Here is a 144,179-nt window from a genome sequence, read left to right as displayed (position 1 = left end):
CTACTCTAGAGAAGGGACCCCCTCATTGCAGCCCATAGCTTCTAAAATGTCCTTTTGGATGGCAGCAAGTGTTTTCTGTCCTCTTTTGCACTCAGTAGAGAGAGACTGGTGCAGTTTGCTGTCTAGGGATAGGAGAAGCATCTTTGCCATTTCTGCATCATCGCACCCATTAATATCCCCTGTCTGTTCCACTTCCACAAAGTGAACCGAGGGGTCTCCCTTTGGAGTTAGCTTTCCCAGGTGGCTTATCATAGCCCTAAGCTGGTGGGGAGTGTGGGGGACCACAAACTGACTTTCCAGGGGCCCTGGACCCCCGGCAAGGGTGGGTGGGCCAAACTTCTGTTGCCGGACCGGGCACATTGGCCCTGGTTCTGGCTCTCCCTGTTCTGGCTCGCCGCCCTATCCTCCCTGCGGCCAAGCCGAGCTGAAACTCTGTGCCACAGGTGGTGGTGGTTCACTATCCCTGTCCGCCCCACAACTGATTTGCCCCTCCTGCTGCTGAACCGGTGTAGTCACCGGTGCCACACATAGTGGCCGGGTAGTTTCTTCCTCCTCTTCCAGGTTTACCTGGGGCGTACCCGAGCTTATTAGGCATACCATGCCTTTTGCCTTGGACAGAGCAAGGTTTAAACTTTTAATTTGTTGCTGGCAGGGACCGTGGTCTCCTGATTCAAACCCATGAGTGCTAGCTACTTTATACGCTGCCTGCACATCTTTTAATCTTTCCTGGAGCTCTTTTACTTGTAGCGTGAGGCGAGTGCTTTCCTCCCTCACTGACTTTTCATTATTTTTGGCCTCGATAACCTGACATTGAAAATAGGCCTCACTGTTTTTAAACCTTTCCATTATTTGATCCTTTCCTGTTTTAGCTTACAGAGTTCTACTGATAATCTTTCTTCTGACATAACCCTTTCCTGATAGTTCTCTGCGCATTCCCATAACTCTGCCTGTAATGTTTTATTCATTCTATCTAGGAGTTGGACCTGTCGCTGTAGACAGACCAAACAGATTACCTTCTCTACTGCTTCTTTGTGATCTTTGCTTGCTGTCCACTGGGCTGCAGCATCAGCTGGATGCTCAGCGCGCAATAAACTAAGCACCCATTCCTTAGTTATATTGACCTTCTTATACACATAGGAGGAAATCCTCTCTTCCATTTTGGTTCTTTGCCCCAAACCAGCACTCTCCACATCACACCCCTTGTATCAGAGTCCTGCCGTGGTCGCCATTTTGTAAGGGGGATGTGGTGGTCTCTATGAGGGGGTCAGGTTCCCTACTGATCAACTTGAGCGGTTTGAATCGCTCCCACTCCCTTGGGTTCTGTACTCTGGATTTATTTGGGGGGTGTGACAAAAGGGGAAAAGCCACTGGTTTGATGCAAAGAACTTTGGTTTTATTACAGTCAAGTTAACACATATAATGATTCTAATAAAGAACAATACAAGGAAAGGTACAAGGTTAAACTTAAAATCACAAATCACTCTAATAAAGAACCATGCATTACACATTCAAAGGGGGGTCACAGTAAATTATACCTCCCACCTCCCAATACCTAATTCTAGCTAGGTTAGACTCCAGGGCAGGCAGGGACTATGTTTACCAATCCTTTTGATAGTTAATGGTAGATCGCGGTTGTTTTTCCCTTGATAACACGTTGACTGTGGTCGGTCGCTGCTGTAATGGTGATGTTCTTCCTTCCTTCAGGGCTTCAGGACTTCGAGGCTGGAGAAGTTAGTTTACAATTGTCACGTTGATTTCTCTCCTTGTCTTGATGACACAGCGTAGTGTGGTACTAGTCTGTCAGTCAAAGTGTCATCTGAGGAGGTAGCAGCCTTGTAGCTACCTAGCAACCACCCAACCTCTGTTGAAAACAGGGGTCAGTTATACGATTTCAGTGTTCTAATCTTGCCGCCAAATCTGTTCAAAAATGTTGTATAATTTTGGCGGGCTTGGTTCTTCTTTGTAATATTTTGTTGGGCTCGTTAAAAGTTGGTATGTTTTGGGTGGGTTGATGTTCGAAAACTGTTTCCTGATGGAAATATTAGTTTGGTAATTGTCCTTTTGTGCTTAGTCTTTCGCATACAGGCTGGATTGGATCTCTTTGTGGTATATATGCTAAAATGGTTGTCCAGACCCATGTTGATGGTTAGCTACCTCTGGGTGATTTTGTGATGTTAATGTCGCTTGTGGAGAAGGATTTTCAAATACTCATTCTTCCAGGCAGGTTAACTTAGTTCTCACACCCAGGTAGCTTCACTTAATTAGACTGTCTTTTGCTGGTTCCGTAGGTCCGCTCACAGCCTTGAGTTTGTCTTTTAAAATCCAAAATTCTATTAAAGTTCATAGTTTCTTCCATAAGCACTTTAGAGTTCAAAACTCTTTGGTAGATAGTCCCAAATTAAATTTCCTTTCGAATGAGCCCAAACAGAGGGGGGTGGTTTCTTGTGATTTTTGCATTCCTTCAGGTGGCAGTTGGCGGCAGCCGGCAGCGAGGTGATGAATTTCGGCCCCAAGAGATTTAATACCTCGTAAACAGTGTAAGGGGAGCTTGGGGTGTGGGCTCGAATCCACACTCCCCTGGGGTTTTGTACGTGCGATTTATGAGGATAGGTGAGTAATGAGGCACCAGACACAGTGGGTAAGAGTGCAAAATGGCTAATGTTGTTCATTTAGAATAGTAAACACAAAGATAGAGAGCATAGGAAGAGGTCGTAAATAGCATTAATGGCACAATCTCACTCAACAACACAAAAAATCTTACAACAGGGAAGGGGAAGATAAGAGGTTGAAACATTCCACCCATACACAACCCCACCTCCCACTTCCACCCTTCTTACCAATTCCTATCCTAAATTGAGTCTGTGAGGGGGTTTAGTCTACACTCACAATCCTATCAACCCGGGGTTCTGGGGGCACTTATTTCAGCTCGGGGTCCCTCTGGGGTGGGTTTTACATTGTTGGTTGGTTCGGTTTCTTCTATTTGCCTGTCGGTTGGCTCCTAAGCAAAAAGCTGCTGGAGTTAAGCACACCTTCCCCAGAGCGAGGGCCCTGACTCAACTCCCCTTTAACTCAACTCAACCACAACGAAAACTGACTCCCACCTTCTTAACTCAACTCTACAACTCAGTGCAAAAAAGCTGACCCCATCCTCCAACCTCCAAACTCCAACCTCCAAGACCTCCAACATCCAACCCCCTTGTGTGTTTTTGCAGTTTTTTCTTATAGTCCGTTCATCTTTGCGCCAAAACTGCATGCCATTGTCTTGGGTCTTCCTTGAATAAAATGGGGTGTGAATGGCAGTTCGATGTGTATCGATCTGTCTGGAATGGGAGATTAGCCACAGCTCCTGTATCCTGTCGCTCGCTGATGGGGTGAATGAAGATGATTGTTTACTATCTCGACAGAGTGCCACTCTGTCTGGACTGGCCAAAATGATTGCATCAGTCCTGTGGGCCTTTGTTTAAGTATTCAAACTGATACCCTTTTATTGTCTTGTGTATTACTGGGGAGATTTTGCCTGGACATGTTACCTCTTCTGTGAGGGTTTTACATGAAAAGCTGGAGAAATGTCCTTTTAAAATATAAAGTTACCTTGTATCTATTTTCCTGGAAGAACCGAATGTACACTCTTCCCCCTTACGGTAGCTGGCTCATCCCCCGTCCGATTCCGTGACCCTGCAACACTGTCTGTTACTGTACGGGGTGGCCAGAGTCCCATCATCCTCTGCGGTTGGTCATTTTAAACATGGCATCTTCCCATTCTCCCGGCCACATGTCTCCGTGGTTGGTTTTGCAGAACCTTACAGTCTCCCGTTAAAACACTCTGTCTCAGGGTGTTTTCAAGATGTGAAGCAAAACCTTTTCCCTCTCACAGAGCCAACCTTCCCCAAATCTTACCTAAACCCACGATAAAACATTAAAATACACCAATGGTATTCATACATTTGGAATCAATACAATACTGAAAATGTAAAAATTCTTCTCAACCAATACCCTTCACCAAAATCAGAATAGTACATAGTATCACACATCATAGTATTACAGATAGGGAGGTACGGACCTTTTACAAGGTACAGAATTTTCTTTACAGTGCAATACATTCGGCTCGTACAATCAGTCCCGTCAGACTGCATAGACTTTGCTAGCCCTCTCTTTTCGTTTGGCCTTTGACTTGGCCTCCCGCATAGCTTTCTCAATTTTTAAACGATGGCCCTTTCTCCTAAGCTGGCAGCGGATCGCCAGCTAATCGGCTACGATGATCAGCTGTGCCACTACCAGGGCATGAGAGAGGATACGGTCCCAGGCCGGGACCTCTATGTCCAACCCCCAATCCCACCAGGGCCTTGAATTTAAATCAGCTATCTGGGCTCCCAATTTTACTGTTTTTTTTGTTGTAGGGTGAAATAATGTTTCTGGGATTTTTGTGCTGCTTTGAACAGATCTGTCAGGTGCTCTGGTAAAAATGGAATGTTGTATCCGAAATGTGCTACATAATTGTCCATGTTATTAATCATTGATGCCCTGGTGTTGAAACCGGTAAAAACATAATTCCAGATCCCTCCTCTGTGTTTTTTCGGTTTAACGTTCGCTTTGGGTTGCAGACGGTACAGCAAAGTCTTATTCAAAGAGCCAAAATCGAGCTCGTAGAATGTCCTGAACATTTCTCGAAGGAGAGCCTGGTAGAGGCGTTCTGTCTCTTTTGGGCACCACTCAGGTAGGTGCACCTTGGTAAGGTTTAGGATGACAGAGGCCACGGCGTAGTGGACCCCCCGGTATAGCAGCTTGTCCATGGGAACCAAAACCAAACCGTTCTCTGGTCCCTGGGTGGTGGTAGGGCATCTGTCCATGTCAGTTGGTCCGGCTGGGGCTGTGGGCAGGGGCTGTCTGGGGTGTGCGCTTAACTCGGTGGCGTGGATGGAGCTGGGGTGGCTTTATGATTGCGACCATGTTCCGGTCCCATCCCACCCTCTCTCCTGCAGGCTCCGGGCTGTCTGCACCAGAAGCTAGGCTATCCCCGACAGGCTCCTCAGTGTCGGTGGCCCCTTCCTCCTGTACAACCCCTTCCCTGTCAGGAGACTCTCGTTCTTCCAGGGACCACTCACTGCTGGGACCCACTGCCACGATCTCACTTGCAGGCTCTGGGCTGTCGGCACCGAAGGCTAGGCTAGCCCCGACAGGCTCCTCACTGTCGGCGGCCCCTGTCTCCGGTACAACCCCTTCCCTGTCAGGAGACCTTGGCTGCGGGGTCACGTCCAGTGACTGGCTGCCTGCCCTGCGCAGCCCTTTTCCCTTAGTACTTCTCGGGAAAGTAAAACAAGCTGCTAGGGACGGTGGCACCCTTGGCTGCGGAGTCCGAGCGGATCTCCTAACGGGTGGAGGTGAGTCCTCGTCCCATGTGTAAGGTGGGAATCCCCCTTCCTGTGGGTCCCAAATCTGTGGGTAGTTTGTACCTGTGAAGCAACTCACTGCTCCTTGTGGTGGGATCGGTGGGGCTGCAGTGGTGGGCTGGGGGCCTGGGCTTCCCGTCGGGATTATCCCTCCGGGCTGCCCTTTCCCATGAGGTTTTGCCTTGTTGGAGTTAAACAGTTTACATTGGTTAATGTGAAACCATTTAACCCGGCGGGGCATCCTGACCCGTATACCATGGGGCTTGCCTGGTCGACAATGCTGTAAGGCCCCATGTATAGTGGCTCAAAGATTCCCACCCTGGCAAAGTTGCGGACCATGACCTGGTTCCCCACCTGCCACTCGTGGTGTTTGCTCGGTTCCAGCAGCAATCGGTTGGTCTGATGCTGCTTCCCCATGTTAGTGGCCGCCAGTGAATCTGCTTCAGGTGCTCCAACAGACTCTTGGTAAAGCGGTCCCTATTCACCTCAATTACCTGAGCTTCTGTCAGGACCGGGGCAAGTACATGGGTGGGGGTTTGCATGGCTCTTCCAGTCATGAGCTCGTATGGGGAATACCCCGTGCTTTTCGACTGGCTGGCCCCGATCCCCATCAAAACCAGGGGCAACCTCTCCACCCACCTCTGCGGGGAATCCCCAGTCTCCTTCCTGAGTTTTTCTTTCAAGGACCTATTCATATGCTCCACTAGTCCCGAGGACTGGGGGTTGTAGGCAACGTGCCACTTCCCCTCAAGCCCCAGCACCTTAAGGGTTGCCTGCATGACCTTTCCCGTGAAGTGGCTCCCCCGGTCGGACTCCACGTACTATGGAAGTCCCCACCTGGAGAACACCTCCCTAACCAATATCCTGGTGGTCCCCGCTACTGTGGATGTTCGGCAAGGATGTTTGTGAAAGTGTCCACCAAAACCAGGCAGTACCAGTACCCTCCCTTAGCAACAGGTAGCGGCCCTATGTAATCGATTTGTATCGATTGCCATGGTCCCTCTACCCTCCTTGCGTGTCCTCGAGATACCTTTCTTTTCTGGGGACCTGGATTATTGGTTGCACAGACAAGACAGTTCGCGCAAAATTCACGAATGTCCTCCCGGAGCTAGGGCCACCACCCAACCTGTTCCACCCGTTGCCAGGTGACCTCCGGTCTGGGGTGTCCAGCTTCAGGGCCTGCGTGGGCCAGCTGAAGGAACTCCCTCTGGTGCTGCTGGGGCACGATCCACTGCTCTCCTTTAAACAACATCTTCTCCCTAACATGGATGCCTGTGCCTCCGTACGGTCCTTCGACCTTTTCTCCCGCAGTCAGCTTGTCCATGACGGACTTGAGGACGGGATCTCGCGCCTGTACTTACTGGAGGACCGGGGCCAAAGCCACCCCTGCGCTCCCTTGTGTCCCTGTCCGCCCCGGATAGCTGCTATGGGGCCTGCCTCGAGCAGGTTCCACTTGGTTCCTGTTCGGGCTCCCTCTTTGGCCAGTTGATCTGCCTTTTGGTTCCCTGCAGCCCTGGGCTCATGTTTGTTATGGGCCTTTACTTTGTGAATGTAAATGTCTGCCCCGATCCCCACTGCCTGCATGATGTGTGGCAGTAGGGGTTTTATGGCCAGGGGCTTACCGTCTGCAGATGTATACCTGCGACAGGACCAGATGGCTAGGTACTCCATGCAGGCATTGCAGGTGAACATACTATCTGAACAGATGATATAGGGCCATGGGAATTTGTCGGGGTGGGTGACTACATACATGACTGCCGACAGTTCAGCATGCTGGCCGCTCATGGTGGTTGGGAGCTTTATGGCCCTGGCAATGCCTGCCTGGGGATCATAAATCCCGCACCATGTGAGCCTTTCCTCCGCCACCACCGTGCTGGACCCGTCAACATAGATCTCCCGGCTGTGGGGATGGATCCCCGCCCGGAGCCCTATGTCCACATCCCAGACCCCCTCAACGGAGCAACGGTGGGCTTTCCCGGAGTACAGCATATTGGCTGCCAGTCGGGGCTCACACATCCCTTTTACTCTCAAATCCATCTGTGAGAGCAGGAGGGTCCAGCGAGCAATGCGTGCGCTGCTCACTGTCCCATCCTTAATTCTCCCATCCAGCAGCATCTGAGTGGGGGTGTGATGAGTGAGGAAGGTGATTGGGGACACTGTAAACACCTGCGACCGCTTCACAGCCCAGTGGATGGCCAACAGATGCCTTTCACAGTTTGAGTAACCCCTCTCAACCTCAGTGAGGACCCTGGAGGAGTAGACCACCGGCCTCAGCTGGCCGTGCTGCTGTTGCATCAGCACAGCACTTAAGCTATCCCCGCTGGCTGCTACCTCCAGGAAAAATTCCTCACCGTCATCTACCGCTCCCAGGCTTTCTGCAGGTCTCCCTTGAGGCGGGTAAACGCTGCATCACAGTCCTCATCCCACTCCCGCTCCACGCCTTTGCGCTGGAGCCGGAGTAGGGGGGCTGCAATGGCTGCGTAATCCTCAATGAAGTCCCTGCAGTAACCGGTCAGACCGAGGAACGACCTCACCCCTGTAACTGTAGTCGGGGCCATTAACTCCTGAACTGCCCTCCTCTTAGCCTCATCAATGGCTCTCTCCCCTACCCGTACAGTCAGCCCCAGGAATTTTACCTCTGTCTGGCCGATCTGTGCTTTCTTAGGGTTTACTTAAAAACCCTCCTCGTGCAGCAGTCCCAACAGCTCTGCCAGCAGGGGACCGTGCTCTTCCTCCGAATCAGAGAATAGCAGGAAGTCGTCCACTTACTGGACTAGCTGTCTTGGTCTGCTGAACTCTTTCAGGCAGTTGGCCATACACTGATGAAAAATGCTCAGACTGTTGTGGAAGCCCTGGGGAAGACAGTTGCAGGTATACTGCATCCTTTGAATGTAAAGGCGAATTTGTACTGGTCCTCCCACCGCAGCGGGATGGACCAGAACCCATTCGAGATGTCCAATACCGTAAAGACGTCTGCGGACGTGGGGCTGGCTGCGACTAGGTCGGCTACGGTTGCCACTGTGGGCGCACAGGCAGGGATATTTTTATTGAGGACTCGGTAGTCCACCGTGGCCCTCCAAGAATTGTCCGTTTTCCTAACCGGCCAAAGTGGAGAGGTCACATGTGTGGCTATTGGTCTTAACACTCCCTGTCTGACTAGAGATCCCAATGCGACCTCTAGGTCTACCTCAGCCTTCCTGGGAAAATTATACTGCTTCAAGGGCTTAGACATGGGGTCCCCATCTACTCTGACCTCGACCCCATTTACCCGTCCACAGTCGTACTTATGCCTGGCAAATGCTGCCAGGTTGGCCTGCACAAAAGCCCGATAGATCATCGGGATGCTGTCTACCAGAGCGCCGAGGTCATATCCCTCCTACGGCTTTACAGTGCAGAGGGAACCCTTCCCCTGCTTTCCCTGGATGACTGCTGTACCTTCCCCTTCCCCGGTGTCAGTTGTGCCCCACAGACAGTGGTTCCTCAGGTCGACCAGAATTTTCTGGCCACTGAGGAAATCTGCCCCTAAGATGCCTTTACCCACTCCCTCCCACGGCAGAAGGATACACTTCCACATGATGTGGAGGGTGCCTATGTGTATCTGCAGTGGTTTGGAGAAGAAACCCTCGCGTTCTTCTCCAGTGAAGCTGGTTAGGTAGTAGGGGATCCCACTGGATAGGGGTGAGGTGGTCGGGTCGTCTATATGAATCAGGGTGCACACGGCCCCTGTGTCCAGCAGATACTCCCCCCGGACCCCCTCAACCCGCATCATGACACGTGGTCTGCTCCACCGCATCATAGGTGACCGGGCAGAGGTACACGGGTTCCTCGGGGTATAGTCATTGGGGGGTGTTGGTCTGGGCCTGAGGGACTTCTCCACCGGTCACGGCTGTGACCTTCCCAGTTTGGGTAAAGAGTGCCTGCAGAGCCACGAGGAAACCCTCGAGTGGGGCGGCAGAGCTGGGCACAGCTGGTTTGGGAGGGCTCGCGGCCGTGGGGATTGGGGCTGAGGTTGGGGCCTGTGGACCTCTCTTTTCCTACCTCGGAGCCCAGCATTCCCTCCTCATGTGCCCTGTCTTCCCGCACCTGTAGCAAACCACCTCTCTGTCTGTCTGCCAATTCCCTTCTTGCCTCCACTCTCTCTTATCAGAGCGGGGCGGATCTCACACACCTTCCCCTTGGTGGGTTTCTCCCCCCGATTCTGCCATTGCGAAAAGAGAGGGTCAGCTGCCTCAGCACCGTCTCCTCTGTGGCTTGGGGGTCTCTAAAATCGAACCACAGGTTGGCATGAGCGCACAACTCAGGTAGGCTGTTTGCCACTAGTGCACGCAGCAGCGACCACGTTGGTGTGCATCCAGCTGGGTTTGGTCCAAATTCCCCCCACTGTCTTCCCCATACACTGGCCACAGTCGATCAGCGAACGCCTGGGGGGTCTCCCCGGGTCTCTGGACAGTGGCCTGTACCCGGTCGAACGGACAGCCGTCGTTCAACCCCATGGCCTCCAGGATATCCTCCTGGAGAGCGGCCACTGTTCACTGACCCCTCTTGTTCTCAGCAGAGAGAGCCTGACACAGGGCTGGGTCCAGTGAGAACAGGAGCAGTTTGCTCTGTTCGGCCTCATCGCAGTTATTTATGTCTCCTACCTGCTCTACTTCCATAAAGTGGACAGAGGGGTCTCCTTTTCGGGTAAGTTTATTCACATGGGCCACCATCTGCCGCAGCTGGGTCACACCGTGGGGAACCACGTACTGGTTCTGTAGGGGACCCTCAGCCTGACCCACTGCGGGTGTGCCGAATCTACCCTGCCTGATGGGACACATTGGGGCTGGTCTCGGAGGTTTAGATTCCAGCATTTCACACTGCCTCTCCTCCGGGATCCCCAATGGGGCTGTGGGAGAGGGCCTGTAGGATTCTTCCTCCCTATCCTCCTCCCCACAGCCTGTTTCACTATGCTCCCCCTTCTGCACCTCGGCTGGGCTGATAAGGCACACCACTCCTTTACTGGGTGCCTTGCTTTCTGCTCAGCCAAGGGCTTTTGCTTCAGCTAGGGACAGAGCTTTGGTGTCGGGCCGAGTGGGGATTCGATTCTCGGGCACTTCCAGAGCTTTTGCTCCGGCTAGAACAAGGGCTGCTTTGGCTTCAGCCAGAGCCAGGGTGAGCCGATCAATATGTTCCTGAAAGGAACGTTGATCCACCTCTGCCCTGCTGTGGCACGCCTGAAGCACAGCCTGTAGCTGGAGACTCTTACCCTCTCCCAACCTTCCCTGGTTCTGAGCCTGGGCAAGTTCCTCCTGCAGTCCCCTGACGTAACCTTTTCCCTCAGTTACCTGGGACTGAAGGTACTCCTTGTGGTTGCGGTAGCTTTCTCCATCTCTCTCTCGTTCCTGCCTCTCCCACTTTAAATCCTCATCCAGCTTTTCCCTTTCTTTGCTGGTCTTTACTAGCTCCTCTCTCTGCTCAGCTAACTCTGTCTGCAGGACGTCTACCTGCCTGTCCAAAACCTGTATTTACTTCCGAAAGCAAATCAGCCGCACTGCCATTTCCACTGATCTTTTATAATCTTTACTCTGGGTCCACCTGGCTGCTGCGTCCTCAGGCCGTTCAGCCCTCAGCAGCGCCTGCACCCACTTCCTTGAGCAGTTTATCCTTGCTGTTACATACGTAGCAATCCTACCCTCTATTTTATACTCCTCTCTGCCAAGACTGACTGTCTCTTCACCCTCACTCAACGCACGTCCCTTCGTGGTCGCCATTGTAAGGGGAGCTTGGGGTGTGGGTTCGAATCCACACTCCCCTGAGGTTCTGTACGTGCGATTTGTGAGGATAGGTGAGTAATGAGGCACCAGACACAGTGGGTAAGAGTACAAAATGGCTAATGTTGTTTATTTAGAATAGTAAACGCAAAGATAGAGGGCATAGGAAGAGGTCATAAATAGCAGTAATGGCAAAATCTCACTCAACAACACAAAAAATTCTCACAACAGGGAAGAGGAAGATAAGAGGTTGAAACATTCCACTCACACACAACCACACCTCCCACTTCCACCCTTCTTACCAATTCCTATCCTAAATTGAGTCTGTGAGGGGGTTTAGGCTATACTCACAATCCTATCAACTCTGGGGTTCTGGGGGCACTTATTTCAGCTCGGGGTCCCTCTGGGGTGGGTTTTACGTTGTTGGTCGGTTCGGTTTTCCTCCTCGATGTTGCGTCGGTTTCTTCTATTTGCCTTTCGGTTGGCTCCTAAGCAAAATGCTGCTGGAGTTAAGCACACCTTCCCCAGAGCGAGGGCTCTGTGAAGAGCTGACTCAACTCCCCTTTAACTCAACTCAACCACAACGAAAACTGGCTCCCATCTTCTTAACTCAACTCTACAACTCAGTGCAAAAAATCTGATCCCTACCTCCAACCTCCAAACTCCAACCTCCAAGACCTCCAACCTCCAACCCCCTTGTGTGTTTTTGCAGCTTTTTCTTATAGTCCGTTCATCTTTGCGCCAAAACTGCATGTCATTGTCTTGGGTCCTCCTTGAATAAAATGGGGTGTGAATGGCAGTTCGATGTGTATCGATCTGTCTGGAATGGGAGATTAGACACACCTCCTGTATCCTGTCGCTCGCTGATGGGGTGAATGAAGATGATTGTTCACTATCTCGACAGAGTGCCACTCTGTCTGGGCTGGCCAAAATGATTGCATCAGTCCTGTGGGCCTTTGTTTAATTATTCAAACTGATACCCTTTGTGTTGCTTTGTGTATTACTGGGGAGATTTTGCCTGGACATGTTGCCTCTTCTGTGAGGGTTTTACACGAAAAGCTGGAGAAATGTCCTTTTAAAATATAAAGTTGCCTTGTGTCGATTTTCCTGGAAGAACCGAATGTACACTCTCCCCCCTTACGGTAGCTGGCTCATCCCCTGTGCGGTTCCGTGCCCCTGCAACACTGTCTGTTACTGTACGGGGTGGTCAGAGTCCCATCATCCTCCGCGGTTTACAGGATGTTGGCTGCAGTTGGTCATTTTAAACATGGCATCTTCCCATTCTCCCTGCCACATGTCTCCGTGGTTGGTTTTGCAGAACCTTCCAACAGTAAAAGCTTTTGTTAGAAGTTATTGGGCGTGTGGGTAGGTGGGTGGGGGGAATGTTTTTTGGTCATATATAAAAAAAATGTTTTTTTTGCCACAGCGACACGTAAGGCCGGACAAATCAACATAACCTATTCGTGTGGCAAAGTCATAGAATCATAGAATGGTTACAGCACTGAAGAAGGCCATTCGGCCCATTGAGCCCCGCCAACTCTCAGTTAGTCCTACTCCCCCGCCCTTTCCCTGTAGCCCTGCAATTTCTTTTCCTTCAGCTTGTTATCCAGCTCTCTTTTGAAAGATAAGATTGAGTCAGCCTCCATCGCCCTTTTCAGTCAGTGCATTCCAGATCCCAGCCACTCACTGTGTACAAAAGTTTTTTCCTCCATGGCCCTTGGAAGGGGTTCTTTTTTTTCAGGCCTCTGATGTACTCATTAGCTAACAGCCTATGGGGCCGATCGTTTTGGAGTTACGATAGGTTGTTTCCGATGCCAATCATTGCATCATGCCAGCTGAATAGGTAGTTGCGGATGTGCAGAATCAGGGTAGCTTCTGATCATTGGCACCAGCTTCCGGCTCGTTGGCAGCAGTCACTCTGAGATAATGGCCCTGAAATTCCAGTCGGAGGCTTCCTTCGGATGAATGCCTCCCGACCCGAAATTTGCCTCCGACCCGAAATTTTTCTACGAATGTAGCTAGTGGTCCCGGAGAGACCGTAGATTCCAGTCGGAGACCTTCATTCCACGAGCATCGTACCACGCTCCCGTCTTCGAGTTATGCCAGTACAAGGTGGAGTCGCGTGGGCCTGGACAACCAATCACAGTCCAGTATTCTCATTGATAGTAATGGGAACTCCGTTTCTCTGAGTTCCCATTACTATCAATGAGAAAACCCCCTAAAACACCCAAGCACAACATAATACATTTTTAAAAACGCACATATTTAAAATTAATTGAAATTAAAGTTAATTAAATGTTTTGGGAAAAAACATTTTTTGAATTTTTTTTTATGTGTTTTAATAGGGTTTAAAATAAACTTACCTTAATGGACATGGTTTTTAATGTAAAAAATGTATGGTTAAATTTAATTTTTATATGTTTTAAAACTCTTATGCTGGTACAAGTCGGCTATGTGCCTGCTTTTACCAGGCGTAAAAGTTTCAAGGACATTTGCTGGGCAAGAGATGGACAAATAGCCCAATTCCGCCCGCGTGGATGTCCTTCTCCCGGGGATGCGGAAGACATGTCAAGAGAAATCTTGACCGATCGGAAAAGCCGGTTTTCTGCGCATGCGCATTGCACTCCGCAAACCGGCTTTTGCGAGGCCTCGCTGGGTCCGCGCACGCTTTTACGGCTAATAATGTAGAGATTTTCCAGCACACTGACCGCATGATGAATTTACACATGGGAGGCATCAGAGGAGCAATCCCATTTGCTGATTATTAACAATTATATTTCAAAACATCAACAGAAACTATATCCCCGTATAAATCAGCCGTGTAAAACAATATCACTGCATAAATCAGCTCAGTGGAAAGAACCTCATTTCTCCTCTAGTTCACAATGACACATTCCGAATAAGTGTGAGACACTTTGTAGTGGAGTATATTGATACACAGTAAAGGTGATTTGTTTTAACCGTATACAAAGACTGGATATTCGGTGTTTCTATCTATCGAACACAATCTGAGATACCGTTGAAAACCATGATCCTTTAAACACCATTTTGGAAAGAAAAATGCCATAGGTGAGACTGTATGACTTATCTATTCCTAAACCCTTTGAAAACAGACTATTCATGTAAACAGCTGTAATTTGTTTACTTCAGAATAACTTCCCTTAAACAAGAGCTCCTGAAATGGATTTGCTACCTTCCATGTTATTGCCCTGAAACTAAAGCACATATGTCAACTTATACCTATTTCCTCGCACAAGCACTTTAGATAGCAGAAGTCAAGCAATGCATTTCTTTTACGATACTTCAAAGTCTTCTTGTTTATATCTTGGAAAGCTTGTTGCTTTAAGATACAAATAAATTCGACTGTTATCCCTCACCTCCCCAAGATGTCCAACATACATCTCTCCAGGATGTCCAACATATCCCATGATAAATCAGAGCAGTGGAATTATATACCAGCATATACCAGTCTTGTAGAACTATATTCCAGCATAAGTCAACCCTGCAGAATATATCCCAGCATTAATCATCTCTCTAGAATATATCCTGGCACCAAACAGCGCTGTAGAAGTAGATACTAGTGTAAATAAACCATGTACAACAAAGCTCCAATATAAGTTTGTCTGTTGGGAACTGTATTCCACCATAGCCTGACCTGTGGAATATAGAAACATAGAAAATAGGTGCAGGAGTAGGCTATTCGGCCCTTCGAGCCTGCACCACCATTCGATAAGATCACGGTTGGAACAATAGCCCACCATAGCCCAGCCTGTGGAACAGTAGCCCAACATAGATAGCCAGGCCTGTGGAACGATAACTCACCATAGCCTGGCCTGTTGAACTATACTCCAGTATAAGGCAGCTCTGTAAAATAGAAAGATTTAGCAACATAGAAACAGGAGAAGGCCATTCAGCCCCTCGAGCCTGCTCCAACATTCAATGAGATCATGGCTAATCTGTGACCTAAGATCCATATCTTATAGAAACATAGAAACATAGAAAATAGGTGCAGGAGTAGGCCATTCGGCCCTTCTAGCCTGCACCGCCATTCAATGAGTTTATAGCTGAACATGCAACTTCAGTACCCCTGCAACTTCAGTACCCCATGGGCCTTACCTTTGGTTAACAAAAAGCTTTCAATCTCCAATTTAAAATGAACAGTTGATCCAGCATCAATTGCTGGTTGTGGAAGAGAATTCCAAACTTCTACCCTTTGTGTGTAAAAGTGTTTCCTAATTTCACTCCTGAAAGGTCTGGCTCTAGTTTTTAGACTATGCTCCCTAGTCCTAGACACCCCAACCAGTGGAGATAGTTTCTCTCTATCTTCCCTATCTGTTCCCCTTAATATCTTGAAAAACTTCGATCAGATCACCCCTTCTAAATTCTAGGGAATACAACCTTAGTTTGTGCAATCTCTCCTCGTAATTTAACCCTTGGAGTTTGAGTATCATTCTGGTAAACCTATGATGCATTTCCTCCAAGGCCAATGTATCCCTTTGTAATTTATACATCAAAAAGGAGTTAGATGAGGTCCTTACTACTAGGGGGATCAAGGGGTATGGCGAGAAAGCAGGAATGGGGTACTGAAGTTGAATGTTCAGCCATGAACTCATTGAATGGCGGTGCAGGCTAGAAGGGCCGAATGGCCTACTCCTGCACCTATTTTCTATCTATGTTTCTATCTGCACTGGCTACAATGCCATCTATCTTTGTGTCATCGGCAAATTTGAATATATGATTTTCTATGCCGTCATCTAAGCCGTTAATAAATATAGTTGAGGCCCTAACACAGATCCCTGTGGGACATCACTAGTCACCTCCTGATTATTTGAGTACCTACCATTGGCAGGAGGATCGATAACAAGAAGACACAGATTTAAGATAATTGGCAAGACAACCAGAGGGGAGGTGAAAGGAATTGTGTTTTACATAGTACCTGGCTCCTGCCGCTTAGCCTCTTTCCAAAACAGATCAAATATTTGCCCTAATTTCTGTGGGCTTCCACCTCAGTTAACAGTCTCTTATGTGGGACTTTATCAAATGCGTTCTGGAAGTCCATATAACTTACATTTATGTAGTGCCTTTCACAACCTCAAGATGTCCCAAAGTGCATTACAGCCAATTCAATACTTTTGAACTGTTGTCACTCTTGTAATGTAGGAAACGCGACAGCCAATTTGCGCACAGCAAGCTCCCACAAACGTAGCTCACGCAAATAACCTTCCGGATGTACTAGGGGACAGAAGGTCTAGTGAGGAGGAGGAACTGAAGGATATCCTTATTAGGCGGGAAATTGTGTTAGGGAAATTGACGGGATTGAAGGCCGATAAATCCCCAGGGCCCGATAGTCTACATCCCAGAGTACTTAAGGAAGTGGCCCTAGAAATAGTGGATGCATTGGTGATAGTTTTCCAACAGTCTATCGACTCTGGATCAGTTCCTATGGACTGGAGGGTTGCTAATGTAACACCACTTTTTAAAAAAAGAGGGAGAGAGAAAACGGGTAATTATAGACCAGTTAGCCTGACCTCAGTAGTGGGGAAAATGTTGGAATCAATTATTAAGGATGAAATAGCAGCGCATTTGGAAAGCAGTGATAGGATTGGTCCAAGTCAGCATGGATTTATGACGGGGAAATCATGCTTGACAAATCTTCTGGAATTTTTTGAGGATGTAACTAGCAGAGTGGACAGAGGAGAACCAGTGGATGTGGTGTATTTGGACTTTCAAAAGGCTTTTGACAAGGTCCCGCACAAGAGATTGTTGTGCAAAATCAAAGCACATGGTATTGGGGGTAATGTACTGACGTGGATAGAGAACTGGTTGGCAGACAGGAAGCAGAGAGTCGGGATTAACAGGTCCCTTTCAGAATGGCAGACAGTGAATGGCAGGAGTGCCGCAGGGCTCAGTGCTAGAAACATAGAAACATAGAAACATAGAAAATAGGTGCAGGAGTAGGCCATTCAGCCCTTCTAGCCTGCACCGCCATTCAATGAGTTCATGGCTGAACATTCAACTTCAGTACCCCATTCCTGCTTTCTCGCCATACCCCTTGATCCCCCTAGCAGTAAGGACCTCATCTAACTCCTTTTTGAATATATTTAGTGAATTGGCCTCAACAACTTTCTGTGGTAGAGAATTCCACAGGTTCACCACTCTCTGGGTGAAGAAGTTCCTCCGCATCTCGGTCCTAAATGGCTTACCCCTTATCCTTAGACTGTGACCCCTGGTTCTGGACTTCCCCAACATTGGGAACATTCTTCCTGCATCTAACCTGTCTAACCCCGTCAGAATTTTATATGTTTCTATGAGGTCCCCTCTCATTCTTCTGAACTCCAGTGAATACAAGCCCAGTTGATCCAGTCTTTCTTGATAGGTCAGTCCCGCCATCCCGGGAATCAGTCTGGTGAACCTTCGCTGCACTCCCTCAATAGCAAGAATGTCCTTCCTCAGGTTAGGAGACCAAAACTGTACACAATACTCCAGGTGTGGCCTCACCAATGCCCTGTACAACTGTAGCAACACCTCCCTGCCCCTGTACTCAAATCCCCTTGCTATGAAGGCCAACATGCCATTTGCTTTCTTAACCGCCTGCTGCACCTGCATGCCAACCTTCAATGACTGATGTACCATGACACCCAGGTCTCTTTGCACCTCCCCTTTTCCTAATCTGTCACCATTCAGATAATAGTCTGTCTCTCTGTTTTTACCACCAAAGTGGATAACCTCACATTTATCCACATTATACTTCATCTGCCATGCATTTGCCCACTCACCTAACCTATCCAAGTCGCTCTGCAGCCTCACAGCATCCTCCTCGCAGCTCACACTGCCACCCAACTTAGTGTCATCCGCAAATTTGGAGATACTACATTTAATCCCCTCATCTAAATCATTAATGTACAGTGTAAACAGCTGGGGCCCCAGCACAGAACCTTGCGGTACCCCACTAGTCACTGCCTGCCATTCTGAAAAGTATCCATTTACTCCTACTCTTTGCTTCCTGTCTGACAACCAGTTCTCAATCCATGTCAGTACACTACCCCCAATCCCATGTGCTCTAACTTTGCACATCAATCTCTTGTGTGGGACCTTGTCGAACGCCTTCTGAAAGTCCAAATATACCACATCAACTGGTTCTCCCTTATCCACTCTACTGGAAACATCCTCAAAAAATTCCAGAAGATTTGTCAAGCATGATTTCCCTTTCACAAATCCATGCTGACTTGGACCTATCATGTCACCTCTTTCCAAATGCACTGCTATGACATCCTTAATAATTGATTCCATCATTTTACCCACTACCGATGTCAGGCTGACCGGTCTATAATTCCCTGTTTTCTCTCTCCCTCCTCTTTACAATATATATTAATGGTTTAGATGATGGAATTGAGTGTAATATCTCCAAGTTTGCAGATGACACTAAACTAGGTGGCGGTGTGAGCTGTGAGGAGGACGTTAAGAGGCTGCAGTGTGATTTGGACAGGTTAGGCGAATGGGCAAATACATGGCAGATGCAGTATAATGTGAATAAATGTGAGGTTATCCACTTTGGGGGCAAAAACACGAAGGCAGAATATTATCTGAATGGCGGCAGATTAGGAAAAGGAGAGGTGCAGTGAGACCTGGGTGTCATGGTTCATCAGTCATTGAAGGTTGGCATGCAGATACAGCAGGCGGTGAAGAAGGCAAATGGTATGTTGGCCTTCATAGCAAGGGGATTTGAGTATAGGAGCAGGGAAGTCTTACTGCACTTGTACAGGGCCTTGGTGAGGCCCCACCTGGAATATTGTGTTCAGTTTTGTTCTCCTAATCTGAGGGAGGATGTTCTTGCTATTGAGGGAGTGCAGCGAAGGTTCACCAGACTGATTTCAGGGATGGCTGGACTGACATATGAGGAGAGACTGGATCAACTGGGCCTTTATACACTGGAGTTTAGAAGGATGAGAGGGGATCTCATAGAAACATTTAAGATTATGACTGGACTGGACAGGTTAGATGCGGGAAGAATGTTTCCGATGTTGGGGAAGTCCAGAACCAGGGGACACAGTCTTAGGATAAGGGGCAGGTCATTTAGGACTGAGATGAGGAGAAACTTCTTCACTCAGAGAGTTGTTAACCTGTGGAATTCTCTGCCGCAGAGAGTTGTTGATGCCAGTTCATTGGATGTATTCAAGAGGGAGTTAGATATGGCCCTTGTGGCTAAAGGGATCAAGGGGTATGGAGAGAAAGCAGGAAAAGGGTACTGAAGGAATGATCAGCCATGATCTTATTGAATGGTGGTGCAGGCTCGAAGGGCCAGATGGCTTACTCCTGCACCTATTTTCTATGTTTCTATGTTTCTATGTCAGTTCTTTCAGGAGAGGAAGGGAGAAGACTAGGAAAAGCTAGCACAAAAGCAAGCAAGTTATGCAAGCATTGGTTAGGCCTACGCTGGAGTTATGTGTCCAAGTCTGGGCATCACACTTTAGAAAGGATGTCAAGGCCTTGGAGAAGGTGGACTGGAGATTTACTAGGATTGTTCCAGGGATGAGGGATTATAGTTAAGTAGATAGACTAGAGAAGCTGGGATTGTTCGCCTTGAAGCAGAGAAGGTTAAAGGAAGATTTATTTTTTCAAGTGGTGTTCAAAATTATGAAGGCTTTTGATCAAAGCAGATAGGGAGAAACTGTTTCCACTGGCAGAAGGGTAGGTAATGAAGAGTATAGAGGGTGGTCTCAGTGTCAGGTTCACTTCTGACCTTCTGAGCGGTTTGAATCGCTCCCACTCCCTGGGTTCTAGATTTTGGATTTATTTGGGGATGTGACAAAGTGCAAGAGACAACTGATTAGGTGCAAGAAACTCCGATTTTATTAAGGACAAGAAAGTACACTGTCAAAACCTGTAATCACTAGAATAAAGAACACTTTATCACACATTCAAAAGGGGTTACAGTAAATAATACACCTCCCACCTCCCAATGCCTATCTCTGACTAGGTTGAACTCTAGGGCAAACAGGGATAATGCTCACCAATCCACTTATAGTCAGTTAGCGGTGGTTCGCGGTTTCGGGGCTCGCTGGACTCTGTAGGTTCTGCTTGCTGTACCCCGAACGTCGTGGAAGACTGCTTGCTGTGTAATCTTCAGTTGGGTGGTGTCCGCTGATGCGGTAGGGTGCGTATTGGATTTATGGGGTGAGTACCCACTTTCTTCTGTCAACAGTAGGTTTTAAAGTTCTTTTAGGTAATGTTTCACCTGTTGGTAGCTAGGAACAGATTGTAGAGTGAAAACTTTCGGATCTTTGGTTTCTTCTTGAGGAGTTTTGTTCTTAGAATTGGTCGATCGCGGTGGTTTCGATGTTACCACGTTGGCTGTGGTCAGTTGCTGCCGCGATGGCGATGTCTGAAGTTACTGGGAACTGCTTTTCTCTGCCTTGATGATGTTCTTCTTTCTTCTTTTGGTAGCACAGCAGTGTAGCCCAGGAGGCTGAAGATGTTGATGTTCGGAAGAGCTGCGTAGAAGGCTGTATAGCAAGCTCTCTGGAAGGCTCAAAAAGCTGCTTCTCCCTAACCCATAAAACAGGGCCTCATTTATACTTTGGGAGTCATTCTAATCTGCGCGCCAAATCAACCCCAATTCTTTGTCTTAATTTTGGCGGGCTTGATATTTCTTTGTCATATTTTGGCGGGCTCGTTAATGGTAACCTGTCTCAGATATGTTGATCTGTCGAATTCGTTTTTCGATCTGGAAAATTAGTTTTGGTATTTGCATTGTCTGCCTAGGCTGGGTTTTTCATGTGGGCTGGATGGGCCATTAACATTATGCATGCGCTGGATGGGTTTCCTGCTTAGAGCTATGGCTGGCTATCTCTGGGTTGATTGTTGCTATGTTAATGTTTCCTGGGGAGAAGGGTTTTCGAGTTTATACAATTCTCCAGACAATTTGTTTAACTTCAATACCCCAGACGGTTTCAATATCCAAAGACTGGCTTCTTTAGAGGCTAGTTGTCCCTTAGTTTTGCAACCCTTTTCACACGGACCTAATGTGCCTTTAAATTCCAAAACTTGGTTAAAACTCGTAGTTTCTTCCATGTGCATTTTAGGATCCCAAACTTTCTGGCTGATAGTTCCAAATAGAATTTCCTTTTCAATGATTCCAAACACTGAGTGGGTTCTCCCACGAATTTTGCAACCTTACAAGAGGACACAGATTTAAGGTCATTGGCAGAACAATCAGAGGGGAGATGAGGAGAATTTTGTTTTACGCAGCAAGTTGTTATAGTCATTGGGGGAACAGGGTGTTAGGTGAGCAGGACTTGGTGTAGTATAGAATACAGGTAGCAGAGTTTTGAATAAGCTGAAGATGGAGCACAGGAAACTGGCAAGGATAGCATTGAAAATAGTTGAGTTTGAAGGTCACGAAGGCATGAATGAGAGTTTTAGTGGTGGATAGACTGAGGTAGGGGTGGAGATAGGTGATGTTACAGAGGTGAAAGCAGGCGCTCTTTCTGAGGAAGAGGATATAGGATCGAAAGTTCAGTTCAGGTTCGAATATGAAGTTGGTGGGAAAGAAAATTGTGCATAGTGTAGCAGGGACTATCGATCGCTATGAGCCATTTCGCGCTACAGGCATAGACTAAATTCAGCCTTAGAATCTAGGCTGATACAGTGTTGAAGTAGTGCCATCTTTCACTGAAGCCCCATCTAGCCTCTCAGGTGGCTGTTAAAGATCCCACAGCAGTATTCAAAGAAGAGCAGGGGAGTTTCCCATAATAGCGAGAGCTAAAAGTCTGAGAAAACAAATAGTGTTATGTGGGAACGGACCTTGGCCTGGTAAGTTAACTCGACCAATTGTAACCTCTTCCACCCATTGTTCCCACCTGGAGGTGACATTGGAGGTGGGGGGGAGGAGGTAGGCAGTTAAATTTCCCCCCCAGTGATTGAGGAGCCCAAATTGAGCTTTTAAAAAATGTGTTCATGGGATGTGGGCGTCGCTGGCAAGGCCAGCGTTTATTGACCGGCCCTTGAGAAGGTGGTGGTGAGCCACCTTCTTGAACCTCTGCAGTCTGTGTGGTGAAGGTGCTCCCACAGTGCTGTTAGGGAGGGAGTTCTGGGATTTTGACCCAGAAACGGTGAAGGAACGGCGATATATTTCCAAGTCAGAATGGCGTGTGATTTGGAGGGGAACATGGAGGTGGTGGTGTTCCTATGCGCTTGGTGCCCTTGTCCTTCTAGGTGGCAGAGGTCGCGGGTTTGGGAGGTGCTGCCAAAGAAGCCTTGGCTAGTTGTTGCAGTGCATGTTGTAGATGGTACACACTGCAACCACAGTGCGCCAGAGTTGACATATGTGTAAGAGTAAATGCAAGAGATTTAGGGCAGGAAGCAGGAGGCAAAGAGTTGTAAGGCTGCACTACCAGAGTTAATGATTTAAAGCAGAGACCCTGGCAACATTTATGAATAAATAAACTCAGAGGGAAAAAATCCACTTGGAAATATAAATATTTATAAAGCCACAACCATGTACTGTGATACAAATTTATTAAGTGTAGCTGAAATACCAGGAAATCTTCAGCCACTTTAGAGAAAGCACGATGGAAATTGTTTCTCAACCAAAATAATAAGTGATGACCTTTCGTCCAATCGTAGGGGGTCAACTGCCATGGCACCCCTCCCACTCGCTGGCCGTAACTTTGATGCAAAACACAGAAAACCGGGAAAACCATGTCAGCTGGCAAAGTTACAATGGATGAGCGTGAAAACTCTCCCCACGGAAATTCAGCCCCGCAGAACTTCCAGCGCAGAAGGAAATCATTCAGCCTGCTGGGCCTGCGCCAGCTCCCTGATAGAACTATCTACTTAGTACCTTATTGAAACCCTTTTAAAACCCTTCATTTTCAACCAACTAAAGTAGCGACTACACTTCACACAGTACTTCATTGGCTATAAAGCGCTTCGAGACGTTCTGAGGTCTGGAAAGGCACTTTACAAATGCAGATTCTTTCTTTTACCAGGTGTGGTATGAGGCCACATTGACCTGGTAGGTCCTAGGCTAAATCACAAGTCTGCTAACTAAAGAAAGAAAGAAAGACTTGCATTTATATAGCACCTTTCACGACCCCAGGATGTCCCAAAGCGCTTTACAGCCAACTAAGTACTTTTTTTTTAAGTGTTGTAATGTGGGAAACGTGGCAGCCAATTTGCGCACAAGCAAGCTCCCACAAACAGCAATGTGATAATGACCAGATAATCTGTTGATTATGGGATAAATATTGGCCAGGACACCGGGGAGAACTCGCCTGCTCTTCTTCAAAATAGTGCCATGGGATCTTTTACATTCACCTGAGAGTTCAGATGGGGGTCAAGTCAGCCTGGTGGGTGTCCCACACATGTGAGCTCTAAGCCTAATCATTGCTATTAATTTGTGTATTATCTTCAATACAACAGTGGTGTATTTTGTCAGAATCAGCAAAAGAAGGACTTTGATCTCGCTTAGTTCTTCAGAAGTATGCAAATTTACAAACAAATTACATTATGAATGGGGGAATGGAATCTTTGGCAGTGTGATGTTAGTTGATTATTTGAAAGGTCATAGGTTTAAATTGCAGCTCTGATTGACATTCCAAAATGCTGCAGCTCACTGTGCAGGTTTTAGAGTAACAGGATTGGTCAAGTTGTAGCAGCTGCGGCCAGCTTAGAAACAGACAACACCATCTAAAGCAGAGGCTAAGGAATTGCCAACCCACTATGGGCGCTGGGGGGGCGGTGCAGTGATTGAGTCAGGAGGCTATTGAAAAATAGTTCCATTTGTCTGAAGTAAAGGCTAACTTTTCCACAAATAATTACATTTAAAAAAAGACTTGAAAGACTTGCATTTACATAGCGCCTTTCACAACCACTGGACGTCTCAAAGTGCTTTACAGCCAATGAAGTACTTTTTTTGGAGTCACTGATGTAATGTGGGAAACACGGCAGCCTATTTGTGCACAGCAAGCTCCCAGAAGCAGCAATGTGATAATGACCAGATAATCTGTTCTTTGTAATGTTGATTGCGGGATAAATATTGACCAGGACACTGGGGATAATCCCCCGGCTTTACTTCAAAACAGTGCCATAGGATCTTTTACGTCCACTTGAGAGGGCAGACAGGGGTTCAGTGCGAAATATGTCCTCTTTTAAAAAAGGACACATTTCAGAAGCTTTACTGAGGTAAAATGTTGAGTTCTTTTTTAAAAAGTCTTAGCAAGAAGAAAAAATAACAATATTCTGATTCCATTCCTGTTGTAGCTTCTGTTTTACGTTCTCTGAATTGCACAGCATATATTAAGCAGAGAGAGACTGGGGTTGGAGAGTGAGGGTGAGAGTGGAAGTTACTTTCAATGTCACTGCCAGGGCAGTAATCTGGTGGGCAGAATCGTCTGCCCATTGTAGAGCCCATCTGACTTTCATCCCATTGAAAGCACCGGGATGAAAATTGGTCAATTCGACAATAGGCTAATGTTCAAATTTAAATGTTATTGTTCAAATTGTTATTGTTGTGATCTGGAATGCGCTGCTTAAAAGGGAGATTGCAACAGATTCGCCAGTAACTTTCAAAAAGGGTAATTGGATAAATACTTGAACCAGGAAACATTGTAGGGCTATGGGAAAAGTGAAGGGGAATGGGAGTAATTGGATAGCTCTTTCAAAGAGCTGGCAAAGGCACGATGGGTCGAAAGGCTTCTGTTATGTATGAATGAAGAGTCTGACCAGATACTGTAAGCTTAAAGTAAAGTGTGACCTTAGTCTTTTATTACAGGTCTCCAGAGTGCCTCTTCAGCCTGTGAGGCCTCCTTAAGTACAGGTGCTCCCAAGGGATTGTGGGATCCTTTGGGACGTTAGGGGATGAGCCCTCTGGTGGTTAAACAAGGTATTTACGGTTTACATATATAACAGCTTCCTTCTGTGCTGTTCGAATCTATGGAATTAAAAGAAAACAGTTGAATTTTGAAGCCAGCTAATTATCTCGTTTGTGTATTAACAATTTGAATAGTTAATTGTTAATGCTTATACCTGTGGGTTGGGGAGTATTTGCATTGTGATGCACAAGACATTAAATCTCTGTGAGGCAGGCTGAATGGACCAGTATTTGTTTGTATTTGTATGTTCATAAATATGTTTACTAATTTTGGTGATGCTACACTGTCATAGAACTGTATTTTCATGCATTATTTTTCCAACAATAAAACGAAAGACTTGTATTTATATAGCGCCTTTCACAACCTCAGGATGTCCCAAAGCACTTACAGCCAATGAAGTACTTTTCAAGTGTAGTCACACTTACAATGTAGAAGTAATAACAAATGAATATTAGTGCTCACATCAAAACAAATACTGTATAAGAACATAAGAAATAGAAGCAGAAGTAGGCCATTCTGTCCCCTTGAGCCTGCTCCGCCATTCAATAAGATCATGGCTGATCATCGACCTCAACTCCAGCTTCCCGCACTATCACCATATCCCTTGGTTCCTTTGGTATCTAAAAATCTATCGATCTCTGTCTTCAATATATTCACGACTGGGCATCTCTCTGGGTAGAGAATACCAAAGATTCACAATCCTCTGAGTGAGGAAATGTCTCCTCCTCTCAGTCCTAAATGGCCGACCCCCTTATTATGAGACTGTGATCTCTTGTTCCAGACTCCCCACCCTTCGAAACATCCTCCCAGCATCTACCCTGTCGAGCCCTTTATGAATTTTATACGTTTCTAATCTGAGGAAGGACATTCTTGCTATTGAGGGAGTGCAGCGAAGATTTACCAGACTGATTCCCGGGATGGCAGGACTGACATATGAGGAGAGACTGGATCGACTGGGCTTGTATTCACTGGAGTTTAGAAGGATGAGAGGGGATCTCATAGAAACATATAAAATTCTGACGGGACTTGACAGGTTAGATGCAGGAATAATGTTCCCGATGTTGGGGAAGTCCAGAACCAGGGGACATAGTCTAAGGATAAGGGGTAAGCCATTTAGAACTGAGATGAAGAGAAACTTCTTCACTCAGAGAGTTGTTAACCTGTGGAATTCTCTACCACAGAGAGTTGTTGGTGCCAGTTCATTGGATGTATTCAAGAGGGCATTAGATATGGCCCTTACAGCTAAAGGGATCAAGGGGTATGGAGAGAAAGCAGGAAAGGGGTACTGAGGTGAATGATCAGCCATGATCTTATTGAATGGTGGTGCAGGCTCGAAGGGCTGAATGGCCTACTTCTGCACCTATTTTCTCTGTTTCTATGTTTCAATAAGATCATCTCTCAATCTTCTAAACTCTAGAATGTAGGCCTAGTCTACTCAATCTGTCCTCATAGGGCAATCTCCCATCCTAGGAATCAGTCTGGTGAACCTTCGTTGCACCCCCTGCTAAGGCATGTATATCCCTCCTTAGGTAAAGAGACCAAAACTGTACACAATATGAACACAGAACAAGCGAACTAAATATACAGTGTTTAGGTCTGAATATTACTGTAACCTCTCAAGGAACTACTTGTAGGTTATGTCAATATTTAAGGGGTGATCTAATTGAGATGTTTGAGATGATTAAAGAATTTGATAGGGTAGATAGAGCGAAACTATCTCCTCTGGTGGGGGAGTCCAGAACAAGGGGGCATTAACCTTAAAATTAGGTCTAGGCTGTACAGAAGGGAGGACAGGAAGCACTTCTTCACACTTCTTCCAGGTAGTGGAAATCGCAAACTCTCTCCCCCAATGCTGTCTAGGCTGGGGGTCAATTCAAAATTTCAAAACGGAGATTGATAGATTTTTGTTACACAAGGTTATTAAGGGATTATGGATAAGGTGGTAGATGGAGTTAAGATACATACCATAATGATCTAATTGAATGGCAGGACAGGTTCGAGGGTCTGACTGGCCTATTCCTGTTCCTATGTTCCTATATATAATGTCGTAACTCAGTTATTGCAATGCAAGGCAAGGCCACAATGGGGAGTGCTAAGTACATCTAAATAGGAGAGATGGTGTAGAGCAGTGGGGGATTGGTTACCGGTAGAACACTCTGGATAGGGTTGCAGATGTTGACTTGTAAGATAAGCATCTCGGAATAAAATATTACTGTTAGTCTCTCAGGTCTCAATCTATTCTGGTAGAATTATAGAATGACTTTGCCTGGTATGAATGATGTTGTAAAACTAAAAAGAAAGAAAGACTTGGATTTATATAACGTCTTTCACGACCACTGGACCTCTCAAAGCGCTTTACAGCCAATGAAGTACTTTTGGAGTGTAGTCACTGCTGTAATGTAAGAAACACGGCAGCCAATTAGCACACAGCAAGCTCCCACACAGCAATGTGATAATGGCCAGATAATCTGTTTTTGTTATGTTGGTTGAGGGATAAATATTGGCCAGGACACCAGGGTTAACTCCCCTACTCATCTTCAAAACAGCACCATGGGATCTTTTACGTCTCCTTGAGAGGGGCAGACAGGACCTCGTTTTAATGTCTCATCCAAACAGCAGAATCTCCAACAGCGCAGTGCTCTCTCAGCACTGCAGTGGAATGTCAGCCTAAGTTTATGTGCTTAAATCCCTGGAGTGGGATTTGAGCCTATAACCTTCTGATTTAGAAGCAAGAATGCTACCCACTGAGCCACAGCTGATACTCTTGGAGGCAGATGGGAATTTTGATGACTGTCAGAATATACTCCTAGGATAAAGCAGATCTGTGCTTCAGCACTATAGTTACTCAATGTTTATTGGTGTGTGATATTTCGAGAAATATTCTTGACTTGCGCCCGCAACAAGTGCACAGTTACGGCCCTCCCAGAGCCGGCATCAGGAAGGTCCGACCTATTTTTTGAGTTTGGGCCTCCTTTGAAAGGTTGGCGGTGGCAACGGTATTCTGCTGCAGCTCACCGATTGTGGGAAGGCGAGATGTCGGCCTGGTCTCGCGCTGAGCTGGTCAGTAGCTCAAGCAGGAGCAGTCCTGCTCCTCCCAGCCCCACAGAAATTCTCCCAAAAGTGTTTTCGGGCCTACTCCCATTGGGTAGGCCGCTCACCACCTGGTACTAATGGCTGGAGCATGCGTGACGCCCATTTATACCTTCCAATTGGGGCCCTACAACCAGCATGGAACCTCGATTTGCATATTTAAGTAGCCTCCCATCCTGAAGATTTGCATTCGATGGGCTTTGGGTACCATTAGCTGTTCAATTGCCCCAGGGAACTACCCCAACATATCCTTCATTCACTCCATCAATATTCCCCTATAGTGGCAAACATAGCTCCAAAAGTTCTCATGAGCGTCCCTGACCTCTAGCCACACACTCCCCCAACACATTTTGACCTAAACCATGCCACACAGTTGCAGCCCAACTTCAGCAACCCGTCCAGCAAAATAATAGCCCCTGCCTCAGTTATACATTTTGTCGCACAAATAAGCGCAGAATAATAATTGAATAATTTAGGGTGGACCAAGGGACATGAGTTTAAACTATGTAAGAGTAGGAATAGACTCGATGTACTTCTTTTCCTGGAGAATTGCTAGCTTCTGGAATACATTGCCGGCTGGTGTGGTGGTGTTAGCTCTTTGCACGCCTTCCAGAGGGAGCTGAACTGGTTCCTGACTGGGGCAGAGATCACATCGTAGAGAAGGTAAATGTGATCACCTGGACTTGTTTGATCATGTGGGAGGGGGTCGCAGATGGGTTTTCCACGGTACTTTTTCTCTTATTGTACATGTACCCCCTATTTCGTTCATAAACGTACGCCATGGTAGGTTTCCCACATTACAACAGTGACTACAGTCCAAAAGTACTTCATTGGCTGTAAAGCACTTTGAGACATCCGGTGGTCATGAAAGGCACGATAGAAAACCAGGTCTTTCTTCCTTATTGGCCTTGGATTTTTTTTTTCCTGTTTTTCTTTACCTCTCTCCGGCTGTGGAGTTGGGTTGGAGATGGGACAGTGGGAAGAAGCGTTTAGCCGTGATGATCTGGCAGTCATGTTATGGGGCAGGCCTGATGGAACAGCAGGTCTTTCCCTGCCCGTCAATTTGGTGAGCCATGCTGGAAGAGAGAATGTGTGCATGTACGAAGAGAAAGAAAGAAGAAAGACTTGCATGAGGCCTTTCATGACTTCAGGACATCCCAAAGGACTTCAGGACACCCCAGAGGACTTTATAACTGTCATGTATCTTATATTATTATATATAACTGTATCCCAACATGCTATACATGACTGTAATAATATATGACCTGTAACCACCAGCATACCTTACCACCAGGGGTGTACTTGCAAGAGACAGGTATATAAGCACAGGTCTCAGGCAAGTGCAGCATTCCAGAGCTGTGAAATAAAGGTGCAGGTCCAGAGTGACCTTGACTTCACTACATGCCTCGTGTGAATCTGTACTGAGGGGACAGGACTTTACAGTGGCGACGGGTTACGGGATTACAGAATCCACAGAATGGCGAACAACGGATCAGATGAAAAGTACAATGCGGGAGACAATTGGGAGGACTTTATAGAAAGGCTCCTGCAAAGCTTTGTAACCAAAGACTGGTTAGGCGACGATAAGGCAGACAAGAGAAGAGCCCATCTCTTGACCAGCTGTGGCTCGAAAACATACGCTTTAATGAAGGATCTGTTGGCACCCGAGAAACCAGCAAGCAAGTCGTTTGAAGAATTGAGCACACTGGTAAGAGACCACCTGAAGCCAGCGAGCAGCCTACACATGGCCAGACACAGGTTCTACAACTACAGACGCTGTGTGGGCCAGAGCATACCCGACTTCGTGGCGGAACTTCGGAGGTTGGCTAGTTTATGTGAGTTCTCTGATGAACTGAGGAGAGAAATGCTGAGAGACTTTTTCATTGAAGGAATAGGCCACGCAGGCATATTCCAAAAGCTCATAGAGACCAAGAACCTGACCTTAGAGGCAGCAGCACTGGTTGCACAGACATTCTTGGTAGGGGAAAAAGAAACGAGGTTGATTTACAATGCAGGTACAACAACTAACGAAATATTGGAACAAGAAGTTCACAGCACTAAACAAGCTGCTACTCCCACACACAGACAAAACCGGGAGAACAGGTTCTCGACAGCAGGCAGAAGCCATCAAAGGCCACAGGAATGGCCGTTCACACCTCATCAACCCACAATGCGAGCAATCAACTACAAACTGAGAGAAGCTCAAGAGAGATCAGCCAGATGCAGCTCATTCTTTGGGAACACTTTAAACAATAGAACAGGTCTGTGCTGGAGGTGTGAGGGTGGGCACTCGTCAAGAGGTTGTCGATTTCAGCAGGCTGTTTGTAGAAATTGTGAATATACAGAGCATTTGGCCTGCATGTGCAAAAAAACGGCAGCTCGGCTGGTATACGAATCGGATGGGTCGGAAAGCGGACCAGAAGATGGTGGGGACAGTACCCGGGACACCGGTGTACAGCGGGTCAACACGATCAATGGCCGCTGCTCCTACAACAGGACACCTCCTATAATGATGAGGGTCCTACTCAACGGGATATCTGTCAATATGGAGCTGGATACGGGAGTGAGTCAATCTCTTATGGGCGCTCAACAATTTGAACAACTGTGGCCGCATAAAAGACACAGACCAAAACTCACAAGGGTCGACACCACACTAAGGACCTATACCAAAGAAATCGTACCAGTCCTCGGCAGCGCCATGCTCTCTGTCACACACAAAGGGACAGTGAACCGACTTCCCCTGTGGATTGTCCCTGGAGACCCCCCAGCACTGCTGGGGAGAAGCTGGCTGGCAAAACTAAACTGGAAATGGGATGATGTCCATGCCATGTCATTAGAGGAACGGACCTCCTGCTCAACAGTTATAAAGCGATTTGAACATCTCTTTCAGCCAGGTGTGGGCACTTTAAAGGGGCCAAAGTCAAAATCTATATCACACAGGATGCTAGACCAGTCCATCACAAGGCCAGAGCTTACCCTATGTGACGAGGGAAAAGATTGAACATGAACTAGACAGGCTTCTGCGGGAAGGCATTATATCACCTGTGGAATTTAGCGACTGGGCAAGTCCCATCGTCCCAGTCATGAAGCCTGATGGATCCGTACGAATCTGTGGGGACTACAAATCTACCATAAACAGAGTCTCCCTACAGGACCAGTACCCGCTGCCCAGAGCGGAGGACTTATTTGCCAAATTGGCTGGAGGTAAACTTTTCTCAAAATTAGACCTCACATCTGCGTATATGACGCAAGAATGGACCGAGGAATCCAAGCGACTCACCACCATCAACACACATCAAGGCCTTTTCATGTACAATCGATGCCCATTCGGCATCAGGTCGGCAGCTGCCATATTCCAGCGCAACATGGAGAGTCTGTTCAAGTCCATCCCAGGGACGGTTGTATTTCAAGATGACATACTTATCACGGGCAGGGACACCGACTCCCATCTCCGTAATTTGGAGGAAGTACTAAAGCGATTGGATCGGAGAGGAATATGATCAAGAAATCCAAGTGCCTGTTTCTCGCACCCGAGGTTGCATTTTTGGGCAGAAGGATTGCCGCTGATGGAATCCGCCCAACAGAGTCCAAAACAGAAACAATTTGCCTGGCACCCAGGCCCCGGAATGTCTCAGAACTGCGCGCCTTTCTCGGGCTACTCAATTACTTTGGGAACTTTATGCAGAACTTAAGCATGCTGCTGGAGCCTCTCCACGTGCTGCTCAGGAAGGGGTGCGATTGGTTTTGGGGGTACGCCCAGGAACGCGCCTTCAATAAGACATGCAACCTTCTGTGTTCCAACAGTGTTTTGACTTTCTTTGACCCAGGTAAAAAGCTAGTTCTCACATGCGATGAGTCAGCGTACGGGGTCGGGTGCGTTTTGCAACATGTCAATAGTGCGGGCAAATTATAACCCATAGCTTATGCCTCCAGGTCACTTTCGCAGGCGGAGCACGGGTACGGAATGGTAGAGAAGGAGGCGCTCCTGTGCATGTATGGTGTCAAAAAGATGCACCAATACCTTTTCGGAGCCAAGTTCGCGTTAGAAACCGACCACAAGCCCCTCACGTCCCTCCTATCCGAGAGCAAGCCAATAAACGCCAACGCCTCGGCGCAAATTTTACGGCGGCCACTCATGCTGGCGTCCTACGACTACACAATAAGGCACAGGCCAGGCACAGACAACTGTGCCGACGCGCTCAGCAGGCTACCCCTGGCGACCACGGAAGGGTCTGACGAACAGGACTGTGAGATCGTCATGGCAATCAATGCCTTTGAGTCCACAGTTTCACCCATGACAGCTCGCCAAATCAGAGCCTGGGCGGCCAGTGACCCCACGTTATCCTTAGTAAAAAGATGTGTCCTAACCGGTGACTGGGCAGAGGCTCTCGATGCCTGCCCCAAGGAATTAAAACCCTTTCACAGGGGCGCATGCATGAGCTATCACTACAAGCAGACTGCCTGATGTGGGGCAGCCGAGTAGTCATGTCTCTGCGAGGCAGTGAGGCATTTGTCCGGGACCTCCACCGTGAGCACTCGGGGATCGTTCTCATGAAGGCCATAGCCAGATCCCACATCTGGTGGCCTGGTATTGACGCGGACTTGGAGCTCTGCGTCCGAAGGTGCACCATTTGTGCCTAACTCAGCAATGCCCCCACGGAGGCTCCACTGAGCCCCTGGCCCTGGCCTACCAAACCGTGGTCGCGGGTGCACGTAGACTATGCGGGCCCATTCATGGGCAAAATGTTCCTCATAGTTGTAGATGCATTTTCAAAGTGGATCGAATGCACCATTTTAAACTCGAGCACAACTTCCACCATTGTGGAGAGCCTCGCAATCATGTTTGCAACACACAGAATCCCTGACACATTGGTCAGTGACAATGGTCCGTGCTTCACCAGTGCAGAATTCCAAGACTTTATAATTGACCACGGCATAAATCATGTCAAGACGGCACCGTTCAAGCCAGCCTACAACGGCCAGGCGGAGAGAGCAGTGCAAATCATTAAATAAGGCATGCTTAAAATCCAAGGTCCCACGCTGCAGGGTCGCCTACATAAGAACATAAGAACATAAGAATTAGGAACAGGAGTAGGCCATCTAGCCCCTCGAATCTGCTCCGCCATTCAATTAGATCATGGCTGATCTGGCCATGGACTCAGCTCCACTTCCCCGCCCTCTCCCCGTAACCCTTAATTCCTTTATTGGTTAAAAATCTATCTATCTGTGACTTGAATACATTCAATGAGCTAGCCTCAACTGCTTCCTTGGGCAGAGAATTCCACAGATTCACAACCCTCTGGGAGAAGAAATTCCTTCTCAACTCGGTTTTAAATTGGCTCCCCCATATTTTGAGGCTGTGCCCCCTAGTTCTAGTCTCCCCTACCAGTGGAAACAACCTCTCTGCCTCTATCTTGTCTATCCCTTTCATGATTTTAAATGTTTCTATAAGATCACCCCTCATCCTTCTGAACTCCAAGGAGTAAAGACCCAGTCTACTCAATCTATCATCATAAGGTAACCCCCTCATCTCCGGAATCAGCCTAGTGTATCGTCTCTGTACCCCCTCCAAAGCCAGTATATCCTTCCTCAAGTAAGATGACCAAAACTGCACGCAGTACTCCAGGTTCTGCCTTACCAATACCCTGTACAGTTGCAGCAGGACCTCCTGCTTTTGTACTCCATCTCTCTCGCAATGAAGGCCAACATTCCATTCGCCTTCCTGATTACCTGCTGCACCTGTAAACTAACTTTTTGGGATTAATGCACAAGGACCCCCAGGTCCCTCTGCACCTCAGCGTGTTGTAATTTCTCCCCATTCAAATAATATTCCCTTTTACTGTTTTTTTCCCAAGGTGGATGACCTCACACTTTCCGACATTGTATTCCATCTGCCAAACCTTAGCCCATTCGCTTAACCTATCTAAATCTCTTTGCAGCCTCTCTGTGTCCTCTACACAACCCGCTTTCCCACTAATCTTTGTGTCATCTGCAAATTTTGTTACACTACACTCTGTCCCCTCTTCCAGGTCATATATGTATATTGTAAACAGTTGTGATCCCAGCACCGATCCCTGTGGCATACCACTAACCACCGATTTCCAACCCGAAAAGGACCCATTTATCCTGACTCTCTGCTTTCTGTTCACCAGCCAATTCTCTATCCATGCTAATACATTTCCTCTGACTCCGCGTAGCTCTATTTTCTGCAGTAACCTTTTGTGTGGCACCTTATCGAATGCCTGTCGCGACTGCTGCTGGCCTACAGATCTCGTCCACACTCACTGACTGGGATCCCCCCTGCGCAACTGTTGATGAAAATGACTTTAAAAACAAGGCTTTCATTAATCTTCCCAGACATGCATGAAATCGTTGAGGCAAAGCGCCGTAAACTGACTGAGTACCATGACAGAAATTCGACGGGGAGATGGAATGAGATACGGGACAAAGTGTTTGTACTAAACAATGGGAGGTGTCTCAAATGGCTTGCAGGGACAGTAACGGGCAAGGAAGGAAACAGGCTACTGCTAGTGCAAAAGGACAATGGCAAAATCTGCCGGAGGCATGTAGACCAAGTCAAAAGCAGATTTCCCAACAACACTGCGGAACCAGAGGCAGACTACAATGTGGAACTCGCACCACACCTGGTGGACAGACAGAGGGAACAACCTGAGGAAAGAGCAATCCCAACAGACAGCCCAGGTGAGTCAACAACAATCACACCAATTGAAACAGACAGCCCAGGTGAGATACCAGCAACCATACCCAAAGAAAAACAGACACCAAGGCAAATAACTGAACCACAACTCAGACGCTCCATGCGAGAGCGTAGACCACCTGAGAGACTGAATCTATAAAGACAATAAGACCTTGTGGGAGAGTGATGTCATGTATCTTACATTATTATATATAACTGTATCCAACCATGCTATACATAACTGTAATAAGATATGACCTGTAACCACCAGCATACCTTACCACCGGGGTGCATTTGCAAGAGACAGGTCTCAGGCAAGTGCAGCATTCCAGAGCTGTGAAATAAAGGTGCAGGTCCAGAGTGACCTTGACTTCAGTACATGCCTCGTGTGAACCTGTACTGAGGGGACAGGACTTTAGAATAATTCTGCCCTTTTGAAGTGTAGTCAATTTGCATACAGCAAAGTTCCACAAACACCAGTGAGATAATGACCAGATAATCTATTTTTTAGTGATGCTGGTTGAGAGATAAATATTGGCCAGGGCACCGGGGAGAACTCACCTGCTCTTCGAAATAGTGCCATGAGGTCATTTGTAGCCACCTGAGAGAGCAGACATTTAACATCTCATCAAAAGACAGCAACTCCAACAGTGCTACATTCTCTCAGTGTGGCACTGAGATTTTGTGGTCAAGTCTCTGGAGTGGGACTTGAAGCAGAACCTTCTGCCTCAGGCGAGAGTGCTACTCACTGTACCACAGGTAACACCTGAGGTTGGGCAGGACAGGATTGTGTTTGGCTCAAATACCTATGGGGGTAAATGGGGTGAGTAGTCTACATGTGAACAGTGGCCATGCAAGGTGCTCAGTTTTCTTTGAACTGCAGTGCATCCAGAAGTCAATGGGGCTCAAAGAGTTAATTAGGAGGATGGGTGCATTCTCTTGAGTATAGAAGACTAAGGGAAGTTCTAATTAGGGCACTTAAGATGATTAAAGGATCTAATAGGGTAGATAGAGAGAAAAGTATTTCCTACAGTGCGGCAGTCCAGCTCAAGGAGGCATAACCTTAAAATTTAGTGCTAGGCCATCCAGGAGCGATCTCAGGAAACACTTCTTCACACAAAGGGTAGTGGAAATCTGAAATTCTCTCTCCAAAATGCTGTTGAGGCTGGGGGGGAGTGAGTCAATTGAACATTTCAAAACTGAGATTGATCGATTTTTGATCAGGCAAGGGTATTAAGGGTTATGGAACCAAGGCGGGTAACTGGAGCTAAGACACAGATCACCATGATCTAACTGAATGATGGAACAGGCCTGAGGGCTGAATAGTCTACTCCTGTTCGTATGTTCCTATGCTTCAGCGTTTCGAAGAGAAGGGGAGAAATTTGTCACAGCAAAAAAGTTTTCTGAACCAATTTGTACCTCACCAAACGGACTTTCCTCTGCAAATATATCACCGCTAACATCTGTTTCCTTGATAACAAAAACCTGTTACAACAGTACAGAGCTTTGTGTTGCTATTTAGTGTAGGAGGGGTTGATTATCAACACTATTACACAATTTTAAAAAATCATTCTTAGGATGTGGGCGACGCTGACATTCTGCATGTATTAACTATTGCTAGTTGCTCTGCACAGAGGCCTGTTAAGAGTCAACCCCATTTGCGTGGGATTGGAATCACAGATAGGCCAGGGCACGTGTGAACCAGATGGACTTTTTACGACAACCTGATAGCTTCCTAGCCACATTTACCGAAGCCAGCTTTAAATTTCCTGCTTTGAACAACAATTGACTTCAAATTCTGCCTTGGTGAAATTTGGCTGAGAGAAAAAGTTTTTTGCTCCAATTTGTACATACAGATTAAACCAATACAAAAGAGACCTTCCTCTTTCAGATCATCCTTTGAAGAGTGACGAGAGAGAAACCTGGATAGAGGTAACATAACGTGTGAGCGCTATAAGAACATAAGAAATAGGAGCAGGAGTAGATCATTCGGCTCTTTGAGCCTGCTCCGCCATGGCTGATCTTCTACCTCAACTCCATCTTCCTGCACTATCCCCATATCCCTTGATTCCCTTAATATACAAAAATCTATCGATCTCAGTCTTCAATATATTCTACGACAGAATAGCCACAGCTCTCTGGGGTAGAGAATTCCAAAGATTCACCATTCTGTGAGTGAAGAAATTTTTCCTCATCTCAGTCATAAATGGCCGACCCCTTATACTGAGACTGTGACCCCTGGTTCTAGACTTCCCAGCCAGAGGAAACATCCTCCCTGCATCTACCCTGTCAATCCCCTTAAGAATTTTACATGTTTCAATGAAATCCAGGGAGAAAATGCGGAAGCCAGTTCCAATGAAGTTCAACGCAAACTCGAGTAACAGTACCTCATGTTTTTACCAGAAACTTTACAATCTACTAGCCTCAACATTGAGTTTATCAACTATAGATCTTCATCATCCATCTGTAGCCTTTTACAGCTCCTCCTTTTACATGCCAAAAATTGCTGGTCACGGGAATGTGGGAAGGGAAGAGCTTGAGACAATCACTATCACTAGGGAGGTAGTGCTGGACAGGCTAATGGGACTCAAGGTAGACAAGTCCCTGGTCCTGATGAAATGCATCCCAGGGTATTAAAAGAGATGGCGGAAGTTATAGCAGATGCATTCGTTATAATCTACCAAAATTCTCTGGACTCTGGGGAGTTACCAGCGGATTGGAAAGCAGCTAATGTAACGCCTCTGTTTAAAAAAGGGGGCAGACAAAAGGCAGATAACTATAGGCCGGTTAGTTTAACATCTGTAGTGGGGAAAATGCTTGAAGCTATCATTAAGGAAGAAATAGCGGGACATCCAGATAGGAATAGTGCAATCAAGCAGACGCAACATGGATTCATGAAGGGGAAATCATGTTTAACTAATTTACTGGAATTCTTTGAGGATATAACGAGCATGGTGGATAGAGGTGTACCGATGGATGTGGTGTATTTAGATTTCCAAAAGGCATTCGATAAGGTGCCACGCAAAAGGTTAAAGTACACGGAGTCAGAGGAAATGTATTAGCATGGATCGAGAATTGGCTGGCTAACAGAAAGCAGAGAGTCGGGATAAATGGGTCCTTTTCGGGTTGGAAATCGGTGGTTAGTGGTGTGTCACAGGGATCGGTGCTGGGACCACAACTGTTTGCAATATACATAGATGACCTGGAAGAGGGGACAGAGTGTAGTGTAACAAAATTTGCAGATGACACAAAGATTAGTGGGAAAGCGGGTTGTGTAGAGGACACAGAGAGGCTGCAAAGAGATTTAGATAGGTTAAGCGAATGGGCTAAGGTTTGGCAGATGGAATACAATGTTGGAAAATGTGAGGTCATCCATCTTGGAAAAAAAAACAGTAAAAGGGAATATTATTGAATGGGGAGAAATTACAACATGCTGCGGTGCAGAGGAACCTGGGGGTCCTTGTGCATGAATCCCAAAAAGTTAGTTTACAGGTGCAGCAGGTAATCAGGAAGGCGAATGGAATGTTGGCCTTCATTGCGAGAGAGATGGAGTACAAAAGCAGGGAGGTCCTGCTGCAACTGTATAGGGTATTGGTGAGGCCGCACCTGGAGTACTGCGTACAGTTTTGGTCACCTTACTTAAGGAAGGATATACTAGCCTTGGAGTGGGTACAGAGACGATTCACTAGGCGGATTCCAGAGATGGGGGGGTTACCTTATGATGATAGATTGAGTAGACTGGGTCTTTATTCGTTGGAGTTCAGAAGGATGAGGGGTGATCTTATAGAAACATTTAAAATCATGAAAGGGATAGACAAGATAGAGGCAGAGAGGATGTTTCCACTGGTCGGGGAGACTAGAACTAGGGGGCACAGCCTCAAAATAAGGGGGAGCCAATTGAAAACCGAGTTGAGAAGGAATTTCTTCTCCCAGAGGGTTGTGAATCTGTGAAATTCTCTGCCCAAGGAAGCAGTTGAGGCTAGCTCATTCAATGTATTCAAATCACAGATAGATAGATTTTTAACCAATAAAGGAATTAAGGGTTACGGGAGCAGGCGGGTAAGTGGAGCTGAGTCCACAGCCAGATCAGCCATGAACTTTTTGAATGGCGGAGCAGGCTCGAGGGGCTAGATGGCCTACTCCTGTTCCTAATTCTTATGTTCTTATGTTGTTCTCCTGACCCATCATTTGTGTCTATTATTTGTGGCATGCCTTGTACCGTGATTCCTTTTGTCATTTCATCACTCCTGTCCTCCACCCTATCACAGACCTTCCCTTTTGTTCTTCATGACCTCAGGATATCCCAAAGCGCTTTACGGCCAATTAAGTACTTTTGAAGGTTCGTCACGTTTGCAATATAGGAAACACGGCAGACAATTTGTGCACAACAATGGACCCATTAACAGCAATGTGATGATGATCAGTAAATCTGTTTTAGTGATGTTGATTGAGGGATAAATATTGGCCAGGACACTGCGGAGAACTCTCCTGCTCTTCATCGAATAAGGTTTTACGTCCACCTCAGAAGTGCAGATGGGACCATGGTTTAACATCTCATCCAAAAGACAATACCTATGACAGGGCAGCATGCCCACCATCCAGCACTGCACTATCAGCCTACATCAGGATTTCCAGAAGGTTTATTTGGATTTCCAGAAGGTATTCGATAAGATGCCACATAAAAGGTTACCGCATAAGATAAAAGTTCAGGGGTTGGGGGTAATATATTAGCATGGATAACCAACAGAAAACAGAGAGCCGGGATAAAAGAGTCATTTTCCGGTTGGCAAATAGTAACTAGTGGGGTGCCGCAGGGATTGGTGCTGGGGCCTCAACTATTTACAATCTATATTAATGATTTTTAAAAGCCAGCAAAGAATGACTAAAAAAAATGATTAACAAAAGGGAAGATAGACTGTGAAAGTAAACTAGCACAAAATATAAAAACAGATAGCAAGAGTTTCTATAGGTATATAAAAAGGAAAAGAGTGGCTAAAGTAAATGTTGGTCCTTTAGAGGATGAGACCGGGGAATTAGTAATGGGGAACATGGAAATGGCAGAAACTCTGAACAAATATTTTGTATCAGCCTTTACGGTAGAGGACACTAACAATATTCCAACAGTGGATCATCAAGGGACTATAGGGGGGGAGGAACTTAACACAATCACAATCACTAAGGAGGTGGTACTCAGTAAGATAAGGCAACGAAAGACAGATAAATCCCCTGGACCTAATAGCTTGCATCCTAGGGTCTTAAGAGAAGTATCGGCAGGAATTGTGGATGCATTGGTTGTAATTTACCAAAACTCCCTGGATTCTGGGGAGGTCTCAACAGATTGGAAAATTGCAAATGTAACACCCCTATTTAAAAAAGGAGGCAAACAAAAAATAGGAAACTATAGACCAGTTAGCCGAACATCTGTGGTTGGGAAAATGTTGGAGTCCATTATTGAAGAAGCAGTAGCAGGACATTTGGAAAAGCATAATTCAGTCAGGCAGAGTCAGCATGGATTTATGAAGAGGAAGTCATGTTTGTCAAATTTGCTGAATTCTTTGAGGATGGATAAAGGGGAACCAGTGGATATGGTGTATTTGGACTTCCAGAAGGCATTTGACAAGGTGCCACATAAAAAGTTACTGCACAAGATAAAAGTTTACAGGGTTGGGGTAATATATTAGCATGGATAGAGGATTGGCTAACTAACAGAAAACAGAGATTCGGGATAAATGGTTCATTCTCTGGTTGGCAATCAGTAATTAGTGGTGAGCCGCAGGGATCAGTGCTGGGACCCCAACTATTTACAATCTATATTAACGACTTGGAAGAAGGGACTGAGTGTAATGTAGCCAAGTTTGCTGACCATACAAAGATGGGAGGAAAAGCAATGTGTAAGGAGGACAAAAAAATCTGCAAAAGGACATAGACAGGCTAAGTGAGTGGGCAAAAATTTGGCAGATGGAGTATAATGTTCGAAAGTGTGAGGTCATGCACTTTGGCAGAAAAAAAATCAAAGAGCAATTTATTATTTAAATGGAGAAAGATTGCAAAGTGCTGCAGTACAGCAGGACCTGGGGGTACTTGTGCATGAACCACAAAAGGATAGTATGCAGGTACAGCAAGTGATCAGGAAGGCCAATGGAATCTTGTCCTTTATTGCAAAGGGGATGGAGTATAAAAGCAGCGAAGTTTTGCTACACATTAACAGGGTATTGCTGAGGCTACATCTGGAATACTGCGTGCAGTTTTGGTTTCCATAATTATGAAAGGATACACTTGCTTTAGAGGCAGTTCAGGGAAGGTTGACTAGGTTGATTCTGGAGATGAGGGTTTGGCTTATGAGGAAAGGTTGAGTAGATTGGGCTTCTACTCATTGGAATTCAGAAGAATGAGAGGTGATCTTATCAAAATGTATAAGATTACGAGGGGGCTTGACAAGGTGGATGCAGAGAGGATGTTTCCACTGATGGGGGAGACTAGAACTAGAGGCATAATCTTAGAATAACGCCCACCCATTTAAAACTGAGATGAGGAGACATTTCTTCTCTCAGAGGGTTGTAAATCTGTGGAATTCACTGCTTCAGAGCTGTGGAAGCTGGGACATTGAATATATTTAAGACAGAAATAAACAGTTTCTTAAACGATAAGGGGATGAGTGGTTATGGGGAGTGGGCAGGAAAGTGGAGCTGAGTCCATGATCAGATCAGCCATGATCTTATTGAATGGCGGAGCAGGCTCGAGGGGCCGTATGGCCTACTCCTGCTCCTATTTCTTATGTTCTTATGCTCTTATGGATGAAGGGACCGAGTGTAATGTAGCCAAGTTTGCTGATGATACAAAGCTGGGTAGGAGATCAAATTGTGAGGAGGACACAAGAAATCTGCAAAGGGGTAAAGATAGGCTAAGTGAGTGGGCAAATATTTGGCAGATAGAGTATAATGTGAGAAAATGTGAGGTTATCCACTTTGGCAGAAAAAATAGAAAAACAAATTATAATTTAAATGGAGGAAAATTACAAAGTGCTGCAGTACAGAGGGACCTGGGGTTCCTTGTGCATGAAACACAAAAAGTTATTATACAGGTGAAGCAATTGATCAGGAAGGCAAATGGAATGTTAGCCTTTATTGCAAGGGGGATGGAGTATAAAAGCAGAGAAGTCCTGCTACAACTGTACAGGTTATTGGTGAGGTCACACGTAAAGTACTGCATGTAGTTTTGGTCTCCGTATTTAAGGAGGAATGTATTTGCTTTGGAGGCTGTTTCGAGAAGTGTGACATCACAGGAAAGAAGAGAAGTGATTGGTTGGTGAGTTTTTCTCTTTTCTGGGGCATTGGTTTGAATTAAGAGCTGGGATTAAAAACAAAACTTGAAAACTTAATTAACTAAATACATTAGAGATTGCAGGACAGGCGCTGTGTTTCTGCTGTTGCATGTGGGAGCTGGTTGACCCCATTGAGGTCCACAGTGACCACATCTGCAGCAAGTGTCTGCAGCTCAAGGAACTTCGGCTCCGTGTTGATGAGCTGGAGTCCGAGCTGCAGACACTATGATACATCAGGGAGAGGGAGTGTTACCTGGACGCCACGTTTTTAAAGGCAGTCACACCCCTTAGATTAATCAATTCAAATTTGTTCCATGGTCAGGGACAGGAGGGTGTGACTACAATTGTGGAAGGTATGGGGACTCAGGATGTAGTGATGGAGGAGCCTCAGCCCTTGCTCTTGTCCAACAGGTACGAGATTCTTGCTCCCTGTGTGGACGAGAGCAGGGACTGCAGGGAGGATGAGCAAACTGACCACAGCACCATGGAACAGGGGGAGCCATTCAAGTGGTGGGAGTAAAAAGAAACATTGTAGTGGTAGGGGACAGTATCATTAGGGGGATAGATATGGTTCTCTGTAGCTGAGAGAGTGAGTCCCGAAGGCTGTGTTGCCTGCCCGGTGCCAGGGTTAGGGACATCTCCTCTGGGCTGGAGAGAACATGGAGTGCGAGGGGGAAGATCCAGTTGTCGTGGTCCACGAGGGTAGCAACAACATAGGTAGGACAAAGAAAGAGGTTCTGCTGAGGGAGTATGAGCAGCTAGGGGCCAAATTAAAAGCAGAACCACAGAGGTAATAATCTCTGGATTACTACCTGAGTCATGAGTGAATTTGCATAGGGTAAATATGATCAGAGAGTTAAACATGTGGCTCAAAGACTGGTGTGGGAGAAATGGGTTTTGGTTCGTGGGACACTGGCAGCTGTATTGGGGTAAGAGGGAGCTGTTCCGATTGGACAGACTCCACTTACACCATGTTGGGAATAGGGCTCTGGTGAATCAAATAACTAGGGCTGTAGAGAGGGCTTGCTCCTCAAATTTTGATTGCACTTCACGCCCACGCTCCTGATCTTTGGGCATCCTGTGCGGAGGGGAGCGGGCAGGTCGGAAGGCCTCCTTGTAGGACTGCTCCTGGGCGTGGCCAAGGGGGCCATCAGCCGGTCCAGGCAGCGGGCCATCGAGGGGGTCGTTCAGCCCGACTGCCTGCCTCTCTTCCGCGCCTACATCTGAGCCAGAGTGTCCCTGGAGATGGAGCACGCAGTGTCCACCGATACGCTCACGGCCTTCCGCGAGAGGTGGGCGCCGAAGGGACTGGAGTGCATTATCACCCCCGGCAACCACATTTTAATTTGCTCCTTAATGTTTAAAGTTTAATTTGTCTATGTTTGTCGGTTTTAGTGCCCCCCCCCCCCGCTTTTAGCCAGGGGGCACTTGTATAATTTGTGTTTGTGCTGCCCGCAAAAACAACAAAAAAAGAACAAGGGGGCACTTGAAAAGCTTTTGGAGTGTGACTCCCCCTTTAATCAGGGGGCACTTGTTTAATGTTCACAATTAAAATAGTTGTAGAGAGAGCTTTAAACTAATTAGGGGAGGAGAGGGTTCAGGTGACCAAAAATTTGAAAAGTCAAAGAATAAGAAGAAGGTAACAGAGCAGGGTAGCACTGGGGGAAATGATAACCAGAGCGTAACAGGAAGGGACAGAATGTATAAACATAAAAGTGAATCAGGAAGTGGTGTCAAAGCAGGAAAAAAAAGTAAAAAACAAATTTAAAAGCTCTTTATCTGATTGTACGCAGCATTCGTAACAAAATAGATGAGTTGACGGCACAAATAGATACAAATGGCTATGATCTGATAGCCTTTACAGAGATGTGGTTGCAAGGCGACCACGGCTGGGAACTAAATATTCAGGGGTATTTGACAATTCAGAAGGATAGACAGACAGAAAGGAAAAGGAGGTGAGGTAGCTCTGTTAATAAAGGATGAGATCAGTGCATTAGTGAGAAACGTTATTGGCAAGATCAAGACGTTGAATCAGTTTGGATAGAGATAAGGAATAATAAGGGGAAAAAGTTGCTGGTGAGCATAGTCATAGGCCCCTAATAGTAGCTACACTGTTGGACGGAGTATAAATCAATAAATAACGGAGGATTGTAAAAAAGGAATGGCAATAGCCATGTGCGATTTTAACCTTCACATTGATTGGACAAAACAAATTGGCCAGGGTAGCCTTGAGGAAGAGTTTATAGAGTTTCATTGAACAGTATGTTGCGGAACCAATCAAAGAGCAGGCTATCTTAGATCTAGTACTGTGTAATGAGACAGGATTAATAAACGATCTCCTAGAAAAGGATCCTCTCGGAATGAGTGACCATAACATGGTTGGATTTTAAATTCAGTTGGAGGGTGAGAAAGTTGGACCTCTAACCAGTGTCCTAAGCTTAAATGAAGCAGACTACAAAGGTATGAAGGCAGAGATGGCTAAAGTGGATTGGGAAAATAGATTAAAGGGTTGGACGGTTGATGAGCAGTGACAGACATTTAAGGAGATATATCATAACTCTCAATAAAAATATATCCCAATGAGAAGGAAAGGCTGTAAGAAAAGGGATAACCATCTGTGGCTATCTAAAGAAATAAGGGATGGTATCAAATTGAAAACAAGGGCATACAATATGGCCAAGACTAGTGGGAGGCCAGAGGATTGTGAAACATTTAAAAGCCAGCAAAAAATGACTAAAAAAATAATATAGATTATGAAAGTAAACTAGCACGAAATATAAAAACAGTTTCTACAGGTAAATAAAAAGGAAAAGAGTGGCTAAAGTAAATATTGGTCCCCTAGAGGATGAGGCTGGGGAATTAATAATGGGGAACGGGGAAATGGCAGAGACCTCGTGCGAATATTTTGTATCGGTCTTCATGGTAGAAGACACTAAAAACATCTCAATAGTGGATAATCAAGGGACTATAGGGAGGGAGGAACTTAATACAATCACTATCACTAAAGGAGTGTACTCGGTAAAATAATGGGACTAAAGGCGAACAAGTCCCTTGGAGCTGATGGCTTACATCCTAGGATCCTAAAAGAAGTGGTTGCAGAGATAGTGAATGCATTGGTTTTAATCTACCAAAATTCCCTGGATTCTGTGGTGGTCCCAGCAGATTGGAAAACTGCAATTGTAACACCCCTATTTAAAAAAAGAGGCAGACAGAAAGCAGGAAACTATAGACCAGTTAGCCTAACATCTGTCATTGGGAAAATGCTGGAGTCTATTAATAAGGAAGCAGTAGTGGGACATTTGCAAAAGCATAATTCAATCAAGCAGAGTCAACATGGTTTTATGAAAGGGAAATCATTTTTGACAAATTTGAGGATGTAACAAGCAGTATGAATAAGGGGGAACCAGTGGATGTGATGTATTTGGATTTCCAGAAGGCTTTCGATAAGGTGCCACATAAAAGGTTACTGCACACAATAAAAGGATCCGAGTGTAATGTAGCCAAGTTTGCTGATGATACAAAGATGGGTGGGAAAGCAAATTGTCAGGAGGACACACAAAATCTGCAAAGGGATATTGACAGGCTAAGTGAGTGAGCAAAAAAATGGCACGTGCAGTATAATGTGGGGAAATGTGAGGTTATCCATTTTGGCAGAAAAAATAGAAAAGCAAATTATAATTTAAATGGAGAAAAATTGCAAAAGTGCTTTAGTACAGAGAGACCTGGGGGTCCTCGTGCATGAAACACAAAAAGTTAGTATACAGGTGCAGCAAGTAATCAGGAAGGCAAATGGAATGTTAGAAACATTGGCCCCAAGTTTTCACATGATTTGCTTCTGATTTTTAGGAGCAACTGGTGTAGAACGGAGTATCTTAGAAATCGGAATTCTCCACATTTAGTTTGCTCCAGTTCTAGTCAGTTAGAACAGTTTCACTTTGGAACAGAATTTTTTTTTCAAAAGGGGGCATGTCCGGCCACTTACGCCTGATTTCAAAGTTTCGTCAGTGAAAACTTACTCCAAACTAACTTAGAATGGAGTAAGTGAAGATTTTTGTACGCTCGAAAAAACCTTGTCTACACTTTAGAAAATCAGGCGCAGGTTACAAATTAGGCGTAGGGAACGAGGTGGGGGGGGGAGGGGGGGAAGGAAAGTCATTAAATTCTACAATCAATCCTTAGTTATACTTATACAAATAAATCCAACCTGAATAAAAATTTATAAGCAAAGAAAAGATTAAATAAACCATGTTCCTACCTGTGTGAAAGTGCTTCAGGCAGGCCTTTCATGTTGGAGACAGGCAGCGGTGTGGCGTCAGTGTCTCGACGGCAGCGGCAGCAAGCTTCGAGCTGAGCTGCAGTGTTTGAGGCAGGCCTTCATTCTCTTCGTGGCTGGCCGCGAAGAAGCAGCACCGGACAGACCCGAGGCCATTCGGCCATGAGATATCAGCGGCGTGAGTGGCTGGCCGGCAGCCGAAGAATCAACGCAGGACACACGCAGCTCTTTATGGTGCTTGAGGCCATTCGGCCACGCTTTAGGGGCGGCGTCAATGGCTGGCCGGCAGCCAAAGAATCAGCAGCAACGGACGTGAGGCCATTCGGCCATAGGATATCAGCGGCGTCAGTGGCTGGCCGGCAGCCGAAGATACAGCAGCAGCCTTCGAGCTGTGAGGGGGACTGAGGCCATTTGGACAGGGAGAGGCAGCAACATCGACAGTTTTATATTTAAATTTGCAGAATGGGTGCTGCATTGTCACACCACGTATTATTGCAAAGTTGAATTGGCACTCTTATTTCTCCAAACACACAGTCCTTACTTTGCATGCACCAATGCAGCATCGGTTCTGCAAGTTTAGCAGTGAAAAGCTGAACTCACTGATTTCAGCAGGTGATTTATTCAGCAGTGCTGCTAAAAGCACTCCCTCACACACAGAAATATAAAAAAAAATTAAATTACAAGCCTTTGCAGGGGTCCAAGAAACAAATCTTCACTTTTTCTGCAGTATTTTTTAAAATGGCCGAGTGCCAATGTTTGTGTGAGACTGCGCGTGCGCGCACGCTCCAACACGCACATGCAGGGTTGCCGGCACCACGAAGGCTAATTTAAATTGTATCCGCCCCCTGCTACTTAGAAAATCGGCGCGAGTGTTAGGCTCCGCCCCCTGCTGCGATGAGCGTGCCGCGCCAAGCAGACATCGAGCTCCGAGGAGCTCGAGAATATCGGACTTTATTTTAGGCGCAGTTTTCGGCGCCAAGAACAGGCGCCCAGCTCAGAGGTGCGCCGTTTTCGCCGCAGGACAAAACTTGGGGCCATAGAAACATAGAAAATAGGTGCAGGAGTAGGCCATTCGGCCCTTCAAACCTGCACCACCATTCAATCAGATCATGGCTGATCATTCACCTCATTACCCCTTTCCTGCTTTCTCTCCATACCCCTTGATCCCTTTAACCGTAAGGGCCATATCTAACTCCCTCTTGAATATATCCAATGAACTGGCATCAACAACTCTCTGCAGTAGAGAATTCCACAGGTTCACAATTCTCTGAGTGAAGAAGTTTCTCCTCATCTCGCTCCTAAATGGCTTACCCCTTATCCTTAGACTGTGACCCATGGTTCTGGACTTTCGCAACATCAGGAACATTCTTCCTGCATCTAACCTGTAAAGTCCCATCAGAATTTTATATGTTTCTATGACATCCTCTCTCATTTTTCTAAACTCCAGTGAATACAGGCCCAGTTGATCTAGTCTCTCCTCATATGTCAGTCCTGCCATCCCGGGAATCAGTCTGGTGAACCTTCGCTGCACTCCCTCAATAGCAAGAACGCCCTTCCTCAGATTAGGAGACCAAAACTGAACACAATATTCCAGGTGAGGCCTCACCAAGGCCCTGTACAACTGCAGCAAGACCTCCCTGCTCCTATACTCAAATCCCCTAGCTATGAAGGCCAACATACCATTTGCCTTCTTCACCACCTGCTGCATCTGCATGCCAATCTTCAATGACTGATGTGCCATGACACCCAGATCTCGTTGCACCTCTCCTTTTCCTAATCTGCCGCCATTCAGATAATATTCTGCCTTCGTGTTTTTTCCACCAAAGTGGATAACCTCACATTTATCCACATTATACAACTCTGCCATGCATTTGCCCACTCACCTAACCTGTCCAAGTCACCCTGCAGCCTCTTAGCATCATTATTGCAAGGGGGATAGAGTATAAAAGCAGATGGCGGCCTCGCCCAGCAGTCTGTGCGATCCCCGTCCGGCGAGCACCATCGGAGCAGGCCGGGGAGCAGAAGGAGCAGCATGGCAGCATACCACTCCAGGGAGCAGCACGTGCTGGAGCAGGAGAGCAACGGCAGTGAAAAGAGACATCACCAAGGTCCAGGTCGGTGATTGGAGCGTGGGCAGGTACTGCAGGAGCGGCGAGGTCGGGGCAAAGGAGCGGCGAGAGACTGTAGAGGAACGTGATTGGGGCCCAGAAGAGGCACGAGTTCGGGGTCCAGAAGAGGCGAGGGCCCAGGGGCAGCATGAGCCAGCCCACACTGCGATATGTTTGCACACTAGGTCTGTGCAGCAGAGCAGGTCTCCAGTCATTTTGGTTAATCCTTGCTACTGGACCAAGACCTAGCTCTGTCAAACCCGTGTGGTGGCTGGTGTGCAACGGTCATCACACATTAAAAAAATCCAAGCAGAGGCATCTTCCACACTTCAAGATTTAGTTCGGACCTGGAATTTTAGGTCCATCATTGAAACACCTGTGAACTTTTTGACGTGGAAGCAAGTCATCCTCGATTCGAGGGACTGCCTATGATGATGGAGAGAAATTCTGCTACAACTGTACAGGGTATTGGTGAGGCCACACCTAGAGTACTGCATGCAGTTTTGGTCTCCCTATTTATGGAAGGATAGACTTGCATTGGAGGCTGTTCAGAGAAGGTTCACTCGGTTGTTTCTGGTGAGAGCGGGTTGACATACGAAGATAGGTTGAGTAGGTTGGGACTATTCTCATTGGAGTTCAGAAGAATGAGAGGTGATCTTATCGAAACCTACAAGATAATGAGAGAGCTCGACAAGTTGGATGCAGAGAGGATATTTCCAATCATAGGGGAAACTAAAACTAGGGGACATAGTTTCAGAATAAGGGGCCGTCCATTTAAAACTGAGATGAGGAGGAATTTCTTCTCTCAGAGGGTTGTAAATCTGTGGAATTCTCTGCCACAGAGAGCTGTAGAGGCTGAGTTATTTGAATATCTTTAAGACGGAGATAGACAGATTTTTGAGCGATAATGGAATAAAGGGTTATGGGGAGCGGGCAGTGAAATGAAACTGAGTCCATGATCGGATCAGCCATGATATTAAATAGTAGAGCAGACTCAAGGAGCCGTATGGCCTACTCCTGCTCCTATTTCTTATGTTCTTTTGTTCTTATCAGTATGGAGTGGGAACTTGAAACCACAAACTTCTGATTCAGAGGCGAGAGCACTACCACTGAGCCACGGCTGACACGTGGAGGTACTGGTAAGGGGAGTGCGGTGCTGCTGAAGTAACCTGTGCAATTTGCTGGCATATCGTGGAGATCATACGTACTGCAGCTTCTGGTGACCCTTAAGAGATTGGTGTTGGGGGACTCGGTGACAGTTGTGGCATTGAAGTTCGGTGGAGGGGGCTGGGCTTTCTCTTGTTTGAGATGGTTATTGCTATGCTGTGCAATATACGAAGATACGAACAAAGACAGACAGGAAAAGACCCTCTGGTCCATCCACCTTGTCCCGCCCAACTGTGATCTCCTGGGAGAGCCGAATAAACAGATAAAAACCCAGGCCAATTATCGCAAAACTAAATCTGGGAAATTCCTCTCTGACCCAACTAGGCAATCAAAACTAGTCCAGGACATCGCGCTGGCCCTGATAATTCCTTGCAGTACCTACCTTTTGTGCGAGGCGATCTCCGCCCCAGACAGAAACAGGTCCTGCTCTCGCTTGAATGTTGAATGAATCGGCATTCAGTGCACGAGCAGGCAGCCTGGTCCACAATGCTCTGAGACACATAGCAAATTCATCTTCCTTTTGTTATAAGGAAACCATTAACCAGCATTCAAATAGTGGATGGAGGAACTTGATGCCAATGCATTAAGCATTCATAGATCACACCATATGATTTCAAGGTCATTAAGCTTTAGCTCTTAGATAATGAAGTCTTGTAATTTGCGGTCAGCAGCAATACGACGGTGATCGCCACTGACCTTGAAGGTAACTGATCCCCTTCAGCTTTCTCGATGTGTAATTGGTTGTAGCATGGTCAATAGGGGATTCTTAGCACGATGCAACAATGCTGTCATCAAGCTGCCTAAGCAGCCAATCACATTGATGAATTCTCACAGACAGCAAACCAGGAAATGAAAAGCACTGATTATCTGCACTTTTAAAAATTGTTACCGAGCGCGCAGTAAAGATTGGGACATACACATGGGGTTAAAATAGAAGCTGAAATATCATGAACAAACTTTAAAAAATATGTACATATTTTTTTTAATTTGTAATTTTTATTATAATGGAGAAATTTGACAATTCACAAATATATAAAAAAGAGTTTTTCAGGGCCAGGATGGTTGTTGAACAGTCAATATGCTGTTAAAACCCCAGTTACAGCTATTCCAACAGGGTTTAACCTTTCATGGGGTGCTTAACAGCGATATTAGAACAGTTTCGATCAATTCAACTGATTTTACTGTGGAGTTCCACTGCGCAGCCAATGTCGGAGCAGGGAATGGCTGACCTCAAATTCAGAATTTCCCATTTAGCTGTGCATGCGCAATATCCTGAAGTTACAGTCAGTTTCAGAAGGTGAATGACGGCGAACGATGACAGTTCACGGAGATGAGGAGACATTTCTTCTCTCAGAGGGTCGTAAATCTGTGGAACTCTCTGTCCCCGAGAGCTGTAGAGGCTGGGTCATTGAGTATATTTAAGGTGGATATAGACATATTTCTGAACGATAAGGGGGTCAAGGGATTATGGGGAGTAGGCAGGGAACTGGAGCTGAGCCGAAGATCAGATCAGCCATGATCTTATTAAATGGCGGAGCAGGCTCGAGGGGCCAAATGGCCGACTCCTGCTCCTATTTCTTATGTTCTTATGGCATTACTCACCGCAAAATCCGGGCCAATATTTTTGATTTGCGCTGTTTTTCGTCTGCTAGTCAAAGGCCACGCAGAATAATGAGGCTGCAAAACCTATTTTATTATTTTTTTTCTCATATCTTGTTATATAGCAGTACTACATGGTTACACCTCAGTTTAGAACAAGAAGGCAATGAGAATTAGGGATAATTGCTTTTGCACTAACCCATTCCATTCAAGTAATACTCGAATATTCCATCACTTTTATTGCTAGTTATAGTGTACATTAATATACATTTCAGAGGTAACACAGGTTTTGCACCTGAGCTGTTAAAAGATGCCCATTCTCAAAGGCACAATAGATTTATTTTCCTGTTTAACAATGCAGAAACTTCCCCACACCATCACATGGTGTCTCTCGAGGCAGGTAATGTGATTGGCACCTCATAATTCAGAGAACGATTCTAACCTATTTCAGGAAGATGTAAATTCAAGCTGGTCTACAGGCTAGCAAAGCCTGCTCCCGGAAACATGAATTTGCAAAATGCAGAAGTGCTCTTTTTTAAGTACTTGCATTTATATAGCACCTCTTACATCCTCAGGATGTCTCAAAGTGTTGTACGGCCAACAAAGTACTTTTTGAAGTGTAGTCACTGTTGTAATGTATGAAATTTGGCAGTCAATTTGCACACAACAAGCTCCCAGAAACAACAATTACATCATGACCAGACCATCCGCTTTCGTTGAGGGATAACTCCCCTGTTCTTCTTCAATGTGGTGCCATGGGATCTTTTATATAAGAACATAAAAAATAGGAGCAGGAGTAGGCCATCTGGTCCCTCGAGCCTGCTCTGCCATTCAGTAAGACTATAGCTGATCTGATCTTGGCCTCAACTCCACTTCCCTGCCTGCTTCCCATAACCCTTGACGCCCTTATCATTCATATATCTGTCTATCTCCACCTTAAATACATTCAATGACCCAGCCTCCACAGTTCTCTGTTGGAGAGAATTCCAAAGATTCACGACCCTCTGAGAGAAGAAATTCCTCATTTCCGTTTTAAATGGGCAACCCCTTATTCTGAAACTATGCCCCTAGTTCTAGATTCCCCCTCGAGGGGAAACATCCTCTCTGCATCTACCCTGTCAAGCCCCCTCAGAATCTTATATGTTTCAATAAGATCACTTCTCATTCTTCTGAACTCAATGAGTATAGGCCCAACCTGCTCAACATTTCTTCATAAGACAACCCCTTCACTGTTTTACATCTGTCTTAGAGGGTCTTAGTTTAATGTCCCATCGAAAAGATGGCACCCACTGACAATGCAGCACTCCCTCAGTGCTGCATTGGAGTGTCTTCTTAGATTATATGCTCAAGTCCCTGGAGCAGGACTTGAACCCACAACCTTCTGACTCAGAAGCGAGCGTGCTACCCACTGAGACAAGGCTGACACCTAGAAGGAGCTGAGCAGGTGCAGTCCTCTGGATACACTGCGGATTTCCAAAAGGACGAGACGCACGTGCACTGAAGGTGGCTCAGCAGCATTATTACAGGTGTAATACATTAAACAGAGAAGTTGCATTTATATAACACCTGTCATATGCTCAGGACATCACAACGTGCTTCACAGCCAATGAATCATCTTTCAAGAGCAATCACTGTTTTGCAGGTGAGAATTGCAGCCAATTTGCACCAATGACATCATCGAATTTGTTTGGAGTCATTAGCCGAGGCCTGAAAAAATGAATGTTGGCCAAGAGACTGGGAGAACTTACTGCTTTGGGATTTTTTTTTACACAAAATGACACAGAATCTACAGCACAGACACAGGCCATTTGGCCAAAGTGGTCTATGTCAGGATTTATACGCCACACGAGTACTACTCCCCTTTAATTACCTCTTCACACCCTGCCACCGTATCCCTCTGTTCCCTTATATACGCATCAAGCCTTCCCGTAAATGTGTCAATGCCAACTCCTTCAACCATTCCACATGGCAGCGAGTTCCACATTGCCGTTGGGATCTTTAACGCCCACCTGAGCAGATAGACAGGGCCTTGGTTTTAACTTTTTTAAAAGATTTGCAATTATATAGCGCCTTTCATGACCACCAGACGTCTCAAAGCACTTTAAAGCCAATGAAGCACTTTTGCAAGGTAGCCACTGTTGGAATGTGGGAACCACGGCAGTCAATGTGCGCACAGCAAGCTCCCACAAGCAGCAATGTGATAATGACAAGATAATCGTTTTTTGTTATGTTGATTGAGGGATAAATATTGGCCAGGACACCGGGGTTAACTCGCCTGCTCTTCTTCGAAATAGTGCCATGGGATCTTTTACGTCCACCTGAGAGGGAAGACGGGGCCCTCGGTTTAATGTTGCATCTGAAACACGGCACCTCTGACAGTGCGGCACTCCCTCAGCACTGCAATGGAGTGTCAGCCTAGTTCCTGTGCTCAAGTTCCTGCAACCTTCTGACTCAGAGGCGAGTGTGTTATCCACTGAGCCACAGCTCTTCAGACAATGATAGTGCTCCCTCAGCACTGCACTGAAGTGTAGCATGCCTAGATTATATGCATTAGTCTGTGGAGGGGTTTGAACACACAACCTTCTGACTCCGCGAGGAGAGTGCTATCAATTGAGCCTCACTTTGCATCTGTTGCAGTAAATAATGGCAATTAAAAGTACTTATGTTTATATAACATCCGATCATGTTGAAATATCTTAAATTGCTTCAGTTAATGGTATATATTTTTTTGATGAATATGGACCACAAAAGCACGGCAGTCATTCTAAGCCACAAACAGCCATAAAATAAATGATCGAGTAATCTGCTTTTTACCCCAAGTTTGATTGGTTGAAGTAGGAATGTTGAGCAGAATGCAAGAATAACTCCTTGCTTATCCTTGCATAGTATGATGTGAACTTTTGCGCCCACTTGAACAGGGGGACAATTTAACACCTCACCTAAAAGGGCATCACCCTCTTAGTAGGACAGGAGTTTAAAAATAAAGACTTGCATACATACAGCACTGTTCATGACTTCAGTACGTCCCAAAGAAATTTACAGCCTTTTGAAGTGTAGTCACTGCTGTAATGTAGGAAACGCGGCTCAGAGCTAGATCCCACAAACAACAATATAACAACGATTATTCGTTTGAGTGATAACTATTGTCCAGGACACTAGGGAGAACTTCCCTGCTCTTCTTCAAATAGAGGACATGGGATCTTTTACATCCGGCCGAAGGAGCAGACGGGGCCTCAGTTTAAAGTCTCATCCGAAAGATGGCACCTTCGACAGTGCAGTAGTCCCTCAGTGCTGCATTGGAGTGTCAACCTGGGTTTTGTGCTACTAGTCTCTGGAGTGGGACTTGAACCCACAACTCGCTGACTCAGTGTGCTAGCAATGTGCCATGGCTAACAGCAAAGCTTTCTGGTGTGGATGTTGCAACCCACAACCTTCTGCTCCAGATGTAAGAGTACTAAGCCAAGCTGACACACATTATAGTACAGTCAAGCTAACATGAATCCAAAAGAGCAAAATAATGCATTTCAGCATCTGAGATACTACTCACAGGAGGCAAAAATATCTCACTATTTGCCCATATGTAACGGAGAGGAAATCCCAGTCAGGGAAATCAAATTTAAAAAGCGTTCAATAATGCATACTTGATTCACATTTACGTATAATGCAATAAACGCATAATTAATAACAAATTATCGTGCTGAACTAAATAATTCCATTGGATATTTTGTGATAGCAAAATCTTTCTGCCGCTGCAATCAGTCTGGGATTAACCCTGAAATTGTTTTCCGACTGCTGGATGTAAACGTTTAGTCTTCGACAGTGATTGTGACGCATTCCTCAGGATCTTTAGTCACTGGATGATCGACATTAATCCATTTCTGTTCAAAGAAAATAAGTATCATTACATATGTTTGCTGATGCACTTTATCACAAATACTTCAAGTTGTCCCATTAAAGAGGACAAACTTACATTGCAGCAAACTTCAGCTTCTCTGATTGCAACTGTTAATTTTGCTACATCTGCAATCAGAGGCCCACACCGCCCCACCCCCCACAACCCAATTTCCTCACTGCGAAGACATGGTGCATTATAGATGGCCGAGGGTGGAAATGGAGTTGGTCCGATGTACGCCTGATCCCTGTATTTCCCTCTGGTTAAAGTTGCTCTAGAATTTACCATCTAGGGCAGCAGGCACATGTGAACACCAGCACCTCCAAGTTCCCCTTTAAATAACACACCATTCTGACTTGGAAATATATCGGTCATTACTTCATCATTGCTGGGTAAAAATCCTGGAACTCCCTCCCTGACAGCACTGTGGAAGTACCTTCACCACACGGACTGCAGCGGTTCAAGAAGGCGGCTCACCACCACCTTCTCAAGGACAATTAGGGATGCCAATAAATGCTGGCCTTGCCAGCGACGCCCACATCCCGTGAACAATTTTATTCGGGGGCAGGGGTATAACATGCCCACCCATATGCGAGCGGGAATATAATGATGCCTTGCAAATTAGGCTAGTATGTCATTCAACATATTTTACGTCACTTATACCCGAGGACAGTTGGGTGCAAGAGATGCCTGAGCATCCCTAGTGTCCAGTATTGCTAGGGACCACAGATGCGGGGGATGGTGGGGTGGGGGCGGGGCAGGGAGGATGGTGGAGGAAGTTAAATTTTAATGGCTGCTTTCCCTATGGTCATCAATTGCAATATCGAATGGTTCAGTCAAAAAAGATGCAAAATTCAAAAGCAGGCCATTTTTTTATTTTACAGTTGTTCACTGGAGTTTAGAAGAATGAGAGGGGATCTCATAGAAACATATACAATTCTGACGGGATTGGACAGGTTAGATGCAGGAAGAATGTTCCCGATGTTGGGGAAGTCCAGAACCAGGGGGTCACAGTCTAAGGATAAGGGGTAAGCCATTTAGGACTGAGATGAGGAGAAACTTCTTCACCCAGAGAATTGTGAACCTGTGGAATTCTCTACGCAGAGAGTTGTTGATACCAGTTCGTTGGATATATTCAAGAGGGAGTTAGATATGGCCCTTACGGCTAAAGGTATCAAGGCGTATGGAGAGAAAACAGGAAAGGGGTACAGAGGTGAATGATCAGCCATGATCTTATTGAATGGTGGTGCAGGCTTGAAGGGCTGAATGGCCTACTCCTGCACCTATTTTCTATGTTTCTATGTTAAGAGTCTTTGGGTGGTATAAATTCTGCTGCGGTGATTTTCTACCCTTCCCTGCCTGCCTGAGGTGAACACCCCAGTTGCGTTGTAAATGGCATGGTGACATTCTCAAAATAGGTGAATGGCTGCAACGCAGGAATGTTGGTCAGGGCTCAAAGGTGCCAATAACAGACACAAGTTCCACCCAACCAAGGATGTAGCGTCATTACGACAGAGAGAAAATGTGGGGCCTGAACATCCAGGTCTGGAAACACGTTTGATTTACTGTTAGATGTGACAATGATCATGGATAGAATTCAATTGGGCACCATCATCCACCGACAATAACAAGCCCCACTTTTTAATAAGCCACTTACAACATTCTGGTCTTTGAATGCTGAGAAAGACCAACAGAAATCTTGAGGACATCCAAAACTTGGCAGCCCGTGTCCTAACTTGCACCATGTCTCATTCTCCCGTCGCCCCTGTGCTCGCTGATCTACATTGGCTCCCGATTAAGCAACGCCTTGATTTTTAAAATCCTCATCCTTGTTTTCCAAATCCCTCAATGGCCTCACCCCCTCCCTATCTCTGTAATCTCCTCCAGCTCCACAACGCCCCCGAGATCTCTGCGCTCCAGCTATTCTGGTCTCTTGAGCATTCTCGATTTTAATCGCTCCATCACTGGCGGCCGTGAGCTCTGGAACACCCTCCCTAAACCTCTCCGCCTCTCTACCTCTCTTTCTTCCTTTAAGACGCACCTTAAAACCTACCCCATCTGCCCTAATATCTCCTTATGTGGCTCAGTGTCAAATTTTGTTCGATAACACCGCTATGAAGTACCTTGGGACGTTAACGCATATGAATGCAAGTTGTCGAAATGCAGCTGAGCAGAATAGTCCAGCAGCAAAAGTAAATGGCCTTGAACTTCTGGGAGTCCTGTTCTACTGGTGGAAATGCGGCAGAGCAGAACCCTTGGCCACCCATGAACATAATCTGCTGATACAGAGGTCAGCTTCCACAGGTACATTAGCTTTCTGCAGCCTGTATTGACTCCTTTGCTCCTCTGTGCTATCAGAATGCTCATCCAGCATCCAGTCTTGCAATTCAAAGCAATCATCTTCACTACCATCGATTCTATCCTCCGCATCAGCCACTGTCTGAACCAGACCATTCGTAACCCCAGTATCTGACTCAACCCCAAGCTGACCTGTTGACCCCATCACAAAGGCCGCCTACTTCCATCTCCGTAACGTCGCCCGCTGGAGAGGTTTCTTTATACATTAAAGGTGCTATATAAATGTTGTGCATTCACTATGTATTTTGTTACCATTCATTGGTGCAATTGGTTACCTGAAAATCGCCACTGGTAGAGTCAAACAGTCCATTAAACTTCTTTTTAGGATCGGGGATTGGTTGACACAGGCTTTTGAATAACTTGAACCTGGGAAGAATAAAAATAGCCAAACAGCATAATTTAGCCAATTGGTTCTTTTCATCAATTCATCCATTCGCGTGGTCTGTACGGTCGAGACACACACACACTATTGTGGCTCATTAAGACTATCATTCTACTTTCGTAATGATGCAAAAATTGGCACACATGTGGCACGGGCACACTCATGCCTCTAATGTGGCGCTCGGCTTATGGCGAATCTTGCCATCTGAGAGCAACTTCTGAATGTGCCTGGGCTTCCCGCTCACGGAGACCATGCACGGCTAGTCAAGCATCCTGCAAATCCCCTGGGAGGACAGACGCACCAACGTTAGCATCCTCGACCAGGCCAACATCCCCAGCATCAAAGCACTGACCACACTCGACCAGCTCCGCTGGGCAGGCCACGTTGTCCACATGCCTGACACAAGACTCCCAAAGCAAGGGCTCTACTCGGAACTCCTACACGGCAAGCGAGCCCAAGGTGGGCAGAGGAAATGTTTCAAGGACACCCTCAAAGCCTCCTTGATAAAAAGCAACATCCCCACTGACACCTGGGCATCCCTGACCAAAGACCCCCCCTAAGTGGAGGAAGAGCATCTGGGAGGGCATTGAGCACCTTGAGTCTCATCGCCGAGAGCATGCAGAAAACAAGCGCAGGCAGCGGAAGGAGCGTGCGGCAAACCTGTTCCACCTTCCCTTACCCTCAACGACTGTGTGTCCCACCTGTAACAAAGATTGTAGTTCCCGTATTGGACTGTTCAGTCACCTAAGAACTCATTTTTAGAGTTGTCATGTATGTATGTATGCTTGAGGTTATTAGCCATCAGGTGGCGCCACTCTCGGAGGTCACTGGACTGTAAGCACATGTGCGCGGCCCAGGTATAAAAGGCAAGGCATCATGTAATGTAATCACTTTGGGCTCTAATAAAGCAGAGCCACGTTTGTACCTGTGTTAGTTTACAGTATTCAGTCTATCGAGTTATTACATACGTAACCAAAGTGGAAGCAAGTCTTCCTTGATTTCGAGGGACTGCCTATGATGATGATGATGTCAAGTATACAGACTGCCAGCCTGGGTGTCAGTCGCAGAATCTGGCCAAGCCCTAAAACTTGGAAGGATGTTTGCTCTTAAAGCGGGGGCCACTTTTTTTTTCTTTTCTTCTCTGGAAGGAGCGCTGTGGGAAAAGCTTCTGCTTTCAGTGTGAATGTCCTGAGGAGCGGCAAAGGAGGATCCCTTTGAGGAAGAGGGCGGTTTCCTCATTGAACGATGTACCCAACTGCTTGGAAGAAGCTGGCAACCAGTGGCCGTGTTTCAGGCACGATCCTTGTACATGCACCTAATAAGGATGGCGGTGGAGGTGTTGAATTCAGCCCAGATGGGTCGCCATCCAAGGGACTCAGGGGAGTTCAGCAAGGGGATGGGGTGGGGTCGGAGGGGGGTATGGGTGGAGGCAATCAGAATCAGCAGAGTGAATGGTTGTTGATAGCAGCCCATGGTTTTAATGTGGAGCTGAGAGGAGCACTCCTGCTCCCCAATCACCTCAGGGATACAGGAGTTGGAAAAATGGCTCTCTTTCCATAACACTCTTGAACACTTCATTTATTTGTTCACAAGATGTAAGCCTCTATCCCTAGTGGCAGGATTTCTTCTATTGCAATTTCTATCTACAACAGCATGATACTGAGGGATACCATACAGTGGGAAAAGACATAACTTACATTTATAAAGCGCCTTTCACAACCTCAGCACGTCCCAAAATGCTTCACAGCAAATTAAGTACTTTTGAAGTGTTTTAATGTTTGAAACGTTTTAATGTAGAAACCACAGCAAAGCAAGGTCCCACAAACAGCAATGAGACAATGATCTGGTCATCTGTTCTTTTAGGTGTTAGTTGAGGGATAAATATTGTCCAGGATACCAGGGAGAACTCCCCTGCTCTGCTTCAAAAAAAATAGTAACATAGGAACTTTTACGTTTACCTGAAAAGTGTAAACAGGGCCTCGGTTTAACGTCTCATCCGAAAGACGGCACCTCCAACAGTGCAGCACTTCCTCAGTCTGTACTGAAGTGTCAGCCTAGATTTTATGCTCAGGTCCCTGGGTGGGACTATGAAGCCCACAACCTTCTGATTCAGAGGCGGGAGTGCTACCCATCGAGCCATTAACTGACAACAGACTCATATGGATGGTGCTCACGGCCCCTGGCCTGCGAGCACCATCGGAGCAGGCTGGGGAGCAGAAGGAGCAGCATGGTGGCATACCACTCCAGGGAGCAGGAGAGTAACGGCAGTGAAGAGTGACAGTACCAAAATCCAGGTCGGTGATTGGAGTGTGGGCAGGTGCAGCAGGAGCAGCGAGGTCGGGGCGAAGGAGCAGCGAGAGATTGTAGAGGGACGTGCTCGGGACCCAGGAGAGGCGAGGGCCCAGGGGCAGCATGGGCCGGCCCACACTGCGATATGTGTGCGCACTAAGTCCGTGCAGCAGAGCTAGTCTCCAGCCGTCCTGGTTAATTCCTTGCTACTGGACCAAGACCTAACTCTGTCAAGCCTGTGTGGTGGCTGGTGTGCAACGGCCACCACACGTTAAAAAAAATCCAAGCACAGGCATCTTCCATACTTCAAGATTTAGCTCAGACCTGGAATTTTACGTCCATCATTGAAAAGCCTGTGAACTTTTTGACATGGAAGCAAGTCATCCTCGATTCGAGGGACTGCCTATGATGATGATGATGTAGGCAGACTCCTGAGGAGCGTTATGACGATCGGCTTTCAATATGGACAACTATAGCAACTTCTGGGTTGCTAGTCCTGAGCCAGGACCATTACAATACCATCCCCTCGTGATTGCCATGAGCAGAACTAAACCAGAGACTTACCTTCTGCAAAGGAACATCAGCAGCAGCAGCACCACAACAAAAGTAACTGCGATCGCTATCGAGATTTTCAAATACGTGTTTTCTTTCGGTTTCTGTTTCTGCTCTGCAAATAAGAAAACAACACCTATTACTCTCTGGCACTATTCACTGGCATTCATTGGGTTGACTAGGCCCGTATTCACTAGAGTTTAGAAGAATGAGAGGGGATCCCATTGAAACGTGTAAAATTCTGACGGGGTTGGACAGACTGGATGCGGGAAGGATGTTTCCCCTGGCTGGGAAGTCTAGAACAAGGGGTCACAGTCTCAGGATACGGGATAGGTAATTTAGGACCGAGATGAGGAGAAATTGTTTCACTCAGAGGGTGGTGAACCTGTGGAATTCTCTACCACAGAAGGCTGTGGAGGCCAAGTCACTGAATATATTTAAGAGGGAGATCGATAGATTTCTAGAAACATAGAAACATAGAAAATAGGTGCAGGAGCAGGCCAATCGGCCCTTCGAGCCTGCACCACCATTCAATATGATCATGGTTGATCATGCAACTTTAGTACCCCACTCCTGCCTTCTCTCCATACCCACTGATCCCTTTAGCCGTAAGGGCCACATCTAACTCCCTTTTGAATATATCCAACAAACTGAACTCAACAACTTTCTATGGTAGAGAATTCCATAGGTTCACAATTCTCTGGGTGAAAAAGTTTCTCCTCATCTCGGTCCTCTATGGCTTACCGCTTATCCTTAGACTGTGACCCCTGCTTCTGAACTTCCCCAACATCGGGAACGTTCATCCTGCCAATCCCATCAGAATATTATATGCTTCTATGAGATCCCCTCATTCTTCTAAATTCCAGTGAATATAAGCCTAGTCGATCCAGTCTTTCTTCATATGTCAGTCCTGCCATCCCGGGAATCAATCTGGTGAACCTTCGCTGCACTCCCTTAATAGCAAGAATGTCCTTCCTCAGATTAGGAGGACCAAAGCTGCACACAATACTCAAACAAAAGGCATCAAGGGGTATGGGGAAAAAGTGGGAATATGGTGTTGAGATAGAGGATCAGCCATGATCATATTGAATGGCAGTGCAGACTCGAAGGGCCGAATGGCCTACTACTGCTCCGATTTTCTATGTTTCTATGTCTCCGTTAAAAAAGCAGACAACAGTGTGTAAGGTATAACATTATACATCTGATATATTTACTATACGTACACCTAGTCATGAGTGGTACCCCTTACTAACTCACAGCTGCAACCTTTGCAACAGAGCAGGCAATGGAAATCGTTCGTTGGTTATGCTTCTAGGACCTGCTTTTTGCTTGTGATGCTTTCGGAATATAGAAGATTAAGGGGCAATTGGATGGAGGGTTTTTTTGGATACTGAAAGGAATTGATAGGGTAGATAGAGAGAAACCTTTTCTGCTGGTGGGGCCATCTAGGACAAGGGGGCTTAACCTTAAAATCAGAGCCAGGCCATTCAGGAGAGGTGATAGGAAACAGCTCTCCATGCGGAGGATGGTAGAAGTGTGGAACTCGCTCCCACAAAAAGCAGTAGGTGCTAGCTCAATTACTAATTTTCGATCTGAGATCGATAAGGTTTTTGCTAGCCAAGTGTATAAATAGAGCCAAGGTGAGTGGATGGAGTTAAGATACAGATCAGCCACAATCTCACTGACTGGTGGAACAGGCTCGAGGGGCTGAATGGCCGACTCCTCTTTCTATTCTCCGATGTTCGTTATCTATTAATGGGAGAGGGATACTTTCTATCACCATGGGACCACCAAAGTGCACCTTTTGCTCTCTGATGTCTTTCCCTTCCCAAAGGAAAAGGTAATTATTCCCTATGAAAACCCATAAATGTGAAACACAAACTCCCTACAACCACAGAATGTTAGTCAGCTCTCACAAGTTAAATATGTCATGCAGTCGACCCCGTTATATGGAGACCACTCTCGAGAGTTACATCATCACTCATCAAGAAGAAATCACTGTGGTCCATTCCAACGCTATTTCTGGAGCTAGCGGTACAGCACACGGATATTAATAAAGTGCGTTGTGCATTAAAATATGGTATAATAAAGGGTCAGAAAGGACCATTTGGGTCTACATTGATCTTATATCTATTTTCTAATTTCGTCAAAAGTGTTGAAAAGTAAATGTGTGATGTATTCAATGTCCAACCAGCCTCCTGGGCAACTTTGAAGTCTGGCATTGCAACCAATGCAAGCAGAGGTAAATGCCACACTACCTCCTGGAGGTGGGGGCTGCAGGCGATACCTCCTGGCCTCATGTATTTGGGAGTCGGTTATACTACACTTTTGTCAGCCGTGGCTCAGTGGGTAGCACGCTCGCCTCTGAGACAAAAGATTGTCAGTTTAAGTCCCACTTCAAAGACTTGATCACAAAAATCTAGGCTGACACTCCTTCTTAGGCAGTCCCTCAGAGTCGAGGATGACTTGCTTCCACACTAATATGAGTTCTCAAGTGACCGATGAGTCCAGTATGGAACTTACAGTCTCTGTCACAGGTGGGGCAGATGATGGTTGAAGGGAAGGGAAGTGCGTTCCTTCCGCTGTTTGTGCTATAGACCAGTTAGCCTAACATCTGTCATTGGGAAAATACTGAAGTCCATTATTAATGAAGCAGTAGCAGGACATTTGGAAAAGCAGCGTTAGCATGGTTTTATGAAAGGGAAATCATGTTTGACAAATTTGCCGGAGTTCTTTGAGCTTGTAACGAGCAGGGTGGATAAGGGGGAACTAGTGGATGTGGTGGCTTTGGATTTCCAGAAGGCATTTGACAAGGTGCCACATAAAAGGTTACTGCACAAGATAAAAGTTCACAGGGTTGGGGGTAATATATTAGCATGGATAGAGAATTGGCTAACTAACAGAAAACAGAGAGTCAGGATAAATGGCAAACAGTAACCAGTGGGGTGCCGCAGGGATCGGTGCTGGGGCCTCAACTATTTACAATCTATATTAATCACATGGATGAAGGGACCGAGTGTAATGTAGCTAAGTTTTCTGATGTTACAAAGACAGGTGAGAAATCAAATTGCGAGAAGGACACAAAAAATGTGCAAAGGGATATAGACAGGCTAAGTTAGTGAGCAAAAATTTGGCAGATGGAGTATAATGTGGGAAAATATGCGGTTATCCCACTTTGGCAGAAAAAATAGAAAAGCACATTATAATTTAAATGGAAAAAAATTGCAAAGTGCTGCAGTACAGAGGGACCTGGGGTTCCTTGTGCATGAAACACAAAAAATTAGTATGCAGGTACAGCAAGTAATCAGGAATGCAAATGGAATGTTCACCTTTATTGCAAGGGAGGTGGACTATAAATGCAGAGAAGTCATAAGAACATAAGAAATAGGAACAGGAGTAGGCCATACGGCCCTCGAGCCTGTTCCGCCATTCAGTAAGATCATGGCTGATCTGATCATGGACTCAGCTCCACTTCCCTGTCCGCTCCCCATAACCCCTTATCCCTTTATCGTTTAAGAAACTGTCTATTTCTGTCTTAAATTTATTCAATGTCCCAGCTTCCACAGCTCTCTGAGGCAGCAAATTTACAACCCTCTGAGAGAAGAAATTTCTCCTCATCTCAGTTTTAAATGGACGGCCCATTATTCTAAGATCATGCCCTCTAGTTCTAGTCTCCCCCATCAGTGGAAACATCCTCTCTGCATCCACCTTGTCAAGCCCCCTCATAATATTATACATTTCGATAAGAGCACCTCTCATTCATCTGAATTCCAATGAGTAGAGGCCCAAACTACTCAACCAGTCCTCATGAAAAGCAAGATGTTCAATTAAATTGAGTGCCTGAATTGAGATATTTTTCCACTGGAGATATTTTTTAACTATTAGGCCTGTATTAGGCCATAAGTCAACCCCCTCGTCTCCGAAATCAACCTAGTAAACCTTCTCTGAACTGCCTCCAAAGCAAGGATATTCTTTCGTAGAAATGGAAACCAAAACTGCACACAGTATTCCAATACCCTGTATAGCTGTAGCAAGACTTCCCTGCTTTAATACTCCATCCTCTTTGTAATAAAAGCCAAGATTCCATTGACCTTCCTGATCACTTATTGTACCTGCATACTATCCTTTTGTGTTTCATGCACAAGTACCCCCAGGTCACCATTTAAATAATAACTTGATCTTTTCTGCCAAAGTGCATGATCTCACTCTTTCCAACATTATACTCCATCTGCCAAATTTTTGTCCACTCAATTAGCCTGTCTATGACCTATTGCAGATTTTTTGTGTCCTCCTCACACATTGCTTTTCCTCCCATTCTTTGTATCAGCAGCAAACTTGGCTACGTTACACTCAGTCCCTTCTTCCAAATCGTTAATATAGATTGTAAATAGTTGGGGTCCCAGCACTGATCCCTGCGGCACCCCATTAGTTACTGGATGCCAAGCAGAGAATGAACCATTTATCCCGACTCTCTGTTCTCTGTTATTTAGCCAATCCTCTATCCATGCTAATATATTACCCCCAACCCCGTGAACTTTTATCTTGTGCAGTAACCTTTTATGTGGCACCTTGTCAAATGCCTTCTGGAAGTCCAAATACACTACATCCACTGGTTCCCCTTTATCCGCCTTGTTCGTTACATCCTCAAAGAACTCCAGCAATATTGTCAAACATGACTTCCCCTTTATAAATCCATGCTGACTCTGCCTGACCGAATTTTGCTTTTGCAAATGTCCTGCTCCTGCTTCTTTAATAATGGACTCCAACATTTTCCCAAGCACAGATGTTAGGCTAACTGGTCTATAGTTTCCTGCTTTTTGTCTGCTACAAGTCCTGCTACAACTGTACAGGGTATTGGTGAGGCCACACCTAGAGTACTGTGTACAGTTTTGGTATCTGTATTTAAGGAAGGATATACTTGCATTGGAGACTCTTCAGAGAAGGTTCACTAGGTTGATTCCAGAAATGAGGGGGTTGACTTATGAAGATAGGTTGAGTAGGTTGAGCCGATACTCATTGGAGTTCAGAAGAATGAGAGGTGATCTTATCGAAACATATAAGGTGATGAGGGGGCTCGACAAGGTGGATGTAGAGAGGATATTTCCACTCATAGGGGAAACTAAATCTAGGGACAGTCTTAGAATAAGGGGCCGCCCATTTAAAACTGAGATGAGGGGTAATTTCTTCTCTCAGAGGTTTGTAAATCTATGGAATTCTCTGCCCCAGAGAGCTGTGGAGGCTGGGTCATTGAATATATTTAAGGTGGAGGTAGACAGATTTTTGAGCGATCAAGGAATAAAGGATTATGGGGAGCGGGCAGGGAAGTGGAGCTGAGTCCAGGATCAGATCAGCCATGATTTTATTAAATGATGGAGAAGGGTCGGGGGGCCAAGTGGCCTACTCCTGCTCCTATTTCTTATGATATTATGTTCTTATGTTCTGCTCAATCGTTTTCTCCCAGTAGCTGACATTCCAGTGCAGTGCTGAGGGAGTGCTGCACTGTCGGAAGTGCCATCTTTGGAATGAGACATTAAACCGAGGCCCCGTCAGCTCTCTCAGGTGGACGTAAAAGATTCCATGGCAGTATTTCGAAGAAGAGCAGGGAAGTTACCCTCGGTGTTCTGGCCAATATTTATCGCTTAATCAACATAACCAAAAAAACAGATCATCTGGTCATTATCATATTGCTGTTTGTGGGAGCTTGCTGTGTACAAATTGGCTGCCGCGTTTCCCACATTACCACAGTGACTACACTCCAAAAGTGCTTCATTGGCTGTAAAGCACTTTGAGACGTCTTTCTTTCTTTTTATCTTTCCCCCAAGCTACTTTGCCCTGTTGCGAAAGTGGCAGTATAAGCTGCACACTTTGAATTTTAAATTTTCTCTGGATTCTCTATAAAGCAACAATGTCTCATGTTTTAATGCCTCTATATTTGACAATCGCAGCGAGCCTATTTAAATACTAATCATATTTCATGAACAGCCTTGGGATTTTCCCTACTGTTGATGTTGGACTTCCTGGTCTCAGGAAAAGAAGTTCAAGAATGGTGGCAAATAACAAGTTGATTTTGAGCAGTCAGCTAAGCCAAATTGAGGTAGAGTGAAGAAAAAACAGAGTATCCCTCAGCATTTGCAAAATTCATAGTGGAATGTTAACACTGACCTCCATCTCCTCTGCCCCATGTCCCTGCAAAGATTATGGGGCCGAAATTCACCCCCGCCTGAAACACCTTCTGCTCCTGAAGTGTTTTTTCCGACGCGTCGGATGAGGTCGCCTCTTTCGGTAAATTCAGCTCTCCGTCATTTTTTTTGAAGCGGACCGGAAGTCGGTCATAATAGGGGCGGAAGTGGGGCGGTGAGCACTCTGTGGGGGGGCGGAACTGGGGGCAGGACGGAGTATCCACCGCTGTCAGTCATCAGCGGAGCGGTGATGACGTCATTACGCGTACGCGTCACCACGTCTCTCCCCTTCACTTAAAGGGGAGAGCCTTCGGCATTTAGAAACTTCGGTCCACTGGGCCACCAGGGAGGGTTTCGGCCGGGCCAATGGTCTGGCACCCAAGAGTGGGATGGCAGGCTGCCTGTCGGCGGCCCGGCCGAACCCAGGGGCATAATTGTCGGCCCGAACTGGGAGTCGGCCGACAAAAAAAATACATGCCGGCTGCAGCAGTGTGCCCTCCCCTTGAATGGTCGCCGTGCTGCCGTGGCTCACATACTGAAAGCAAGCTGCACCGACAGAGATCGGCGGTGCGCCCTTTGAGGTCGCCCTTAGGACGGTTGGCAGCAGCGGGGCAGAAGTGGGGTCCGCCAGATAAACCCCCCAGCTAAATTTCGCTGGTGGCGGCCATTGAACCGGATGCTGGCGGCCGCTCGACTCCGCCGCCTGGCCACCACGTTCTGCCGGTAGGAGGCCTTTTTGGGGAGCTGAATTTCGGCCCCTAAGAGTTTATGCTCTTACTAAGTTTATGCTCTAGGCCCAGCCTAGACCTGGTGCTAGATTTTATGGGTAGTGAGAAGTTTTACCTGCAAATGGGACATAGAGCCAGCTGACTTGGGAACCTGGGGTACAGGTGGGTCCTCACACACGTAAGGATTAGCGAGGGTGTATCACAAAATCATAGAGCTTTACGGCACAGAAGGAGGCCATTCGGCCCATCGTGTCTGTGCCAGCCAACAGAGAGCTGTCCAGCCTAATCCCACTTACGAGCTCCTGGTCCGTAGCCTTGTAGGTTTCGGCACTTCAAGTGCATATCCAAGTACTTTTTAAATGCGATGAGGGTTTCTGCCTCCACCACCCTTTCAGGCAGTGAGTTCCACCCTCTGGATGAAAAAAGTTCATCTCAGCTATCCTCTAATCCTTCTACCAATTACTTTAAACCTATGCCCCCTGGTTATTGAACCCTCTGCTAAAAAGCAAGATTTACATTTATATAGCGCCTTTCACGACCACCGGATGTCTCAAAGCACTTTGCAGCCAATGAAGGACTTTTGGAATGTAGTCACTGTTGTAATGGAAGGGAATTAGATCCTTCCTATTCTTTATCTAGGCCCCTGATAATTTTATACACCTCTATTAAATCTCCCATCAGCCTCCTCTGTTCCAAAGAAAATAACCCCAGCCTATCAAATCTTTCCTCATAGCTAAAATTCTCCAGTCCAGGCAACATCCTCATAAATCTCCTCTGGACCCTCTCTGGTGTGATCAGATCATTCCTGTAATATGGTGACCAGAACTACATGCAGTGTAATATTATTTAGGCATTTCCTCAGAATCGCTCCCGCTGCCTAACTTTACTGCACGTGCAGCAGAAACCTTATTTAGCTTAAGTTTAAACAGGTTTATATGCTTACCAATATTGACAGACTCACTCCAGGCACTCCAGGGAGAGCGTGAAATGTAATTTTTAATTCTTGTTCTCACTCGCAGGGAGTAGCTTTTCAGTTGATTTCTGATGTTCCACTTTTCAACATCGACCGTTTCAATCTAAAACAGTACAACAATCAATAGAGCTCTAGAAGGGCATGTGAGATACTAGATCCATCTGCACAATTCATATTATTTCAATTTAAAGTGGAGAAATTAGCTGTGAGATACATAACGATGATCCCACAGTAGGATCTAGACAACATCCAGGTCGGGGCTGACAAGTGGCAACAAGATAATTCCCAACCCGCAGCCCCTGATTTTAAACGGAATCATCACGATGGGCTATAAATGATGGGTTCAAGCATCTTAAGCTTCGGTATCTCTACCTGAAGACAACGCGTATAAAGCCATCCGATAACCAGCCCCCATTGCACATCTATTTCCTGAGTGTACAGGAAGTGCCACACAGACCATCGTAAAAATGGCAACAACAACAACTTGCACTTATATAGCACCTTTAATGTAGTCATTTTTTTTTTAAATTGAGCCATAGGATGTGGGCAAGACCAACATTTATTACCCATCCCAGTTGCCCTTCAGGAGGGGTTGGTGAATTGCAATTTCAGAAAGCAGATATGTGTCAACCACTTTGCTGTGGGTCCGGAGTTCACTTATAGGCCAAACCGGGTAAGGACAGCAGATTTCCTTCCCTGAAGAACATTAGTGAACCAAATGGGTTTTTACAACAATCCGGTAGTTTCATGGTCACCATTATTGATACTAGCTTTTTTTTAAAATCTCAATTTATTTAATTAACTACATTTATCATGGGATTTGAACTCATGTCTTCAGATCATTAGTCCAGGTCGCTGGGTTACTAGTCCAGTAACATAACCACTATGCTACTGCACCCCATAAAATATCCCAAGGCACGATCAAGGCACAGCAAGAGGCCACAGACTAAAATGGGCGGGAGAAAAGAGCACCAGCCTGGGGCAGGTGGCGACTCATAACTGATTAATGCAATTTCTGCGGTCAGGAGCGAGACCCGATTAAACATCGGGACAAAGGGTTTGATACAATCAAGCAGAGGAGCCCATGGATTAATTGGCCAGAAGGGGAAAACCAGTTCCCCATGGAGACTACAAGTCTGCGAAAACCCAGGGCCACAAAGGAACCCACAAGACGTACATTTTTGGATAACGAGGCACAAAAGATAAAAAGTTATCTTTTGCCCTGTCGATTCCGTGTGTGAATTGTGGCCATTCTAACAGATCCAGATCCATCATCACAGCCATCAAGACTCAAACAGGCACATTAACTGAAAAGCAGCCCAGTAGGAGATGTATTCATCAAGTGGATATATCATCATCATCATAGGCAGTCTCTTGGAATCGAGGAAGACTTGCTTCCACTCTAAAAATGAGTGCTTAGGTGGCTGAACAGTCCAATACGGGAACCACAGTCCCTGTCACAGGTGGGACAGATAGTCATTGAGGGAAAGGATGGGTGGGACTGGCTTGCCGCACGCTCTTTGCGCTGCCTGTGTTTGATATCTGCATGCTCTCGGCGACGAGACTCGAGGTGCTCAGCGCCCTCCACTTAGGGCGGTCTTTGACCAGGGACTCCCAGGTGTCGGTGGGGATGTTGTATTTTATCAGGGAGGCTTTGAGGGTGTCCCTTGTATCATTTCCTCTACCCAACTTTGGTTCGTTTGCCGTGAAGGACGGATATGAAGAATAGATATATATGTAAGAGCTAAGAACAACAGCTCGGAACAAGAAGGAGAAAACATCGGAGAGGAACATCAGAGAAGAATAACAGGTCGAATAAACACCTCTGAACAGCAGGTCAAAAGGTACAATGGCCATGAAGCAGCAGCGGGGACCCAACACCTTCCCTAGCTCCATGAGTCTACAACCGACAACAGCAGCAACTGGTTGGATGGGTGATTGTATGTCTTCGATTAATTCCTAAGAAGTCTTGTTTTTTAATTTTTTATTGTTTTTTGTGCAATAAACTAACAGTTGGGTTTAAGCCTAAACTTTGCGTTTACGTGGAGTCCTTCCTGTAATTCCCGAGGTCTATGAATCAAAGTAGAGTGGAAAACAAACACCATACAGCACTTCACAGGAGCATTATCAAACAAAATCTGACACAAAGTCACATAAGGAGATATTATATCAGGTAACCAAAAACTTGATCAAAGAGGTAGGTCTTAAGGAGCATCTTAACAGAGGAGGGGGAGAGGTTTAGGGTATGAATTCCATAACTTAGGGTCGAGGCAACTAAAGGCATGGCTGCTAATGGTGGAGCGGTGAAAATTGGGGATGCACAAAAGGCCAGAATGAGTGGAATGCAGAGCTCTTAGAGTGTTGCAGAGTTGGAGGAGATTACAGTGACAAGGAGGGTTGAGGTCATGGAGGGATTTGAAAGCAAGGATGAAAATTTTACAATTGTGGTGTTGCTGAACTGGAAGCCAATGTAGGTCAGTGAGCACAGGAGTAATGGGCTAATGGGACTTTGTGCGAGTTGGGATAATGGTTGGACTTCTGAATATTACAAACCTCAGCTTTGACATAGTTGCTCCCATCTGCGATTTGTATTTGATAAATAAAATCGTTCAAAGGATGTTTCCCTCTTGGAGGTTCCCATTCTATGTGACTTTCTGTTTCTTTAATGTTCATTGGAGGACCGACTTCATCTGAAACAAGGAAGATAACTCATTAAAACAAACACACCAACAGGTTGGTTCTTAGCATCATCCATCACTAATACTTATACTTAACATTTAAAGTATTATCATTGATGGCAATAGGATATATTCATTTTAACTAGGACATTTCAATTAACAGGTTGACTACATTTCAAATGCATAGTCGAGAACCAAAGATAATATAAAATTAAAGAGAGTAGAGCTTACAAAAGGTAAGTGGAGTGATATCTTTGCAATAAGGTTTCATCAGATTTGGCCTTGAATCAGCAACACAAATTGTAGCATCATCAATAGGTTGCAAGTTATACTTCTCAACATGGCAGGCACCCTTTCTCCGTCCATGCGTAAGATAGCTCTTGCAGTATTTTCTTTCATTGGTGTACTGAAGCCTTGAAAAGATAATATTTAAGAAATAAATGTGCGCATAGAATATAATGGCCTGGAGTTTTGCAGTCATAATAATGGCGAGGCTATCAGCACTCACTGTTATTATGGAACAGATCTGACAGCAACCTCTGGCGTCCGCACATGTGCAGTTAAACACGGAAATCCATTGTTGCTGTCGGAGATACTCCGCTCCATCACAGGGTGTGCTGTTACTGTCCTCGCCGACAGACTCGACACTGAAATGACTGCAATGGCGTGAACTTGCTGTGCTTGCACACCAGTTTCCCACTGAAACAGTTATGACTGGTGCTTTCAGGAGTAAGTGAGTTTTTACTGGCGTGATAAGTGATAATTACTGCTGATTAACCTTTCTGACCCTGAAAAAAATTTACAAGTGTGGAGTCTCATTTCCTCAGAAGAAAATTAGTGTGGGAGATCAACATTTTTTTTTACTGTTTTCGTATGTCTCTTTTATCTCTCTCTCTTAATCCCATCTGGCTTTCCCAATCTTTATTTTGCTTTCTGTACATCATTTAAATCGAATTTATATTTCCTGATTTTTACTTCCGTGTTTGGAATCTGCGTGTCTCGGTGAGGATTCTTAATCTGATTAGTTGCAGAGCCTCGCTATTTCTTGACCTGCTCAACAATGCCACAGATGCCCTGTAGAGGGCACCGTGCTGGATCAGACGCCGGATTGGAGCAAGTCTACATTCACAATCCCTCAAAAAAATTGTTGGAAGCTGGCAACATAGTTAACGGTGATCGCCGTTCCTTCGCCGCTGACCATAAAATCTGTGCCCTTATTTCAGCTCAGTTACAAAAGCCAAATAAGGCTGAAAATTGCTGTTGGCGTTAAGCCTAAAGGAACGTTACACACCTGTCATTTCATGCATGGTGCTTGGTGCCAAATGAGCATCTAGAAGTGGCTCGCTGGGGTTAAGTCGAGGGCAATATCGGGCAGAGGTGAAGAGCTGTACCCAGGTCCTCTCATGATTCCCTCTATTTGCTTGGAAGAGACCTCCCCAGGAGACCAAAGCAGCCTGGTTGCACATTGCATGGAGGGCACAAGCAGGGATGTCGTCAGGAGGACCTGGGTGCAGTGGTGCAAACCGTTCAATGATCTCAGTAGATCACGAAACATTAGCACAAAGCCACACTTACCTTCATCCTGCTCTGCCTCTCACCACATCCCCATCACTCTGCTTTCCCTACCCTACTCTTGCACATCCTTACTCACACCAACTTATCTTGCTTGTCCACCCTTCTCCCTCCCATTCTATCTACATTATCATACTCCCACCTCACTAACCACCCCTCACACTCACCCTCATCCTTGTGCAATCATACCAACTAACAGCACACAAGGTTAGCCACTTGGGTGTTTAATCCAATGTTCGTGCAAAATTTCTGTTAATGTGCTGTCAAACATTTTCAACACTTTCCTTTCTTGGACAGATTTGTGTGCACCTTTGAAAGTGGCTTACTGAGTTGAGTGAATGATGAGATGTAACGGTACCCCCTGCAATGGTCATGAGTGTGAAAGGAATGGCTTGGAAATCGTAGGGATGCGTTATCGTGTTGGCGTCGGGTGGTGCCAACCTGGCGCATCATGTGGCAGTGAGGGTGCACAGCACCAAGTGAAGTAAATCTGGCCATGGTTAGGCCAACCTTAGCCACTTGGACAGCAATATGGTTGGGTGCTGATGTCCTGTGTCCTGTGCAGATCAGTTGTTTGTGGAGAAGGTTGATGTTGTTGCTGGTGATGCTGGTGTGCGTGCTGCTGTTGGTGTTTGGGCTGATCGTGGTGGAATTCTGAGGACCAAGGCGAGAGAGTATAAAGGACACTTATGTTGACGGAATAGATGGCAGCTGAAGTAGAGCTGACTGAAGCATGCTCTCAATGGTGAGCGAGTTCTTCCAATGAGGTGAGAGTGGTTGGAGAGTTCAAACTGGAAAGCCTGTAGAATGTGTGCTGGAAACGGAGTGAGGAAAGAGCTTCTGCCTGAGGAAAGAGAACATCAGTCAGGTGGGAGATTTAATTGTATATTTGAAGATGTACATTTGAAGTGATCAGCTGGAGTAATGACCACTGAAATCACGCATTAGCTTGACAGCCGTGGTCTGCACACAGCTGCGCACGGGGATCCCATGGTCATGAAATTAAAGACAAAATGTAAGTGAAAAAACGCTGTTAATCATCTGGCAATTAGGTGCTAATCATTTTAATTAGGCCCCCCGCCACTGCTGGTCGGATCTGCTCGGACCCGACATTGGGAAAGGCGCATGTTGGCGGGTTGATAGCGGGGTCCCCATCTGCTGTGAAAAAAACCCACTATCTCACCAGATCACCACCGATCATGCCTGCTGACACCCCCGTGAAAATTCTGCCCCCCCCCCCCTTACTATTTCAACTGTTTCAATGCCTCTCAATTGCAAGTTACAGCTGATAATGATTATTACGTCTTCCTTTTCAACTTATGACCTGCTACATAAGAACATAAGAAATAGGAGCAGGAGTAGGCCATACGGCCCCTCGAGCCTGTTCCATCACTCAATAAGATCATGGCTGATCTGATCATGGACTCCCCGCCCGCTCCCCATAAACACTTATCATTTAAGAAACTGTCTATTTCTGTCTTAAATTTATTCACTGTCCCAGCTTCCACAGCTCTCTGAGGCAGCAAATTCCACAGATTTACAGACCTTCAGAGAAAAGATTTTTTTCCTCATCTCAGTTTTAAATGGGCGGCCCCTTATTCTAAGATCATGCCCTCTAGTTCTAGTCTCCCCCATCAGTGGGAACATCCTCTCTACATCCACCTTGCCAAGCCCCCTCATAATCTTATACGTTTCAATAAGATCAATGAGTACAGGCCCAACCTACTCAACCTTTCCTCATAAGTCAAACCCCTCATCCCCAGAATCAACCTAGTGAACCTTCTCTGAACTGCCTCCAAAATAAGTATATTCTTTCGTAAATATGGAATCCAAAACTGCACGCAGTATTCCAGGTGTGGTCTCACTAAAACCTTGTATAGTTGTAGCAAGACTTCCCTGCTTTTAAACTCCATTCCCTTTACAATAAAGGCCAAGATACCATTGGCCTTCCTGATCACTTGCTGTACCTGCATACTATCCTTTTGTATTTCATGCACAAGTACCCCCAGGTCCCGCTGTACTGCAGCACTTTGCAATCTTTGTCCATTTAAATAATAACTTGCTCTTTGATTTTTTTCTGCCAAAGTGCATGACCTCACACTTTCCAACATTATACTCCATCTGCCAAATTTTTGCCCACTCACTTAGCCTGTCTATGCCCTTTTGTAGATTTTTTGGGTCCTCCTTACACATTGCTTTTCCTCTCATCTTTGTATTGTCAGCAAACTTGGCTACGTTACACTCAGTCCCTTCTTCCAAGTCATTTATATAGATTGTAAATAGTTGGGGTCCCAGCACTGATCCCTGTGGCACCCCACTAGTTACTGGTTACCAAGCAGAGAATGAACCACTTATCCTGACTCTCTGTTCTCTGTTGGTTAGCCAATCCTCTATCCCTGCTAATATATTATCCCCAACCCTGTGAACTTTTATCTTGTGCAGTAACCTTTTATGTGGCACCTTGTCAAATGCCTTCTGGAAGTCCAAATACACCACATCCATGGGTTCCCCTTTATCCACCCTGTTCGTTACATCCTCAAAGAACTCCAGCAAATTTGTCAAATATGACTTCCCCTTCATAAATCCATGCTGACTATGCCTGACCGAATTTTGCTTATCCAAATGTCCTGCTACTGCTTCTTTAATAATAGACTCCAACATTTTCCCAAACACAGCTGTTAGGCTAACTGGTCTATAATTTCCTGCTTTTTGTCTGCCTCCTTTTTAAAACTTTTGCAATTTTCCAATCTGCTGGGACCTCCCCAGAATCCAGGGAATTTTGGTTGTAAATATAGAGCGTTCTGTGGGATCTAGAAACTTAGCCCACATACTGAGAGCAACAAAGACAAGAACATGGGGGACAGTTCAGAGAAGGTTCACACGGTTGATTGCTGAGATGAAAGGGTTGTCTTATGAAGAAAGGTTGAGCAGGTTGGGCCTATACTCATTGGAGTTTCGAAGAATGAGAGATGATCTTATTGAAACTTATAAGATTCTGAGGGGTTGTCCAGGGTAGATGCAGAGAGGATGTTTCCCCTCATGGGGGGAATCTAGAACTAGGGGGCATAGTTTCAGAATAAGGGGTCATCCATTTAAAACAGAGATGAGGAGGAATTTTTTCTCTCAGAGGGTCGTGAATCATTGGAATTTTCTACCCCAGAGATTTGTGGAGGCTGGGTCATTGAATATAAGATGGAGATAGACACATTTTTGAATGATAAGAGAATCAAGGGTTATGGGGAGTGGGCAGGGAAGTGGAGTTGAGGCCAAGATCAGATCAGCCATGATCTTATTGAATGGCGGAGCAGGCTCAAGGGGCCAAATGGCCTACTCCTGCTCCTATTTCTTATGTTCTTATGTTAACATAAGAAATAGAAGCAGGTGTAGGCCATTCCATTCACTACGTTAACGGTGCTATAAAACTACAAGTTGTTATTGTTTTTGTTGATGATAGTTAGGTAGGTAGATAAATAAAAGTTCACACTTACATATAATACAAATCATACTGTGCGTCGGGTGGTGCTTGCTTGTTGATATCCCAGGTACAGTTCATACTGACATTGTCATAAAACATACATTTCAGATTGCTGACTGAGGAAGGATTACCTGTATCAATGAAATATTTGAAAAATTATATATGCATACAATATGAATATAAAAGTATTTCAAGTAGGTGAGCCTTTTTTTTGACTTAAACAGGTACTCCTCATGACTTCATAGAATCTTACAGCACACAAGACATCAAGGGGTATGGGGAAAACATGGGAATATGGTGTTGAGATAGAGGATCAGCCATGATCATATTGAATGGCGGTGCAGGCCCGAAGGGCCGCATGGCCTACTACTGCTCCTATTTTCTCTGTTTACATGTAAAAAGGAGGCCACTTGGCCCATCGTTCCTGTGCCGGCTCTTTGGGAGCAGCTCCTTTTTAAGTCCCGCTCCTTCGCTCCTTCCAAAAAGCCATGCAACCTTTTGCTTGCGCCCATTATTGTGTACATTCCGTGGTTGCATTGAAGGGCGAAAGCACAATGGTTCAAGATGCTGGCACGTTGCCAATGTAAAACACCACACAGTGGGTTAGATTTCTAACTTGTCGCTCGGGGGGTAAACATAGAAACATAGAAAATAGGTGCAGGAGTAGGCCATTCGGCCCTTCGAGCCTGCACCACTATTCAATAAGGTCATGGCTGATCATTCAACCTCAGTATCCCTTTCCTGCTTTCTCTCCATACCCCTTAATCCCTTTAGCCGTAAGGGCCACATCTAACTCCCTTTTAAATATATCTAATGAACTGGCATCAACAGTTTTCTGTGGTAGAGAATTCCACAGGTTCACAATTCTCTGGATGAAGAAGTTTCTCCTCATCTCGGACCTAAATGGCTTACCCCTTGTCCTTAGACTGTGACCCCTGGATCTGGGCTTCCCCACCATTTGGAACATTCTTCCTGCATCTAACCTGTCCAATCCCGTCAGAATTTTATATGTTTCTATGAGATCGCCTCTCATTCTTCTAAATTCCAGTGAATATAAGCCTAGTCGATCCAGTCTTTCTTCATACGTCAGTCCTGCCATCCCGGGAATCAGTCTGGTGAACCTTCGTTGCACTCCCTCAGTAGCAAGAGTGTCCTTCCTCAGATTAGGAGACCAAAACTGTATAAAGCCCCGGCATTGAAATCAATGGAAATGAAAATGGGGCAGTTTCTGTAACGGACTGCCGAGTAGCAATACCAGCTGAAAGTCTACCCCAGTATCTGTAGCCCTCTCCCTCATCCTGGCGAGACGGCAGGCGTAAGTCACTTTCTTGTATTCTCCATATCACCTCCATCGCCGAATCCCCCACCTTCAACATCCTGGGGGTCAGCATTGACCAGTAACTTTACTGGACTCGCCACATAAATACTATAGCTACAAGAGCAGATCAGAGGCTGGGTCATCCACCTGACTCCCCGAAGGCTTTCCAGCATCTACAAGCCACAAGTCAGGAGTGTGATGGAATACTCTCCGCTTGCCTGGGTGAGTGCAGCTCCAACAATACTCAAGAAGCTCGACACCATCCAGGACAAAGCAGCCCGCTTGATTCGCATCCTTTCCACCAAGCAAGCATCCCTTCCACCACCTTAAACATTCACGCGCCCCCACCACCGGTGCACCGTGGCTGCAGTGTGTACCATCGACAAGACGCACTGCAGCAATTCGTCTCGGCTTCTTTGGCAGCACCTCCCAAACCTGCGACCTCTACCACTTAGAAGGACAAGGGCAGCCGGCGCATGGCAACACCACCACCTCCACGTTCTCCTTCCATCCTGACTTGGAAATATATCGCTGTTCCTTCATCGTGGCTGGGTCAAAATCCTGGAACTCCCTCCCTAACCGCACTGTGGGAGTACCTTCACCACACGGACTGCAGTGGTTCAAGAAAGCGGCTCACCACCACTTTCTCAAGGGCAATTAGGGATGGGCAATAAATGCTGGCCTTTCCAGCGATGCCCACGTTCCATGAACTAATTTTTAAAAGACCTCGCTGTGCAGGTGAATTTACCACCTCATGTCTCTGCCAGATAATATGGCCTGGTATGGGAATACTTTGAAAGGTGGGGAGAACCATATCATAGGGGGGAAAAAAATCAGCCAAAACGCAGCGAAATTGATTCTCGCCAGTGGCGCGATACGAGTTCATTTCAAATCTGCAGCCCGTTTTACATTGTGTCCGATTTTCTTATTTCAGTAAAGTCCACTAGCGAAGACCAATTTCACCCCTTGTAAGCTTTTATACTTCATGTTATAATCTCTTGGACTGGTTTTGATCACCTGAGAGAGTCGGAAAGAATTTTGCAGAGTATTTGTTCTCTTACTGTGCTCAAGTCCCACTCCAGAGACTTGAGCACAAAAATCTAGGCTGACACTCCCGTGAAGTGCTGAGGGAGTGCTGCACTGTTGGAGGTGCCGACTTTCAAATGAGACGTTAAACCGAGGCCCCGTCTGCTCTCTCAGGTGGACATGAAAGATCCCATGGCACTATTTCGAAGAAGAGCAGGGGAGTTATCCCTGGTGTCCTGGGCAATATTTATCCCTCAATCAACATCACTAAAACAGATTATCTGGTCATTATCACATTGCTGTTTGTGGGAGCTTGCTTGTGCGCAAATTGGCTGCAGCGATTCCCACATTACAACAGTGACTACATTTCAAAAGTACATAATTGGCTGCAAAGCACTTTGAAAAGTATGGTGATCGTGAAAGGCGCTATATAAATGCAAGTCTTTCTTTTCTTTTTTAGTGGCCCTGCGTATTTTCTCTGTTCTGTTGACTCTCCCAGCAGATTACATGGCGGCTGCTTTTTTAAAGTTACACCTCCTTGTCCTGGACTCTCAAATTCAAAGTTAATTGGGATTCGTTTTGGATTGCCTTAGCAAAGAGCAGTCACAGGTACGACAGGTCACTTGTCTCTGACTCTAAGTAGCGCCCTGGTGCAGCAAGGGATGCTCTACTGCGGTAAGGGCTGAGGTACAGTTTTGGAACAGGGGAGAGTGACCTGAAATCTGCCTTTAACTGTTCCCTATTTGAATAAGCATCAAGGTCCAGGTCGGTGATTGGAGCGTGGGCAGGTACAGCAGGAGCGGTGAGGTCGGGGCGAAGGAGCGGCGAGAGATTGTAGAGGGACGTGATCGGGGCCCAGGAGAGGCGCGAGTTCAGGGCCAGAAGAGGCGAGGGCCCAGGGGCAGCACGGGCCAGCCCACACTGCGATATGTGTGCGCACTAGGTCCGTGCAGCAGAGCTGGTCTCCAGTTGCCTTGGTTAACCCTTGCCACTGGACCAAGACCTAGCTCTGTCAAGCCCGTGTGGTGGCTGGTGTGCAACGGTCACCACATGTTAAAAAAATCCATGCACAGGCATCTTCCACCTTTCAGGATGCAGTTCAGGACCTGGAATATTAGGTCCTTCATTGAAACACCTGTGAACTCATCCTTTTTTGGCGTGGAAGCAAGTCATCTTCGTTTCCAGGGACTGCCTATGAATGATTTGACTGAATAGATACTGCCACTAGGGGATGTCCGGAATGGAAACTGTTCCATTCCTGAGGATAAAAAAAACCCTCATCTGGTTGAGCACAAGATTCAGAAAATTAAGCCATGGAAAATCTTTAACCATTTCAAGATGACAAAAAAATATAAATAAAGGCGAAGCATTGTGCTTTTATCGTTCTTTTACCTCTGGGGATTTGGATTTGAATTTAAAATCCGATGATGGAATGAAGAATGATGAAGAGCCCTTTGAGAACTTTAGGGGTTCTAATTGAAATTCCGTCAGACAGTCGAAATCCAGCACATTTGGGCATGAGTCTATTGCACAAAACTGCCCATTATTCAGCATTAATCACCATTTAATTGACAGCTTTCCCTCAGAAAAGCCAAAAGGGTAACTGGTGTGGGAAATTGAACTGTTTCACTGGTACGGTACAGGCTTGAAAACATTTTACCGTATCTTGGCACGAATAACCACACAGTCGGTGTCGTTTTCTAAAAACGAAGAGCTAAGTTTTGCAATTGAGTTCTTCCGGGCCTTGCTAAATGGAAGTACGGAGGGCAGGATGTTCAATTCACAGCCCGCACGTTACCCCATCCATTGAAGTAATGGAAAGAAAATCGCCCAGATCTCAAAATTGGGCTCTGATCTCTGTGCCCTTCAGCTGCCAAGGCCCTAAACTCTGGAATTCCCTCCCTAAACCTCTTTGCCTTGCCACCTCTCTTTCCTCCTTTAATACGCTTCTTAAAACCAACCTCATCTGGCCTAATCTCTCCTTTTGTGGCTCAGTGTCAAAGTTTGTTTAATAACGCTGCTGTGAAGCGCCTTGGGACATTTTACTATGTTAAAGGCGCTATATGAATGCAAATTGTTGTTGTTGCTCGAATTCTCCATATTCACTCAGAGCTAAGGGTGCTAACTCATAAAATTTACCTCATAGTCCATATAATGTGCTCCATATAGTGCAAGGGACTAATTAATGGTAGCAGACACATTGGAATTCAACAATTCCAGGTCCTGCAGAAAAATTCACTTCTGAGGGATCTGTTGGGGGTGAAATTCATTATCGCCCCGTTTCGGGGTGATAACAGTTGGGAGGCCGTGAGACTTAGAGCTAGGCACTGAAGTCTCACCCCTCTCCAAAAATTCGGGTTATCGTCCCCGGAAGGATGTGAAGCGCGAAATCAATCGCTCCACTTCCTTCTTGCAGCGCTAACATGGCGGACACCTCAGCAGCATCATACACTGGGTCGTGCAGCGCTGCCCTGTCCGAGGGGCTCTTCGCTCACTGAAAAGGGTGCAAAATTCATAAGAACCCCCCCCCCCCCCCAGTGTTTGGGCTCATTTGAAAGGAAATTTAATTTGGGACTATCTACCGAAAAGTTTGGAACCCAAAATGCTTATGGAAGAAAATACGAACTTTAATAGAATTTTGAACTTTTACAAGACAAATTCAAGGCTGTGGGCGGGCCTAAAAGGACTAACAGGAGACAACCTGATTAGTGAGGCTACCTGGGTGTGAGGACTAAAGTAACCTGTCTAGAGAAATGAGTATTTGAGAATCCTTCTCCACAAGAGACATTAACATTACAAAATCACCCAGAGATAGCTACCCATCAACATGAGTCTGGAAAACCATTTCAGCATGGTCCAATGAAGGAAGGAACGGTATGCAGATGGTGGAGGGAATAGTGAATGTTTAAGCCAGTGGATGGCGTGCAGATCAAGCGGACTGGTTTTCTGTCAAAACCCAAACTGAGCGGCAGTGAACGGGTTGCTGGTGAGTAAGTGCTGCTCGATAGCACTGTAGGGGACTTCCATCACTTTGTTAATGATTGGAAGTAGGCTGATAGGATGACAATTGGCTGGGTTGGGCTTGTCTTGTTTTTTTTTGTGGAGAGGACATACTTGGTCAATTTTCCACATTGTCGGGTAGATGCCAGTGTTGCAGCTGCGCTAGTGAACTCTATACTTTCAGGTTGTAATAGCTTTTTCAATGGATTTTTACCTACATTTAACAATTGCACATAAATCCTGCACTAATAATATAATACAGTAGAAATGCATTTTTGGAATTCATTCAGGCTTCATTTCATGTCACTCATGCAATATGTTGCCTCAATATTACAGCGATGGGCAAGGGACTGTCAAACTTAGGCTGCTGCAGTAAGTATCAGAAGCCACACTGCAGTTTCTCAGACCAGAGGAGATCTGCTGATATCTATCCTGAATTTAAGGGAAGGTAACTTCGATGGTATGAGACATGAATTGGCTAGAATAGACTGGCGAGTGATACTTAAAGGGTTGACGGTGGATAGGCAATGGCAAACATTCAAAGATCATATGGATGAACTTCAACAATTGTGCACCCCTGTCTGGAGTAAAAATAAAATGGGGAAGGTGGCTCAACCGAGGCTAACAAGGGAAATTAAGGATAGTGTTAAATCCAAGGAAGAGGCATATAAATTGGCCAGAAAAAGCAGCAAACCTGAGGACTGGGAGAATTTTGTAATACAGTAGAGGAGGACAAAGGGTTTAATTAGGAGGGGAGAAATAAAGTATGAGAGGAAGCTTTCTGGGAACATAAAAGCTGACTGCAAAAGCTTCTATAGATATGCGAAGAGAAAAAGATTAGTGAAAACAAATGTAGGTCCCTTGCAGTCAGATTCAAGTGAATTTATAATAGGGAACAAAGAAATGGCGGACCAGTTAAACAAATACTTTGGTTCTGTCTTCACGAAGGAAGACACAAATAGCCTTCCTGAAATACTACAGGACCGAGGGTCTAGTGAGAAGGAGGAACTGAAGGAAATCCTTATTAGGCAGGAAATTGTGTTAGGGAAATTGATGGGATTGAAGGCCGATAAATCCCCAGGCCTGATAGTCTACATCCCAGAGTACTTAAGGAAGTAGCCCGAGAAATAGTGGATGCATTGGTGATCATTTTCCAACAGTCTATCGACTCTGGAACAGTTGCTATGGACTGGAGGGTAGCTAATATAACACCACTTTTTAAGAAAGGAGGGAGAGAGAAAATGGGTAATTATAGACCAGTTAACCTGACATCAGTAGTGGGGAAATTGTTGGAATCAATTATTAAAGATGAAATAGCAGCGCATTTGGAAAGCAGTGGCGGGATCAGTCAAAGTCAGCATGGATTTGTGAAAGGGAAATCCTGCTTGACAAATCTTCTGGAATTTTTTGAGGATGTAATTGGTAGAGTGGACAAGGGAGAACCAGTGGATGTGGTGTATTTGGACTTTCAAAAGGCTTTTGACAAGTTCCCACACAAGAGATTGGTGTGCAAAATCAAAGCACATGGTATTGGGGGTAATGTATTGACGTGGATAGAGAACTGGTTGGCAGACAGGAAGCAAAGAGTCGGGATAAACGGGTCCTTTTCAGAATGGCAGGCAGTGACTAGTGGGGTGCTGCAGGGCTCAGTGCTGGGACCCCAGCTATTTACAATATACATTAATGATTTAGATGAAGGAATTGAGTATAATATCTCCAAGTTTGCAGATGACACTAAGCTGGGTGCCGGTGTGAGCCATGAGGAGGATGCTAAGAGGCTGCAGGGTGACTTGGACAGGTTGGATGAGTGGGCAAACGCATGGCAGATGCAGCATAATGTGGATAAATGTGAGGTTATCCACTTTGGTGGCAAAAACACGAAGGCAGAATATTATCTGAATGGCGGCAGATTAGGAAAAGGGGAGGTGCAACGAGACCTGGGTGTCATGGTACATCAGTCATTGAAAGTTAGCATGCAGGTACAGCAGGCGGTGAAGAAGGCAAATGGTATGTTGGCTTTCATAGCTAGGGAATTTGAATATTGGAGCAGGGCCTTAGTGAGGCCTCACCTGAAATATTGTGTTTAGTTTTGGTCTCCTAACCTGAGGAAGGACATTCTTGCTATTGAGAGAGTGCAGTGAAGGTTCACCAGACTGATTCCCGGGATGGCAGGACTGACATATGAGGAGAGACTGGATCGACTGGGCTTGTATTCACTGGAGTTTAGAAGGATGAGAGAGGATCTCATAGAAACATATCAAATTCTGACGGGACTGGACAGGTTAGATGCAGGAAGAATGTTCCCGATGTTGGGGAAGTCCAGAACCAGGGGACACAGTCTAAGGACAAGGGGTAAGCCATTTAGGACTGAGATGCTCACCTGTGGAATTCCTTACCACAAAGAGTTGTTGATGCCAGTTTATTGAATATATTCAAGAGGGAGTTAGATATGGCCCTTACGGCTAAAGGGATCAAGGGGTATGGAGAAAAAGTATGAAAGGTGTACTGAGGTGAATGATCAGCTGTGATCTTATTGAATGGTGGTGGAGACTCGAAGGGCCGAATGGCCTACTCCTGCATTTATTTTCTATGTTGCTATGTTTCTATTGCAAAATCAATGAATCTGAGCTGTCCCATACAGCACTCTTCTGAGAAATACAAATGTTTGAATCAATTTCAGCTGCAAACACAGGTTAGATACAGAGTAAAGATCCCTCCACACTGTCCCATCATACACACCCAGGGCAGGTACAGCACAAGTTAGATACAGAGGAAAGCTCCCTCTACACTGTCCCTTCATACATACTCAGGGCAGGTACAGCATGGGTTAGGTACAGAGTAAAGCTCCCTCTACACTGTCCCATCAAACACTCCCAGGACAGGTATGGCACAGGTTGGATACAGAGTAAAGTTCCCTCTGGTCAACATTCATCCCTCAATCAACATCACTGAAACAGATTATCTGGTCATTATCACATTGCATTATCATATTGCTGTGTGAAAATTGGCTGCTGCATTTCCTACATTACGACAGTGAGTACACTCCAAATGACAAATGGTTGAAAAGCGTTTTGGGTCGTCCGGTGGTCGTGAAAGGCGCTATATAAATGCAAGTCTTTCTTTCCTACTTTGTAAACTGTTGCAAGGAACAGCTTTTCTCAACGCCACACTAAGGCCCTGATTTTAAAGGGGGCACGAGCACAGAGCATGAGAGCCGCCAAAGCGAGCGGCGAACTAGGGGCATCCCTGGCTGGGCCCCGCCCGAACTTGAGCAGATGCACTATCTGGCCGGCAGGCAGGCGGGGGATCACAAACAGCAGGCCGCAGCGGGGGGCTTGCGGGGTCGTTCCCCGCCAGTCAGGTGTGGGGGGGCGTGGAGGGGAATCGGAGGGGATAGACGTTCCCTTCATTTTAACTGCCGGCCCCCTCCCCCGCCCACGACCTCCGGTTTGGTTTCCGCCAGGTGAGGAGTGGGCGAGTTAAAACCGGGACCAAAGGATGAGTTTCAAAGTGATACGCCAGCCCCAGCCACTGACCTGTGCATTCCTCCTTGGGAAAGACATAGAAATATCACAGACACGTGCACTGTGAGTTCACTGAGCAATGCTGCTCAACCTCAGCGCAAGAAACCCCAAGGTGAATCCTTTGATTTTATCCATACATAAGAACATAAGAACTAGGAGCAGGAGTAGGCCATTTGGCCCCTCGAGCCTGCTCCGCCATCTAATACGATCATGGCTGATCTGATCATGGACTCAGCTCCACTTCCCTGCCCGCTCCCCATAACCCTTTACTCCCTTATCGATAAGAACATAAATCTTACAATAGGTTAATATTTTTCTGCAATTAAATAAATTCCACAGGTATGGTAGCATAGTGCTTATGTTACTGGACTAATAATCCAGAGCCCTGGACTAATGAGCTGGAGATGTGAGTTCAAATTCCACCACGGCAGCTGGGGAATTTAAATATAATTAAATAAATCTGTAATATTTTATCGGTAAAGGTTACCATGAAACTGTCCTTTAGTGAAGGAAATCTGCCGTCCTTATCCAGTCTGGCCTATCACATCATAGCCAGTCCCTCGAAATCGAGGAAGACTTGCTTCCACTCTAAAAGTGAGTTTTCAGGTGGCTGTACAGTCCAATACGGGAATTACAGTCTCTGTCACAGGTGGGACAGACAGTGGTTGAAGGAAAGGGTGGGTGGGGAGTCTGGTTTGCTGCACGCTTCCTTCTGCTGCATGCTCTCGGCGACGAGACTCGAGGTGCTCAGCGCCCTCCCGGATGCTCTTCCTCCACTTAGGGCGGTCTTTGGCCAGGGACTCCCAGGTATCGGTGGGGATGTTGCACTTTATCAAGGAGGCTTTGAGGATGTCTTTGAAATGTTTCCTCTGCCCACCTAGGGCTTGCTTGCCGTGCAGGAGTTCCGAGTAGAGCGCTTGCTTTGGGAGTCTGTGTTGGGCATGCGGACATATGTGACTCCAGACCCACATCAATGGCCGAGCAAGACACTCAGTTGTCTCAAACCGCTGCGACAAAGTCAGCACTGAGGGAGTACCTTCACCACAGGGACTGCAGCGGTTCAAGAAGGCGGCTCATCTCCACCTTCTCAAAGATAATTTGGGATGGGCAATAAAGGTCGGCCTTGCCAGCGATGCACACATCCGGTGAATGAATGCGTGTTTTTAAACAGTGAGTGCTATCGCTTAAGTTTGAGGTTTGGAACTACCTCTGACTTCAGCGTCTTTAAATTTCCCTGTTGCAATGACGTCATTTCTTGTTTTTTCGCAGATAATCACTTTGACAACATTGGACCTCTGGGGGTGGAACATGCTGCACAAGAACACACAAGTTCTTGGAGTGGGAGGTTCCTCAGCATGTAACTTTGGCATAGTTTTTTCAGTGTAGGCTACATTCTGGGCCTTGATCGCAGACAATCTTCAAAAAACCTAAAACAAAAAACCATGTGCGAAGAATGCAGGACGTGAAAAATTGCACGAGCGGTGCTCAAAGCAGTACAGTACTGGCCAGGATAGTTAATGATAGGGAGGGCCAATGAGAGAGAGAGAGAAATACTAGTTCACGTATCAGCCCAGATACTGACGCTGATTGCTGGAGAAGTGGTTTCATGGAGGTGGACAAACAGTTGAGAAAGCTGCCAATAGAGGAACTTGCAGCAGTAGGGGCTTCCCAGAAAAGTCCGACTGAGATCAGTTTGCAGGTAAAAGTCTGAGCCTCCATAAACTGAGGAGATTGGAAGTTAAATGGCCTGGGACTTTTTCTCTGTCTCTGAAGGTATACTGGGCGAGGTTACAAGCAGGAAATCGCAAAAGTAAAACCTTTCATTAACCAGTGCCATTGGGCAGCGTAACAGAACATAATCAACTCTCCTTTTTTCTTCTTTATGTTAAAAAAGCATTCGTTGACGTATTTAAGAGTGGTAACCAGGCACAGTTTTATTCATGGGTGTACCGCCATAAAATAAACTATTTTTATACAGGTGTCCAGACCTCTGCCTGTGAGTAACCGGATTTAAAATCACTGAAAATGACTTTTAAAAAACTATACTGAACAATTTATAGGTTTGTCGGTGTACACTCGTCAGTAACTTAGTAAATTAAATATTCTTTGCTGTGAAAAAATGTATAAAATATGTCTACGAGTGCCTTCTCCCAAGATAATGGGGCTGAAATTGCCCCCCCCCGCCCGAAACGCACGCATGTACCCCATTTCAATGGTTTTTACTGCCGCGGTGGTTGACGTCGCCTCTTGAGCAAAATTCCGCTCTTTGTTGTTTCTTTAAATTTGGATCCGGAAGTCGCTCTTAATGGGGGCGGTTATGTGGCGGTGGCAACACTAGAGGGGCGGAAGTTGGGGGCGGTGCGGAGTCACCGCCGCGATGATGTCATCACGGCACCGTGTCACCACGGCTCTCCCCTTCACTTAAAGGGAAAAGCCTCCCCGATTTTAAAACTGTGGACCACTGGGCCACCAGGGAGGGTTTCAGCCGGGCCAGCTGTCTGGCACCCAAGAGGGGGTGCCAGGCTGCCTGTCAGGGGCATAATTGTCGGGCCGGCATGGCAGTCGGCCGACAAGAAAAAACATGGCGGCAGCGGCAGTGTGTCTTCCCCTTTAAGGGAAGCCGCACCGCCATTGCAGAAGGCCTCAGCCTCACTGGACCATCGGGAAAAAACAGGTTTTGGCACCGCCGGGAAGGCCGAAGTTTTTCACGGCGTAATTTCACCTTCGGGGCAGGGGGGGGGGGGGGTAGATCGATGGTGAGCACTGTGATGACGCACTTAACTCGGATTGGCAGCAGCGGAGTGGGGGTGGGAGAGAGCGGGTACCCGCCAGGATAACACGGGAGCCGAATTTTGATAATGGTAGCCATTACACAAAAAGTCGGCGGCCATTGCACTCCACAGCATGGCTGCTGATTTCCGGTGTGAAGAGGCCGTAAGGAAAGGGGAAGGGGAAATTTTGGTCCCAATGAATGCAATTTGAAGAGCCTTCCCGAACCAACGCAATCGTCCGAATCTCGCAATGTCGACCTGGGGGGCGGTGGGGGGGGGGGGCGTGGCTAGTTCAGTGGGCAGGGCCTGATCTGGCGAATTGAAACTTGATCCATTGTAAAAGATTGAGAAAAGCACGAGCTTAAATGGTTCTGGGTGTAATTCACTGAGTTTAAAATTTCCCCATCTTTTCTGCTGGTATGTGGGAAAGTCCTGATTATAATTTGCATATGGTCAGTAGTGCCAGCCTTAGCTCGATGGTAAAACTCACATCTCTCCCGAGTCAGAAGGTTGAGAGTACTAGTCCCACTCCAGAGACTTGAGCACATAATCTTCAGTGCAGTGCTCAGGGTGTGCTGTACAGTCGGTGGTGCCGTCTTTTGGATGAGATGTTAAACCAAAGCCTTCTCAGGTAGATATAAAAGATCCCATGGCACTTTTTGAAGAGGAGCAAGGGAGTAGGTTGAACCTCCCTTATCCAGAACCCTCGGGACCTGGCCTGTTCTGGATAAGGGATTTTTCTGGACGAGGGGAGGTCACTTTAAATTGGATGGTACAGGTACTGAGCAAGGGGATATCGGGGCTAGCTGGCTTGGGACTGGGAGTGTGGCAGAGAGATCATTGGGTGGGGTGGGTGGGGGAGGGATTGCGGGCTCAGGCCAGCGATTGCGGGAGGCCCAATCACATTTTAATAACATTGGATTTTAATTCATTTTGACCTAAACAGAAGTGGACTTGCAGCAAAATGGTTTGGGCTCTGACCCTGGACCATGGATTGGTAGAAGCAGTAGAAAGCAGATTGGGCGGTGGTGGGAGAGTCTAGTCTCAGTCCAGAGACGGGAGCATATAATCTGGGCTGACACTCCAGTGCAATACTGGGAGAGTGCTGCACTGTCGGATGTTAAATCTAGGCCCCATCTGCTCCCTCAGGTGGACGTAAAAGCCGGTGTTTTCTCCATGTGTTTAGCTATATTTATACTAGCATGGCTGCTATAACATACCATGTAGCTACAATTACTTAGTTTGCAAGACAGTGAGCAGCCATGACAGTTACTGGCCTAGGGACACATCACTTGTGAGATTCGAGTGGGTTAATTGTTGGACACTGTAATTTATTTGCTTCATGGATTCTTTGCTTAAGAATTCATAGCAACACATTGCTATTAAGAACTAGTTGGTTTGTTGGCAAAGGTTTAACCATCACACTACATTAGCAGTTCATCCACCAGGCTCACAACCACCTGCCGCATCGTGGATCCCCCGATCCCAACTGGCTGGGGTTTTATTGAGTCTTATGAACATCACGTGACTGGCTAAGCCACTCACAACTCAACAGCTCTACCAACCTATGAGCATACTCACAGGTACATACATTACAGACGCCAACTGCAGGAGGCCAGTAAGCAGCAACAGCAGAGATTAATAGTCTAAGCCTTGCCTGGCCCGTGGACATCATCATAGGGTCTCTCCTAATATAACATAAGAACATAAGAACATAAGAAATAGGAGCAGGAGTAGGCCATTTGGCCCCTCGAGCCTGCTCCGCCATTCAATAAAATCATGGCTGATCTGATCATGGACTCAGCTCCACCTCCCTGCCCGCTCCCCATAACCCTTTACTCTCTTATCGCTCAAAAATCTGTCTATCTCTGCCTTAAATACATTCAATGATCCAGCCTCGACAGCTCTCTGGGGCAGAGAATTCCGTAGATTTACAACCCTCTGAGAGAAGAAATTCCTCATCTCAGTTTTAAATGGACAGCCCCTTATTTTAAGACTATGTCCCCTCGTTTTAGTTTCCACTATGAGTGAAAATATCCTCCCTGCATCCACCTTGTCGAGAATATAGTTCACTACAATTTGGCTGGCATGTCAAAGATAATTATGGGGCCCTACAACTTTAATAATTATGACAATCTATTTTCTGCTCATCCTTTCCATGTTTATTTTCTGAATATTATTTTAACACGGTTTTAACCACAAGAAAGAGAAAAACAATAGTTCTCTGTGTAATAGCGTTGATCTTATCTGCCTTCCCCCTCATTTCATAATCAGAATGATGCTGCAAAAACGTCTTGGTGTGAGACATGGCTTCTAAGCCTTGTTTTTAATGCTCAATCTGTGCTGAACAACCTGATTTCACCCAGGAATCCTACAATACCTTTCACTGCAAGCCCACTCGATCAAAACAGCCTAGCGTGGTCACTCTATAAACAGCCTACTGATGCACTGGTCACTTTATCAGTGATCAGTCTAAAGTTGTGTGTTCAGAATCTCGCTTCAGAGACTTGAGCACATAAATCTAGGCTGACACTCCAGGGCAGTGCTGAGGGAGATGCCGTCTTTTGGATGAGAAGATAAACCGAGGCCCCATCTGCCCCCTTAGGTGGACGTAAAAGATCCCATGGCACTATTTTGAAGAAGAGCAGGGGTGTTTCCCTGGTGCCCTGGCCAATATTCATCCCTCAATCAACTTAACAAAAATAGATGATCAGGTCATTATCACATTGCTGTTTGTGGGAGCTTGCTTGTGCGCAAATTAGCTGCTGCATTTCGTACATTACAACAGTGACTACACTTTCAAAAGGTGTCTGTAAAGTGCTTTGGGACATGCTGAGGTGGTGAAAGGTGCTATATAAATGCGTTTCTCTTTTTTTCAGTCGTGAGGCAGTGGTCTGTCTATAAGCAGCCTGTTGCAGCAGCTCTCAACAATGTGATATTAATATTACTGTAGCACTCACTTCATTACCTGTAGAAACGTGTTCACTCTGCCCGTTTAAAAGGCCGTGCGTATCATGCAAAGGTATCTAACAGCACAACACACTTAGAAAAAACATATTACAAAATGCATAAGATAAAATGATGAAATGTTTAAAAATTTTACAAAATGCAGACCACATTTATTCCCTATCTTTAACTTCCCTGACAATGTGGTGGTTGGCCTTCCCCTTCAGTGACTCTTGCTACAACTGAATGGTTTCCCAGGCCACTTCAGAGGTCATTAATAGTCAACCACTCAGCCACACGTGTTGCCTTGCTAACTCTCCAACACATCAGCTGGCGGCTTAGTCTAGCTGGCAGCGCTTTCGATGGTCAAAAGACTGTCGTCTTAAGCCCCGCCATGCATCATGGGCACATAATCTCGGATGACACTCTAATGATGGAGTACCACACTGACAAGAGATTGATGATCTTCAATTAAAATTATAAGGGGCCCAGATAGAGCAGATAGGAAGGACCTATTTCCCTTAGCAGAGGGGGTCAACAACCAGGGGGCATGTATTTAAAGTAATTGCTAGGAGGTTTAGAGGGGATTTGAGGAGAAATTTCTTCACCCAGAGGGTGGTGGGTGCCTGAAAGGGTGGTAGAGGCAGAAACCTCACCACATTTAAAAAGTACTTGGATGTGCACTTCAAGTGCCGTTAGCTACAGGGCTAGAGCTGGAAAGTGGCATTAGGCTGGATAGCTCTTTGTCGGTCGGCGTGGACACGATGGGCCGAAATGGCCTCTTTCCGTGCTGTAAACTTTTGAAATGTTATCGGGGTGGATGTCAGAAGATCCCTCCAGGTGACCCACAGAATGTCCTTCCTTAACCAGTGCCACTCAATACAGATGTAACTGGTTATTCATCTTCTTGTTGCTTGTGGGCTTCTGTTGTGTACACAGTGCCTGCTGGATTTGCCCGCAATGCAACAGTCATTGCCTGTCAAGGTAATTTGTTGTACATGAAGGTTTTTGGGTTGCTTTTGATAGAGCGTTATAGCAAGTCTTTTTTTTTCATCAATCACAGCTCCCCTAAATTGTTTCACCTTAAGAAAAGCCAGGAGACAAGATAGCGCTTGTGACCCATCGTTGCTCGGTCACAATCCTGGAACTCCCTCCCTAATAGCACTATGGGAGTACCTTCACCACAAGGACTGCAGCGGTTCAAGAAGGCGGCTCACCACCACCTTCTCAAGGTCAATTAGGGATGGGCAATAAATGCCGGTCTTGCCAGCGACGCCCCATGAATTTTTATAAAGTTGGAGCAGTGTTCTTTCACATCTGCACTCAAATCCAACCTCGACTGATTTTGTTTTCTCATTCTGTCGCTCTCACGGTCTAATGGGAAATTAGTTTGCGTCATTTCAACCCCCAGCGGGAATTGGCCTATAGGACAAAACTGACCATAATTGGATATTCAACTAGCAATTCACACAGAGGTCCAGAAAGGATATTGGAAGTGGAGAAATGTTGCATTGGCAAGGCATGATTACTCTTTGAAAGTTGTGGTCCATTAGAAGGAACTTTACTCTACAGATGTCCGTGAGCTGTGCCTGACCCGGGAGTACTTGATTCCAACGACACACTCTTTGAAGGGTACTTGTTCCACCGCACTTTCGGAAGGATGTGAGAGCCTCAGAGAGGGTGCAGAAAGGATTTACGAGAATCATTCCAGAGATGAGGGTCTTCAGTGACATGGATAGACTGGAGAAGCTGAGGTTGTTCTCCTTAGAGCAGAGAAGGTTGAGAGGAGATTTGACAGAGGTGTTCAAAATCATGAGGGGTCTAGATAGAGTAGAGAGAGAGAGACTGGTCCTTGGTGAAAGGGTCGAGAACCAGAGGACACAGATTTAAGGTGATTGGCAGTAGAACCAAAGACGACATGAGGAAAATCTTTTTTACGTACGAGTGGTTAGGATCTACCATAAAGGTTGGTGGAGGCAGACTCAATCGTGGTTTTCAAAAAGGAATTGGATAAGTACCGGAAGGAAAACAATTTTCAGGGCTACGGTGAAAGGGCGGGGGAGTGGGACTGGCTGAGGTGCTCTTGCAGAGAGCCGGTACGGGCTCGACGGGCCGAATGGCCTCCTTCTGAGCTGTAACCATTCTATGATTCTTATGATTCTGTATCCCAATGCCAACAGCTCTCAACTTGACGAACACAGAGTACATTTGAAATGTAGCACAGATAAGTTTTGATTTTCATTTTAATGCCACAAGCATGAACACTCCCTAGCTAAAAGCAAGATGATGGCAGTGATCCAGTGATCCAGCTTTCGACAGGCTTGAGCTTGCCCACAGACTACAGGAGGTGCGGCAGGAGGGGTGTGGGATTATTACTCTGCATGTAAGATTAAGTATTAAGGGACCGAAATTGCCCTTTGTGCAAGGCCCTACAAGAGGCCGACTGGTGCAGCTGCAGCAGCCAGGCAAAAAGAAGGAGAAAGAAATCGAAAGGTGACGTCATAGCCAAAGGGTAAGTGATTGGCTGGTGATTGGTAAGTAGTTTTGCTTTTTCTTTTCTTTATCAGTAAGTAACATTTATCATTGTTGTTGCCAAATAAGTTTATCTAGGGGTTAATCCATGGCAGGAGAGCTCGGAGACATGTTATGCTCCTCCTGTACTATGTGGGAAGTCAGGAACGCTTCCGGTGTCCCTGACGACTGCGTGTGAGGGTAGTGTATCCGCCTCCAGCTCCTGACGGACCGCATTGTGGCCCTGGAGCTGCGGGTGGATGAACTCTGGAGCATCCACGATGCTGAGAATGACGTGAATAGCACTTTTAGCGAGTTGGTCTTACCGCAGGTAAAGGGTACACAGCCAGATAGTAAATGGGTGACCAACAGGAAGAGCAGTGCAAGGAAAATAGTGCAGCGGTCCCCTGCGGTCATCCCCCTGCAAAACAGATACACCGCTTTGGGTACTGTTGAGGGGGATGACTCATCAGGGGAGGGCAGCAGCAGCCAAGTTCATGGCACTGTGGATGGCTCTGCTGCACAGGAGGGCAGGAAAAAGAGTAGGAGAGCGATAGTGATAGGGGATTAGATTTTAAGGGACTGCAACCAAGACTGCAGGATGGTATGTTGCCTCCCTGGCGCAAGGGTCAAGGATGTCTCGGAGCGGGTGCAGGACATTCTGAAAAGGGAGGGTGAACAGCCAGGTGTCGTGGTGCATATAGGTACCAACGTTAGAGGTAAAAAACGGGATGAGGTCCTACAAGACGAAATAAATTTAAAAGTAGGGCCTCAAAAGTAGTAATCTCAGGATTGCTACCAGTGCCACGTGCTAGTCAGAGTAGGAATCGCAGGATAACTCAGATGAATACGTGGCTTGAGGAGTGGTGCAAAAGGGAGGGATTCAAATTCCTGGGACATTGGAACCGGTTCTGGGGGAGGTGGGACCAGTACAAACCGGATGGTCTGCACCTGGCAGGACCGGAACCAATGTCCTCGGGGGAGTGTTTGCTCGTGCTGTTGGGGAGGAGTTAAACTAATAAGGCAGGGGGATGGGAATCTATGCAGGGAGACAGAGGAAAATAAAGTGGAATCCGAAGCAAAAGATAGAAAGGAGAATAGTAAAAGTGGAGGGCAGAGAAACCCAAGGCAAAAAAGAAAAAGGGTCACAATGCAGCAAAATTCTAAAGGGGCAAAGTGTGTTAAAAAGACAAGCCTGAAGGCTCTGTGCCTCAATGCGAAGAGTATTCGAAATAAGATGGACGAATTAACTGCACAGACAGAAGTTAACGGATCTGATGTCATTGGCATCACGGAGACATGGCTCCAGGGTGACCAAGGCTGGGAACTCAACATCCAGGGGTATTCAACATTTATGAAGGATAGGCAGGGAGGAAAAGCAGGCGGAGTGGCATTGCTGGTTAAAGAGGAAATTAATGCAATAGTAAGGAGGGACATTAGCCTGGATGAGAGCTGGCCATCCTAGAATGGGTGATGTCTTGTTGAGCGAGGCCCCTTGGGGAAGAGTGACCATAATATGGTAGAATGCTTTATTAAGATGGAGAGTGACACAGTTAATTCGGAAACTATGGTCCTGAACTTAAGGAAAGGGAACTTAGACGGTATGAGGCATGAATTGGCTAGAATACACTAGCAAAGGATACTTAGAGGGTTGACAGTGGATAAACAATGGCAAAACATTTAAAGATCACATGGATGAACTTCAGCAATTGTACATCCCTGTCTGGAGTAAAAATAAAATGGGGAAGGTGGCTCAACCGTGGCTAACAAGGGTAATTAAAACCAAGGAAGAGGCATATAAATTGGGGAGAAAAAGCAACAAACCTGAGGACTGGGAGAAATTTAGAATTCAACCGAGGAAGACTAAGGATTTAATTAAGAGGGGGAAAATAGAGTACGAGAGGAAGCTTGCAGGGAACATAAAAAATGACTGCAAAAGCTTCTATAAATATGTGAAGAGGAAAAGACTAGTGAAGACAAACGTAGGTCCCTTGCAGTTGGATTCAGGTGAATTTATAATGGGGAACAAAGAAATGGCAGACTAATTGAATAAATGCTTCGGTTCTGTCTTCACGAGAGAAGACACAAATAACGTTCCGAATATACTAGGGTACAGTGGGTCTAGTGACAACGAGGAACTGAAGGATATCCTTATTAGGCGGGAAATTGTGTTAGGGAAATTGATGGGATTGAAGGCCGATAAATCCCCGGGGCCTGATAGTCTGCATCCCAGAGTACTTAAAGAAGTGACCCTAGAAGTAGTGGATGCATTGGTGATCATTTTCCAACAGTCTATTGACTCTGGATCAGTTCCTGGACTGGAGGGTAGCTAATGTAACACCACTTTTTAAAAAAGGAGGGAGAGAGAAAACGGGTAATTATAGACCGGTTAGCCTGACATCAGTAGTGAAATGTTGGAATCAATCATTAAGGATGAAATAGCAGCGCATTTGGAAAGCAGTTTCAGGATTGGTCCAAGTCAGCATGGATTTATGAAAGGGAAATCATGCTTGACGAATCTTCTGGAATATTTTGAGGATGTAACTAGCAGAGTGGACAAGGGAGAACCAGTGGATGTGGTGTATTTGGATTTTCAAAAGGCTTTTGACAAGGTCCCGCACAAGAGATTGGTGTGCAAAATCAAAGCACATGGTATAGGGGGTAATGTACTGACGTGGATAGAGAACTGGTTGGCAGACAGGAAGCAGAGAGTCGGGATAAACGGGTCCATTTCAGAATGGCAGGCAGTGACTAGTGGAGTGCTGCAGGGCTCAGTGCTGGGACCCCAGTTCTTTACAATATACATTAACGATTTAGATGAAGGAATTGAGTGTAATATCTCCAAGTTTGCAGATGACACTAAACTGGGTGGCGGTGTGAGCTGTGAGGAGGACGCTAAGAGGCTGCAGGGTGACTTGGACAGGTTAGGTGAGTGAGCAAATGCATGGCAGATACAGTATAATGTGGGCAAATGTGAGGTTATCCATTTTGGGGGCAAAAACACGAAGGCAGAATATTATCTGAATGGCGGCAGATTAGGAAAAGGGGAGGTGAAACGAGACCTGGGTGTCATGGTTCATCAGTCATTGAAAGTACAGCAGTCGGTGAAGAAGGCAAATGGTATGTTGGCCTTCATAGCTCGGGGATTTGAGTATAGGAGCAAGGAGGCCGTACTGCAATTGTACAGGGCCTTAGTGAGGCCTCACCTGGAATATTGTGTTCAGTTTTGGGAACTGAATCTGAGGAAGGACGCTCTTGCTATTGAGGGAGTGCAGCGAAGGTTCACCAGACTGATTCCAGGGATGGCTGGATTGTCATATGAGGAGAGACTGGATCAACTAGGCCTTTATTCACTGGAGTTTAGAAGGATGATAGGGGATCTCATAGAAACGTCTGACGGGACTGGACAGGTTAGATGCAGGAAGAATGTTTCCGATGTTGGGAACATCCAGAACTAGGGGACATAGTCTTAGGATAAGGGGTAGGTCATTTAGGACTGAGATAAGGAGAAACTCCTTCACTCAGAGAGTTGCTAACCTGTGGAATTCCCTGCCGCAGAGAGTTGATGATGCTAGTTCATTGGATATAATCAAGAGGGAGTTAGATATGGCCCTTACGGCTAAGGGGATCAAGGGGTAGGGAGAGAAAGCAGGAAAGGGGTACTGAGGGAGTGATCAGCCATGATCTTATTGAATGGTGGTGCAGGCTCGAAGGGCCGAATGGCCTACTCGTGCACCTATTTTCTATGTTTCTATGTTTCTACGTTTCTATGTACTCCCGGCCGCTGCTAACCGGGTGATAAGTGGTTTGCGCCTGCAGGCAGGCAGCGGAAGCAACCCACCCGGAATTGCCCCGGGAATGTTGCAGGTGAAAACGGTTTCACGCCACGCCCCGTAGTTGCCGCCCTGGCCGGGGCACACCCGCCGAAGATGTAATTGCCATGCGCACCGACCCCTTATCACCCCGCGCCAACCCCCTCGCGCCCCATGGAGGGAAATTGCCCCGCGGGAGCACGCTCGGTGCCGGGCAATGTCACCGACAGCTTCACGGGGCACGGAGCTGTCGGCGTCTGGTCCGCTGCCGCCTCCCTTAAAGGGGAGGGCTTAGCACCGCGGTCGCCATCTTAATTTAATTGTCGACCGAATCTGGAGCCAGGCATCCCCGACTGTCCCGGCCGAAACCCTCCCTGATGGCTCAGTGGATGTCACAGAGTGGGCCTAGGCTTTGAACGTCTCTCTCCTGACTCTCACAGTGCTGCGCTCCCGCCTCACACCCGCCCCGAGAGCGCCCGGTCAGTGCCAGCATCATGTTTGAAACTTCAAGTGCCCAATTCCGGGACTCCTGCGATTAAAAAAAGTCTGATAATTAAAATTTTGCGCCCCAAACCCAGCATGAGCATTTTCGCCCCCTAAAAATTATTTCACTGAATTGGGGATGACCCACGTAAATGCAACAGTGGAATAATTTTTTCTCATGAAAGAGAAGAATTAACCCCAAAGAATTTCTTTTAATCGTGGGCTTCTGAGTTGAATCAAATGGGAAACCACGGTAACACATTATTTTGTTGAAAATTTTAATGACATCCAAAACTCTCTTCCTTCGCATGGATCAGACTGCCTCATACATTTGACCTTTGCTCCACTGGGCGTGCTTCAGAAATCACTGCTGTCACACACAATTCCTGCCAAAATTAGTCACACATGAGGAAGAAAACTGACTCCAGCTGAGTATTGCAGACATGCACATTACAGTTATGTATCTCATATTATTTTGACATTAAAATGTTGAAATTACTCACTCGTTTCTTCCATGGGGGCAAGGGCAGCTCCAATAACTGTAATTGTCCAAACAGCGGCCATCAGCAGGAAAGATGTAGCAAGCATCATGATGGTGGGTCGCGGAGGGTTAATAAAATCACTTGCAGTTCCAGCACAACCTGAGGAACAGTGCACGGAGGGATTAAGATACTTTGTGACGGATTTCACACTTCTATTTTCTTGCTTAACCTCTGTAATGTTTAATATATTTAATTTCTTACGTTCTACTTTCATTTAGTCTGGCTCTGCGCCCAAAACAGTGGAACGGAAATTCAGGTAGTTTCTGTAACGGACGGCCAATCTACAATATTATGCTCACACGTCAAAGGGTCATTGTAATGAGGATGACTTGCTTACACGCCAAAAATGATAAGTTCACAAGTGTTTCAATGAAGGACCTAATTATTGCAGGTCCTGAACTACATCCTGAAGGGTGGAAGATGCCTGTGCATGGATTTTTTTAACGTGTGGTGGCCGTTGCACACCAGCCACCACACGGGCTTGACAGAGGTAGGGCTTAGTCCAGTGGCAAAGGTTACCCAAGACGACTGGAGACCTGCTCTACTGTCACGTCAAAGGGTAGTGATAGAGGGTTTGGACACACTTCCGATCTCAAAGTTTGAGGCACAGGACTAAGAGAAGGCTCTTTCTCTCTCTCGCTCTCTCTCTCGGTCGCTCTCTCTCTCACACTCTCTCTCTCTAACAACATGCTGACAACAACATGCTTAGAAGACGCTAAAAACTCTGATCTAGCTATGTTTGAATAGCTTAAGCTTTAAAAAAAAATGACTTGCATTTATAGAGTTAATAAAGTGACTTCTTCCACAACCAAAGAGCTATTCAGTGTCTTAGAGAAACACAGAAATTTACAGTGCAGAAGGAGGCCATTTCGGCCCATCGTGTCTGCACTGGCCAAAAAAGACCTGCACGGCCCTCAGTCAGCAGCCCTGAAGGTTACTGTCATGTATTCAACTATCATTGTAACCCATGTATAAGCTGACTGAAGTTGTACACCTTGAGAACATTGACTACAGGGGGCGAACTTGTGGGAGACATTCCTAACCTGGACTTTCAGGTATAAAAGGGGAAGCTCCACCCACCTTCATCACTTGAGGTCTTGGTAATAAAGGTAACTGGTCACAGAGTGACCTTCTCTCTAGTATGGGCCTCGTGTGCATTTATACTGTATAGTAAGGACATATCATTGGCGACGAGAAACTGGGATTTAAACCACGTGGGCATGGCCACTAGCAACACAGAAGAGAGGTACTGTGTTGGTGATGATTGGGACGACTTTATTGAGAGACTACAGCAAAGTTTTATCACTAAGGAATGGTTGGGACAGGATTCGGCAACAAACGCAGGGCTCATCTCCTGACGGATTGTGGATCCAGGACGTACTCCCTGATGAAGGACCTTCTAGCGCCAGAGAAGCCGGCGGACAAGACCTTCGAAGAGCTCAGTAAGTTGATCGGGGAACACCTTAAACCAGCGAGCAACATGCACATGGTGAGACATCGGTTTTACATATACCGGCGGCGAGAAGGACAAAGCGTTCCAGACTTCGTGGCAGACCTCCGGCGATTGACGAGCCTATGTAAGTTCCCAGATGCATGCAGAGCAGAGATGCTGTGAGATGTTTTTATTGAGGGCATCGGGCACGCTGGGGTTTTCAGGAAACTGATTGAGACCAAAGACTTGACCTTGGAAGCAGTGGCTCTGATAGCCCAGACAATTATCTCAGGGGAGAAAGAGACCAGAATGATGTATGATAAAAATCTTGGCTCAAATGCGGCAAACGACCAGGGAGTCAACATTGTTAAATCAGCATACAGTTCTCTAGGCAGACAGGGCAATCGGACATGCCCCAGCATGTAGTCGAACCCAAAGGAGGAATTCGACAGAGACAATGGCTAGCTGAACGGCGATTCATGCCATCGCAAGCGACAATGTGGCCAGTAATGGGCCATCAACATCTATTAATGATGCGCTTAAGGACAGTTACAGAGACGATCGACTGGTAATGGACCTTTTGTTTCCAACAAGGGGGCCTCCAGCTCATGCTAGAGGTGTGGAGGCAGACACCCAGCCAGAGCTTGCAGGTATCAGCAATATACCTGCAGAAACTGCAACGTCAGCGGTCACTTGGCGCGTTTGTGCAGGAAGCTTGCAGCCAGGTTGATGTACGAGGAGGATGGGCCCGATGTAAGCTCTACGAGGCCAAATGAATACTGGGGGAAATTGCTGGAAGCTGAAGTTCAGCGAGTTCATGTGGAGCACATATACAGTTCATATACCAGGACGCCACCGATAATGATGAAAGTGCTTCTCAATGGCATCCCATTATTAATGGAGCTAGACTCAGGGGCCAGCTAGTCCCTGATGAGTATCAAACAGTTCAAAAGGTTGTGGGTGTCCAAGGCCAGGAGGCCAAAATTATTGCCGATTGACGCACAGCTATGGACATATACAAAGGAGATCATTCCGGTGCTAGGCAACGCCACGGTAGTGGTGACCCACAAAGATTCGGAGAACAGGTTGCAACTCTGGATTGTCCCGGGGGAATGATCCCGCACTACTGGGGAGGAGTTGACTTGCTGTCATGAACTGGAAATGGGGCGATGTCAATGCAATTTCTTCTGTGGAGCGAGTATCATGCTCACAGGTCCTGGATAAATTTGACTCATTATTTCAACCTAGCATTGGCACTTTCATGGGGGCCAAGGTAGTGATTCACATAAACCCAGACACCAGACCAGTACACCACAAGGCCAGAGCGGTGCCGTACGTGATGCGGGAAAAGATAGAATGCGAATTGGACCGCCTGCTGAGGGAAGGCATCATCTCGCCAGTCGAATTCAGTGACTGGGCGAGCCCGATTGTGCCGGTGCTCAAGACGGATGGGTCGGTCAGGATATGTGGCGATTACAAGGCCACCATCAATCGGGTGTCACTCCAAGACCAGTACCCGCTACCGAGAGCGGAGGACCTCTTTGCGATGCTATCCGGTGGCAAACTTTTTTCAAAATTGGACCTGACCTCAGCTTGCATGACCCAGGAGCTGGCGAGTGAGTTGAAGAAGCTGACCACCATCACGACACACAAGGGGTTGTTTGAGTATAACAGATGTCTGTTCGGGATTCGTTCGGCCACCACGATCTTTCAGCGAAATATGGAAAGCCTCCTCAAGTCGATTCCAAGGACGGTGGTTTTTCAAGACGACATCCTCATCACGGGTCGCGATACTGAAGAACACCTCCACAACCTGGAGGAGATGCTACGCAGACTGGACCGGGTAGGGCTGCGACTGAAAAAGGCAAAGTGCGTCTTCTTAGCTCCAGAGGTAGAATTCCTGGGGAGGAGGGTAGCAGCAGACAGGATCAGACCTACTGCGTCCAAAATGGAAGCGATCCAGAGAGCACCCAGACCCCGTAACACGATGGAGCTGCGTTCGTCCCTGGGGCTCCTAAACTATTTTGGTAACTATCTTCCCAAATTGAGCACGCTGTTATAGCCGCTACACGTGCTCCTACGCACAGGTCGCGATTGGATCTGTGGGGACAGCCAGGAAAGGGCTTTTGATAGAGCACGCAATTTGTTATGCTCCAACAAACTGTTAACATTATATGACCCATGTAAGAAACTTGTTTTAACGTGCGATGCATCGTCCTACGGGGTCGGGTGTGTGTTGCAGCATGTGAATGCCAATGGTTAATTACAGCCGGTAGCTTATGCCTGCAGAAGTCTGTCCCAGGCAGAAGGGGCTACGGGATGGTAGAAAAGGAAGCGCTAGCATATGCCTATGCAGTAAAAAAAATACACCAGTATCTGTTTGGCAGGAAATTTGAGCTGGAGACAGATCACAAACCCCTAACGTCCCTTTAGGCTGACAACAAGGCCATAAATGCGAATGCATCGGCCCGCATACAGAGGTGGGCACTCACGTTAGCCGCCTATGACTACACAATTCGGCACAGACCGGGCACTGAAAACTGCGCCGATGCACTCAGCAGGCTTTCACTAGCCACCACTGAGGGAGCAACTGAGCATGATGCTGAGATGTCATGGCTGTTGAAGCTGTGTGTACCATCTATTAGATGCACTGCAGCAACTTGCCAAGGCTTCTTCAGCAGTACTTTCCAGACCGTGACCTCTACCGCCTAGAAGGACAAGGGCAGCAGATGCATCACCTCCAGATTCCCCGCCAAGTCACATAACACTCCAACTTAGGCATATATCACTGTTGTTTCATTGTCGGTGGGTTAAAGTCCTGTAGCTCCTTCCCGAACAGCACTATAGAATCATCGGGCCCGCAATTGGTGGAAGTTAAGTTCCGCCCAAGTGTCACCCAAAGGACCGCTGAGATCCTGACGGTACTTTGGGTGGAAGTTTCATGGGAAAATCTTGGAAAGCCCGCCCGGCGGCAAAAGTGGGACTTACACACTGAATCTGGGCAGCAGCGGGCAGTAGCTCCCATTCTCGGCGGCAATGCAATCCTCAGCAAAGTACTGCTGAGGATTGAGTCGGGCCCAGGGAGGGGGGAACTGATGAAATTAAAAATTTTCAAAAAATAAAAAAAAAAACACTAGAAATCCTTTTGGGGACCCCAACCTCCTCAAACCCTCAAAAAAAATAAAGAAGTGGCCTCACCTTTTTTTGCAGGTCTTCATACTTACCGTTGAGGTTAGACCTGCCTCCATGCGGCGTTGCTGCAGCGGACTCCTGCCCGAACCAAACAGGCAGCTCGGCGGGCGGGAGGACTCTTACGCGCGTTGCACACCGGCACACGTCAGCGGGCGGTCCCTAGCAGTCTTCCTTCCCCGCTGGTGGGAGGCCTCCGCCAAACTCGCTTGGAGGGGAGACCGCCCAGAAAACTCGGTGGCAGCGGACGGTATGTCCACCAATTTTGGCCCCATAGAGTCATAGAAATTTACAGCACGGAAGGAGGCCATTTTGTTCCATTGTGTCTGCGCTGACCGACCAAGAGCTATCCCACCTAATCCCACTTTCCAGCTCTTGGTCCATAGCCCTGTAGGTTACGGTACTTCAAGTGCACATCCAAGCACTTTTAAAATCTGGTAAGGGCTTCTGCCTCTAGTGAAGAAATTTCCCCTCGAATCCCCTCTAAACCTCCTACCAATTACTTTAAAACTATGCCCCTTAGTTATTGACCTCTATGCTAAGGGAAATAGGTCCTTCCTATCCACTCTATCTAGGCCCCTCATAATTTTATACACATCAATAAAGTCTCCCCTCAGCCTCCAAGAAAACAAACCCAGCCTATCCAATCTTTCTTTATAGCTAAAATTCTCCAGTCCAGGAAACATCTTCGTAAATTTTCCCTGTACCCTCTCTCGTGCAATCACATCTTTCCTGTAATGTGGTGACCAGAACTGCGCGCAGTACACTAGCTGTGGCCTAACTAGTGTTTTATGCAGTTCAAGCATAACCTCCCTGCTCTTGTATTCTATGCCTTGGCTAATAAAGGCAAGTATTCCGTATGCCTTCTTAACCATCTTATCTACCTTGTCTGCTACCTTCAGGGATCTATGGACATGCACTCCAAGGTCCCTTTGATCCTCTACACTTCTCAGTGTCCTACCATTTAATGTGTATTCCCTTGCCTTTTTAGTCCTCCCCAAATGCATTAACCTCACACTTCTCCGTATTGAATTCCATTTGCCACTATTCTGCCCACCTGACTAGTTCATTGATACCTTCTTGCAGTCTACAGCTTTCTTCTTCATTATCAATCACACAGCCGATTTTAGTATCATCTGCAAACTTCTAATCATACCCCCTACATTCCAGTCTAAATCATTGATGTATACCACAAAAAGCAAAGGTGCAGAACCCCATTAGAAACAGCCTACTAGTCACAAAAGCATCCATCAACCATTACCCTTTGCTTTTTGCCTCTGAGCCAATTTTGGATCCAACTTGCCACTTTGCCCTGGATCCCATGGGCTTTCACTTTCATGACCAGTCTGCCATGTGCGACCTTATCAAAAGCTTTCCTAAAATCCATATATACTACATCAAATGCACAAGCCTCATCGACCCTCCTTGTTAACTCCTCAAAAAATTCAATCAAGTTAGTCAGACACGAACTTCCCTTGACAAATCCGTGCTGACTGTCCTTGATTAATCAGTGTCTTTCTAAATGAAGATTAATCCTGTCCCTCAGAATTTTTTCCAATAATTTTCCCACCACCGAGGTTAGGCTGACTGGCCTGTAATTACTCGGTCTATCCCTTTCTCCCTTTTTAAACAAAGGTACAATGTTAGCAGTTCTCCAGTCCTCTGGCACTAAACCGATGGGAGTACCTTCACCACACGGACTACAGCGGTTGAAGAAGAAAGCCCACCACCACTAGGCAACTAGGGATGGACAATAAATGCTGACCTTGCCAGCGACGCCCACATCCCCAGAATGAATTTTTTTTTAAATCCCCAGGTTATTTCATCATCAAATTAGATTAGGGAATGTAGGATTTGAAGGTACGATTATGGGAGTGACCACTGACTCAGAGACGTGGACCATGTACAGTAGACACCTTAAGTCGCTGGAGAAATACCACCAGCAATGTCTCCGCGAGATCCTGCAAATCCCCTGGGAGGACAGACGCACCAACATTAGCGTCCTCATCCAGGCCAACATCCCCAGCATTAAAGCACTGACCACACTTGATCAGCTCCGCTGGGCAGGCCACATAGTTCGCATGCCAGACGCGCGACTTCCAAAGCAAGCGCTCTACTCAGAACTCGTCCACAGCAAACGAACCAAAGGCAGGCAGAGGAAACGTTACGAGGACACCCTCAAAACCTCCCTGATAAAGTGTGACATCCCGACTGACATCTGGGAGTCCTTGGCCATAGACTGCCCTAAGTGCAATCGGGAGGGCGCTGAGCTCCTCGAATATCGTCGCCGAGAGCCTGCAGAAATCAAGCGCGGGCAGCGGAAGGAGCGTGTGACAAACCAGGCTCCCTGCCCACCCTTTCCCTGAACGATTATCTGTCCGACCTGTGACAGAGACTGTGGTTCTCGTATTGGACTGTACAGCCACCTAAGAGTGGAAGCAAGTCTTCCTCGATTCCAAGGGGCTGCCTATAATGATGATGATGAACACAAGAAAATGTATAGTACAAACTGTCAGGGAGCTTGGGCTGTATAGTCAGACCATTAGAGCACAAACCTCAGCAAGTGATTTTGAACTTGTACAAAGTGCTGGTCTGGCACCACCTGGAGTACAATTCAGGTCAAGATTCTTCAACAGCACCTCCCAAACCCGCAACCTCTACCACCTAGAAAGACAAGGGCAGCAGGTGCATGGGAACACCATCATCTCCAAGTTCCCCTCCAAGCCACACACCATCCTGACTTGGAAATATATCACCGTTCCTTCATCGCTGCTGGGTCAAAATCCTGGAACTCCCTCCCTAACAGCACTGTGGGAGCACCTTCACCACACGGACTGCAGCGGTTCAAGAAGGTGGCTCACCCCCACCTTCTCAAGGGCAATTAGGGATGGGCAATAAATGCCGGTTTTGCCAGTGACGCCCACATCACACGAACAAATTTTTAAAAAGGTTACCAACAAGATAAATGTCACTATTTTTAAAGTATTTGCAGATCTACAACTATCACCTCAAACTTTAGATTTAACAACTTTATGCCGGGGTGGTGAATGTATACAATGGGTTGACTGCATCAGCAAATTCAAGAAAGAGTCTTTTAAACACCTGGTGAAAAATTTGTGGCTTCGACTGCAGATTTGCATTCACTGGATCATTATTCGTTTACTCATAACATAAAAATTAAAACATTTGTTTTAAAAAGTCCCAAAGAAGTCCAATGGACTTTCTGGGAACTTTTGAAACTATCATACCATGGCTGGTGTGAAGGTTAATCACAGTTATGCTGAAGTTACTGGCCTACTTTATACCAGAGCACTGGACCCATCTAGCAAATTGGTAATGTTTTGAGAGCATGGATGGGTACACCTGTTTTATCAAAACATTAAAACAAAACCACTGCATACATTCTTAAACAACAACAACTTGTATTTTTTATATAGCGCCTTTAAGGTGCATCACAGGACACAAAATTAGTCACCGAGCCACATAAGGAGAAATTAGGACAGGTGACCAAAAGCTTGGTCAAAGAGGTAGGTTTTAAGGAGTGTCTTAAAGGAGGAAAGAGAGGTAGAGAGGCGGAGAGGTTTAGGCAGGGAGTTCCAGAGCTTGGGGCCCAGGCAACAGAAGGCACAGCCACCAATAGTTGAACGATTATAATCAGGGATGCTCAAGAGGGCAGAATTAGTGGAGCGTCGATATCTCGGGAGGGTTATGGGGCTGAAGGAGATTACAGAGATAGGGAGGGGCGAGGCCATGGAGGGATTTGAAAACAAGGGTGAGAATTCTGAAATCGAGGCCCTTGTTGCAAAACTGTCTAGGAGCACTTTTTAAGCTTGACCTGACACCATGGTAACAAAATCCCGAGTGGTGTGAGAGGGCTTTCCTTGTTGGGCGGACAAGCCATTGCACTCTTTGATCAGATCAGAGCCTCGACACTGCGAAAATGCCTGGCACTGGACTGCCACCTGCTCACGACTCTTGCCTCCAGTGTGACAGGGAGTCCAGTGACCCCTGAACCACTCTGCTGCTTCTGTATCTGTTGGCATCTCAAACCATCCCCTATTGATGCAACAGTGACAGTGTAACTTGCATAGAATGATACAGCGCAGAAGGAGGCCATTCGGCCCATCGTGCCTGTGTCGGCTCTTTGAAAGAGCGATCCAATTGGGCCCACTCCCTCTACTCTTTCCTCCATAGCCCTGCCAATGTTTCCTTTTCAAGTACTTATTCAATTCCCTTTTCAAAGTTACTCCTGAATCTGCTTCCACCACCCTTTCAGGCCAGATCATAACAACTCCCTGCATTAAAAAATCCTCATCTCCACAAGCTCCTGGTTCTTTTGACAACTCTCTTAAATCAGTGTCCTCTGGTTATCGAGCCTCCTGCCATTGGATGCAGTTTCTCGCCATCTACTCTATCAAAGCCTCGCTTGTGAATTAAAGAAAATCCAAACGCGGATTGGTGACACTCGCTCACTCACACCTTCTCCGTTACATAAAATCCTGGAAAAAGAAGTTGCCTAACAATTACTAAATCTTCAAGAATACACAATAAGTTGAGGTCTACAGAAGAATCCTTGACTGACAGCACCAAGAATAACATTCTAATGTTTATAACAGTGACCACATTTCAGAAGTACTTCATTGGCTGTAAAGCGCTTTGAGACATCCGGTGGCAGTGAAAGGCACTATATAAATGCAAGTCTTTCTTTCTTCCTTTCAGTATGATTATCAAACAGGGGCCACTGGTTTATGGTGACTAAATAAGTCAATCTTTGTTTTCACTGGCAATATTACCAGTGTTTTGGAGATCGCATTCTGAGGAAACATCAGTTTTCCAGAAAACCAGTAACCTTGCCTGTAACGTACTTTAGGGTTTCTGATGAGTAATAATCAGAGTCACAGGCTATGGTGATTGAACAAGGCCTACTTTGCTGTTCACCCTAACCTAGGCACCAGGCAGTCAAAGCACACCTTAAGAACACGCCGCCTGTATGGCCTGAACCCACCTGTGTTTCTGGCTCCAGATCACTTTCTACTCGGGATAAGGGGCCGGCCATTAGAGACCGAGATGAAGAGAAATGACTTCACTCACAGAGTTGTAAATCTTTGGAATTCTCTACCCCAGAGAGCTGCGGATGCTCTGTCGATGAGTATATTCAAAGCTGAGATCGACAAATTTTTGGTCACTTAAGGGAGTCAAGGGATATGAGGATCGGGCGGGAAAGTGGAGTTGAGGTAGAAGATCAGCCATGATCTTATTGAATGGCGGAGCAGGCTCGAGGGGCCGAATGGCCTACTTCTGCTCCTAATTCTTATGTTCTTATGCTGTACAGTCCACCGCATACTATGTGCTAAGGCTTCCTCCAATACTTGGAGCACCACTGTGCAGGCATAGGCAGTAAATGGCACAGGAAATATTGTATTAATGCTCACACATTCTATAGCACTCCTTGCATACAGAGCACTTTATAGGGTAGTGCATGAAGAGTGGGCATCGAGCAGGTGGGAGAAAAGCAAAGATGGAAATTGTTCACGAAACACACAAAGCACCTTAAGGAGGCAGGGAGGGGGTTGCTCAGTCGATGAGCATATTCAAGGCTGGGATCGACAGTTTTTTGGCCACAAAGGGAATCAAGGGATATGGGGATAGGGTGGGAAAGTGGAGTTGAGGTCAAAGTTCAGTCATGATCTTACTAAACGGCGGGGCAGGCTTGATGAGCCGTATGGCCTACTCCTGCTCTTATGTACTCTCTTCGCACTCCAATCACAGGGCTGCTCACTGACTGAAGCTTGTGGCTAGAGATGCCTGTAGCAGTGTGAATAGCCGCCAACTCTGTCTAAAAGCAGCAGCAAAAAGGCAGAAAGATCCATGGGGTGCCTATAAAATATTAGTTCCTTTTTTAGGGGGGCCTTCCTTGACTTGTTGCCTACCCCCATGAGTGGGGCAGGTACATAGACTCCCGCCAACTTCATCTGCCATCCCTTCAAAATGGGTGTACTTTTGGCGATCCTAGAGGAAAATGAGGCAGGAGGGCCACCCCATCCCAAATCGTTTGAATGGCAGACCTGTTCTCATCCTTGTTTTCAAATCCCTCCACGGCCTTGCCCCTCCCTATCTCTGTAATCTCCTTCAGAACCACAACCCCCCCCCGAGATGACTGCGCTCCTCTAATTCTGCCCTCTTGAGCATCCCTGATTATAATCGCTCAACCATCGGTGGGCGTGCCTTCTGTTGCCTGGGCCCCAAGCTCTGGAACTCCCTCCCTAAACCTGTGGAAAGTATTTTTTATCTAAGCTGATACCATACGGTATTTGTGTGCCTTTTGATTAAAATGGAGTCCTGGCCCTTCCAGAACTTTCTGCATTTTAGCAGTCAGCTTGCATAAACAGCTAAACCTGCTGTTAGATGGCTGATGGCCATCAGACAGCTAGGAGACAAGTCATGCTGAGACAAGTAACCCCCCCCATGGTGCTCTCCTATTGTCTACACTACAGGAGTTCCATGTCACCCCACCCTTATCTTCTAGCCATTATCTCTTTCCGAGACCTCATCCATTTGATGCAAACAGATAAACTGACCAGGAAATTGAAACAATCCTGACACAATACAAGACAGGTGATAGCCCATTACCTATGACTCATGGAGTAATGGCCGTTTGGCTTTCTGATAACCCTGACAAAAGGAAATATCTGGACACCATGTCAGGACCAGGATATAGTAATTAACTCTTTATCTGTATTCACTGACTGTGAGACAGAGCAATACACAGGGAGAGGCCAGAACTTTGGTTTTACTGTATAAATATCTTGTTAAACTGAACCATTTCGGAGGTGTTCATTTAGCCCTTGACTGAGTGAAACCTACCCCTTGCGAGCAAGTAAATTAAAAAGGAAACTTCTACCGGAGCTGTAAGTGTCGGAGTTAATCTTTTCGGAGGTCGAGATTTCGACAAACCTCTCCGCCTCTTTACCTCCGTTTTCCTCCTTCAAGACGTTCCTTAAAGCCTACCTCTCTGCTTGGTCACCTGCGCTAATTTCCATTTATGCGGCTCGGTGTCAAATTATTTAGCTCATCATACTCCTGTGAAACGCCTTGGGATGTTTCACTACTTTAAAGGCGCTATATAAATACAAGTTGTTGTTGTTTCTGTGAGCACAGGTACACTCCCTGCCCTCAAGCAAAGCCTCAGATATTCGAGGGCAGTGCCAAGGGGACAGAGGCCTGACATCATGGCTCTCTGCCCCCTTTTTCCTCCTCTTTTGTGCCTGAGAAATGAGTATTCCCTAGGTGCAATGGAGAGAGAAATTGCGCTCAATACGTCAAAATCAATTTTTGCTACACGGGATGTCTGAGTTTAATTGGTACTTGGCAGATTTTTCCATAAAAAAATGAAAAACAGTTATCTTGCTTAGCAGATAAAAGAATATGTAAATCCACATTAACAGAATACAGCAGAAGTATCAATATCAGACAAACCAATATCAGAAAAATTGATATCATAAATACAATTAGTAGCAATATTAATTCGTAGCTTAAATACTGATATGAGAAATACCAATGAAAAATATTAATACCAATACAAGAAATATTAATATCATTAATATCAAGAAATACTAAGATGAGAAATATTATTACCAATACCAGAGGACACAGATTTAAGGAGATTGGCAGAAGAACCAAATGTGACATGAGGAAAAACTTTGTTAAGCAGCGAGTGGTTAGGATCTGGAATGCACGGCCTGAAAGGGTGGTGGAGGCAGACTCAATTGTGGCTTTCAAAAAGGAAATTGGATAAGTACCTGAATGAATGTTTTTTTTTTCAGACCTACGGGGTAAGGGCGGGGGCGTGGGACAAGCTGAGGTGCTCGTGCAGAGAGCCGGCACGGGCTCGAGGGGCTGAATGTGCTGCAACCATTCTATGATTCTATGAAATAAATGAAAGACTTGCATTTATATAGCACCTTTCACGACCACCGGACGTCTCAAAGCGCTTTACAGCCAGTGAAATACTTTTGAAATGTAGTCACTATTGTAACGTGGGAAAATACCAATACCAATACTAATATGATAAATATTAATACCAATAGCAGAAATACCAATAAGAAATATTAATACCAACAGCGGAAATACTAATAATATCAGAAAATATAGCAAATAGATGAACATAAGTCACATAAATACCAGTAACAGAATGTTCCCGCAGAATAGCAGAGATACGAATACGAGAAACATCTGTTATTCTCCAGTTGTTCATTTAGCAGCTAACTAATGTTACAAACTTTCAGCTATCTTCCCACGGCTTCGTGGGCGGATAATGAGGGCACAGGCTTACCTCTCGCTGCTTTCAAGTGAAAAAGCACAGAGCACACAGCTACAGAATTCAAAGGACTCGGCGCTGACCTAAGGAAAGTGCAGAAGATTAAAAGCAACGTATCGGAACAAGAGAGCGAGAGACATATCCATCGCCAATATCTTTAATACTCGCTGACTGGATCCCACGCACGGGTCACCTGTGCTGCTGTGTGATTTCCCAGGCTTTTCGAACTGGAGAGATCTGTAACCTGCGATTCAAATAAAAGTGGGTGGCTCTTTCTGTTCCAAGAAAAACAAACTCCCCGGCGAAAATGACATTGCCCAGTGACTCACTGCACGCCCCCGCGTGGCTGAGAACATGTGGAAACAGGTAAAAAGTGAATCAGTCGGATGCCGCAGAATTATTCAGGTCTGCCTGATTCATCCTCACGTTGGACTTCACACCCATGACAAGCAACTGAGAAACAGCGTGTTTACAGATTGCAATCGACTCAATGTTTACAGATTGTAACCGCAGACTTTTGCAGGACTGCACATTAACAATTACGGTAATATTGAAAGTATTCCAAATAGAAAAAGCGAAGGAGCGCTGGACAAATCAAACACCCTGCCCACCGTCTGCCTCACCTGTGACAGAGTCTGTAAATCCTGCATTGGTCTCATCAGTCACCTAAGAACTCATTTTAATGTGGAAGCAAGTCATCCTCAACTTGTGGGGGGGGGGGGGGGGGGCGGGGGCGTTGGGAACAGCCTAAGAAGAAGAAGGAGGTAGTATTGAAGGAGCTCTGAAAGAAGGAGAGCGAGGTGAAGAGGTTTAGAAACATAGAAAATAGGTGCAGGAGTAGGCCATTCGGTCCTTCGAGTTTGCACCGCCATTCAATTAGATCATGGCTGATCATTCACCTCAGTACCCCTTTCCTGCTTTCTCTACATACCCCTTAATCTCTTTAGCCATAAGGGCCATATCTAACTCCCTCTTGAATATATCCAACGAACTGGCAGCAACAACTCTCTGTGGCAGGGAATTCCACAGGTTAACAACTCTCTGAGTGAAGAAGTTTCTCCTCATCTCGATCCTTATCCTTAGACTGTGACCCCTGGTTCTGGACTTCCCCAACATCGGGAACATTCTTCCTGCATCTAACCTGTCCAGTCCCGTCAGAATTTTATATGTCTCTATCAGATCCCCTCTCATCCTTCTAAACTCCAGTGAATACAGGCCCAGGGAGGGAATCCCAGAGCTTCAGGTCCATGCAGCTGAAGGCACGGCCACCAATGGCGGTGGTGAAATAAATAGGGGATGCATAGGAGGCTGGTCACAGTCAGAGGAGCGCAGAGTTCTTGAAGTGCTGTAGGGCTGGAAGAGGTTCCACAGATAGGGAGGGGCAAGGCCGCGGAAGGATTTGAACGCAACGCTGAGAAGTTTAAATTTGATGCCTTGTTGGATCGTCAGCCAATGTAGGTCAGCGAGCATAGAAAATAACAATCGGGAAAAAAAACACGGGAAGAAAATGAGTAAAAGAATCGCGGGAAAAAAAATTTGGAAAAAAAACAAGGGAAATAAAAAGGCAGGGGGAAAAAACAGGGTAATGAGTGAGCGGGACTTGGTGTCGATAGGTTGACTTTTGCAGGTCGCGCTGTCGAGTCGGAGCCCCACCTGTCGGCTGGGCATATCAGAGAATCACTGCCCGCTGCTCATTATTTCTTGATGAGGGTGGCAAATGGGCGAAGCTGCATTATTCTCTGGGCAATGAAGAACTGCCTAACATTCAGCCCAGTTCTGCCCCTACATAACCTGTGAGCACGACCCTTGGTCCTCCCTAACCTGTCCAGCTGAAATAATTGATTGACATAAAAACAGTCCAGTCCCTTCATTATTTTATAAACCTCTATTATCAGTCTCCTTACTTAAGGAGGGATATACTTGCATTGGAGGCAGTTCAGAGAAGGTTCATGAGATTGATTCCTGGGATGAAGGGGTTGTCTTATGAAGAAAGGTTGAGCAGGTTGGGCCTATACTCATTGGAGTTTAGAAGAATGAGAGGTGATCTTATTGAAATGTATAAAATTCTGAGGAGGCTTGCCAGGGTAGATGCAGAGAGGATTTTCTCCTTGTGGAGGAATCTACAACTAGGGGTATAGTTTCAGAATAAGGGGTAGCCCATTTGAAACAGAGATGAGGAGGAATTTCTTCTCTCAGCGGGTTGTGGAATTCTCTGCCCCAGAGAGCTGTGGAGGCTGGGTCATTGAATATATTTAAGGTGGAGATGAACAGATTTTTGAGCGATAAGAGAGTCAAAGCTTATGGGGAACGGGCAGGGAAGTGGAGTTGAGCTCAAGATCAGATCAGCCATGATCTTATTGAATGGCGGAGCAGGTTCGAGGGGCCAAATGGCCTATTACTGCTCATATTTCTTATGTTCTTATGTTCTTTAATCAGCTTCTTTAAAGTATAGAGACTCAACTCTTTGAGCCTATCTGGGTAACTAAGGTGTTTTAAACTGGGGATTAATCTTGTGGACCTGCTCTGCACCCTTTCCAAAGTTACAATATTCCCCACCATGTGAGGAGACCAAAACTGGACCAATATTAGAACTCAGGCCCGAAGTAAGTCTTGAACAAAGCCATGTTGCAGCCCAAATCTCCCAATAGCAGCAGGAATCTCCAGTGTAAAGGAACCTCACTTTAAGAGATTCAAGTAAAAATAAAGACTTGCATTTATATAGCGCATTTCACGACCACCGGAGGTCTCAAAGCGCTTTATAGCCATTGAAGTACTTTTGGAGTGTAGTCACTGTTGTAATTTAGGAAACGCAGCAGCCAAGTTGCACACAGCAAGCTTGCACAAACAGCAATGTGATAATGACCTGATAATCTGTTTTTTGATTATGTTGATTAAGAGATAAATATTAGCCCAGAACAGCGAGGATAACTCCGCTGCTCTTCTTTGAAATAATACCATGGGATCTTTTACGTCCACTTGAGAGAGGGCAGCCGGGGCTTCGGTCTAACGTCTCATCCGAAAGACAGCACCTCTGACAGTGCAGCACTCCTTCAGCACTGCACTGGAGTGTCAGCCAAATTTTTTTTTTATGCTCAAGTTCCTAGAGTGGCACTTGAACCCACAACCTTTTGACTCAGAGGCGAGTGTGCTACCCACTAAGCTGACATGAAAACTGGAGATTTCAAGAGACCAAAACTGGACCCAATATTCTAATTCCGGCCTGACGTAAGTCTTGAACAAAGCCACGTTACAGCCCCAATCTCCCAATAGCAGCAGGAATCTCCAATTTAAAGGAAACCTCACTTTAAGAGATTCAAGTACACTTTAAATGGTGCTAGACACACTTGAAATCCTGCTCTCCCCTTGGGCTAGCTGCTGAGCAACACTGGAAATATCTGGGCAGTTCGGCGATGAGGCTTAAATGAGGTCCGACCAACAAATTGGCACGAGCTGCAGACTGATGGCGTTGGACGTCATCGCCTCTGTTCTAAAGCTGGTATAAGGTTCAAGATTCTGAAGGCGATTGACATAGTAGATGCTGGGAGGTTGTTTCCCCTGGCTGGAGAGTCTACTATTAAGGAGGCACAGTCTCAGGATAAGGGGTCAGCCATTTAAGCCAGAGGTGAGGAGGAATTTCTTCACTTAGAGATTTGGGAATCTTTCGAATTCTCTGCCCCAGAGGGCTGTGCATGCTGAGTCTCTGAATATATTCAAGGCTGAGATAGATTTTTAGAGTCTAGGGGAATAAAGGGATATAGAGATCGGGAGGGAAAGTGGAGTTGAGGTTGATGATTAGCCATGATCTTATTGAATGGAGGAGCAGGCTCAAGGGGCCGTATGGTCTACTCCTGCTTCTATTTCTTATGCTCTTATGCTCTTATAATAAAGTTGGTGTGGTGGGCTATGTGCCCACCTGACTTGACCGTTCCTGACTCCAATGGAGTCAACCCAATTCGCATACTGATTTTACTGCACAGAGGAAATCCCGTCATGTAAATCCCTCAATGCTTTCTCTCCAAAGTTTTTCAGTAGTCCCTAGGGTAAAAGTTATGGGTAAACAATATTGCTGAATAATGTTACAGTACAATACCTTGTTGAAACCAAACCCGCCCTGATTATGTTAATTCTACTGAGATCCACCTAAATTGAGCTCCAGCAGTGAAAACTTTAAAAAAAAATTTCGGGATGTGGGCGGCACTGACAAGGCCGGCCTTATGTTGCCCATCGCCAGTTGCCGTGGAAACGTGGTGTCGGGCCCTCTTGAATAATTCTCTGCAGCAGTTTGATATAACTAGCTTGCTTCAGAGCATAGTTAAGCGTCAATCATGTTGGTGTAAGACTGGAGTCGCATATAGGCCAGACCAGTGCATCAGGTTTCCTTCCCTAGGCAAATGAGTTGGGTGCTATCATCAATCCGACAGTTTCCTGGTTACTTTTACTGATACCAATGTTTTAATTGCCAGACTTATTAAACTGAATTCAAATTCTCAAACTGCCATGGCGAGATTTCAACATAGGAACAAAAGGAACAGGCTCGGGCCAGTCAGCCCATCAAGCCTGTTTCACCTTTCTATTAGATCACGACTGATCTGTACCTCAACTCCACTTACCCTCCATATCTCCATATCCGTTAATACACTCACCTAACAAAAATCTATCGATCTCAGTCTTGAAATTTTCAATTGACCCCAACCTCAATAGCTTTTTGGGGAAAGAGAGTTTCAGATTTCCACAACCCTTTGCATGAAGAAATGCTTCCTCACATCACCCCTGAACGGCCTAGCTCTAATTTAAGGTTAAGCCCCCTTGTTCTGAACTCCCCATGCAGAGGAAATAGTTTCTATCTACTATATCAAATCTTTCAATTATCTTAAACACCTCAGTTAAATCAACAACAACCACTTGTATTTATATAGTGCCTTTAACGTAGTGAAACATCCTAAGGCACTTCACAGGAGGATAATGTGATATAAGTAGAAATTAGCACAGGTGACCAAAAGCTTGGTCAAAGAGATAAGTTTTAAAGGGTGTCTTGAAGGAGGAAAGAGAGGTAGCGAGGCGGAGAGGTTTAGGCAGGGAATTCCAGAGCTGGAGGCCTTGGCAACAGAAGTAATGGCCACCAATAGTTGAGCGATTATAATCATGGATGCTCAAAAGGGCAGAATTAGAGGAGCGCAGATATATCGGGGGTTGTGGGACTGGAGGAGATTACAGAAATAGGGAGGGGCGAGGCCATGGAGGGATGCCAATGTAGGTCAACGAGCACAGGGGTGATGGGTGAGCGGAACTTGGTGCAAGTTAGGACACGGGCTGCCGAGTTTTGGATCATCTCTAGTTTACATAGGGTAGAATGTGGGAGGCCAGCCAGGAGTGCATTGGAGTAGTCAAGTCTAGAGGTAACAAAATCATCCCTTAATCTTCTACACCCAAGGGAAAGCAAGCCTAGTCTATGCAACCTATCCTCATAATTTACACCTTTTAGCGCAGATATCATTCTATTGAATCTGTACAGCAACCCCCCTACAGTTGAACTCACTTTCTCTGGATTATTAGTCCAGGAACTAGATTGTCCATCATGTGTTTCACAGCATTGGACCTGCCTTTTGTCCGCCTGCCTATGTGAATCTGACCTCTTCAATTGGTGAGAGATAATGATCAGAATTTTCCGGGGTGGTGGCGGGCGCGATCGGTGGCGAGTCAGGTGGGAAAGTTATTCTTTACAGCGTGTCTGTCAATGCGGAGCTCACCCGTCCGGCAGTGGCAGGGGACCCAATTGAGATGATTATCAAGTAGTTAACTGACACTTAAGATGCCTTTTTCACTTACTTTTTAAATTTTCCCATATGGCCATGCTATTCACGAAGCTCGAGAACCACGTCTGTCAACCTGAGGAGGGCGTTCATTGGCCATCGCTCCAACTGATTACTTGACAGAATCAAATGTACAGTAAAAGCTCCCAGCTGACAGATGATCACTTTCCTCAGGCAGAAGCTGTTGCCCAGTCCATTTTCAGCGCAATTTCTGTAGGCTGCACGCGTTTCCAGCAAAGTCTCCATCCACTCTCACCTCATTGGAAGAACTCTCTCACCATTGACAGAATGTTTCTGTCATCTGTACGTCACCTGCCATCTATTTCATCAACATGGGTGCCGTTTATACTGTCTCACCTTGGTCCTCAGAATCGGATCAGCCCCAACAATAGCAGCACCAGGCACACCAGCAGCACCAAGAGCAACACCAACCTTCTCCGCAATCACCTGAAATTGCACAGGATGGAGGGCATCAGCACCGGACCACATTGCAGCCCAGGAGGCCAGGGATGTCCTCACCATGGCCATATTTAATTAACTTTACGCTGTATGCCCATATGGCTGCCACATGATGTGCTAGGTTTGCACCATCCCACACCAAAACCATAAAACATTGCTACAAAATCCAAGTCATTCCTTTCACGCTCATCACCATTGTGGGGATAGCGTTATGTCTCACCATTCACTGCAACTCACTCATCATCATAGACAGTCCCTCGAAATTGAGGAAGACTTGTTTCCACTCTAAAAGTGAGTTCTTCGGGGACTGAACAGTCCAATATGGGAATTATAGTCTATGTCACAGGTGGGACAGACAGTGGTTGAAGGGTGGGTGGGGAGTCTGGTTTGCCACACGCTCCTTCCGCTGCCTGCGTTTATTTTCTGCATGCTTGTGGTGATAAAGCTCGAGGTGCTCAGCACCCTCCCAGATGCTCTTCCTCCACTTAGGACGGTCTTTGGCCAGGGACTCCCAGGTGGCGGTGGGGATACTCACTAAGCCACTTCCAAAGGTGCACACAAATCTGTCCAAGTATTTTATTTTTGACATGAACAGAAACTTTACATAAACATTGAATAAAACACCCATGTGGTTACTCTTTTGTGTTGTTAGTTGGTATGATTGCACAAGGATGAGGGTGAGTGAGGGGCGGTTAGTGAGATGGAGATGTGATAACGGCCCAGAAAACCCGGTCGGCTGCTTCCCGCGGGCGATCGGGTAAAAAACTTTAAAACGATGCGTGTTGGGGTTAGAGGAAGGCTTCTCTTCCTCGGGGCGAACTACCCAATATAGGTAATCGACACCTCGCCCGTTGCCCTCCGTATAGCGACCACGGAAGTAAACAAACAAAATCTCAGCTTTAACTGGCTTTATTTCGAGCAATGCAAGGGAAGGTTCAGTCATGGAATGTTCAAAATACAAGAGGTTTTGAGTATAATTTCTACATCTTTTGGAGAGGAGCTACCCTCCGACAAAATCATCGATAGGTCTGTTGCTATCAGCGGCGTTACATTGATTTGTCGTCTCTTATCAGACTGACTCTGAGTGGTACGTGCAATCAGTGTGTTGTTCCATCATTTGCACTTTTCCACAGTCTGTATGTCGCCTAAAGTAACTGTTCTCAAAATACTGGCTTCTTGATCTCTTCCTCAGAGACTTCCAATTAAAATTGTAACTGCTGACTTGTCATGTGTTACTAAGGTGAAGGATTCGGTTTTAATACGTTATAAGTGTGCTACACCTACATAAGCAGTGTTACATACATAGGCAGTTCCTCGGATCTAATACTGATTAGCTCACCACCTTCAGCATTGTGTTCTGACCAGCTATCTGTCTGCTCTTTTACCTGCTATAATTTATATCCCTTACAATGCGGCTTACCTGTTCCTGCTGCGCCCACGCGAGTTCCCGGTCCTGAGGCCTCCACTGACTGCACGTCGTAGCGCGTGCACATCAGGACATGCGCAGGACTGGAGCTGCAGTCACATGGCTCTGGGCAGCCAATCCAGGTAAAGTATTTTCTCATTCGTAATAATGGGAACTCATTAATTTGGAATTCCAATTATTATGAATGAGAAACAACCCCAAACACACATAAAACACGAATAAAAATAGAAAAAATATACCGCATATTTAACATTAATTTAAATTAAAGTTATTTATGTATTATTAAAAATATATATTTTTCCGATTTTTAAAAAAGTTTTTTAAATTATGCTTTAAAATAAATTTAACGTAGTGGGGAGGGCTTTTAAAAATAAAATGTGTTTTTTAAACATTATTTTTTTATGTTTTAAGTTTGTTTTAAAACTCTTACGCCTGTAAAAGTAGGCTATTCGCCTGTTTTTATCAGGCGCAAGAGTTTTCAGGACATTTGCTGGGCAAGATATGGGTAAATATCGATGTCCTGGCTGCCGAGATATGGAAGATCTGTCAAGCTCCAGCTTGACATATCGGAAATGTTATGTTCAGAATAACTCCACAAGACTGTATATTGTAAGCTCAAACTGTTGTGACCTTGGTCTCTTTAATGTAACTCCAGAGTGAGGCAGCAGCATGGTAGACTGCCTTTTATACCTGCTTGCCCAGGGTGTGTAGATGACCCTTGGGTCTCCCATAGGTGCGCCCCCTGGTGGCAAGTCTTACACATTGGTAATGTTTACATACATAACATCATTCCCCCACCCAAGGTCTTAGATACAAATTATTTACAAGTTGAGGTGATCCGGGGCACTGCATTCCCGGGTTGATCACCTGAGTTGAAATCCTGGCATGGGTGAGTTGGTCAGATCATTGCTGCACTGTTTTTTTTCTGGTTCTTCACCTCTCCCAGGAGATGACGTGGCTTTGAGATGGTGCAGGGAGTCTATATATTGTGATGCACAAGGCATTGCAGTTGTGCAGGACAGCCTGGATGACCAGTGGGTCTTTTCCTGTCTGTCATAGTCATATGTTCCCATTCTTAGACATCAATTCCCATTTGGCTCCCTTGCTGGACATCTCAGACTGGGAGCAACCAGACACCTTAACACTATTACCTGTCTCTAGACCCCTGTTGATCAGGGTTCCCAAAGCAGGCCAAAAGTTGCAAGGTACAGCTGCCTTCCGTCATTGGAACCACCTCCTCCCAGGACCTTATGATCCAAGTTGGAGCCTCGCTACCATCAGCCAGAAGTTCCTGACCATCGAGGCCAGAGATTGTCGGTCTGGTTTTCCAGCCGATATTGCTGACACTAAGCCCTGCCCAGGCCAGTGCAGAGGCTGTCTTCAGGACATTTAAATGATCCAGGACAGGAAATCCTGGCAATCTCACGGCTGAACTGGTGCAAATTTAAGAAATTCCGGGGACTGCTGCAGCAGAAGACACGCCCTCTGGTCCCACCATTTTGTTGGCACGCAAGGATGGCACTGTACCAACTGCGCAAAGTAGCGCAATTTCCAACACATCTCAGAATTGCCCTTGCAATGTCCCTAGTGTACATTATAACGAGGCCTGTGCCGTGGAACGGCGCGGACCTCTTGTTCTCCCGGCACAGACTCAGCACAAAACCAACACTGGGGTAGAACCACTACAGAGATTAACTTTTCAGATTTTTTTATGTCTCCCTCCGTAACGCGTGTGTGCCTGCACTGGTGGTACAAGGGAGACAGAGACAGAGAATGAGATTAAAGATGAATACGTCAAGAGAATAAGGCTGATTATACTTTCAAGAGTGGCAGAAAATGAGCTGCCACCCTACCCAATTTTCCTTCCCATCAGGCAGTCCATTTTCCACCATTGCCTAAAGTTAAAGTTAAAACTAGCCCTAACACATCATTGACATGAGGCAGTAGGTTTTAGTACGCCTTTCCTCTTTGGAAACCACTTAATGGGAAGACTTATTTTTGAACTGGAACTTAGACCTGAGGGTAGAGTTTCTGCAGGGCATTCTTCCAACCTCCTATTGTAACTTTGGCAGAAATTCCTGGAGAAAAAGGAACCCCATCCAAATGGAAATTCCATGGTATCATGAGAAACCTAATTAGTGCTTCCAAGTGTTCAAAAGCTAGCTTAACTCCTTCCATTAAAGCAATCCTCATGGGCTCTTACAATGGTCCCATGATTACATCTTATCACTTCAGGTTCAGCCCATCTGGATTGTGTTCATTATTGCTGCTACAGTAAGATCGTTCCTTGATTCCCTAATATCAAAATGATCTTGACCATGTTTGGTCCAAGTGCATGTTTTAAAAAAAAAATTCTTGGAATCTGCACAGCACCGTAAGGAAGTATTCATGAGGGCATTAAGGGCTAGACTTTCAGCACATAATCGCCCATTTAGCGTCCATTCAGCCCATATAAGTGCCGAGATTCAGTTTATCGCCCATATTTGATGATAAATGGAAACTAGCGCCTGATTATCGCCCATTTATCGCTGGCGCAACTTTCGGCATATAGGAATGAGCTGAATCACCCGGCCTATTTTTTTAAAATAAAATTTGACGTCATCACTTGTGCAAGGTCCAGAATACTGTTTATAATGGAAACTAGCGCCCAAATATCACCCAGATTATCGCCGAGCACTACTTTCGATATTATGGCCATATTGCGCCCAAATGATCTCTCGACCAAAAAGACGCTCAAGAAAAGCTGCACTCACCTAACCTTAATCCGGCAGTATGGACGCCATTTTGTAAATCGGAGGAAATTTAATAAAAGGCTGCTTGAAGTGGTTGGGAGCATTGAAGTAATTTGTGAGTGATTTTAAGGCCATTTTAGAATCTTGCCAATCATCTAATCACATTGTGGTTAATTTCAAGTTTTTATATTGTATCTGTTGAGGACAATTTAAGAATTTTTAAGACAGATTAAGGGCATTATAGTGATTTAAAGTAATGGGGCCTGTAATTTTTCAACCAGTATTGATGACTACTCACATGCTGCAGAATAGAGATAGGAGAAGGTTTATTGAAGGTTTATTATGTGCTCAATCAAAGAGAAGGCAGACTGCTGAGGAGGAGGAGACGTTATACCCAATGCATTTACAGGGATAAGTGATCATACATGGAGTTGTCCGATAACACAATGTGCGTTAGAAGGCTGCGCTTCCGAAAGGAGGTCATCAGTGAGATATGCCAGCTAATTAAGGGAGATCTGCAGCCTACCAGCACCATCAGGACCGCACTTTCCTTCTGTGCTTCGGGCTCCTTTCAGGCCTCAGCTGGCGACATTTGCTGCATCTCTCAGCATGCCACACATTGCTGCATTCAACAGGTGACTGTAGCCCTTGACGCAGGATGGACATTATAAACTTTTCTATGACCAGGGAGGCACAGAGTGAGAAGGCTTTGGGGTTCTCGAGAATAGCAAACTTCCCCATGGGATCCAGGATAAAGTGGCAAATTAGATCCAAAATTGGCTCAGAGGCAGGAAGCAAAGGGTAATGGTTGATGGGTGTTTTTGTGACTGGAAGCATGTTTCCAGTAAGGTTCCGCAGAGCTCAGTACTAGGCCCCTTGCTTTTTGTGGTATATATCAATGATCTAGACTTGAATATAGGGGGTATGATTAAGAAGTTTGCAGATGGTACAAAAATAGGCTGTGTGGTTGATAATGAAGAAGAAAGCTGTGGACAGCAGGAAGATGTCAATCAACTGGTCAGGTGGGCAGAAAAGTGGCAAACAGAATTTAATCCAGAGAAGTGTGAGGTAATGCATTTGGGGAGGGTCAACAATGGTAGGGGCTACACATTAAATGGTAGGACATTGAGAAGTGGAACAAAAGGAACAAAAGGAACCTGGGAGTGCATGTCCACAGATCCCTGAAAGTAGCAGGCCAGGTGGATAAGGAATGCTTGCCTTTATTAGCCGAGGCAGGTGGGTTATGTTTGCAGTGTATAAAACACTAGTTAGGCCACAGCTGAAGTACTGCGTGCAGTTCTGGTCACTGCATTACAGGAAGGGTGTGATTACATTGGAGAGGGTACAGAGGAGATTTATGAGGATATTGCCGGGAGTGGAGAATCTTGGCTGTGAGGACAGATTGGATAGGCTGGGTTTGTTTTCCTTGGAACAGAGGAGGCTGAGGGGAGATCTCATTGAGGTATATAAAACTATGAGGGCCCTAGATTTAGTGGATAGAAAGGGCCTATTTCCCTTAGCAGAGGGCTCAACAACCAGGGGGCATAAATTTAAAGTCATTAGTAGAAGGTTTAGAGGGGATTTGAGGGGAAATTTCTTCACGCAGAGTGTTGTGGGGGTTTGGAACTCACTGCCTGAAAGGGTGGTAGAGGCAAAAGCCCTCACCACATTTAAAAAGTGCTTAGATGTGCATTTGAAGTGCTGTGACCTGCAGGGTTACGGACCTAGAGATGGAAAGTGGGAATAGGCTGCATAGCCTCTTGTTGGCCGGTGCGACACAATGGGCCGAAATGGCCTCCTTCTATGCTGTAAACTTTTATGATAGAAACATAGAAACATAGAAACATAGAAAATAGGTGCAGGAGCAGGCCATTCAGCCCTTCTAGCCTGCACCGCCATTCAATGAGTTCATGGCTGAACATGAAACTTCAGTACCCCCTTCCTGCTTTCTCGCCATAACCCTTGATCCCCCGAGTAGTAAGGACTTCATCTAACTCCCTTTTGAATATATTTAGTGAATTGGCCTCAACTACTTTCTGTGGTAGAGAATTCCACAGGTTCACCACTCTCTGGGTGAAGAAGTTTCTCCTCATCTCGGTCCTAAATGGCTTACCCCTTATCCTCAGACTGTGACCCCTGGTTCTGGACTTCCCCAACATTGGGAACATTCTTTCTGCATCTAACCTGTCTAAACCCGTCAGAATTTTAAACGTTTCTATGAGGTCCCCTCTCATTCTTCTGAACTCCAGTGAATACAAGCCCAGTTGATCCAATCTTTCTTGATAGGTCAGTCCCGCCATCCCGGGAATCAGTCTGGTGAACCTTCGCTGCACTCCCTCAATAGCAAGAATGTCCTTCCTCAAGTTAGGAGACCAAAACTGTACACAATACTCCATGTGTGGCCTCACCAAGGCCCTGTACAACTGTAGCAACACCTCCCTGCCCCTGTCTTCAAATCCCCTCGCTATGAAGGCCAACATGCCATTTGCTTTCTTAACCGCCTGCTGTACCTGCATGCTAACCTTCAATGACTGATGTACCATGACACCCAGGTCTCGTTGCACCTTCCCTTTTCCTAATCTGTCACCATTCAGATAATAGTCTGTCTCTCTGTTTTTACCACCAAAGTGGATAACCTCACATTTATCCACATTATACTTCATCTGCCATGCATTTGCCCACTCACCTAACCTATCCAAGTCACTCTGCAGCCTAATAGCATCCTCCTCGCAGCTCACACTGCCACCCAACTTAGTATCATCCGCAAATTTGGAGATACTGCATTTAATCCCCTCGTCTATTTTATGTTTCCAGGTGGAAGGAGCAATAGACTGTATGCACATTGCCCTGCGAGCACCTTTACGGGAAGAAGAGGTGTTTTGGAACTGAAACCACTCCCTGAATGTGCAACTTGTCGACCATAAGCAAATAATCATGGCAGTAAATGCAAATTTTCAAGGGAGCATCCATGATGCGCAAAACTTGCATGAGAGCACTGTCTCTGACCTGTTTAAGAGTCGGCCACTAGGTCACGGTTGGATGCTAGGGGATAAATGATATGGCCTTGCCAGCTGGCTCATGATCCCCCCGCGTAAGCCCGAGACAGAAGCCGAGAAGTGCTACAATAAAAGCCATATAGCTACACGTAATATTGTCGAAAAAACAATTGGAGTTCTGAAGAACCTGGACCACTCAGGAGGCAACCTACAATCCCACTCTCAGTAGGTCATTGAGTTCATTGTGGTGTGCTGCGTGTTGCATAACCTAGCTATCAGGGGAGGGCAACAATTGCCAGATGGGACTGCCGGCCCACCTCAGGAGAGAGGGGAGGTGAAAAAGGAGAACGAGGAGGAGGATCTCGGGGAGGACAATCAGCCTGGCGATGAACCTATGCCCCCATGCCACCCCTCCACACCACTGGAAAAGCCCCGTGGTAGTTTCGCAGCTGCAAACCTGTTGCATCAGCAGCTCATAAATGAACGCTTTGCATGAAGTTACATTGGTGACAGTTACAGTTGCACTACTTTCCATCCTTGCCTGGCCTGAGCTGATCATGGCCTTTGTTTGGAACCTTGTATTGATGTTTAACCTTACGTTATTAGAAGACACTGCAAAACAATTGTAAAGTTCAATAAAAATTTTTATTAATGTAACAATTGATGTAACATTTTTAAAACAAACTATAACACCCATCTCACCCCCAACCCCAACAGTCAACATTTTTCACCCAACAATACATTTAAAATAATGATAACACTATAAAACACCCTCCCACCACCCCCAACATTCGACACATTTTTAATAATAAGAACAGTCAACAATTTTAATGAAGATAGATTAGGCTCCCCCCCCCACGTGCAGCCACACTTCCCTCCTTTACCTTTACCGCCCCTCATCATAAACCCCCCTTTCTCACTTATGCCCCTAGTAACGGGGCCAAGTTGTCTTGCAGTAGAGCACCTCAAGGGCTGCTGCTGTGGGCAGGGGGGCGGGGGGGAGAGGGGGCGGTGGTGACGTTGGCAGATTGACTTCAGGGGGGCCGAGGAGAAGACGTTTCCGAAGAATCTTCTTCCGAGTCAGAAGCAACTGCTTCCCCCTGACTCGTATCTGTTGAAGTTGATGGTGGTATGGCACCTTGGGGTGCAGTGCCGTATCCCGAAACTGTCGCCTGCCGCATGGCATCGACGGAGTCGGCCATTCGCCCTATTGCCACAACCATCTGCCCCATGTCCTCCGAAATTCTAGCAGATAGTGTGGCAATGTTGCCGGTCAATCCACCAATCGCTTGGAGGAGCTCTCGACCAATGTCGACACTCGCTCTCAACAGAGACACCATGTCCTCGTTCACGTCTGCCCGTCGCTGCGCATGCCTACCTCGCTGACCCAACCTTTGCGGGGTCAGTGTGGGGACTGGACGACTTGGAGTGCCCTGCTACAAGTCGCTTGGCCCCGCTACTCCATCCGTTGAGGATGTCGTGGCTGCAGGAATACAGACGACCCTTCAGGCTCATCATCATCCTCCTTGGTCGTGTCTTGTTCTACCTTCGTGGTCAGCACACCCTGCAGCGATTAGGATGATGCTCCAGGGGCCTCCCATTGCGCCTGGGGAATTTGGGGAGCTGGAAAACATAATTGAGATTAATAGAAGAGAAGGGGAGACATGAGAATGCTTGCGCTGCACAGGCATATATACGAGGAGCAACACTATTGCAATAAATGTGAACGAGAGACGTTATATGAGAGTACAGAAGAGTACAGAAGCTGCATGCATAACATTACATCATTCATATATTATAATCAAATGGCATTAAATTACTTTAAATTACCACTGCTTTACCACTGCTTTACACATTACTCATGTCACGCAAAAACGGGATCTGCACCACCACGGGTGGCAGAACGATTATGCCTGCTCACTAAGGCTGCATGGCATGCTCCTCGCGATCGGTCAATGCGTGAAGGTGAGCAGACCCTCCTCCGCTCTGCCTCCGCTCCACCTCCGCTCCGCCTGATTCTTAGATATCTTCCTCTGCAAATGTGACAAGAGCATGGCATAAGCTAATTGCCTAGGTACTATTACGGAAACACAATAGATATTGTAATCCACAATTAGTCACCTCACATGCTATTCATCATTAACGTTAATGTTATATGCTAATACGGTTTGTATCCAAAAGATGCATGGTTATAACATCTATGTTCAGAGAAAATATTTATTAAGATCGTGTTTAGGAACTGATGCTTGACACCAACCCTCTCTCGTACAATTCCCAGGAAAGGCCCGATCCACACGCCGTGCCATTCGGCACCTGAGGGGCGGGAGCTGGGTTATTCCAATCGATGGAGGTTCCCCAAACAGGACCGCTGCTGAGCTGGTGAGCTCGGCAATGACAGGACCATGAGGGGAGGGGTTATCATGTCCCTGGGCTGTGCTCGGAGACCTCTGTGTGGCCGAAACTAATGTCCCAAAGTGTCCCAGGGCAGACAATGAGCCAGGGCAGCTCTCCCACAGTCCAGGCTAGGTTTCTGTATGACTGACAGCAGCCGGAGAGACTCACACAATCTGGGCAAAGCTGAGCGACCCCCTCAGTGCTCAGTCATGTCCCCGTCCATCAACCTAACCAAAAAGGAAACGGTGCCCAAGTTAAAGAGTTGCTCACAGCACACAAGCAGCGATATAATTTAATAATTCTCCTTCTAAACGAAAGTGGTAGAAATGCCAGGTGTTTGCGATCTGTTTCCAATCATTCCTTTGGCCCCAATTTTCGATCAAAGCGTTTAAATAATAATTAATACTGTTGATTAAGTTTAAGGCATCTCAGCAACATTAGAGCTAAAAGGTGCAGGTTCTGACCCCAGTCCAAATCTTAACAGGGAAGCTACCCAAGATTACCCAGCTTAATTACAATCCGGAAGATTTACATTCTAATTAATGAGCTAGTGCATCATTACAATTATAAATTTAATAATTTAATACTTACTCTTGCAGATGAAACAAGATGGTTCCAGCGCTTGCGGCATTGGTCTGCCTCATGCCTATTGTGGGCTACCAATGAGACTATCGCGGCGATATCCGCCCATAATTGCTGGTATACTCTTGGGAGGAGGGGGAGTTACCACACCCACCCCGGGTTAATTGGGCCCACCTCATGGACCTAGGCCTCATTCGCCTCTTTGGAGAAGGCTTTCGCTTTCCTTCTGCCTGCAACCTCCACAATACTTTCTCCCAACTCCTCGTGTTCCATCTCCATATTATCTTATTTTATCAATTCCTTCAAATGCACAAGCCTCCACAAACCTTCCTTGAAAAATCCTTTCTCTCTCTCCCTCCCTTTGCCTTCTGAGCATGCACAGATGACCCTTGACCTCCCGAATCACGGGTAAAGTTCTTTGCCTGAAAAAAAAAGCGCATGCGCAGAACAACCATTGCTATGGATGCCAGCCTTGCATGACTGAATACATCGCTCTCACCCATTTCACATTGCTTAGGCTATCGCCCAAATTAAAAAGGTGAAACTGGGCGATATTCCAGCAATCCTGAAAAATAAGAACGCACTAACGCCGGAAATTTTGTCCATTTTTGGGTGATAACGATCATAGTGGAAAGTCTAGCCCTAAAAGAGTCAACGACATAGTGAGTCGCATATAGGCCAGACCAGCTAAAGGCGTCAGGCTCTCTTCCCTGAAGGACATTAGTAAGTGAGCTGGATTTTTACAACAATCTGACAGCTTTCATGGTCACTCGTCTGGTACTAGCCTACAGGATTACCTGATTTAACAAATTCAATTTCAGAACTTGCCATGGTGTGATTTAAGTTGGGTTGACAGTACAGTACCATCGTGAAGAAAATTATAATCCTCGCCTCTTTGGGGCTATCCCGGGTCAAGCGTACATCTCAGATGTTCACTCTCAACTTAAGGTTAAGGGAACCAAATCCTAGAGACGCTAACTGGGTCTAAAGGTCAGGTCTATCGCTCCCTATTGGGAAGGAACAACCCGAGAATATTACTGTCCTCCAGATAGCACTTTTTAGTAAGTTTTAGCCAGATTGTAATGTCCTGGATATTGTAACGGTCTGGGTGGGTCGTTCTTCAGTAATGTAGCTTTTCACCAAAAGAGTGTACGGAGATGTGGTGCGTGGGTTATTGATACAGAAGACTATGAAAGACAATTCTAAAATATATAGAGGTTTATTTAAAGGACCATCTGCAATTTGCAGTTGCTGAGTTAGTCAATTGCATCATTAACAGTCCTAAAAAAGATGAAAAATACAATATTATTTCTAGTGGAGAATCTTACTTATAAATCTAAACTTCATTACAGTATTGCAGTTCTTAAAATTCTTTAAGTAGGATATCCATCAATTATCAAGATAGCAGTTGCATTCAATCCCCAAGAATTGGAAGACCATAGAGCAGGCACGATGCCTTCTGCTTTATTCCCATAGTCGACGCTTATGACTGTTTAAGTGAGTCAATGAGCTGAAAATTGGGCTTCCTTCGAACAAAAGCCTCCAACCCCAAAAATCTACAAAAATACCCGGTGGTCCTGGAGGAACGTTGGATTCCGGTCGGAGGCATTCATTCGCTGCGCAGCATGTGGGAACATGTCTTCCAGGTATGTACGCAGATGCTGGAATCACTTGGGCCTGGACTACCAATCACTAGCGAGTATTTTCATTGATAATAATGGGAGCTCTGTATGGGCTCCCATTACTATCAATAGGAATATCCACCTAAAACAAGAAACACAACACAATGAATACAAAAAACACCTCGCGTATTTAAAATTAATTGAGATTAAATGTTTTAGAAAAAAAATAGCTTTTTGAATTTTTTAAAATATGTATAATAGGGTTAAAAATAAACTTATCTTAATGGACAGGATATTTAATCTAAAAATGAGTCTTTATAGTTAATTATTCTATGTTTTAAAACTCTTACACTGGTATAAGTAAGCTCCCTTCACTCAGAGAGTTGTTAACCTGTGGAATTCCCTACTGCAGAGAGTTGTTGATGCCAGTTCATTGGATATATTCAAGAGGAAGTTAGATATGGGCCTTACGGCTAAAGGGATCAAGGGGTATGGAGAGAAAGCAGGAAAGGGGTGCTGAGATGAATGATTAGCCATGATCTTATTGAATGGTGGTGCAGGCTCGAAGGGCCTACTCTTGCACCTATTTTCTATGTTTCTGTGTTTCTATGCGGCTGCTTTTACCAGGCGTAAACGTTTGAAGGACATTCTCTGGGCAAGAGTTGGACAAATAGCCCAATCCCTCCTGCGTGGATGTTCTTCCTACAGGGATGCGTGGGAACTGTCAAAAGAAATTTTGACAGATTGGAAAAGCCGGTTCTTGGCACATGCTTGGCAGACTACATCAGGCCAACATCTCCAGCATCGAAGCACTGACCACACTCGACCAGCTCCGTTGGGCGGGCCACATTATTCGCATGCCTGACGCAAGGCTCCCAAAGCAAGCGCTCTGCTTGGAACTCCTACACGGCAAGTGAGCACAAGATGGGCAGAGGAAACGTTTCAAGGACACCCTCAAAGTCTCCTTGATAAAATGCAACATCCCCACCAACACCTAGGAGTCTCTGGCCAAAGACCGCCCTAAGTGGAGGAAGAGCATCCAGGAGGGCGCTGAGCACCTCGCGTCTCGTCGCTGAGATCATGCAGAAAACAAGCGCAGGCAGCGGAAGGAGTGTGCGGCAAACCAGACTCCCCACCCACCCTTTCCTCCAATGACTGTCTGTCCCACCTGTGACAGAGATAGTAATTCCTGTATTGCACTGTACAGTCACCTGAGAACTCACTTTTAGAGTGGAAGCAAATCTTCCTCGATTTCGAGGGACTGCCTATGATGATGTTGGCAGGCTACAATTTTCAGCCCCAAATCTCATTCAAGATTTCAATATTTATACCCTTTTCGGTTGTTTTCCACAAGCACTTCTTGTTGATCAATTTAATTATCGCTACTTACGTTTTAGTTTAGCATTACTAACTGCTGTATCAATACATGGCCATTGTGAGATTACCATCTATGGCCGAAGGGAAGATGTCATTTCTTTATGTGACTGGCACTTGAGTTTTGTCATAACATATGTCCTTTTTTAAGATGTTATACAATAACTATGCCTAATCCCAAGAATTTGGTCTTGATAATGCAATAGGTACTTGACATTTTGCCATTCAGCTAGACTGACTGCTGTGTCCATTGTTCAGTTTACCATCTATGGTCAAAAAGGCAGGTGCCATTTGTTTATGATGGACAATCCAGATTAGACCATTCAGCTGACTGCTTATTTCAACAATTGTCCTGTTTTAAGAAGTTAATAAAGTTACTTTTCGAGGGACAGCCCTTGAAGATTAGAATTCTTTCATGGCCAGGATTTCCAAATTCAGCTTGTCTTATTTTTAAAGAAGTTAGAAGGTAGAATTTTTAAAGAAATTATAAGGTAGTGTCTTATTTTTAAAGAAGTTATAAGGTAGAATTCATTCACACCATAACCAATAGGCTAACAAACACTCAATTTTCCATTGTGTCTTATTTTACAAAAAATATCTGGAAAATACCACAGTTTGAGCTTATGTCACTCTGAATTCACATGAAAAAATGGTCTTCTGATTGCTTGTGGTTGCCTCTTAAACCTCACTCCCTAAGGATAGTTTGCATGTATTTTCTTGGAGAGTGCACAAACCTCAGGCATTAGTCATACAGCAGACATGTCTGCACTGGTCTGGAGATCTGGCAGTTCAGGTAACCACAAACCCACTTCCTTCCAAAAACAGTTTGGAAGCATCTGTTATCTCACGAAGTTGGCGTTACCTCCTGATGTCCACCATTTTGTAATTCAGACCACAAAAGCACTTTTCTAAAGATTGATATCAAATGTGCCTTGGCATTGTTGTTATCTTGGAAGAAAGCATGGGGAGGTCACATTGAAGGAAATTTGTCTACCTCCATCGACATGTTATAGGCCGCTGAGGGGTATTTATCCTGTGGTTATTAATTGTACTGAAACAGTAAATGCGCATGAACAAGTTTAAGGGGCAACCTAAAGGATTTACTCCACAAGCAATCAAAGGACCATTTTGTCATGTGCATCCAGAGTAACACGAGCTCAAACTGTAGTATTTTCCAGGTATGTTTTGTAAAATGAGACAAAATGGAAAATGCAAGGGGACCGAGGGTCTAACGAGAAGGAGGAACTGAGGGAAATCCTTATTAGTCAGGAAATGGTGTTAGGGAAATTGATGGGATTGAAGGCCGATAAATCCCCAGGGCCTGATAGGCTGCATCCCAGAGTACTTAAGGAAGTTATCCTAGAAATAGTGGATGCATTGGTGGTTATTTTCCAACATTCCATGGACACTGGATCAGTTCCTATGGATTGGAGGGTAGCTAATGTAACCCCACATTTTAAAAAAGGAGAGAGAGAGAAAACAGGGAATTATAGACCTGTTAGCCTGACATCGGTGGGGGGAAAACTGCTGGAATCAATTGTTAAAGATGTAATAGCAGCACACTTGGAAAGCAGTGACATAGAAACATAGAAACATAGAAAATAGGTGCAGGAATAGGCCATTCGGCCCTTCAAGCCTGCACCGCCATTCAATGAGTTCATGGCTGAACATGCAACTTCAGTACCCCATTCCTGCTTTCTCGACATACCCCTTGATCCCCCTAGTAGTAAGGACTACATCTAACTCCTTTTTGAATATATTTAGTGATTTGGCCTCAACAACTTTCTGTGGTAGAGAATTCCACAGGTTCACCACTCTCTGGGTGAAGAAGTTTCTCCTCATCTCGGTCCTAAATGGCTTACCCCTTATCCTTAGACTGTGACCCCTGGTTCTGGACTTCCCCAACATTAATAAGAACATAAGAACATAAGAACATAAGAATTAGGAACAGGAATAGGCCATCTAGCCCCTCGAGCCTGCTCTGCCACCCAACAAGATCATGGCTGATCTGGCCGTGACTCAGCTCCACTTACCCGCCCGCTCCCCGTAACCCTTAATTCCCTTATTGGTTAAAAATCTATCTACCGGTATCTGCGATTTGAATATATTCAATGAGTTAGCCTCAACTGCTTCCTTGGGCAGAGAATTCCACAGATTCACAACCATCTGGGAGAAGAAATTCCTTCTCAACTCGGTTTTAAATTGACTCCCCCGTATTTTGAGGTTGTGCCCCCTAGTTCTAGTCTCCCCGACCAATGGAAACAACCTCTCTGCCTCTATCCTGTCTATCCCCTTCATTATTTTAAATGTTTCTATAAGATCACCCGTCATCCTTCTGAACTCCAACGAGTAAAGACCCAGTCTACTCAATCTATCATCATAATGGATGTGGTGTATTTAGATTTTCAAAAGGCATTCCATAAGGTGCCACACAAAAGGTTACTGCAGAAGATAGAGGTACGCGGAGTCAGAGGAAATGTATCAGCATGGATAGAGAATTGGCTGGCGAACAGAAAGCAGAGAGTTGGGGTAAATGGGTCCTTTTCGGGTTGGAAATCGGTGGTTAGTGGTGTGCCACAGGGATCGGTGCTGGGATCACAACTGTTTACAATATACATAGATGACCTGGAAGAGGGGACAGAGTGTTCTGTAACAAAATTTGCAGATGACACAAAGATTAGTGGGAAAGCGGGTTGTGTAGAGGACACAGAGAGGCTGCAAAGAGAGTTAGATAGGTTAAGCAAATGGGCTTAGGTTTGGCAGATGGAATACAATGTCAGAAAGTGTGAGGTCATCCACCTTGGGAAAAAAAACAAAAAAAGGGAATACTATTTGAATGGGGAGAAATTACAACATGCTGCGGTGCAGAGGGACCTGGGGGTCCTTGTGTATGACTCCCAAAAGGTTAGTTTGCAGGTGCAGCAGGTAATCAGGAAGGCGAATGGAATGTTGGCCTTCATTGCGAGAGGGATGGAATACAAAAGCAGGGAGATCCTTCTGCAACTGTATCGGGTATTGGTGAGGCCGCACCTGGAGTACTGCATGCAGTTTTGGTCACCTTACTTAAGGAAGGATATACTAGCTTTGGAGGGGGTACAGAGACGATTCACTAGGCTGATTCCGGAGATGAGAGATTGAGTAGACTGGGTCTTTACTCGTTGGAGTTCAGAAGGATGAGGGGTGATCTTATAGAAACATTTAAAATAATGAAAGGGATAGACAAGATAGAGGCAGAGAGGTTGTTTCCACTGGTCGGGGAGACTAGAACTAGGGGGCACAGCCTCAAAATACGGGGGAGCCAATTTAAAACCGAATTGAGAAGATATTTCTTCTCCCAGAGGGTTGTGAATCTGTGGAATTCTCTGCCCAAGGAAGCAGTTGAGGCTAGCTCATTGAATGTATTCAAGTCACAGATAGATAGATTTTTAACTAATAAGGGAATTAAGGGTTATGGGGAGCGGGCGGGTAAGTGGAGCTGATTCCACGGCCAGATCAGCCATGTTCTTGTTGAATGGCGGAGCAGGCTCGAGGGGCTAGATGGCCTACTCCTGTTCCAAATTCTTATGTTCTTATATCTTCTTATAAGGTAACCCCCTCATCTCTGGAATCAGCCTAGTGAATCGTCTCTGTACCCCTTTCAAAGCTAGTATATCCTTCCTTAAGTAAGGTGAACAAAACTGCACGCAGTACTCCAGGTGCAGCCTCACCAATACCCTGTACAGTTGCAGCAGGACCTCCCTGCTTTTGTGCTCCATCCCTCTCGCAATGAAGGCCAACATTCCATTCGCCTTCCTGATTACCTGCTGCACCTGCAAACTAACTTTTTGGGATTCATGCACAAGGACCAAAAAGAGTTTCATGCACAAGGACCCCCAGGTCCCTCTGCACTGCAGCATGTTGTAATTTCTCCCCATTCAAATAATATTCCCTTTTACTGCTTTTTTTCCCAAGGTGTATGACCTCACATTTTCCGACATTGTATTCCATCTGCCAAACCTTAACCCATTCGCTTAACCTATTTAAATCTCTTTGCAGCCTCTCTATGTCCTCTACACAAGCCACTTTCCCACTAAGCTTTGTGTCATCTGCAAGTTTTGTTGCACTACACTCTTCCAGGTCATCTATGTATATTGTAAACAGTTGTGGTCCCAGCACCGATCCCTGTGGCACACCACTAACCACCGATTTCCAACCCGAAAAGTACCCATTTATCCCGACTCTCTGCTTTCTGTTAGCCAGCCAGTTCTCGATCCATGCTAATACATTTCCTCTGACTCCGCGTACCTTTATCTTCTGCAGTAACCTTTTGTGTGGCACCTTATCGAATGCCTTTTGGAAATCTAAATACACCACATCCATTGGTACACCTCTATCCACCATGCTCGTTATATCCTCAAAGAATTCCAGTAAATTAGTTACACATGATTTCCTCTTCATGAAACCATGTTGCGTCTGCTTGATTGCACCTATCTAGATGTCCCGCTATTTCTTCCTTAATGATAGCTTCAAGCATTTTCCCCACTACAGATGTTAAACTAACTGGCCCATAGTTAGCTGCCTTTTGTCTGTCCCCTTTTTTAAACAGAGGCGTTACATTAGCTGCTTTCCAATCCGATGGCACCTCCCCAGATTCCAGAGAATTTTGGTAGATTATAACGAATGCATCTGCTATAACTTCCGCCATCTCTTTTAATACCCTGGGATGACCATACAGGATCGGTCCAAGTCAGCATGGATTTATGAAAGGGAAATCATGCTTGATAAATCTTCTAGAATTTTTTGAGGATGTAACTAGTAGAGTGGATAAGGGAGACCCAGTGGATGCGGTGTATTTGGACTTTCAAAAGACTTTTGACAAGTTCCCACACAAGAGATTAGTGTACAAAATTAAGGCACATGGGATTGGGGGTAATGTATTGACATGGATAGAGAACTGGTTGGTAGACAGGAAGCAAACAGTGGGAATAAACGGGTCCTTTTCAGAATGGCAGGCAGTGACTAGTAGGGTACCGCAAGGTTCAGTGCTGGGACCCCACTGTGTAATTACATTAATCATTACACTGTGTCAATACATTAATGATTTAGACAAAGGAATTGAATGTAATATCTCCAAGTTTACAGATGACACTAAGCTGGGTGGCAGTGTGAGCTGTGAGGAGGATACTAAGAGGCTGCAGGGTAACTTGAACAGGTTAGGTGTGTTATATATGCAGACTATAGAGATACTTTCTGTGTAGTCACTGTATAATTGCATAAGATGGAGACTTGTTTACCTGATGTACTATCAATAAGGTTTACACTGTGTACATACAATGCTGGCACCACTAGAGAGTGCAACTGGTGGAAACTAGGGTTTCCTGCCCTGGTGGCAGGGGCTGTATAAAAGGGCAGCCACACTCTGGAGTTACGAATAAAGGACCAAGGTCACTATAGTTTGAGTACAACAAATTGCCTTGTGGAGTCATTCATAAGTGCATTACAGACATAACAAGGTGAGTAGGAAAATGCATGGCAGATGCAGTATAATGTGGATAAGTGTGAGGTTATCCACTTTGGTGGCAAAAACAGGAAGGCAGATTATTAACTGAATGGTGACAGATTAGTAAAAGGGGAGGTGCAACGAGACCTGTGTGTCATGGTACATCGGTCATTGAAGGTAGGCATGCAGATACAGCAGGCGGTTAAGGAAGCAAATGGCATGTTGGCCTTCATAGCGAGGGGATTTGAGTATCGGAGCAGGGCGGTATTACTGCAGTTGTACAGGGCCTTAGTGAGACCACACCTTAAGTATTGTGTGCACTTTTGGTCTCCTAATCTGAGGAAAGACATTCTTGCTATTGAGAAAGTGCAGCGAAGGTTCACCAAACTGATTCCTGGGATGGCAGGACTGACATATGAAGAAAGATTGGATTAACTCGGCTTATATTCACTGGAATTTAGAAAAATGAGAGGCGTCTCATAGAAACATATAAAATTCTGACGGGAGTGGACAGGTTAGATGCAGGAAGAATGTTCACGATGTTGGAGAAGTCCAGAATCAGGGGTCACAGTCTAAGGATAAGGGGTTAGCCATATAGGAACGAGATGAGGAGAAACGTTTTAACCTCCAGAATTGTGAACCTATGGAATTCTCTACCACAGAAAGTTGTTGAGTCCCGTTCGTTGGATATATTCAAAAGAGAGTTAGATGTGGTCCTTACGGCTAAAGGGATCAAGGGGTATGGAGAGAAGGCAGGAATGGGTTACTGAAGTTGCATGATCAGCCATGATCATATTGAATGGTGGTGCAGGTTCGAAGGGCCGAATGGCCTGCTCCTGCACCTATTTTATATGCTTCTACGCTTCTATGTTTCTATATGCAAGAATGCTATATATTAGGCAATGAATTCCAGTAGTAATACAACAGAGGGAAAGATTTAGCAATATATCAAATGTAATAACATTTCTCAAAATTTCAAACCATCATTTGTTATACTTGGCATGTTCAGGATACAGTGGCTGTGTTTGCTGTGATAATTCCAGGTCACAATTATAAGTCCACCCTGCCCAGTTTCATCAATGAGCTGAACTGGCAGATCAGTCGTCAGCAGAGTGCTGCAGTGTTGCCTGGATCAGGTATCAGATCGCTGAGCCTGCGCGGATGATTGACTCAGAATCTAATCCTCCATTGCGGGGAGCGTGCTGTTGCAGCTGACGTAACCCCCTTGCTTGCCTCCCTCCCAAGAAGAATAGTCATCGAGTGGTCGTTTGCAACTGACAAGCGTGTGTTTCAGCCCTCGCGGACAGACAGCACGTACCAGGAATTCCTCCTGATTAGCAGAATGAGCAGCATCATGCAAAAGCGTGACTGCACTGCCTCCACACTGCTGATCGCAAAGAAAGAAAGATTTGCATTTATATAGCGTGTGATGGTCTGAGCCAATTTGTGACACGCCGGAGACATCGTACTGTGTCTTACCATTTCCCTTCGGATTCGGAGGACAGTGAATAAGCATGGACAGACAGACATTTTGCTGCTAAAGATGACATTGTTAGTTAGGAATTAGACTTCTGTTAATGTAACCCCTCCAGAACGACAGTTAAGTAAGTCATTTATCTTTATTGCTGCTTTATCAGATTGTTCCTGGATTATTGTATTGTTCCTGATGGTGTACTGCAAGAAATCTAGTGGCATTCTTTGTTTTGTATCCTTCCAGTTCATTGCGTGTAATAAAGGATTTGGAATCCGAAGCCCTGATCTTTGGCCATATTTCTTGGTGTTGCAGTTGGCACTAGCTGGTGAAATTAGAGTTACCGCTTACCTCAAGCTACATTCTCACAGAAGCCAGTACATAGCGTGTTGCATAACCACTGGACCTCTCAAAGCGCTTTACAGCCAATTAAGTATTTTGGAGTGTAGTCACTGTTGCAATGTGGCAGCCAATTTGCGCACAGTAAGCTCCCACAAACAGCAATGTGATAATGACCAGATAATCACTTTTTGTTATGTTGAGTGAGGGATAAATATTGGCTAGAGCACCGGCGATAAGCCCCCCCTGCTCTTATTCAAAATAGTGCCATGGGATCTTTTAAGTCAACCTGAGAGGGCAGACGGGGCCTCGGTTTAACGTCTCATCTGAAAGACAGCACCTCCGACAGTGCTGCACTGGATTTAAGTGTTCAAATCCCTAGAGTGGGACTTGAACCGACAACTTTGCGACTCAGAGGTGAGTGTGCTGCCCACTGAGCCACAGCTGACACCGATGGGATGGAAAATTGTGCAGGCCTCAAATTGGACGTACAGACCCCTGTGTCTGAGTTCCCATTGCACAGAGCTCTATGCCATGAATGCTAACTCATAACTCATCAAACATTGGTTGCATCATAGCATTTTACAGCACAGAAGGAGGTCATTCAGCCCATTGTGCCTGCGTTGGCTCTTTGAACGAGCTCTCCATCACCGTTCTCCCATCATATACCTGCGAATGTTTCCTTTTCAAGTATTTATCCAATTCCCTTTTGCAAGTTACTGTGGAATTTGCTTCCACTGCTCTTTTGGGGAGCGGGCAGGGAAGTGGAGCTGAGCCCAAGATCAGATCAGCCATGTTCTTGTTACATGGTGGAGAAGGCTCAAGGGCCAAATGGCCTACTCCTGCTGCTATTTCTTATGTTCTTATGTTCAGGCAGTGCATTCCAAATCATAGCAAATCGCTGCGTAACAAAAATAAACTCCTCATCTCCCCTCTCGTTCTTTTGCTGATTACCTTAACCTGTGTCCCCCTGCAGCAGAAATGGTTTCTCCTTATTAACTCTATCAAGATCCCTCATCATTTTGAACACCTCCTGGAGAACATTCTCTGCTGGGTCAAAATCCTGGAACACCCTCCCTAACAGCACTGTGAGAGAACCTTCACCGCACGGATCACAGCGGTTCAAGAACGCGGCTCCGCACCACCTTCTCAAAGGCCAATTAGGGACGGGCAATGAATGCCGGCCTTGCCAGCGACGCCAATAATAAACATTCCCAGTTTCTCTGGTCTCTCCACAGAACTGAAGTCCTTCACCCCTGGTATCATTCGACTAAATCTCCTGTGCCGGAGCCCTCAGGTAAATGCATAAACAGGAAGGTGATCTGGAGGCGGGGTTGGGGAGGGTGGGGGGTGAGTGGGACAGACGGATGGATGGGGGCTGTGGGGTTTTGATCAGGACATCGGGATGGGAGGGGGTGTCGAGGTGGCAGTTGTGGGGAGGGGGTTTGATGGGGGGGGGGACGGGAAACACAACAGTTGGGAGGGGGATAAGCATCAGTCCATGGTTTTTAACGTGAAGTTGGGAGGAGCACGCTTCCTCCTCTCGGCTTCAGATTTAGAAAGTACTTTTTTTACAGACTTAACTTTTGGTGGTGGCCCAGCATTCATGACAACCCAATTTGCATATTGGCTATTATTTGCAGAGGACAAGGTCTTATTATCTGTTTCGGGCGCTGGTCCAGGCCACCTATTTTTTTTGCCTACATCAATATGGCGGGCAACGCACTTCCGGCTGATAACCAGCAAGTGCTTCCAGCTCACCCTGTAGGAGGCTTAGGCACCCATTTTAGTGCCCGAGAAACAGGCACGAGACAATCATGTTTCTAAACCATTATCAGGTCATTTATCTCATTGCCAATGACACAAAGATTGGTGGCATAGGAAGTAGTTTAGATGAGCATAAACTTACAAAAAGGCACTGACAGATTAAGTGAGTGGGCAAAACAATGGCAAATGGATTTCAACACAGTTAAGTGTGAGGTCATCAATTTTGGACCAAAAAAGGATAGATCAAGTATTATTTAAATGGTGAAAAGGTAGGAACAGTGAAGATCCAATGAGAGTTAGGTGTCCATGTACACAGATCACTAAAATGTAGCAGTCAGCAATATTCCCTCTAATTTTCTTTATGGTGAGTGGTCCCTTTAAGTACCTGCATGGCCCATTCAATTTTTTGCGCGTGCGTGGTTTCTTGTATTGAAAGGCCAATGAGCCGTCTGTACAGGACCTCCAGACCACTGTGAGGCCACGCAGCCGCTGACTGGAATGTTGGTAGTCAGGTACAACAAATAGTCCAATATGCTAATGAAATGTAACTAGAGAGCTAGAATATGAAGGGGAGGAATTTTTGCTACAGCTATACAAAGAGCTGGTTAGACCATGTCTGGAGTCCTGTGTACAGTTCTGGGCAGCTCAGCTCAGAAAGAATCTATTGGCCTTGGAAGCACTGCAGGGCAGATTCACCAGAATGTTACCAGGTCTCCAAGGGTTTGGATTATGAGGAGAGATTACACAAACTAGGCTTGTATTCCCTGGAATATAGAAGGTCGAATTGACTGAGGTTTTAAAGATTTTGAAAGAAATTGAGCACAGCTTTCAAGGTATTAAGTGGAACAGAAAGGGTAGATAGAGCGAGAGTCTATGACAGGGAGACATAACCATAAACTCAGAACCAGGCCATTCAGGAGAGAAGTTGGGAAACATGCAAAGGTTGGTGGAAGTGTGGCACTCTCTCCCACATAAAGCAGTAGATACAAGCTCAATTAATAATTTTAAATCTAAAGTCGTTAGATTTTTGCTGGACAAGGGTATGAAAGGATACCGAGCCAAGGCAGGTAGAAGGAGTTAAGGCAAAGGTCAGCCATGATATCATTGACTGGCGGAACAGGCTGGAGGGGCTGAATGGCCGACTCCTGTTCCTATGTCCCCATGCTGTTTGCGGAATCTTGCTATGCTCAGTGAGCTGCAAATGGGCATTACTATAGTAACCACACTTCAGAGTTGGCTGGAAAGCATTAGGACATGCCAAGTACACAAAAGGAGCTATACAAGTGCAAGTGCCTTCTTTCTTTCTAATAATATACCAAAGCTTTCCTGGTTGTCCTCTGATCCTTCATCCTCTGCAAACTTCAACACATCCAAAACTTTGCTGCCGATATCATGTTGTTTGAAAGGCTTTCGTATGTACAAAGATTCAGATTGATGGAAAAACTCAACACGTTAGTTAGCGATTGTCAAAAGGGGAAATACATATTGCAGTCAATTCTTGTGCAACAAAACGTTCAGTTTGAGATATATTTTTATAGGAGATACAACTCTTATCAGGAATGGATCTTCCACAGTTATTGCTGTAAAATCTAGAGTACACATTGAGCTTTTCTCTAAGCCAGCCCATATTTTATGGTTGTTATTTTGGTAGTGCCTTATATGTGTCAAGTTTAAGGTGTCTCTCCACCCCCGCCATTCCCCGCAAACCTCTGCCCCCACAATATGTAATGGACCAGATAACTCACCGTGATGGAAACTGGTCAGCGTGTTGTTGGATATAGTCTGCTGAGAAGGCAGGACCTTCTCCCGTTCTTGTTGTGTCCATTCTGTCGTGTGCCAGCTTCTCCTGCAAGAAGAGTGGAAGTGGGTTCATACGTTCCACGTTGAAGGATTTTCAAGACGTAAGAGGCAGTTTATCAGAGTGTGCGTGACAGGAAAAAGCAGCAAGTCTGGCCAAGAGGGCGGCAAGAATTGAGGGGCAGCAGCAGGTTTTGAGGGTGTGAGCGCAAACAGAAGGCGGTGTGGGGAAATGGTCCATGCTGGCTTGAGCAGAGCTGTGGGAAGCAGGGCAGGAAAGGATTGATAGAACTGGGGCTAAGCTGGTGTTCTGCAGGTCTGTGTAGAGATTAATGGAGAGAATGAAATGTAGAAAATAGAAAATAGGTGCAGGAGTAGGCCATTCGGCCCTTCGAGCCTTAGCTTGGCAGTCCTGGTGAGATCTTCTAGAATTTTTTGAGGATGTAACAGGTAGAGTTGTCAAGGGAGAACCAGTGGATGTGGTGTATTTGGACTTTCAAAAGGCTTTTGACAAGGTCCCACACAAGAGACTGGTGTGCAAAATTAAAGCACATGGTATTGGGGGTAATGTATTGACGTGGATAGAGAACTGGTTGGCAGACAGAAAGCAGAGAGTCGGGATAAATGGGTCCTTTTCAGAATGACAAGCAATGACTAGTGGGGTGCCGCAGGGCTCAGTGCTGGGACCTCAGCTATTTACAATATACATCAATGATTTAGATGAAGGAATTAAGTGTAATATCTCCAAGCTTGCAGATGACACTAAGTTGGGTGGCGGTGTGAGCTGTGAGGAGGATGCTAAGAGGCTGCAGTGTGACTTGGACAGGTTAGGTGAGTAGGCAAATGCATGGCAGATTCAGTATAATGTGGATAAATATGAGGTTATCCACTTTGGGGGCAACAACACGAAGACAGAATATTATCTGAATGGTGACAGATTAGGAAAAGGAGAGGTGCCATGAGACCTGGGTGTCATGGTACATCAATCATTGAAAGTTGGCATGCAGGTACAGCAGGCGGTGAAGAAGGCAAATGGTATGTTGGCCTTCATAGCTAGGGGATTTGAGTACAGGAGCAGGGAGATCTTACTGCAGTTGTACAGGGCATTGGTGAGGTCTCACCTGGAATATTGTGCTCAGTTTGGTCTCCTAATCTGAGGAAGGATGTTCTTGCTATTGAGGGAGTGCAGCGAAGGTTCATCAGAATAATTCCAGGAATGCAGGACTGACATATGAGGAGAGATTGGATCGACTGGGCCTGTATTCACTGGAGTTTAGAAGGATGAGATGGGATCTCATAGAAACAAATCAAATTCTGACGGGACTGGACAGGTTAAATGCAGGAAGAATGTTCCCGATGTTGGGGAAGTCCAGAACCAGGAGACACAGTCTAAGGATAAGGGGTAAGCCATTTAGGACTGTGATGAGGAGAAACTTCTTCACTCAGAGAGTTGTTAACCTGTGGAATTTTCTACCGCAGAGAGTTGTTGAGGCCAATTCGTTGGATATATTCAAGAGGGAGTTAGATATGGCCCTTACGGCTAAAGGGATCAAAGGGTATGGAGAGAAAGCAGGAACGGGGTACTGAGGCGAATGATCAGCCATGATCATATTGAATGGTGGTGCAGGTTCGAAGGGCCGAATGGCCTACTCCTGCACCTATTTTCTATGTTTCTATGTTTCGATCATTGTTTTATTTCCTGCACTGCGGTCAGACCCTGGGGGTAATGCTTGTGGCATTTACAAGCTCTGCCAGCTTTCTCTCTATTCCTCCTGACCAATTTGTCTGGGCACCCATCACCCATTGGACAACAACAACAACAACAATTTTTATTGATATAGCACCTTTAATGCAGTAAACTATCCCAAGGCGAATCACAGGACTGTTATCAGAAAAAACAAATAAATTTGACACCGAGCCACATAAGAAGAAATTACGGCAGATGACCAAAAGCTTGGTCAAAGAGATAGGTTTAAAGGACCGTCTTGAAGGAGGAAAGAGAGGTAGCGAGGTGGAGAGGTTTAGGGAGGGAGTTTCAGAGCTTGGGGCTTAGGCAACAGAAGGCACGGCCACCGATGGTTGAGCGATTATAATCAGGGATGCTCAGGAGGGCAGAATTAGAGGAGCGCAGACATCGCAGTGGGGTTACGGGGCTGGAGGAGATTACAGAGATAGGGAGGGGCGCAGCCAAGGGAGGGATTTGTAAAAAAAGGATGAGAATTTTGAAATCGAGGCATTGCTTAATCGGGAGGTGTGCACAGGGTGATGGGCGAATGGGACTTGGTGCGAGTTAGGACACGGGATGACCTCAAGCATACGTAGGGTAGAATGTGGGAGGCCAGCCAGGGGTGCATTGGAAAAGCCAAGTCTCGAGGTAACAAAGGCGTGGATGAGAAGAGAATTCCCTTCTTGCTGCTGACTTGGCCTATGACCATTGCCGCTGCTGAGAATCTGCAGGCCCTGGTTGAAGTGATCCAGCCTGCTGCGCCACAATATTACTGTCGAAAAAAACTGCTCACTTCCCTTTAAAGTGCTGCAGGCCACCTTTAAGTAGCAGCTGCCCCGACAGATGTCCCTGCACTCCCAGTGAGGTGCCTATAGGGGGTGCAATTATCACTGACAGTTCACCAATTTATTTGGGTGGGCAGGTATGTTTCCATTAAAGTGCATGGTCATGCAGCCACGCAGCACTCCAGGGGTCCCGCGCAGCCGGCTT

General features: G+C 45.9%; 1 protein-coding gene across 3 annotated transcripts; it reads right to left on the bottom strand.

Annotated features, from left to right (window-relative positions):
- Positions 1-51,306: 51,306 nt before the first annotated feature.
- LOC139274906 (interleukin-5 receptor subunit alpha-like) lies at positions 51,307-111,889 on the bottom strand. 3 transcript variants are annotated; one of them, XM_070891635.1, is made up of 10 exons: positions 111,839-111,889; positions 111,231-111,298; positions 98,239-98,376; positions 76,358-76,475; positions 71,529-71,710; positions 71,173-71,309; positions 68,590-68,722; positions 60,752-60,854; positions 57,792-57,882; positions 51,307-55,144 (listed from the first exon to the last, which is right to left on the bottom strand). In XM_070891635.1, exons 3-10 carry the CDS (start codon positions 98,324-98,326, stop codon positions 55,073-55,075), a joined length of 924 nt encoding a protein of 307 aa, XP_070747736.1. In that variant the 5' UTR covers positions 98,327-98,376; positions 111,231-111,298; positions 111,839-111,889; the 3' UTR covers positions 51,307-55,072. The 3 variants fall into 3 exon arrangements, with proteins under 3 accessions (XP_070747736.1, XP_070747735.1, XP_070747737.1); XM_070891634.1 differs by lacking the exon at positions 111,839-111,889 and adding an exon at positions 111,409-111,648; XM_070891636.1 differs by lacking the exon at positions 111,839-111,889 and having other exon boundaries at positions 55,064-55,144; positions 60,752-60,849; positions 111,231-111,648.
- Between the last annotated feature and the right edge of the window lie 32,290 nt (positions 111,890-144,179).

This window comes from Pristiophorus japonicus, chromosome 10, assembly GCF_044704955.1.
Source record: "Pristiophorus japonicus isolate sPriJap1 chromosome 10, sPriJap1.hap1, whole genome shotgun sequence".
Lineage (NCBI taxonomy): Eukaryota > Metazoa > Chordata > Chondrichthyes > Pristiophoridae > Pristiophorus > Pristiophorus japonicus.
This window is presented reverse-complemented; position numbering and strand designations above follow the sequence as displayed.

Bases quoted from the DNA above. Each gene is read 5' to 3' on its own strand.
- LOC139274906 (XM_070891635.1), bottom strand. From the start codon at position 98,326: ATGATGCTTGCTACATCTTTCCTGCTGATGGCCGCTGTTTGGACAATT. The intron at 76,476-98,238 runs GTGAGTAATTTC...TCATTGATACAG, and splicing joins TGCCCCCATGGAAGAAACGA to GTAATCCTTCCTCAGTCAGC. The intron at 55,145-57,791 runs GTAACCAATTGC...TTCTTTGAACAG, and splicing joins CTACCAGTGGCGATTTTCAG to AAATGGATTAATGTCGATCA.